Source organism: Pteropus medius, unplaced genomic scaffold, assembly GCF_902729225.1.
Source record: "Pteropus medius unplaced genomic scaffold, Ma_sr-lr_union100, whole genome shotgun sequence".
Taxonomy (NCBI): domain Eukaryota; kingdom Metazoa; phylum Chordata; class Mammalia; order Chiroptera; family Pteropodidae; genus Pteropus; species Pteropus medius.
Genome location: NW_024356333.1, coordinates 860358 through 1002800, shown reverse-complemented (window position 1 = coordinate 1002800; position 142443 = coordinate 860358). Strand labels below are relative to the sequence as shown.

Sequence of the window (142443 nt, the reverse complement as noted above, 5' to 3'; positions counted from 1 at the left end):
CTTTATAACTTGGCTAATGACATCTGCAAATACTAGATTCCAAATAAGGCCACATTCACAGGTACCAGAGGTTAGGCCCTCAGCCTATCTTTCTTAGGACACAATTCAATCCATAACCTGTTCATCTTTGTATCCTCAACGCCTAGCATAGCGCCTGGGAAACAGACATAAACGAGCCGACTGGTTTCCGGTGCCAGCCCTAACCCTGCCGAAACACAGTCACGACCCTCGGCACTCAAGCTTCCCATGTCTTTACAAACTGAAAAGCTGGTGCCCCATTTTCTCTGCACGAGTCCCCGCCATGCTCCCCACAGGAGGCTGGCAGGGCTGCAGGGCTCCCCACGGCGTGGCCCTGGCCTCTGCCGCGTGGAAAAAAGGCTGGACTCCTGGGGTTTCCAAGAGCAAATTGGTCTTTGTTGAACATTCATCGGCAACTCTGTGCCAGGTCAGAGTATATCAAAACACAGAGGTTCTGGCAGAAGCCCCAAAGCCCGGATGGCATCTGATTGGTCTGGGACAAGCCGTGAGTTGGCAGAAAAGGGCTTCCTGTCAACAGGAAGGAAAGGATGGAGATCAAATTATTTTCAAAGGACGCAGGGGAAGAAAGAAATGAGTGAGATTTGGATTAACCATTCCCACGCAGGGCGAGACCAGCTGCGTGTGAGACACCTTCCTCCCACGGCCGGTTAGCAATGAACCACTTCCTCTGGTCCAGCTGTGTGCGTTGTGCAGTGGGGTCTCAAAGAATTCCCAGTGGTTAAGCCTCGGGGACACAGCCTAACTCCCGCCGTGGCTCCTCTGCCCGTCTTACAGCAAGGTCACGGGCAATTAACCAAGCAAATTAAAGACTGTTTCAATGCGACTACTCGCGTCATTGGCCTTGGTTTGTTCCACACGTTAAAAGACGATGACAACCCTTGGACATTTGGTTCCGTGTCATGGGGTTATCAAGGACGGGTTGGTCCACCATCCTCCAAGGAGTGGGGGACATCGGGGCTCCATGAGTGCTCACACTCGCTGTTGTGGGAGGCTGGACGGGGGAAAACGGGAGGAAAGGGGGGCCGGATTCCAACCCGGCCCTTTGGAGTGCCTGCAGCATCTTCCGTACCTGGAGCAGCCCCCACAAAAGGGAAACGGAGCCCAGGAACAAAACGTCACTGGCAGGAGGCCGGAGGATAAGTCAAAAAGGGAAAACGGGAAAAGTAAAAGAGAACACGCAGTCAAGAGACGGCATCGTTTAAGAGCACGGTGATTTCTCTGGACGGTTTAAAGAGGGTACGAATGGATTCAGAAGCTTCGTGAATGAGGTCCTAGCAGGCGAGATGGCCCTGGCAAGGAAAAAACGCTTCCGAGTTCCTTCTTGGTCAACCGAGTGTTTAGCATCATCGAAAGTGCAGCCCTTGGGGGAGACACAGGATACAGTGTCCGTAGGACCTACTGAATGAAGGCAGCTCGAAGTAAATAAGCGGGGAAGAGACCTGTAGAGCAGGGGTCCCCAACCCCTGGGCCGCAGACTAGTACCGGTCCGTGTCCTGTTAGGAACCAGGCCTCACAGCAGGAGGTGAGTGGCGGGCGAGCAAGCCAGTGAAGCTTCACCTGGATTTGCAGCTGCTCCCCAGGGCCAGCATCGCCGCCTCGGCTCCACCTCAGACCATCAGGCATTAGATTCTCAAGGAGCACCGGTCCCTGTGAAGCACTGGGAACACCAACGAGTCTGCGATATGCAGAAAGACACAAAACTGAAGCCACGAGCTACACTGGGCTGTGGCTTCTGTCTCTGTAACCTTGTACTACGGGTGTCATTTTGGTAAAAGAATGACCCAGGATGTCAACGGCCGCATTTATCATTAGGCCACTATGCAGGATTCAGAGCTGTTCCATGGAGCTCTGTGCACGCTCTGCAGGGTAGAGTCTTCAAGGACAGTGACGCCTAGATCTGTTCTCTACCTGCCCATTCCCTCCACAGGCCCAGCGTTGGCTGTGCTTAACTGCATTCGGCCAGCATGTGACGCCCATGCTTCCGGAAGCCCACTCCCTGGTCAGCCATCCGCACACCCCGCGAGCCATGGAGGGGCACCCGGGCCTCATTTATGAGCCCTGGAGCCACAGGACACTTCTGGGGCCTCCATCACTGAATAGTTTCACTTCTAAAGGTCCCTATTTCATACTCTGGGTCCTATAAGAACCTATGCTCAGGGCACCCAAGATGCACCAAGCCACTGACTGGCTACGTCGAGAAACGGTCCAGTGTGGCCTAACAAGCTGGCCAGGGCCACTCTGCTTAAGGGCTGATCTGGGAGTCTGTCTTTATTTAGAGGCCAGAAATGCCCTTAGGTCAATAGTCAGTAGCCAAGAATATCTCTTCTCACTGACAGCTGATAAAGTATTGATTATATAAAGACAGATGGATGGATAGATAGGTAGACAGGCAGGTGGATGGATGGATGGATGGATGGATGGGTGGATGGATAGGTAGAAAGACAGAAAGGCAGAAAGGAATGAGGAAGGAAGGAAAGATGGAAGGAAGGAAGGAAAGAAAATCTTATAGACAGAAGAAATAGATCAGTATTAACACTGGGGACAATGGAAACCAACTGATTTGAACCCCTGTAGGTATAAGAACCACCTGGAGAACTTATGAGAAATGCAGGACCACGGGTTCCATCCCTCAGAGATTTTTGACTCGGTAGGTGTGGGCTGAGACCTAGGATTTTATATTTTAAGCAAACACTGGGTCATAGCTGGTCCAGAAGCCACACTTCAAGAAACACTTCCCTAGACCCTAACCCAATGAATCTTGCTCAAGGTGGTACAAATGGACCAAGGTCAAGGCCAAGGTCAAAATTGACACACACACACACACACACACACACACACACCCCTCTGTGCCACATGGCACCCCCTTCTCCCTCTCCGGGCATTCAGCTCAGGGTGCTTTGGTGATGTCACGGGCAGTGAGCAGTGTGGTCACTCCGTCCCCAGCTTGGGGGCTGGGCGGCTCCCACTCCCGCCCATGTCTGGGCCACGCCCCCTCCTTCATCAAGTGCGGAGCTAGCAGTTCTGGTTGGAGAGGTTCCTGGTGGCAGGCCTGTCACCCGCGTGGACAGCAGAGGGCCCCACGCAGCTCAAGGCTCCCTCTGGGGACAACACGAAGGCATCACTTACGACAGGTCTGCCCAAGCCGAGTTGCGTCTCCACAGCCTCCTGTGACCAGCCAGCTGCTCTTGGCTCTGTTTTTAGTTTGTCTCAAGTGACTGTAAAGGATTTCTGGAGCACCTCTTCCAAGAGGCTCAGGGACATGTGCAGTGATATTTATTGTCAGCTCAGTGTCCCCATAGCCTCCGCGTGCATGGGTCCTTCTCTCTGAAACCTCCCTTCCCCCTTGGCCACTTGCTCTGTCATTGGCTTGTAAACAGTTCCAAAGACCCACGACGTGGTGGCCAATAGTCATCGATTAAAATATATCTGAGATATACGGATTTTAGCATTCACAGGGAAGCTGCTTTTTCTTGGACAGAAAAAAAAAAAAAGGAGAGAAGAACAGGCTTGTTCCCAGCAACGGCGTCTCTGGCACAGTCCTGGCAGAATGCCATGCACAGCCAGGCTTCTAATGAGTTACTTGCCAAAGCTATTCCCACCACCGCGTTATGATGCCCGCTTCGCGTTCGTGATGAAGGCTAAGAGCAGGGAGCCGAGGTGAGGCGCTGACTCCCCAGGAGTCTAAGCACTACACCCACCTTGCTAGTTTTAAAGGCCCAGCAGAACCCCGAAAGGAATCATACTCAATCTCCTCTTCCTTCCCTCTCTTGTCCCTGGAAACATCCTATAAAGGTGATCCCAACCCCCCAAGAAAGAGGCTAGAACCAGGCAAAGGCTAGGTCCTCCGTTAGGCCCATGAGCCATTCTCTTTCCGATTGAATTCAATTTATAAATTGCTTTAGGTCATAATTTTAGGCCTCCATTACCCGCTCTGACCGTACGCTCGAGGGTGTCGCCTGAAATGGAGTCCTGCGTTCTGGTGTGCCTGGCACAGCGGGAGCTTTGGGCAGGAGGCGGGTGAGATGGTAAAAGACGATCGGAACCCGGGTTGGAGGTTCGCAGTGATGTCCCCCAGCCCTCTAGGGTCACGGTTCTGTTTATGCACCAGACGCGGGGGTGCAGACCGAGGCCGGTTATGTCCAAAAGGGATTCAATCCAATTTGATGAAGGGACAAGCTGCTTGGACACTAGAGACCCCAGGGGGCCTCGTCATTGGGAGTGCCACTGGACACCACCCAACGACCCCACCCACAGGACTGCTAGAGCCACTCTGTCCTTTACGAGATGCTCCTTAGAATCCCAAACGTCCTTGGAAGCGGCCCTCTTGGCCTCAGTGAACAGGTGGTGCTGGGGCTGAGGAAGCAGGTGTGACCTCCCTTCCGTCTGCTGCCCCCGCCCGAGTCCACCGTGAATCATCGTCTCCCCCGAGAACCGGCTCCTCACACCAAGGACCTCGAAACCGTGCAGTCGGCCCAGCTCCCGCTCCCTCGCTGTTCGTCAGGCACCACGGCTCGCCCGGTCTCACACTTGGCCTTCATCTGTTCCCTCCTATCGTTACTGGGGTTCGGCCCCTCAAGCCCTCACCTCTGCTTTTTACCACAGCGTTTGCGTGTTCCACTCGCCCCTCTTCCCACGACGCCGCTTTGCACGCTGCCCCCGGGCTAAGTCCCCTGGAGCGTGGTTTTCATCACTTCCAATTGCTTCTTAGGTGAGACTGTCCCTCCTCCACCCCCCACCCCGCCCGGAAACAGACGGCGAGACAGACGAGGACTCGAGTTCACTAACTTATCCCAGGGAGTAGGGGAAGAGGGCAGGGGAGCCAGAGCAGCCGGCGAGGGCACGTGGATGAATGGCCCACCGCCGCAGACAACTGGGCTGGACCCGGAGAGGACCCTCTGAGGCATCCTGGGGAACACGTGTCAGAACCATCCACCTGCATCCCTCCTGGCTGAGGGTCGCCCCTTAGGGCACAAACTTCCAGCACGTCCAGCCCACCCTGCACCACCCAGGAGGGGCCCTTCCGGAGGGAGAAACACCGGGGAAGCTGCGGTGTGGCGCGGAGCTGTCCAGCAAGGCTGCCGTGGACTCTGGATGGGCCCTGGGCACACGGCTAGGCCACCGGCAGTGGCTCCGCAGCTTCTGGGCTCCTGCAGGAGGAAGTCCTCGCTCCCTGGGCCTGCCTGCTGGGTAGGGCTGCCAGGTGAGATGCAGGACGCCCAGGTAAACTGGGGTTTCAGATAACAATGGATAGTTGTTTAGCATAAGGTTATCGCACACGGTGCATGGGACATTCATATACAAAAAAGTTATTCATTGTTTATCTAAAATTCTAACTTAGCTGGGCAGTTGGTATTTTTATTTGCTAAATCTGGCAACCCCACCTCAAGGCCCTCCTCCACCCTGATTCTGAGACCCTTTTCCCCTCAAGAAGGAGCTCCTCTCTGCGCCTGGCCGCAGTCAGTCACCCCCAACTCCATGGGGTACTCGAGCTGGTTCCCTGGCGGGGTCCCCCACTTCTCACACAGTCTCTGTCCTGCCTACCGTCTCTGGGTCTAACGTCGTGAGCAGTCAGCATCCTGTCACCTCTCCTCTGAAAGCAGGTACTGTTTGGCCTGGTTACCTTAAGCCCTTGCGTCACCTGCTAGCATTTGTCTGAGTGCTGCATCTCCCCAGCTAGACTGCAGTTCTCACCTAGCCCCGCCTCATGGTCAACAGGTGAGTACCGGCTGGTCCATGAGGACAGCCCCTGGTCCCAGCAGCGAATGCACGCCCTGTGAGGGACACAGACCCCCTCGTGGACCCCTGGATCTCTCCGTCAACCGGCGCACGTGTGGAATAACCGAGTGACGGGACTTTGGGTCAGGGCTGGATCGTGCCACGGGTGTTGTCTGAAGCAGCCAAGGTTGTCGCCAGCAGCAGGAAGGGTGGCAGCCCAGCTACGTCGTGGCTTTCCCACCTCCACAGCCTGGCCTCTCAGTCGCTTTCCGGGTCTGGACTTAGTCCTGTGCCACCACCAGCATCAGCCCTCGAGTGCCCCCCACGCAAACCCCATGCCACGTGTGGGACCAGTTTCGCCTTCAGCCTGAACACAGTATGGCCTGTACGCTGGACTGTGTGCTGCTTCTTTTTCTCTTAAATTGAGTGCTCTGATGTAGATGGAATAGCCATACATTTAAAAAAACACTTGAAATCTATAAAAGCTTTCCCGTGAGTTATTTTCTCTAAACATCCTTATAAAGTAGGCAAAGAAGAATGATGTCTGACAAATAGGAGAACCTAAGTGGTTTAATGTCTGACTCAGGTGATCTCTGCTTTCCCGTGGTTTGTAGACCAACCTCTATCTTTTCATTTACAAATGTGAAAACGTCTCTCCTCGGCAGTGTAAACAGGAATATTTCAACTTCAACCAAAATGCTTATTCAAAGCGATGCTTATTCCTGCATGTTCCAGTCACTGCACTGGCAGCCACACAACAGCCGGGGGTCTGGCACCTGCTCCTGGAGCTGCCCCCAGCCAGGGAGGGCTGGCCAGCTGCCCCAACTTCAGGCTGCTCCTCAAGTGCCCATCAGAAGTCTGGGATTCGGGCCCCTGGATTCCCCTCTTCCTCACCCAAGCATTAGCATACTGGGACGGGAAAGGAGCAGCTGCACCCAACCAACACAGGTGAAAAGTGCCCGATGGGGTTCCAGAGGAAAGCCAGCGGCCGGCCAACCCGGGGGAACCCACCCCGGCCCCGCCCGACGCTGTCAGGAAGGATTACTTTAATGAGGTGTCCGCGGCAGCTCACTGCGCACCCCCACCCTGTGCCCAAGACCGGTCATTCCGGAGAGAGAACCAAATCACATTCCCCACGGGGCCCTCTAGTGTGTGTGCATGTGTATGTCTGCGCGCGTGTGCGCACAAACATTTACTTGGTTGGTGGAGGCCGGGGGTGTGACCCAGTTGGGGGTTTCCTTCGGGTGAAGGTAAGGGCTGCACCGCACGCTCCACCACCGCTCCCCCTACCACCGCTCCCCCTCGGGGAGGCTAGGGAAGGCTGCATCCGGGCGAGAACAAATGGGCTACCTGGCGGGCTACCTGGGCAAGCAAACAGCAGGTGGGGAGCACGACCCCGCCCGCGTTCTCTCCAGCTGGACAAAGTCAAGCCGCAGCCCGATCGATGCCGCCAAAGTCCGGGCCGGGCTGCCGCGTGCCCAGGGCTGAAGTTCGCCGCAGCCCCGCTGCACACGTTAGGGATCCCCGATCCCCCAAAAGCCTGAAATGTGCTGCGGAGGGGGCCTGGCAAAGCAAACGGCGGCAGAGGAGTCCCCTGCTCCGGGCCCAGGGACACCCTGAGGGAAATTGGGGAGGAAAAGCTCCATTTGAGGGCGCAGCTACACAGCCACCATCCCCCGCCCGCTGTCCCCACCCACTGCCCCTCCCCTCCGTCCCCGGCGGCCGCGCGCGGCTCCACCTTCCCGGAGCGCAGTCCACACCGTCCTTCTTCAAAACAACACTGCGCACCGCCCTCCGCTCCCGCACCGGGCGGGACACGGGGCCACGCCCAGCCCGCCACCGGCCGGGCGGGGCCCGGGAGCGTGCCCCCCCGCCGCTCGCCCCTGGCCCCGGCCCCCGCCGCAGACAGTCGTCGACCCCGGCTGCACGCGCGTGCGGAGAGAGCTGGGGCTCGGGCTTGGCGGCCCGGCTTGGCCCTGCGCCTGTCCCTCTCCCTCTCCCGCGAGCGGCCCGAAGTGACAGCAGGGCCACGCGCCGCGAGGGCGGGCAGCCGGGGACCGCGGTGCGGGGACTCACCGGAATGTGCACTCGCAGCGGTCGCCTCTTCTGGCTGGGATTTTTCTTGCCGTTGCTCCCGCCGGGGCTGCAAACATCCTTCTTCTTCTTGGTGTCCATGGCCGCGCTTCCCATAACTTTAACCAGAAGTTAATTCCGGGTGACTCGTTCCTGGAATACGGTCCCCTCCTCCCTAGTCCGGCCCCTGCTGTCGGCCTGGAGCCGCGTGCTCGTTATTACTGTCCTGCCCCCTGAAGACACCGCGTGGGGACTTCCGCGGGGAGGGTGGAGCAGGTACCGCGGGCCGCCGCCCGGCGCCCAGGAGGGATGGCGGCCGGTGCGAACGCCAAGCTCGTGCCCTCTCCCTCCTACGGGCTCGACAGATGCCAAATCAAAGCCACAGGCTGTCCTGGCTCCGGCCTCTCTCCGGGTCACGCGTGGCAGAGGTCTCCAGCTGGGTGACAAAGTTTTCTTCCTTTTGCAAAGCGAAGCAACATCTTCCACCCCCGTCGGCTCCTCCCACAGGTCCCCAGAGGTGATCTGCAAGGCAGGTGCAATTAAAAGCAGGGATTTGGAAAACGAGCCTCCGGTGCCCGTGCCGAAGCGGAAACTCGGGCGCGCCTGGGCGCGTATATAAATGCCGTCCTCGGCCGCAGAATAAGCGAGCCGGAGCCTGGAACGGGGGCCGTCCTCCCTGGCGAGGGAGGGAGGGAGGGACCAGGGGAAGAGGAGGCGCAAACGCGGCGCTGCTCGCAGCTGGGCTGCACCCCGGCGGCGGGCACAAGTTCTGGCGCGGCTCGCGCGGCCCTGCGGGCAGAGGGGGGCCGCGCGCCGTTCCGCCCCGCCGCGGGCCCGGCGACGCCGAGCGGACAGCGGGGCCGGCGCAGGCCCGGGAGCGCGGGGCGGCGGGAGGCGGCGTGCACCGAACAGGAAGTGCCGGGCGCGCCGCGCTCCCCCCGCGCGCTGTCGCGTGCGCGGCGGCGGGAGGGCCACCCCCACCCCACGCCACCCCGCCCCCACCCCGGGCCCTGCGGCCGCGGCCGCGCGGGGCTGGCGCGGAGCTGCTTCCTGACGCGGGGCGCCCCCCGCCGTCCCCGCTGGCGCCCGAGCCCCTGAAACACGCCCAGGCGCCGCGTGCCCCGCAGCCCCGGCCGCGGCGGAAGCGCCCGCTGGCGGAGCGATGCGCATTGATCCGCACGTGCGGCGCGCGCGGGGTCCGCGGGGAGCGGGCGGCGCCTCGGGGGGCCGCGGCCCCTCGGCCCCTCACGCCGCGCCCCGCCCCAGCCCGGGCCGCTCTTTTCGGGTGGCCAGGAGTGGCGCAGCGGCCCCGCGGTAAGTGTCCGGGTGCCGTTCCGCAACCCGGCGCCCCCGGAGGCGCGGGGGGCTCAGACTGCGGAAAGAAGCGGGTGAGGGAAAGGGCTCGAAACCCGGGCGAGGCCTCCACGTGCCGCCAGCGCCTCGGCGTTCGGGCGGCGTTGCGGGGGGCCCGCGGGGGTTCCCCGGGGCGGCGGTGCTGTCCCCGCCCCTCCCCCGGCAGGGCGAGACCTTGGCCTCGGCAGAGGCCGAGTGAATGCTGGGTCCGCTTCAGAAGACGGTGGCCCCCAAAGCCACCCGAACGCCCTGGATGCTGACGTCAGCCCCGCTGCGCCCCGTAATCGGTAATGCGGGAAGGCCACCCAGAGAAAACGCGACACAGGTCGCTCTGGGAACGCCAGGGGGCCGGCGAGGACGTGGCTCGCAGGGCGTTCTCTGAGCGAGAGGGGTTAGTCAGCCCGCTTCGGGGACACCCGTAGGGGGTGCCTCCCACCCAGCCACAGCGTCCCTTGTTTCAGCCATCTTTCCCGCTTCCCTTTCTAGTCCAGGTGCCATCATCTCGTGTGAAGTCCCCTGCAGTCTGGGTGACCTTCCCACCAGCTGCGTGGGGGAGCCGGAGCCCGCCTTCCTCCACGTAGATGCTGGAAACCCTGCTTAGGAGTGGCAAGGGGCAGGCCTGGAGCCTGGGCCGTGGAGTTTTAAGGGGCCCACGGAGCCCACCCTGCCGCACTCACGATGACTCCCCGACTGTCGTTTAAGTTTCATTTTTTTTAGCTTAAAACCTTAATCCCTGTCACAGTGATAATTTGCCAGGGCTGCAGATTTGATGATAACTGGTTTTGAAGGGGGAGGCTGGAGAGAGGGATGGGGCGAGGTGACAGGGAAGTCAGAAAGAGCCAGGAAGGGTCCCCTGGGGGTGGATTCAGAAAGAGGAAGGCACCGTGTCATTTCACACACTAAACACTTTGCCTGGGGCCTGTCCTGGTTGATGGGCCGGTGCAGTAGTTGTTAGGATATGTACTTTCATCAGCTGGTTTGTGTAAATATGCCCAGTCACTCATTTAAAAAATTATTTTTTTCTCTGAGTTTATCTTGTCGGAGTGCAGATTTTTGTGCCTGGAAATCCTAAATCAAAACGTTTTACCATATCGCCTGCATTTTAAGAGCTCCCCCCATTTTATTTTTTTGGTTCCACATGCTAATATTTCTGAAATAGGGGTGTTTCTTATAGATGGTGCCAGAAGATGCTTACGAGCCATTTTTTTTCTTTCTGAAAGATTAATAAGTTGGTCATATATCTGCCAATCAGCGAAGTCTTAGAATGGAGAGACACAGTGATTGTCTTGCTTTGGGGTGCCCTCTGAACCCCATTTCACCGCTGCCTTGCAGCTCACAGTTATTTTAGCCAGTAGCTAAGTATGGCACGCCTAAACAACAGCGTCCATATAATGACCCCCACCACTGTATCTGAATGCCCTGATCTGTGACTTCCTTCTCAAAAGTAATGCAGTAAAATCTCTACTGGACAAAATATAAATATTTTAAATGAAGAAAGCATTACTGATTTTGCCTTTTGCTTCAGGCTCCAGTATTGCTCAGGTCAGCACTGTTGCTGAGTCTGTCTTTATGAAAAACTTCTGATTTTTTGGTATAAAATAAAGTACACACACACACACACACGTACCCCAAGAATAAAGCAGAGGCTCTCGATCGTCACCAAATATCTATGTGATCCTCTACGTGTCCAGGACCCTGGCAGTAGGATAGGAATATGTAATTCTGGCCAATGAGATGTGAGTAGAATTAGTACATATTACTTCTGGGTCAAGCAGTGAAGAGTTGGTTTGTCCCCTCCATTTTTTCCTCCGCTGCCATGATCTTGCAGGTCACATGTTCCAAATGGCATACGGCATGGTGGCGGATGGCAACTCACCTTGCACTGGACTTGGGTTGGGTTGAGCCACTGAGATTTTGATAATTATTTACCACAGCATAACTTAGCCTATAAAAAAAAAATACATCGAAATAGTATTTATCTTGACGACTGGAGGTTTTGGCACTCCCTAAGATTTGCACCCAGGGCAAATGTCTCATGGGCCTCACCCTGGTGTGGCTCTGCCCTTCTGATTGATAGAAGCGTGAGAAGGAGAGGTTGACCAGGACCGTGGGCTATCCTGGGAACTACCTCGCGTGCCCCAGGAGTACGACTTGAGTCCTGTCCCCGCACTGCCCTTGATCTGCTGTGGGACTGTGAGCAGGTCACTTCGTCTCCCCATCTGTAACAGGAGAGGGATGGTCTTTGGAAGATTTTCTAAGGCCATGTTTAGTCCTAATTGTATTTTGTATGTCTTTGTTAATTTTATTGCGCTAATCATCTCTTTTATGTTGAATTTTTAAAAAATATCATTGCACAATGAATTGAAATGGAAAAAAAAAAGAAAAACACAAGCAAATAAAAGCCCTCTGGGCCTTCACCAGAGATGATTTAGGACAGTGCTTCTCAGGGGAAGATACTTCCATTTGGGGCATCTTTTATCTAGGCTGATAATAGTGAGATGCCAGGCATCATATTAGGTAGTTCATATGATTTTTCCTAATTTCTACGAAAATCCACTAAGAACTATTATATACATTTTACAGAGAGGGGAAACAGACCTAGCTGTTAGCTCGTTCTATCTATTTAACTTCTGTCCATTGATCGTAATTTCCTGTACCTCCTGGAAAGACGTTTTAAAATGTGGCCCCCTCCTGTTTTAAAAATTTTACACAAAGCTAAGAATACTGTTTAGGGAACTCCTTCAGGTGACCTTGGATAAGCTGTTCAACATTCTAGCTGCTTTGATATCTGCCTGTGACATAGAATTGGGAGAGAGCAGTGGTCTATGTAGTCAGGAAACCAGTGACTCAATTCTGGGCAAAAAGCAAGCAGCTCTTGGAAAAATGAAACAGCAAAGTCTGGACTGTGTAAACGCGTGATAACTCACCAAGCGCGCAGGGAGTGTTATCTAATCGAGAAAAACAGGGCTAAGAGTCACATTCCAGTTTTTATTTTCCTCTAAGCTCGGGCACCGATTCGTAACCTCGTGATAGCTTTTGCTCCTGGCGCACGTGGAGCCAGTAATAACCAAAGGGACAGATGGAGGCCGGCGCTCAGGGCCAGCTGGGAGGGCTGCCCTGGGACCGCACAGCTCTCGACAACCCTCTCCTGGGTCCCTTTTGATTTTCTGGGGAACCCTTGTCAGCCACCTTCTGTATCTGTGTTTCAGATTGTTCTTCATCCATAACGCCTGTTAACCATAAGGCCATTCTGATCACGGAATCCAGCAAGGACTTTGGATTAAGGTAAAAGTAACCCTGTGGCAATATTCTCCCAAGGGACAGACTTGCTGTTCACATCTCGTCTCTGGAGGATAGCCTGGTGTCTTCTTGACCAGCACTGTGCCTAAACACACACTCAGCAGTTCTAAAGAATGACAGATTCAGCAAGCAGGATCTGTGTGACTGTGCAGCGCTGTGCAGTGGGGAGCTGTCTGTTTGCTCAATAAAAGAACAGACAACCCCAGCAATATGCTCCCTTCCTTGACTAAGGGCAGTAGTGACAGGAACAGCATTAGTTGGGGACAGTCTTTGGTTCTGCCAACGGCAGCCTGCGTGATTGACTTTCACATGTGACTTTTGTCCTGGTGATCTGACATTACCTCGCCGTGGGGTGGAGGATTCTGGCTCCCTAAGCTACAGACTTTGACTAGAGGTCTGTGCGTGTCGGTTTTCGACTTAGTTCTGATCTTTGACCACACTGAGCACACATATTAACCCTGGGAGGTGTGAAATGCCACCGCTACCTGAATGCGGCTCGGGACGGGTTTCCCCCTGTCTATTCAGGACATGATCAAATAATGCAAGTTCATTGTGATAACTTTGAGCAAATAAAATCACTTTGGTGTTGATGCTGGTACCAGAGTTCAGACAGCATAGCACAGATCTGAGTACGACCTGGATGGGAGGGCGTGTCTGAAGCTCTGGATCACCAGCGCCGTTGTCACCATTCGTACAAGTGACTTGTAGCTGATGTCCAGGCCTGGCCTCTAGAATGCCAGTTATGGCTTCTCAACAAGACTTCAGAAAAAGTATATTTAGGCTCCCTTGGGATTGGCAGCGTTTGGAGAGTGGAGGGCCAGGTGGTGTCCTGGATTTTTGGGTGTGTACAGACTTAGACCTGGTGACCGCCAGCCCCATCGCAGAGGCAGTTTTCATCCTGACTCTCAGAGGAAGCCGTGTCCCACCCAGAAGGGCCTGGCCACACCCAGAGTCAAACCCATGCACACCCTTGCCAGCATCTATCCCTGTACCCCTAAGGTACAGGGGTACCTTAGCACGTCACACCATAATCAATAAAGGCCCATTTGGTGCACAGACAGAGCCCACGAGAGGCTCAGCTCAAGGACTTGGGACACGCAGGGAGGCTCTCAAGGACATGGTGGCTTTTGACAACCTTCCTTATGCCATGTGGGTCAAAAGGTATTTTGTAAAACGTTCCTAAATATAACTCGTGAGAGTTGCATGAGGTCTTGGGAGAGGATGGGGAGGAACATTCCAAGTAAAACTCTGTGCATGGGCTTGCGCAAAGTCACTTTAGGTCATTGCAACACACACTCCCAGGGCACCACTGAGCAAAAGGCCTTGCCTTGTTTTTTCCTATCCCCACTCATTGTAGGTTTTTTCCTTTTAGGTGGAAAAATACAGCATCATGGCAAAGTTCGTGGTTCTTTGACCAGCCCGAGAGAACATCTTCCTGTCCTTATAGCTCATTCCTCCATGACACAAGAGGTTGCCCGCGTCCTGTGGGGATGGGTGCAGCAGTTTTTCTGGGCAACCAAGGCACCTGTGTGTCGTGCAGGGTTGGGGGTGGTCCCTGCTGATAGGGAACTGGCCCGGACTCCGGGCTCACGCTAGTCCCTGACCCATGGTTGGGGCACGGGACAGCAGCCGTTTCGAGGGGAGCTTCAGGAAGGGCCTGCATCTCCATAGACCCCCTGGTGCCAAGTCTCTTCATCTTCGTAGGTTTAAGAAACGGATGTAAGCTGTTCAGCAGGAACAGTGTCGTTCTAACCACTCCCCGTGAGAGACGGATTTCTCAGCCTGTCTGCAGGTGTCCTGCTGACCGGCGGTATGTTTGTGTGGTCGCTTGCCTCTGCTCTTACGTGTGTCAGGCAGTGAGCCCTTGCTTGGGACATAGGCAAAGGGAGTGAGATGCACCAGTAGAGGGGCCGGCCTTAGATGGGACGTGGGACAGGAAGGAGGGGACACGGACAGATGCAGGCCAGGAGTGTGGGGGTCCTTTTCTAGTGACTAGGAAGCAATGCTACCAGCTGATGGGGTAGAGGCGTGGGTTTGAGGGGAGATGAGAGCTGTGAGAGCCTCAAACAGGAGTGGGAGGGTGGCGCCCATGGGGACATTTGCCGGTACAAACAGAAGTGTGCTGTAGGTGACGTGCTGTACCTTTTCAGCTCGTCAATATGTCTTGAAGGTTGTCCATATTAGCTTATGGAAAGCTGCTTAGTTCTTGGGAATGGCTGCATAGTATTCCATTTTAGAAACACTGCGTAATGCATTATGATGTATGATTTATTACATTACATCTACTTAACCTGTCCCCTACGAATGGAAATTTTGGTGGCTTCCAGTGCTGGCACGCTCCTGCTTGTCACCTCACACATTTTACAGTGTTTGGAAGGACGCACACTTAGATATGGAATTGCTGGAGCAAAGCGTACGACCCTGATGGATTTCAGTAGACAGGTGGCTTGTCCTCAGAGGTGATCCATGTGCCCTCATTGGCATTTCCTTCCCGGTTACCCTCTGGTGCGGTATCTGCTGGTGCTTCGGCTCATTGTCCTATTGGGTGGTAGGTCCTTCCTTATCTACTTATCAGAGTTCTTTATATAGTGGAAAAATGTTTGCCGGGGTCACAGACATTTCTTCCCAGTCTGTCTTTTGACTTTGTTTATCTTGCCTTTTTTTTTCCACGCAGGATTTGCCCCTCCCCCTTTTTATATAGTTTGTTTTTATTAATTTTTTACGGCTGCTGGAGTTTTCTGTCATATTCAGAGAAGTGTGGTGGCAGGAACGTGGGCTCTGGGATCAGACCCGTCTCTGCCACTCCCTGGGGGTGTCACTGCAGGCAGGTTACACAACCCTATAAACACGGGGACGAGAGCGTCTGGGGGTGTGGAAGCACCTTCACCTGGGAGATGCTCAGTAAACGCTAGTCCCCTGCTTCATTGTCAGTCCCAAAAGCAGAGCACACAGCAGTGGCATGGTCAGCGCCGTTTGCTTTCCAGAAGTCTTCCGGAATATTGCAAAATAAAAAAAAAGTCCATAATTTCCTGGGCACATGCCCTGTGGCCCTCTGAATTCCATCCAGCCTGCACTCAGAGGAGACACTCAGCCCAGAGGAGAGCGAATTTCCTAGAAGTGCCGTTCCGAGGTTCTGCAGGCCCAAAGACTGGAGCAGTGCATTTCATGGAGTGGCCCTCAGGCACTTGCTTCAGAGCCCCCCGGGAGGCTCCCAGGCTCCTCCCCCAGCCCTGGTTGGGCCTCTGGGGCAGACCACGTGCACATGTGAAGCTTGAGATCCCCTGCACTGACCCTTCCTCCCATCCTTGTCCTGGGAAGAGACAAAACAGCTGCACACTTCGCTCTGTCTTTCCTGCCAAGAGGATCGCAGGCTCCGTGCCTGCCTGTCACCCACCAGAAGGTGCGTGGCTGTGCAGGACAGCCTTGGAGAACAGCCTGTCCCCCAGGCAGGAGAGCGCGACTGCTTCCCACAGAGCTGGCAGCGAGCCGGCTTCCCGGCTGTGTGGGCTGGAAGCCTGTCTGAGCTCCTCCTCCCGGGATGTGCCGGCGGGGGGTGGGGTGGGGGCGTTGCCAACACGCTTCCCCTTATGTCCTTTTTGTGTACATAACATCTACACCAAACCTTTGCTGAAGAGAGATTATGTTGTCTGCGATGCAAATGTGGGTTTAGGGTTATTGATTCTCTAAGAGCCTTTCTGCAGGGACTTTTAGATTATCGAATGACAGGGGACTGAGCTAGAAGGCTGCAAATGAGGTGCTGCTTAAGGACCAGATGGAAAGAGGGGTTTTTATTAGGGCGGAAGAGGAATCACACGGAATTTTGGAACGTGTGGTGACTTTTGGATTGGGGACCCGAGAGGGAGAGGGTGCGGGGTAGAGGATTATTCAGGTGGGGTTCCAAGGAGGGCAGGAGACCCTGGCGGAGAGAACTCTTTCTCCCTAGAACTGTGTCTGAAACCCCATCATAGGGGATTCCGTCGTATTAGGGCCAGGGCCGGGTATGGCCAGCCAGCTCGGGGATTTGATCGTTTAAAATGGGAAACAGACATATGTTAAGCTCCCCAGAGAGAAATTGCTCTTTGGGTCTTAAAACCGAGAGCAGTTGTCTTTCTGCTGAACTTTCGGTTTGTTTGTTCCTGTGGGCCCAGGAGCTGATCCTCGTGGCTCTTTCACGGGTCGCCGGAACACAGCATCATAGTTGTAACCCACACATCGGGTGCTTTGTCTCCCTCTTTGGGGAGCTTAGCCTTCTCCACTAGGAAGAGCAGCCCTCCCCTCTGAGCAGTGTCATGGTCCCCGCCCACCAGCCCAGCCAATCATAACCACCCTCACTCGGGGATGTGGTCCTGGGCGGCCAATCAGAGCCCTTCCCTAGGATTCTGACTGGAGCTGACAGAGCCCTTTCCATAATGAGCCCAAGGCTGGAAGGCTACCTCCTGGAGCTGCCCCCACTTGAGTGACAGGAGCCTGAGAGATTGAGTACAGCCCTCAGAAGTAGAGACGAGGAAGACATGGATGTTTTGGTCCCCATCATGCTAAGACCAGTTCCTCTTCTCCTCCCTGGAAGCCAGTCCCATCTTAAGAGTCAGATTTCTGTCTCTTGTAACGCAAGAGTCCTAACTGATAAACAGCTCGCTTTTAATTAACTTAATCTCACTGTGCTTTTTGTCCTCCTGTAGATTATTCTTTCTAGAACAAGGCGGGGAGGAAAAGAAGGAAGTCGGGAAGGGGGGAGAGAAGCAAAGAAGGAAAGGAAGCTGCAGGAGCAGCTTTGTGACCAGTACGAGTACCTGGAATTCGCCTGTGCCAACCTCACCCCCATTTCCCTCAGCCCCTGCCCACCCCCGCATTCTTCCCTGCGGTCAGGTCACGCAGGCCCTCGTGTCCAGCCATCTCTCAGAGGGCCCGCAGCACCAGGCTGTTTATCCGAAAGCCCATTCCGAGCGGCTGTGGGAATGGAAGCCCCGCCCTGCGTGTGGATGGGCAGCTGCTGACCGCCCCCACCCCCGCCGCCAGGGTCTGAGATGCCAGGGCCGTTTTCAGAGGCTGGACTCAGGCGGAGGCGGGGAGCGGGGAGGGGAGGGCGAGTATTCTTGTTACTCTGCAGATTCAGATGCGTGTCTCTGATGGGTGTCTACACAGCAGGAGTGCCTAAATCTCCTACAGGAAAAGGACTTCCCTTTGGTAATTAAGGAAAGCCTGGTTAAAACTTACTACAGACTGTGATTATCAGCGTCCATTAGTAAAATTTTCAAGTTACCCGAACAAGACAAAAACACTGATTACAGAAGCCAAGAGCCAGCCCCGTGGAGCAGACACTGGCCGTGTACCTGGGCAGGCATGACTCAGTCCTCTTCGTTCTTGGCTCAAGTCTCATGGCGCTGTGACCTAATAACCCTGGGCTGGGACGAGGGGCTGAGACGTGAGGAGAAAACAAGGTTGTTGGGTTGATACGCCCGGTCAGATTTCTGATTCGGGGAGCTGCTGAGGCCTGACGTGAAAGAGCTCTCTTTCTGGCTTACTCTTACTACATCCTCATTTTATTGATTTATTTTTTCAACCCTAGTCTCTCCTTCCGCTTTTAAATTCAGATTCACAAAATGACTGGTCGCAGGGCCCCGTGAGATTGCCAAGTACCCTGCCTCGTGTTCTATTAGCCTTCTGTTCCCACCACGGGCGAGGTGACAACACAGACAGCGCCTTACACTAGGCTGTTAGGGAGATCCACGTTTGTTCTAATGATTTCTTTTTTTAAAAAAAAAAAACAAAAATTAATTTAGGGCCGGCGTGTGAGGTGCAAAAAGCAAAAACGTCATTGTCGATGACGGAATGTTTGTGACAGTACACAGCAGAGTCCTTACAGGAGAGACGCGTAGAGGGTCCAGAGGGAACTCCCGTGGCCGGTCCAAGTGGAGTTCCTTCGTCACAGTCTCTGCCCACGTCTCGCCAGTCTGCGAATTTCGCCCGAACTGACCCTTATTAATGAAAAATTGGATCAGTTTCGGGCTGAGCTGCCAGCACCCCAGGGACTACTCAGTTCCTGTCTCTCCTTCATGATATCAAGACGCGGCAATTTCGAGGCTCCCCTTTGCTGCCACAGCCACGTCAGCTGGGGTCCTCCGGAGGTAGATGCTAAGACAGGATTAGATGTGCAAGAGATGGAACGTCCGTGAGGGATGACGGGGGAATGGGCAGGAGTGGCGGGGACAGCCTCTGGCCACGGCCCAGGTCCGACACCTGTGGAAGGCTGGTGGGAGGGAGGGGCTGGGGAGGAAAAGCCTCGGGCTAGCGCAGTGCCCAGAAGGTCTCGGCCAGACCAGTGGGGAGTTACGAGGCCAAGTCCTCAGCTGGAGGACTGCCACACAAGGCAGGGACCAGCGTGCTCTGGGCCCCACGTGTTCTGCCATTGCCTGGGTTCAGCCCCGGGAAAGTGTGTCCTTAGTGCAGATGCAGCGGGAGACCCGAGAGGAAGGCTCCGGGGCTGTCAGCCAAGGGTGCCTCGGCCGAGGGTCCTCTGGAGGGGGAGCTGGGTGTCACCTCCATGGCCACTGCATACCCCCTGTAGACCCCTCCACACAGATCCATGTTGCTGCCATGTTTAGGGAGCAGCTCCCCACAGCTCCTTGGGCCTCTCATCCTGAGGGGAGGCTTAGAAGAGGGGGGATGGGATTACCTGTAAGCTCCGGTTGCTGCAGCTGGTCTCGGGGCCAGTGGGTGCTCGTTGTTTCTCCTCCAGAGTGTCCATTCTAAATTCGGGTGGTTTGCCTGGTGGTGTGGCCCAAACCTTATCCCGAGGACCCCGAGCCCTTGATAATCACACCCTTCTCAGGTCAAGGTTGCAGGGTCTACAGTCACCTGGGCCATCTGAGAGGGAGGAACCACGTGGATCTCTGGGTGCCACACGTCCCCTTCTTCCTTGACCCCATTGTATGAAAGCACCCTACCTCCTGCTGCTGGTCAGGGTCGACTCCCCACCGAGATGGTGACACCCCTTCTCACCTGTTGGGCCCTGGACATGGGGTCAGAAGTGTCCAGGTGGCAACTGTAGCTTGTAGTTCAATAGGACTCTGGCCATGTCCCTTGGCATGAGTGTGCCTCCTCTGGGGACCCAGACTTCTCTCTTTGCAGAGCTGCAGAGATAGGAAGCAAAGTCCCCTGAGTCATTAGAATGATGTTAAAAGGGGCACTTGGGCTTCTGTTCCTTGGTTCCTAGGTCCACGTGCTCTATCTGTGGGCGACACGGTGCCGTAGAGAGGTCTCTGCTCTAATGCACATGCTGCAGCTGGAGGGTGCCCCCGCGGCCTGGCACAGCATGGCCTCAGAGCTTCAACGACACCTTCACCTTCGGTTCGCCTTCCCGCATCCCTGCGAGGCCGGCTGCCTCTGGGTGGTGGGACGCGTGATAAAACCAGTGGATCCCGTAGTCGTGGTCCCAGCCCCGCACCCTCTGAGCTGCGAGGTGGGTCTTCTGCTGGACGCTGTGTGTGTGGGTTTCTGTGCCTGTGTAAGCCCTCACTCGGTGGTCCCAGCTGAGGCGCTGTGGACAGGAGAGGCAGAGCCATGCCCAGACAGGTGTCTGTCCTTGTGAGGATGCACTGCCGGCCCTTCCAAGATGTGAGGGGCTTCACGTAGCCACCTTACTACCGAGCAGGTGGTTGGTCTGCTCCAGGCAGGGCCCTGTGTTGCGGTCAGTGTTGGTCTCGGTTGCTGACTGGCTGGAGATTCAGAAGTAGCCATTGCTGGGTCATCCTCGGTGACTGGGCATCCATGTTCCTGGCCCCATGCGTAGCCTCCTGCTCTGCCACTCTGGCTGCTCCGTTCATGTGCCCGTCTTGCCAGTCTCCAGCGGCTGGTGAAAAAGGCCGGCTGCCATCAACGAGTGAGTCATTTTGTACACTCGGCTGTTCGGTGCCTCCGCCACAGTGGGTGCTGTCTAGCTGGGCACTGACGTGGTGCCAACATCTTCACATGTGCTGCTTGCTCCCACACGTCCATCCGTGTGCCTCTACCCCAGGCCTCCTGCCTCTGACCTTCCAGACCCCCGACCAGCTGGCTGGACCACTGGCCACTGCCCAGGTGTCTGTGCAGATTCTCTCCTCCCGCACGGTGTGGAGGGACGGCTGCACTGTGACAGCCCTGCGCTTTGGGAGGAGCCGTCACCTCTGTCATCAGGGCCGTGACCGTAGTGCAGCTGCTCAGCACTTCCGGGGGACTCCCTCAGCACCCTCAGTACGGCACCTGTCAGTCAAGCTCGGACTTTGTCTTCCTTACTCTGGCCGTACGGGACTTCCCCCTTCCCCACCTGGCCTTGGGCGTGAGCTGGGGAAGGGTGCTGGTGGGACCCGAGTGGGTGACATGGGGTTTGGAATATCTACTTGTGCAGCTGCCTCACGCCTTCTGATCTGGCTCAGGCTCGGTCCTCGATGGACATTCACATCTTACCATGGACCGGTGCTAGGCCCCGTCTGCTTTATGAGTTGGCGGGTCCTACAGGACCCAGATCATCGTGGGCAGTTCTAGATGCTCTCGGGGACCATGACCAGCCACCACCTTCCAGCCCAGAGGAAGCTGTGTCTTCGGGAGCCCCTAAAGCCTGCCATTTTCCAAAACACGAAGAGAAAAATCACAGTGCATCTAGAAGAGACACCTAGATCAGGAGTGCTGTCCACACCATCGTAGGCAGACTCACCCACCCCCAGGGAGTCAGAGGTGAGGGCTCACAGCCCCCTGCGGTGCGGGGTCTCTGGGGCTGTCCCTGGCGGGGTTCTCACCCTTATTTCAATGGCTTTGTTATATTTGTGCCTTTTATTGTACGGGATCTCAGATGGTTCTCTCCTAAGTAGAAGAGGCACGGACCTTGCGTTTGATTTGTCACTGTGCAGTGAGGTCGGAACCGGCGTTTGCACCGGGGAGGGTGGGCGGGAGAAACGGTTGGTCTTTGCACCTCGCTTTCGCCCTCTCGGTGTCGACGATCTCGTGACTGATACCAAGACAGACGCTCCTGCGGTAGTTCATTATTCAGCCAAAGGCATTTATTGCCACGTCATTTCCATGCGGCCAGCGCAAACCGTGTCCTCGGGAAGACACGAAGAAGGACGCACAGGCCCCACCGCACCAAGCGGGAAATAAGGTGGGCTTTTTCGACAGGACACGGCCAGTCCCTAACTGGTCAGCGGTCGTGGCGATGCTTGTGTCTGCACTGAGACAGCTGTTGTGCCACATGCCTCCAGTTCACCTCTGACCTTGAGCACGTTCTTTGCTGGTAGATACTTGTCACTCTTTCACAGATGAAGTGGTGACTCAGAGACATTAAATAATGGTCAAGGTCACACAGCAACAAGTGGCAGAGCCAGAACTTCAACGGCATCTCCTGGCCCCAGGGCAGGCTCCCTGCGCCCAAGAGCTGCAGGGAGGGGTGGCCAGGCTGAGTCACTTAATGACCACAAGCCTCAGGGACCCCCGTGCTGCCCGGGCAACAAAAGACGCAGACACCTCTGTCCCACTGCCCCGGATGACCATTCAAGCGCCTCCCTCAGGCCTCAGCACCCTCTCCTCAACCCTCACTCCCAGCTGATAACCCTTCACCCTAATTCTCTGACAAAGGGACAATCAGAAGGGAACCTCGCCGCCCCCAGCCCCTTCCAGCGGTGACCCCCATACACTGCTGTCCTGCCCGTGACAGGGCAGCCCTGGGCGCTGCCCCTGGAAGACACCGCCTTCATTCCGTCAGGACCGTCCTCTGCCCTGCTCAGGCGCTCTTGCCCGCCCCGTCCTGCTCCTCGAGGGCCGCCTTCTCTCACGCCCTGGTTCTCGGTCCTGGCTACACGTGGGGACCACCTGGTGAGCTTTAAAAAAAAGAACAGGGGCCCTGTGTCCAAAGATCCTGACTTAACCGGCCTGAGGTTCTGCCCAGACGTCCAGAGACGTAAAGCTTCCCAGTGATTCTAACGGGCAGCTCGGCCAAGAGCGCGCCTTCCCGCTGGACAGCTCCCGCCGGTCCCCAGCCCGCACTGGGCTTCTCTGACCCCCTCACGACCGGACTGCTGCAGAGAGCTGTCTGTCCCGCACTCTCTCCGCTCCCCCTGAGTTTTCTCTCGAGACCCTCCTCCAGTTGGCCTTCGAGCCGACAAGCCACCGAAATGAAATGCGTGGCCGCCTTTGCCGAACCCCGGGTGGGCCCTCGGCCCTCATCCGACTCCCCTCCCGGCAGCACCGATGGATTGAGGATCCCCCCCCCCGCTTCCTTCGCTTGCCGGCTCCTCGCTGGCTCTCCTCCCTGCCAGCTGGGCAGGGGTCTCCCCCGGGTCCTTGAGGCGGTGGCCCTGGGCACACACGCCCTCACCGCGCCCATCCAGTCTTGTGGCTTTAGAAAGCACCTGTTACCTAACGCTTCCCAGGGTTGCCTCTCTGGCTGGACCTCTTTCCATGACCCCTAGATTCACGTATCCAAACCCCCGCATGACATGTCCTTGTGGGGGTCGTAGGCTCAGATCTCAAACCAAACACACCCAACACTGAACTCGGCTTTCACCTCCCCACCCCCCACCCCTGCCACCCCCGCGTGATAAGCTATTCTCCTCAGCTTAAACTTCTGCCCGTGGTATTTTGCCAGCCTGCCTGGTACCCAGGCCGGGAGCGGAGATGTCTTTAGCGGCTTTCTTCGTGCATGCTTCCCACTCCACCAGCGAGTCCAGGGGCCCTGCCATCACAGCCTAGCCAGAACCCCCACTTCTCACCACCTCCTCAGTGCTAGTCCGGGCCAAACTGGATCATTGGTCACCTGGTCACTGGTTTTTATTTCCAACCCCGTTCCCATGGTCTGTTCCCAAATTCACAGAGTGATCGTCTGCCAGAAACCCCCTAGAAGCTTGACGTGTCACTCACATGGGAGCCCGCAGCAAATTATATTATTATTGTCAGGAGAAACCGTAAGACTTGTGAGATCTTAGGACCTGTTTCTTCAGCGCCCTCCTCTCAGAGTAGGGGACAGACCCTGGAGAAGCCAAACCCGAGGCAGGGTCAGGAAGTTGGGGTGTGAGGCGGGAATGTCGGTGGCCGGGATTTGGAACCGCGCCCCGTGGGGCAGGGGCACAGGCTCACAGGTGCTGCGGCCAGTTGTCAGGCCCCTGATGACAGCCACCTTTCGTAGCGGATTTCCCCTTTTTCGTCCCTTGGCCCCGGACAAGAAGATAAAGAGTGATTTACGTTCGGGTTACGACTCCTGTCGTCCTGAGCGGGTTCTCACGTGCGGGCCTGTCTCGAAGGAGGATCCTTGGAAGAGGAACAGAGAGAAGGTGTTCAGACCGATGGTCAGTGGTTGGGGGTGGGTCCCATTTCCAGTCCCGCCGGCGATTATGCATCGCCATGGCAACTGTTCCTGGCTAAGCAGCGTTTAAGCCCATCTAATGCAGACGTGCTGGATGCGCTTTTCAACTTGAACCTGAAACGTTGAAACCGCAGATTTTGGTGTCAGGATCCCAAGTGGAAAGCCACAGCACCCCCTTCAGAAGGGGACAGTTCCCACCCCTGCTCAAAACTCCCTAAACTACAACTCGGATTGTGCCCTTCCCGTCCACTCTCCCTCCTCCCCAATCCATCCGCTCCTCCCGTCCACTCTCCTAATCGACGTCCTCATAACTCTATATGCACTGAGGAGGAGAACATGTGGGCAAAGGAACAAGGGACGAAACGGCACATAATGTTCTGGAAGTGCGGCCAGTTCCGTGTGGACCGGAGCATGTGGCAATGTCAGGGGCGGTGGCCATGTGGGGCAGGTTGGGGAGGAAGGGCCTGAAGGTTCTGCAGACATGGGCGGAGCCGGGCTTCCCACTCCCTGGCGACACTTGGGGCACGTTCCTTAACCATGTGGCCTCCCTTTCCTCGTCCGTGGGTAGGGACTGCGATGCTGCCTTGCACATCTGTGCTGAGGCGTAAGTGCGCTCAGGTGCGCGGCAGTGTCTGGCACGGCAGGGTCCAGCAGGCGCTCCACACACAGCCGGGGTGGGGGGACCGGGACGGAGGGCCCTTCCCTCCCCTTCAGGGATCCGGGTTTTGTCTGGCGGGTGCTGGGAGTCAGGGAGAGAGTGAAGCTGGGGAAGAGCTGGTGCCGTTATTCACCCCGTTTCAGCCACGGCGACACCGAGGCACAGAGAGGTTAAGCAACGTCTCAGGCCACACAGCTGGCCGGTGGCGGAGCTGGGTTTAAACCCCGGCTCGTAGCCGCTTCTAGTGCGTATTCTTCCTGCACCTGAGCGGAGAGGAAGCGGAGGGGCCTGCGAGACGCGGGCGCTGTCGGGCTGTGAAGGGATCGATTGCTGTCCCGAGGGAAAACCCGGGCTTGGCTTTGTTTCCCGCACAGTGGTTAAGCTGCTGAGGACGGAAGCATTCAGGTGACCGCCGTATCCATCATTGTGTCCTCTTCAACAAGGACAGACCCGTCGGCTCTCTCCAGAACCCGTGACGGCACTCCCCATGCCAAGGGCTTTGTGAAGAGGCACGTCAGAGGCTGGCGCGGGCACCAGGCCAACCTCGCGGGCTTGTGGAGCTTGGACGAGGGGGACCAGGCTCACAGCAGACCCTGCCTGCCCTCCCGAGCGAGGGGCAGGTAGACCTGGGAGGGAGGGGCCCTGGCGTTAGACCCGAGATCGCTCACTCACACACCTATGGTAGAGAACAGGCCCAGGAAAGCCCAGGGCCTCGGTCGGGCCCCAGGCTGGAGGGCGGGGCATCTCGTGGGAGGAGAGGTGCTTCGAGGTTGTTCTACGGAAAGCCCCCAAACCGGGCCCGTCTGACTCACTCAGCCATTGGAGAAGAACTGTTCAGTGGGAGTGGACCCAAGGAGGTGATGCAGCTTCTTCCCGGGACACCCCAGAGGGCAGAGAAAGAGGAGGTGCAGCTCTTGCAGTCCGTCCAGTGACCGGTCAGCACCCAGGAGAGCCTGGGGAATGTCATCGCGACTGGCAGGGCGGCACGGGAGGCGGGGGCGGGTCCTAGAGCGGACGCTGGCCGAGGGACATGCCACGCGTCCACCTGGAAGGGTCCTGCGCGGGCTGGACTTCAGATGCTCACTTCAGATGCCGTCGGGTTGTCCCCCTAAACCGTCGATGTGCCCCGAGAGTTTCCAGTCCCCGTGGGCACCGACATCCGCTTTGTCTTCCTGACGCGCAGCGTCCCGTGCCCCACTCAGCGGGACCGAAGTCTGGCCACAGCCTTCACCGGAACAAGATCCAGCATTGTTCCCTGCGTGAAAAGTACCCATAGTAAAACAGCGAGCAGACGCTATCGTTTTAACTCAATAAAAGATACCTAACAAAGTCATTGGAACAAGAGAGTTATTCTCATTAAAATCTGAATGGACCAAGAATTATAAAACACTGAAAAGGAGACAAGAATTTAATGACATAATTAGCTACCTGGAAAACAAAAACATTAAAATTGACTGAAAAGTGCTTAGAACTCGTAAGGTAATTCCATCAAGTGGCTGGAAAAGAAATACTCAGAACTTAACGTGTTTCTTACATAATAACAACAGCCAGCTGGAAAACTAAAGGGAAAGATGGGATTCGCCCACGTCGACATGAAGCTCCTGTGTCGGGGAAGTGACAAAAGCCGAACGTGAGACTCGAAGAAGACTGGGGAGAATGGAGACGCGGTCCCATTGTGGGGAGGGGAGGCCTCGCTTAGAAACGGCTTCGTTACTTCCCAGGGTACTACATGAAGTGAACAGAATCGAAAGCTACCCCCACCCCGCCACCCCGCCACACACACACAGAAATTCTAAAACCTGGAATGTGTGCTTTTACAGTTCCTCCAGAAGAACAAATATAGGAAAAAAAGCCGTCAATGGTTTGGGGGCGGGGAATCTGTCATGAGGGGGGACTTTAGCAGACGCTACATAATACACATGAGACAGCAGGAAACATGCAGGACAGTGGACCCCAAACGATCGGTAGCCGATATGACCTGACATTTAAATCTCGGACGATCATAGAATTCACACGATAATGCAGTTGAGAAGGCTCCACGGGCTGCTGTCACTACGCCGCCTGCACAGGTCGACCCTGCTTCTCCAGTCCCTTCCAGACTGGCTTGTGGGGCCGGGAAGCCGGGAAGGAGCACGAAACCTGTGTTAGAGGCCACAGAGCACTTTGTGCACCCCCGCACCATCTCCTTCGCTTACCTGCAGTTCTGTATTCCAGAGACAGTCTCACAGAGCTGACACCACAGCACGTAGCATTGCAAGTCTGCAAAAAGGCACCGTTTTCGGAGAGAACTTGAACGCATTTCCCAGAAATTCCCTCTCACGTTTCAGATCTGCTCCAGGGAAACCTATGCCATGAAAGCTTGGAGTAGCGAGCGATGAGATCGTGGGGCTCCATATTTAGCACTTTAAAAATACCCAGCAGCGCCAGGTCCTCCAACCATCACTGAATACCAAACCTTGCGAATTGGATCCGTTATAAATCGGAGGGGGCTCCTCACCTCGAAAAGCCCAGGGAGAGGTGATGTGTGACACCGAAGCGTCAGTTACAAACCAATTTCCAGTAGGTGCTCTCTAGAGGAAGTTGGGAGAGGACACCTTTTTTTAATTAAAATAAGTCTGTCTCATTGTTAAGTCTTTAAAAACTATTTGACTCTTTGGACTCTTGTAGCTGTGCGTAGTTAGGGTAAAACACAAACCCCACATGCTTCGTTTTCCTACTTCTGGTACCCACCACCCAGTTTTTGGTTGCCTCGTCACGGTCACCAGCTGTCAGCAGTCCCCGGGGGGCCAGTTTCGAGAGTTCGTAAAGTTGGACAGCTCCAGCCCTTTGAGGTGTCAGTGCGGGACCCTCGCGACTGACATGGGCAGACCTCTCCCGGTTTTAGCCACTGCCCACAGACTGGCTTGCGCATTCCACCCCCGTCCTCCCACGAGGATGCCCGAACCGCGAAGGTCTCCTGTCTTCGGTGGTTTGTCACCCCTCCTTGTGTTTTGCAGTTTATGGAGATGCCTGATTATCTGGTAAATAGGAAGATGTCACGCACGGATTTTTGTCGTTCTATCGAGCCGCTCTGTCTGTTTTCACTTGGGGATTTGGGAAAATCGAAGAGTGTGCTGCTGCCACTGCCTTGCATCTCCCAAGAATTCTCCCGCTTTTATGGCCTGAGGACACTCGATTCCCAGAGAGGTTCGCTAATTTGCTTTAAGTCACACACTAGAGAGTGGGGAAGCCAGCATTTGGACGCGGTTCTCATTTCAGAGTCCTCATTATTATTTTTTCCATTAAATTTTCTTTAAAAATGCACTCGCTATAGCAGTTCCCAGGTTTAAAAGCGACCTAGGTCGCCCGTTCCCTAAACCAACCTGTGTAAAGTCCTGCGGCACTTGAGGATCCACCTGCCCGTCTCGCCTCACCTCCTCTGCTCCCTACGGCACCCCACCGTCCTGGCCGAATCGCCATCTCCATTCCCTCCCTCGACCCTTTCTTCTACTGGTCCTTTACCTCTTCTTCAAAGTCCAGACCCAGCGTTCCTCTAATCGATTACTAGCAGCTTAGTAATTTGGGGTTTGTCTTTCGTGACTGGGATGATGCGTTTACCTGTGCTTTCCTGTACCTCTCAGAGTTCGTTGCCCGGAGCCACCGTAAGGAAGGACCACTAAGTGGCTTAAAGCAACAGAAATTTATTGTCTCATAGTCGCGAAGCCTCGAAATCCAAAGTCAACACGTCGGCAGGGCCCTGGTCCCCCTGACACCTCCAGGGAACATTTCCTCACTTCTGGAGCTCTGCCAGCCATCCTCGGCACCTCTTGGCTGGTAGACACGTCACCCCAGTCCTCCGTCTCCAGGTGGCCTCCCCGTGCTCCTCTGCCTTCACATGGTCATCTCGTAAGGACGCCGGGCACATTGGATCAGGGCCCACCCGAATCCAGGGCGACCTCTTCTAAGCTACACACAACTGCAATGATCCTCTTTCCAAAGACGATCACATTCTGAGGTCCCGGGGGTTAGGACTTTGACATGCCCTTTTTGGGGGGACACAGTTCAACCCACAACACTCTCCTTCCCCCTTTCCCTTCTCCATTTAAGCAGGTAATCTCTCCTTTTACTTTTTTCTTCAGGGAAGAAACAGGAGGGAACGGGATGAGCCAACGTGCCCTTTTGGCCTCCGTATTTTCTAGAGACCTAAAGACAGTTGGGACGGTGACACGAGATCTTGGCCAGAGGCAGAGAGCAGGTAAGAGTTTCCCTCCGGATGTGGAAAATACATTTCCCTGAGTGGTGGCCAGGGAGGCAGCAGGTCCCCAGAGAGGCCGTGTGGGATCTGAGGGAGCAGAGGCCGTTCTCACCTGTGTCCCGGCCCCACACGTGCCGGGAAACCACAGAGAGCACGCGTCTGAAGCGTGGCCTCTGTTGCATCTCCCTCGTCCTCAGCACCAGTGTGTGGAGCCCAGCACGGCCATGGGGAAGGCAGGGGTCTGGAGCGGTCCGAGTAGTGGGGTACAGGCCCTCGTGCCATCATGGCAGCAAGGCACACGCTCGCACCCTCCAGACCTCGGCACCCTCCTCTAAACCACGGAGATGAGCCTCACAATCACCTCCTGTGAAAATGAGTCGAGGTTCCCAGCGCGCCCATCACTGGACGGTTTGATAGACAGTAGCCACCTCTCTCCTCTATACCCTCTCTGGGCCTCAGCTTCCTGATCTGTAAATGGAGATAATAAACGCTTCACAATTTTAGGATACAGAAGAAAACAATGCCTGTGAAAATAATCTGTGGATTATAAAAAATAATAGGCTATAACAATAATAGTATGAAAAACAATGGCTGCCTTTGTCCACAGAGTCGCTCGGCGAATGTTCGTCGTCCGTGCGCACCCCTCGGGTAGCGTGGGGACCCGCGGTGGGGCCGGAGGCGTGCTTCCTCCGCAGGGCGACGGTCCCCCGTCCGGCATTTCCCTCTTACACCTCTTTCTCTCCTGAACCTTCACTCACCAAGTCTTTTAAGACAACAGGAATTCACTGAATGGCCTTTTATTTCTTAGACGGGCCGGGCTGGCGGCTCTGTTAACCCACCCTGAAAAGGTGGGGCCAAAGCAGCCAGCTCTGACAGTGACCGCGGCCGCAAGCGCGGCCACACTGATTCCCGCGTGTGCTGGAGCACCAGAGAGCTGTGCGTGGCTAACGTATTCCTCCGGCGTCCATCCGAATCGAGAGGCCTGTGTCCTGTCCCCCAGGGGTCCCCCACAGACAGCTCCTCAGCGGTCGTCCTACCTGACGTGTCCCTCCTCCACTGGGGTGGCCCAGTCCTTCGGTGACTTCACACAGGTCCTTGGTCCGAGGGCTGCAGCGTACACGCACGGCCAGAAGAGCAGCCACACTCCCTCCGTCCCCCGTTTGCGCCTCCGGTTTGAAGAACCAGCGGTTATGCGACAGCGAGGGCGTGGGCACACACGGGTCCGGAACCTGCTTCGGTGCCGGCCACCTGAAGGCACGTCTACTCACCCAACAGCCAACAAGACCTGCAAAGTCACCTCCCGTGCACGAGGCCTGCACCAGGAGCCGCGGGAACCTAACGAAGCATCGCCTTTGATCGAACGTGAGCTGCCGTTAATTGCAAGGTGCGCTGTTATTTTATTTCCTGCCAAGAAAGAAAGGCCCTGACAGTTCAACTGTGACTTGTGTCGATTCTCAGATGTATCTGGATGCCAGAGTTGTTAAAAATGCCAGAAGCGTGTCTTAAAATTGATGAAATCCTGCATGGGGCCCAGGTCTCCTTTTAAAGAGCTCTATCCTTATTGGGGAGAAAACACATGCACGCACATGTGCACACACACACGCGCACACACACCCCAACACCAACATGGCAGCGCCTGCCCGACCGTCCACGGAGTGTGGGGATTACGGCGCTTTAAGAGCTGAGATGCTGTGGTTGTTACTGGCCAGGTCCTGAGCTCAGATGGGACCGCCATCATCCAGGCGTCGGCGAGGGGGACCCCTGAGAGGGGAGGAGAACCGTAAACAAACACGGGGAGAGTGTAAAGGTAGGAAGGGGTCCAAGGTGGAGAGACAGGAGACGATGAAGCGGGAAAGGCGGCCGCATCCCCAGAGCGTGGTCCCCCTGAGGAGTTTGGACGTTGTTCTGTGTGCAGCGGGGAGCCATGGAAGGCTGTGGAGCGGGAGGGAGCCCAGCGAGCAGTACTTGAGGAATATTAATCTGGTGGTGATAGACTCTGGAAGGCACAGATGGCAGGCAGGTGTCGTTTGGAAGGGACGACGTCAAAAGTCCAGATGCGTCGCAGAGAGAAGAACAGCCATGTGGAATGAACGAAAAGGACAAAGAGAAACTTGCACGACAAACAAACAAACAAACAAACAGCAGGGCTTGTCCAGGAGGAGGGACGTGTCACGACTACGTCCCAGTTCTGGAGTACGGACAGCCGAAGGAGCGTCGCTGGAGTAGGGGGCTCAGAAGCCCTTCGGACACCCCAAGGCCCCATGCAGCACCCCCAGCCTTCTCGGTCAGTACGGAAGAAAAGCCTGCACCCGCCGGCCAATAAGGCGCCCGCGGCACCCCAGGCCGAAGTGGCGCTGTGGCTGCCACGGTCTTCTGGTCCTGTGGTTTCAGGGGGCCTGGCATCCTGGGGACGCCAGGCCGGGACCGAAAGCACGTCCTGTCGTTGTGCTGAGCGTCTGAGACATTTCACAGTCTCGCTCGGTTTGGCAGCTCCCTGTGGAGCAGAGCAGGGGTTTGAGAAAGAAAATGACCTTCCTAAAGTCACGTTTCTGTGTAATCCGAGGCTTCCGACAGACTGTCGGCAGCTACGTGGGTGCGTTTGCTCTAGACCTTGCTCCCTTCGATAAAGTGGAGCCAAATGCTGTGTGAACACTAAGCGCCCTGTGGATTTTAGTGGCTCGGAAGAGACGGTTTATTCGTGGAGGAGGCTTTTCTGAAGAGATTCTGCACTGGTCCCTAATGCGTGGGCAAGGTGTGGGCTGGACGTGCTGTGGGCGGGGCTGGCCCCCAGATGGGGCGGCGATGCCCTTGGCTGCATGCGGTCCAGGGTTTTATCTTGTTGGTTTTGGAAGAAATCACGTCTCCTGGAAGTCAAAGTCCAGGGAAAGCACGGTACAAGTAGTGTTTTTTTTCCACCTTGTTCTTCAAATGGAACTGTATGTTCACAGATTAAGTCCGGTTTGCAGTGTCTGCTCAGAATGGACTTTGTTTCTCAGTGAACAAATAAATGATCGAGACCCGTCCATCTAGCAGAGCCCAGGCCCTGGTCTACGGCGGGTGGAGGCGCCGCAGGAAACGGAGCCAAGTTCTGCCCTCAAGAAACTTCATTCTAGCAGAGGCGGAGAGGCGAAGTCAGCAAACAAGTAAAGGTCACGTCAGATGCAGCCAGGGGCCGTGAGGACAGCATAGCCACGTGGCACAGAGGGTCGTGCAGGGCCTGTCGGCAGACACCTGAGCAAGGAGGAGGGAAAGGAAGCAATGACCGGGGTACGGGGGGAAGCATTGAGGCAGAACAAAGACCGAGTCCCTGGGCCCTGAGGTTGGGACCGGCCATCCGTCGTCAGGAGACAGGGCAAAGGCCTGTATAGGAGTGGGGAGGGCAGAAAGCGGCAGCAGCATCCTTCACAGAGTTCGCCTTCTGCTGTAAGGGTTTTGGGGCAGCCATTGGACAGCTCCCCAGCATCTGTACGCCGGACGCCCCGTGCGTGAGGTGAGAGCAGAAGCTGGGAAACAGAAATGGGTCCAGGAGAGGCATAACGATCCCGTGAGGGACGATGGTCCAGTGGGGGAGGGCAGTGGTCCCGGGCAGGGGTGGCGGTCCAGGTCCCGATGCGTGAAACCGCAGGGTGTTCGTATGAAGGTGACATGCTGCACAGCCTGGTGGGGAGGGAGTTGACAGGCAGGAGAGAAGGGAGTGCCTCCGAGTGGGGGGTGAGTGAAGCACGTGAGGCGGTGGCCTTCCGAGCTCTCGGGGAGGAGTGGCTGCAGATGGGAGCGGGGATGCGCCCGGCGCTGTTCCAGAAGGGAGGGCAGGAGCAGGAGTGCGACTGGCGTTGGGAAGGTGACAAGTCTCGTCTGGATGACGGATTTCATCCATCCGCTCTGGCGAGGTTGTCAGTGGGGAGCTGGGACGTGGGGAAGGGACGCTGCAGGCTGGACTCGGGGGAGTAGGCACCAGCCACGACCTCGGTGGCCAGGCTATGTCCAGTGCCCATTCGAAATCGATGTGGAGGGACTGAGTTCAGCAGCCTCTCCAGCAATGCCGGACGACGGAGGGTGGTTGCATTTGGTCATCATCGGGGTCCCGCCAGAGGGAGGAATAGCAGGGGAGGTTAACGGGTTCCGGAGGCAGCGGTGACAGTGACAGGTAGGCTTGGCGGGGCCGGAAGTCAGCCTGTGGAGGAAGCTGGGACGTAGACAGACGTGCGGCTACGCGTCAGAAGCCTCGTTTGGGGGTACAGAGCAGGAGGGCTGTGAGGACGAAAGGTGCGTGGTGCAGATCTCAGAAGAAGTGCTACAGTGTTTGGTTGTGACAGAAAGTCTAGTGTTCGGCCGTGTGCGTGGGCGGAGCTGAGTTGGCGAAGGGACCGGGGGCCAGGCCGACCCATAGGAATGTGATGGAAATTGTATTCAGGCAAGAAAAGTATACGGCTTCCTTGGACGCTTCCACCCCCAAAAAAAAAGAGGAAAGAAAGCCAGTACTCATCGCCAGGACTGGAGGGGCCAGGAGCCCAGAGAAGGGGGTCTGTAGGGGAGAGAGCTGGGCACTCAGTTCTGCCATCCAGGCGTCTTGTAAATAAATCCTAACGACCCAGAGGCCCAGAAACCAGGCAGAGCAGCTGGCAAGGGGGCAGGGCAGACTTGCCCACAGTGTCACAGAACTGGGGCGATGAAAAACTGGGGCTGTGGCCCTGCCACCGGGGAGGGCCCAGGAAGCACTGTGCCGACTGGACAGAGGGAGGGCGGCTGGACAGTTCGAGATGCGGCTGGAGCTGGAAATGAGGGTGGTGGCGAGGGAGTCAGGTGTGAACAGGAAACGGTGAGCAGGAACGGGGGGCCCGGTAACCCACTGACTGTCCTAAGAAGGCCAGTGAGGGTTCGCTCCCCGCTTAAACTTCCTGAGGCCCTGTCAACTCTTCATTCTAAGCTGGGAGCAAATTTTCACTTGTTTTATTTGACCGTTACGCTTGCAATAGAAAAACATTTTCCTGGATGAGATTTCCTCGGGTGAACCAGAGGTGGGTTTATTAAATTTTGAACAATGAGGCATTTGTAGAAATTAGAGGTGAAAGTGACAAACGTGTTTGTCTTGGCAGAGAGGAGTCTTGAGTCACAGGGCCACTCCCCTGTCTCCCGGTGACTCTGTCCTTTGGTTTCTTTCCATTGCAGTTTTAGATTTTCCTTGATCAAGAACTTGGCTTAACTTTTTTTTTTTTTTTTTTTTGCATTTCTATTTTTCTACCTCTATGTAATTGCCTAACCAATTCTCAGGTAGTAATGGCTCCTGGAAAAGAGGAGAGGTCACTACTTGCAGAGTTGCAAGGATTAGAAACAGCAGAACCCCATAAGAACACTAAAGCTCCCCTCCACCCACATTTTGCAAAGAGAGACCCAAGGCACAGAGAGATTGACTTGTTCTTAAAACCTGGGAACCCCAGGCGGTGAGAGTTAGACCCGGCTGTGGACGGTCGAAGCCCGGCCCTTTCCCGCATGGCCGGCTGCCTCCCCACCGGGCCGGGGTGGCACACGCTGGCACACGAAGGATGAGAGGGATTCGTAATATTCCGCTTTGCTGGCTTGTCATTCACTCACTTCTTTGTCCAGCGAATACTGGTTGAGGACTCGCTGCGTTAGGAGCGGGGACTTCAGGGAGGAAGGAGCTGACAGGTCGCCCCACAAAGTGGCGAGGAGGCGGGGGTTCCTGCGGCACCTCGGGCCAAACCCTGGAAACAACCCAAACGCTAAATAAGAGAATAGCGCCTCCTCACGGCCAGACGATAGAACGTTAATCAGCCATTGAAAATAACGTTTCTGGAGGGGTTCGCCCTCGGGGATGCTCCCTGAAGTGGGCGGGCTGCGAACCTGGATCTGAGGTCTGATGCCGGAGACGTGTTCTCTGAAGCGGATTCTGCCGGAGGCCGTCCGCGTGCTGGCTGCGTCCCGGGTCCACCCTCCGCCTTTCCACCCTGCCCCGGGCCCTGGAGGCTGCCCCGTGCGGGCCTCTGGTTGGCTTCCACCTGTGGAAGGCGACAGGATGGAGAGGGAGGTGAAGTCAGGACGCCCCCAACTCCCTCTCCGCCGGGCACCTCTGCCTGGCTGGGCCCCCGACCGCAGCTGTCGAAGCCTTTAAGTTAATAACGTTTTGTATAATATGCTGATACATGACAGTCTCCATATTTGTGTTAAAGCCAGAAATACAAAGCAGATTAAATATTAAAGCAAACCTGAGGCTGGTTTTTTTTTTCTTTCTATTAAACGTTAGAGGTTCGGTTTCGGCCACAGAGTGCCATCCCTCACAGTGGTCCAGTGACTGCAGAAAAGGCACCGACGAGACAAAGGCCAGAAAGCGCCCTCCAGAAGTTGGGGAGGTCTTACCAAGAAGCAGCGTTGGGCCTAAACCTTCGAGGAGGAGTCGGCTCGGCGGGACAGGAGAGGAAGGGGTGCTGCAGGCAGAGGGTGCAAAGTCAGCACCAAGGGAGCCGGTGGCAGGGGCTGGGGCGGCTGGGGCTGGGCCCAGGTCGAAACACACTGCCCTGGGCCAGGCGAAAACCGTTAGACCTTCATCCTCCTGGCAAAGTGAGTCCGATCCCGCGGGATGGTCTGCAAGGGGCCGGCGGGCGGGGCGCAGGAAGACATTGCTCTCCCGTCGTCTGGCTACTGTTCACGTTTTCTCCGATAAAAGTAGACCTGCGGATTTTCAAACTATTGAACATCGCAAAGAAAACAATCGTCGCCTGTCCTTTCGCATCTGCTGACAACATCGTGACGCATTTATTTCCAGCTTTTTTCTGCACAGAGGTGTCTGTTCATCGTTACGCAGCTGTCAGACTGTACACACAGGATCGTTCCCAGAGGTTTACTCGCCTCTCTTCATCGTGACACATGTGGACATTTCCCAAACTTGGCCATTACACATGCTGGCGGGAACGAACTCTCTTAAAACGTAATTTTCTTTTAATTTTTAAGATTTACTTACAGTCGATTTCTAGAAGTGGTCAAAATATTTAAAAATTTTAAGACTATTTAAACATTTTTCTAATTGGCACAATCGCCAGCGGAGTGTACTTAAATGACTGCCCAATTTTTAACTATCCTGTTGTTTTTTCTTAAACTGATGCAAATCCTTTTTGAAAACCAGATTATAATATTATAATAATATGATATATGATGCCTGATATGACGTGATATATAAATATGTGTAATATATATACATGTGTTTGTATATAAACACGTGTATACACATACACAAATACGTATATGTTTCTCCCAATAATCTCAATGATCTGGGCACCAACATGGACGCCAAAGACTGATCACCCCTCCTACAAGGTAATGATAATGCGACGAATTCTTTGCTCCCTTGCTTAGAGGAAACGAGAAAGAAACTAACACCTATGATACAGATTACTCACCTGATGTACTACGGGTTCTTGAAAACAAATCAATGAATGAAATACTCGTCTGGTGCTCATTTCATTTCTAGAGCAACCAGCACATGACATAAGTCATATTATCTCAATTTTACTAAGGAAGGAGACTGAGGCTTAATGTGGTTAATTAACTTTCCCAAGGCCGTGTCATGAGCAAGCAGTGGGACCAGAATCCACGCCCACTGCCTGTGTTGGTGGAAAGGCTGTGCTCGCTTTCTTTCCTGTGATCTATATGGAGAGAGAGAGAGAGAGAGCCAGAGCCAGCCGGCGAGCGTGCCAGCCTCGCACGGCCTGGTTTTCTCGGTCCTTTCAAAGGATGACAGGGAGGGGTGAAGCCTACTCTTCCCTGAGGCTCACTCCTGGTTTCTGGCGGCTGTGTCTTGCGGGGGTCCCGACCCCAAAAGGTAGCTCATTCTCTAAAGGTGGCCAGGCACCGCCCGCCTCTGTGTCTGGGCACGTGGCGGAAAACCTCATTCTGCTGTTTCTCTGTACCTGACACCACCACGCTCACGAGCTTCTGACACCGGATGTGTGCAGGGTGTTCCCCACACCCCGACGCCGAGCAGCTCTCTGCGACACCAGCGGGGTCTCCTGCCCTTCAACTCAGTTCTGACGCCGTCTACCTGGAGATAGCATCGGAGCCCACAGGTGAAGGGCTCAGTCCCACGAGACTGCCCCCTCCCACTTCAGAAGCCAGTCTCAACTTGAGGTTGTCACCTGTGCTTCTGATCTATGACTATAGATGGAGCACTCCAACAGCCCCCTCCTCGGGTTCAATTCATTTGCTAAAGCGGCTCACGGAAACTCTTGGCTTACGAGATCACCAATTTATTATAAACGGATATAACTCAGGAACAGCCAGATGGAAGAGCTGCGTGGGCACGGCGTGGGGACGGGGCGCAGAGCCTCCACGTTCTCCCCGAGCCCGCCACCCTCCCCGCATCGCCCGTGTTCGGCGGCCCGCAAGCTCCAAGCCCTACACTTAGGGGGTTTTTATGGAGGCGCCATCACGTACGCATGGCCGACCATTAGCTCTGTTCCCAGCTCCTGTCCAGGTTCAGGAGAACAGGGATGGCACTGAATATGCCACACTTCCAGTCCCTGTCACCCCCCTGGGAAGTCCAAGGGATTTAGGAGCCGGGATCAAAGACCAAATACGAGAACAAAAGATGCTCCTAGTGCTCTTATCGCCTAGGAAATCCCAAGGGAGTTAGGAGGTCTGTGCTAGAAAGAGGGCCACCGACTAATTTATATTTTCTACGGTCTCACAGGGTGTCAGCCTGATGTGTGGGGTAAAAGCCAGCTCTCGGGTCGTACTCATCATATGACTGTGAGGTGAAAACGCCTTATTAGTGAATTGGGCGATTGGGAGCCTTTTTCTGAGACTCCTGGGGACCATGACTTCTCCTTTCGAGGAGGCCCTTTGTTCTGCTGCCCGGGGCCCTGGCCCCTGCCTGTGTCAGCGTCCAAGTCACTATGGACGGGCTGCGGAATCCGCCGGCTAGTTTTGAAAATTAAGATATGCTAGGTTTTCACACTTTCTATAGTTCTCTGCCCCACCCCCGCCCCCCATTCTTCCTCAGGTGTGACCAGTGATTCTGGGAACCTGTGCCCTGCTGCGTTTGGGTGGCGGGAAGGAAGCTACAGCCTGTGGGCTCAGCACACAGTCCTTTCTGTCCCTCCCTCACGCCCCCTCGGGCTGCTCAGGCAGTGTCTGTGACCCGCTTACCTGTGACACATCAACTCACGACGCAGTTCCTCGCATTTCTTCCTCGATTCCTGTGGTCACGGCTTCTCTTGGTGCTGAGCGTATGGATGACCCCTCAGGGACCACGTTCGGGGCAGCATGTTGGGGCCCATGTTAGGGGACCCCCTGTGACTGACCGTGAGCCGGACTCAGGTTCCTGAGCTGAGAGGGACCGTGAGCCTCAGTCCAGCTCCACCTCTTTCTGGAAGGGCCCGCTAAGGAGACACTGCCTTGCGGGTCCCACCTCGCAGGCCAGGATGGCCCGCCTACCTGGCTCGGAACCATCAGAGCCTTTCGGGCCCAAACAGTGACTCTCTCCAGTGTTCTTTCTCTGTGGCATTTCTTTCTTTTCCTATTTTTTTTTTTAATTGTGGCAACGCATATATAACATGAAATTTGCCATTTTAACGTGTATAAGTCAGTGGTGTCAAATACATTCGCGTCGTGGGCAGCTGCCACCACCACCATCTCCAGAGCTCTCTCGTCTGCCCAGACTGAGACTCCTCCCCCGTCAAACACTGACTCCCCCGCCCCCAGCCCCTGGCACCCATTAAGCTGCATCCCGTTAAGTTGCATTTTTAAAAGCCGCATTGACAAGTCACGTTCTACTTTCTGTCTCTATGAATTTGATGACTCTAGGTCCCTCACGAGCGGTCTCATACGGGACTTGTCCTTTTGCGATGGGCTTATATCATGCAGCGTGTCCTCATGGTTCATCCACACTACAGCATGCGACAGGATTACCTCCCTTTTGAAGGCTGAATAATATTCCACGTATGTGTAGACCGCATGTTGCTTATCCATCCGTCGATGGACACTTGGCTACGGCATGAATTTAATGAACATTTTTCGGGTGCCAGTGATGTTGCAGGCACAGCATTTGCTTCTGCAGCTAAGGCTACTATTGAGGTAGATGAGGGGGTCCCTACCCGGAGGCAGCGATGACCAAAAGTAATGGCAGTTTCTTCCCCGTTCACAAAAATACCAATAAAAGACTATTCTTGATTTGTGTATCCTCCACAGCTTTTAATAACACCTTTGGCACCTGATTAAAAAAATGAATAAAACCAATAGCAGAAATATTCATGGGAAAGCTTGCAAATCACCGGACACACTTTAAATCTCGGAAGGCGGCTCCTAATGGTAAATTTAAATTATAGCCCTAAGACAGCCGTGCTTTCTCACTAGCTAGATCGTTTCTGGCTAAGGTGATGGGAATAGCTCTCTCTGTTCCTTGGTGTTCTGTGGAGAAGCAGCGGGAGTGTCTGGTTCTCACAGGTTCCGGGGGCCACTGCGTGTGTCCCCACGTTTGCCTGCTGCCATGTGATCTTTCCTCTGCAAACATCTCATTGAGTTGCATTTTTAAAACGCTGTTCAGGTTATCACTGCATCCTGTGATGTGTCTTCCTTACCATGAGTGGTCATCCTCATTTTTCGGACAGAGGGCAGACAGGGGCCCCTGACGGTCCCTGGTTCCCGTGGCCTTCGGCTCAACTTCCTAAGGAACTGTTTGCCTTTCTATGTATTTATGTATCTGGTGCTGAATTGTTCTAGATCTCCCTCTTGTGGGCCGTCTATGAAATAAAACACACCAATTATTTTTAATAGATATGCCGGAGAATCTTAAAGATCATGAGGAATTGATTTTTGGGAATCCTATGAGTTGAATAGGACCTTTCATTTTTTTGATCATGAAATATTACAAACTTATAGAAAGCACATAGGGAATAACGTAAAAATCACTACACGGTCACACACCAGCTTTATCAGATCTTAGCATTTTGTCCCATATTTACTTTAGATCTTTTTTAAAAAAATGGATACAGTTGAGGGCCCCTAGGTACCCTCCCTTTCTGCACATACCCCTTCCCAAGGTAACCATTATTCTGAATTTGTATTTATTACTCCCATACGTATATTTATCCCGCTCTACGTATGTATGTACCAATACAACGCAGACTCTTATTTTGCATTTTTTAAAACTTTATCAAGATGCTACGACACTGGATGCGATCTTTCGCAATCTGCTTTCCTCGCTCAGTACTATACTGTTGAAGTTTATCCTCGTGGCTCCCATCCAGTCCTGTCGATTCTCATTCTGGGATTTGGGGGTTGTTCTGAATTTTCCTCACAACAAACTGCGCCGTAGGTCATTACCAACTTGGCTGGCGTTGCCAAATTGCTCACAGGGCTGTCCTACCTTACATCCCACCAGCACCCAGAGCCCGGCATTTTCCTCTCTCTCATCTGCCTCCCCCGCCCCCGCCCCCGCCGTGGGCAGCCCCGTAGAAGCACCACGTTCCAAGCCTTGGCACCCATTTTCCCATTGAATAATGTCAACAACCTCAAGGGGCCGGCATGAGCGAGTAGGGCTTATAGGGATCAGAGAGGCCCAGGAATCTGCCGGAGCCAGCACTGCTCTGGCACAGCCTGTCTCGCCCCTGAATTCTGCTGCAGAGGTCACCGCAGGACACAGAAGGATGGAGAGGAGACACCCCTTCCACGGGAGCCTATTGGCCAGGTTGCTGGGAGCCGAGAGAGAAAGGGAGAAAGAAAGGGGGAGCCATTTCATTGTTTAAATCGCGAAAGTCATCCTACATGCCCAAGGGAATATTTAACGTTAACGTATAGATTAAGGAACAGGTGGTAAGAAGCGGGTAAGAAACACGGAAAGGAAAAACACCTTGAGACCTAAGAAAAAGAGAATTTCCCGTGAGAAAAGCAGCGCCGGAAAACCTTATTTTTCAAAGCACCTACTAGTTTTCCTTTTAATTCCTGGGACTCATGCTCACTCTGCGACCGCAGGAGCTCGCCCCGCTTCACCCTTTCCTGGGTGTAAATGCTCTGAGCAGGGCGTGGGGGAAGGAAAGAGACGGAGAAGGAGACCGGGTTCTGCACTGTGTGCATTTGACCTCGACCTTCGCGCCACGTGGCTCTGCACCTTTTCTAATCAGACGTCCCCCTTTAATGCTTCAGGAGGAGAGGGAGCTGAGTAATCCAGAAATCAGCGGAGCCTGACCTCGAGCATCCGACATCTACTTGAATTAAAGGAGGAAGATGCTGGGGGTGCTTGTTTGCTTTTGTTTTCACGGAGACAAAAACATGCAGGCGATTGATTGGAGTCGTGCCCGTTCGCTATGCTTAAAAAGGCGACGCCATCTGGGAGGGAGCAGTCAAAGCAAACCAGAAGTGAAAGTCGGCAAGGCAAGCAGGACAGGAAGCCGCCAGGAAGCAAAAAGTGTGGGTACGGAAGTGAAACCGAACCGCTTTGTGTACAGGACATCGAGGACGCAGCTGGGGGCGGGGGAGAGCCCCTTAGCAGGACGCAAAGGGTAAAAATCGCCCGAGGTCCACTTCCCCCGATTTTGTGAATGGTGAAATACACGTGACAAAATGGAACATCTCGACCGCTTTTAAGTGTATCAAATACATTGACACTATCATGCACCCAACACCACCCTCCGTCTCCAGGACTGTCATCTTGGAAAACTAGGCAATAACGCCCCGTTCCCCTCTTCCCTCCCCCAACCCCTGGTGACCGCCATGCACTTTCTCTGTGATTTTGACTACTATGAATATCTCGTGTAAGTGGAATCATACGGTATTTGTCTTTTCGTGACTAGGTTATTTTACTTGGAATAATGTCTTCCAGGTCCATCTGTGTCGTGGTGTATGTCACGATGCCCTTCCTTTTTAAGGCTGAATGGTATTTTATTGTATGTAGAGACGTTTTGCGTATCCACTCGCCCATCGATGGACTTTCGGGTTACTTCCACATTTTAGCTATTGTGACTCTGCTGCCTGAAAAGATGATTATTTGGCATGTAAACCAAGCTACCAAAAGTCTCTAAATAGGCTATTTCTCATTACATCATTAATAGTTCAAATAACTAACATTGGGCCCTAGAGTTTATGTAATTCTCATCTTTAGGGCATCTTTGTCCGACAAATACTCTTGGCATCCTAGAAGCAAAGTTTTCTGCTTTTTAGTTAGCTGAAGACAGAACTGACTGTTCATCCAAGATGTCTCCGATGAGCATCAGCCAAAAGCAATTCTGTTGTTACTTTTCCAGGGGAACTGACCTCATTTGGCCAGACCCATTCGTGGGATTTGAACCAATGTCTTGAGCAGCGTTTTCTTTCCCTGCTGGAGACGTGACCCACCCTAGGTTTAAGGACTGTAGATTCTCTCTGCGTCCCTGGTGTAGCCTGGCACCTAAAAATGAAAAACAACAACATCTCCCCCCACCCCCAGAAAGTCACCTTTTACCCTCGCTTACAGACTCTCCTGTGTCTTATACCAGGAGTGATGAGCTCGAAGCAGTCAGCAGATTGTTCATCAGATAAGACGGTCCTACTTGGGTATTTGCCAAGGGGAGGCCACTGCCTGGCATTTTTTTTTTTACCAGCCCCACACCCCCAGCCCCGGGCCCACAATAGTCCCCTACACTTTAAGACAGCGAAGGGGAACCGCTCATTAAAATCCTGCTTGTGAGTTTCCTAGGCTAACGGCCCCCTGCCATGGGAGAGCTCACTGCGTGGCGACTGGAAGGGAATGCTTGTGCCTGAGATGATCGCATCCAAAACCATGGCCTCCGTGGAAGGATGGGGTGGCTGGGAACCAGAGTGGGCGGGGCCTGGATTCTTCTGAAGGGTTTACAAGGTAAGGAGGAGCATAGGTTGGCAAGTTCAACCAGTAACACATGGAAGGACTCAGAGGTCGGAGCGGTCTGTTGGGAAGGTCTGTAACCCTTTCTCTTTGGAGCAAAGAATGGAATTTTTGGGTAAATGAGCCCAGTCGAGCTGGTGGGAGGGAGCCAGGCAGGACTGAGACGAAGGCGCCTTCGTTAGCTTTCAATTCTTTTTTTCTTCTTCCCTCCTTTAGTTTCCCACCCCACCCCCTCCCGCCAAAAAAAAATTTGGCGCTACTCACCAATTCCTTTGTTTTGTCTTAAATGTGATAATTACTCCAGAATTTATTCAGTGACTGTCTCCTAGCTCCTCTCGCATGTTAAACAGCATCATGAAACAGAGAGATGGCAGAGACCGGGGTCCCAGAGCTGACAACCCCCAAAAATGCTCGGGACGGTTTGCAGTAATTGGCAACTATACACTCAAATGTTTTTGCCTGTTTTCTTTTAATTTGCACACCCTATTTCTGCTTCTCTGCCCCTTGTTTTAAGCATTGCCTTATTTCCCCTTGGGAGACACAGGACCAGAAAGAAAAGTCTTCTTGGCTCTCAGTCTGAGGTCCTGCCTACCTTAACACGAGATTATTCGGTTACCTTTTGTGCCACCCCCATCTGTGTTTTTCGCCTCCTCAACCTGAGACTAAGGCGCAGGCTGCTTTGTTGTTTCTCCCTGTAATTGTTTAATTAGAATTGACTAGGATGAGCCTTGCCTACTAATTTGAAAGAAAACATGTACTTTTCAGCCTCCTAATTTCCGTCTGGCCGCAAGGAAAGTTCCAGGAAGTTGCCGTGGAGTCGGTGTCCGTGGTTGCACGTCACCCTGACTGTCCCCGTCAGCCCTGCTCCGTGAGCTCGGTCTTCCTCCTCCTCACCTCCCGCTTCCGCTCCTGCCAGCCCCCCGGCTTTGTGCTCTGACTTCGTGCCTTTTGTCTGGATCGATGCCGGCAGCTGTGCCCCCGCCTGTTGGTCCAGTGTTTTTCCTTGTCACCCAGCTGTCACGGCTCAATACTTTTTCTCTTCCATGTCCCCTAATTTCTCGCATGATGAGTCTATTTCCCTGGTGGCCCTAAGCGACTCCTGGGCAGCACCCGTGTCTTCTACACCCTCTTGTCCAAAACTCGTGCCCGCTGACTTTTTTCTCCTTCATTTTTTGAGGACACAACAGACCTACAATGAAGTGCACCAACCTTCAGTGAACGGCCCGATGAATGTTTGTAAATAATGCAGGTTCCACGAAGCCTTCTCCCAGATCAAAAAGATACAGACCATTCTGGAAGGCTCGCTCTTGGCCACTCTCAGAAATAGGCACACCCCCCCCACCCCGAGAAAATCACCACTCTGATTATTTTCACTCTAGATTAATTTTGCATCTTCTAGAACTGTAAGCTCCTGTGTCTGGCTTCTGTCGTTCAATGTTAGGCCCGAGAGCTTCTTCCACATTGTCCGTGTGGCTCTAGTTTGGTCATTGTGTCGCTGTTTGGCATTCACTTATATGAATGACCACAAGTTCTCTGTTCTACTATCGATGACATTTCGGCGGTTTCCAGGTGAGGGCTATTATGAATAAAAGCTTTCCTTTTAATATTAATATTATTATGAAAGGACGAAAGAAAACCTTCCCTTCTAGCCTTTCTGAAGGAGACTCGGTGTTAGGGTTGGAGTCATTACCGCTGTCACATCTTCTGGGGAGAGATGTGGAAGGCCCCACCCGCCCCCTGCCTCCCACAGGCTCCTAAGCAGACGTCTGCTGCTCGCAAAACACTGAGTCAGCCTCCTCAGGCGGGGAGGGTCGAATCTGCTCTGACATGTTCAGAAAGAGGAAATTTCATAAGCTTTTGGCCAAACTCATCTGCTAATGTCTAAGTGTTGAGCAATATAGAATAAAAATTAAAAGGCCGCCAAATAACCTTTTAGTTCATCTGTGAGCCACTCGCGGTATACGTAAAGCTTGTTCTTAAGTTTATTTCGAAAGAGCTAAAAATGAGGCCTCGCCTAGAGAAGGCTAGGATTTGGACTTGCCCAATACGAGGCTTTTCTTATTTCTTCAGCCGGAGGAAAGACTTTCTCCAAAGACCCTCTGACCTTTGGACATCCTCATTCCACCTGCTGACAGAAGCTTCCAGGCAGGGGCTGATGGGGGGGCTGCCGGGGGCTGGGACATCCTGTGTGATGTCACAGGGCTTTGTGAGGCAGCCCGATGCTGTAATTTGAGCACGGCCATGCAATGCAGGCAGGACCACCCAACACAGTCAAGAATTTGCCCAAGACCCGGGGGCCACCAAGTCAGCCATTCAGAAAAGTCCCCTCTTTTAGACTATTCGGCGTACACTCCTGCCTAATTCTGCCTCTGACTCGGCCTGGAAAATACATTAACTGCACAGCGGCCAGTGCAATTGTGTCAGTGGTAGGTGGGCGAGCTCCGTGTGCTGGGAGTGGGAACAGAAATGGGGGCTGGGGGGTGGGGGGCTTCCATCTCCAATCCGTGGAAGCAGCACACTGTGTCACTGAACCTTGAATGAGATGCTGGCTCTGGGGATTAGCATTGAAAAGATCTGATTTTTTAAAAAAGGGTTCTGGCTCCCAGGCTGGGTTATGTCACCCTGGAGGCGGACTGGGCGTGGTGATGACTTTAGTTCTTGAAAATCAGCGCCAATTTTCATTTTATACCCCTTTGTGCTTCTTAAGATTTACACCAAGCAACAGTATTATTTACTCAATTAAAAAGAGAGAGAGAGAGAGAGAGAGAGAGAGAGAGAGAAAGAAAGAAACAAGCCCTTCATGGTATCAGAAAGTCATAGGTCTTGCATGGAGATCTTACTACGATTGTCCTAGGAAACCTAGGGGTTACAGACACGGATTATTTACAGAAAAATTAGTTGTGATATCATCTAAAGCGCGGTCATATTTTCCTGACTCTGAAGACTCGCAATTTTAAACAAACTCAAAGATCGTATCCAGACTTAGTTTAGGGTTTTGGTTTCTCGGTGGGTGTGTGTACTTGCACGTAAGCATGTATGTTAGCAGTTATTAGCAGCATTTTTTTCTTCTTGGCAAGATTCTTTTAATTAATACCTCGGAGGGGGGGAGTTAATGCATTTGGTTTGCTATACCTACAAACCATCATTGAAATATGTTTTATAAATTCTGTATTTTTCTAGCATGTGAATTCAACATATTTTAGAGAAGAAAATAACTGAACATGGCTTCCTTCTGAGGGGACTGAGTTGAAAAGGTGACCGCAGACTTCGATCTGCTGTTGGGTAGGGTTTTGTGGAGCCGTGAATGGGGCGGGGGTGGATGGCGTGCATATTCCGGAGAACGGGGATCTGCCTTAAGAAAAATGTAATACAAGAAAACATATATTAGTAAAATAAAAGAATTGGGGGCCGAGGTTTATAAGTGTTGACATCTAAAGAGTATTTCTCCCCAATTTTTCTTCATGTAGTAGAACCCCTATAGAGAATAGGGGCTTATTTTTCTTTTTAGTAATAATACTGTTATATTTTGTGTATTAAGTTTGGTTGCTTCCCCTCACCTCCATTCTCATTTAATTAGTTTCTAATTGCTTTTGCTTTTTGGAGAAAGTTGAAAAAGAAGTCTCTCAAAACTTAGCCATGTAACAGGAGGACGTGGTGGTACTTAAAGCGAAAACAGCTTCATTCTGTTTTCAACTGTGTGAATCTTCTCTCACACCTTCGACCCCTTTTCTTCACATAATCGGATGTTTCGTTTTTAAAGTGTCATTCATTCCGTCCGTGAGCCTCTATCATGCCACCCGGATGCTCGTCAGCGTGTCCCATGCTACGTCCTCGCAGGATGCTCAGGGTCCACCCCTCCCCGGAGCTCTGCTGCCCTCGTGTCCAGCCACGGGCATGACCCTCAGCCTTGTCTGTCCTTCGGTTGTAGGAGACAGGAATCCCTTCTGGTGATGCTCAGGACGCCCTGTGACTGACATTTTGCCTTAAGTTAGTGACTGAGCACCCTCACCTTCTCAAATGCATCCATAGCGTCCAGCGACAGCCATCTGAGTCCTCGGTATTTCTACGTACTACTTTTTGCCCCCGCCCTTCAGGTGTGCCACCCAGAACAGTCCCCTCCACCAGTGTCCCACCCCAGGTCACCGCTAGTGAAGTGATAACAGGAGCGCCTACGGCCTGCCAGGCCTGCCAGAAGGCCACCTTCCCAGCAGCAACGAGTCCTCGGGCCCAGCCAGCCGGGCAGGGACCCAGCCCCCAAGCCCCATCTTAGCCTCCTTCCCAGTGCCACCCCCCTCGGCTCACAGGGGGCCACCTCCTCACCGTGTCCTCACATGGCCCGTCCTCTGCACTCGCTCCCCTGGGGTCTCGTCAGGTGGTCTCATTAGGTGGTCTCACTTGTTTGGATTGGCTTAGGGCCCCCATATGCCCCTGTTTAAACTCTTGCCTCTGTAAGACGCTGCCTCCAAATGCAGTCACGTGGAAAGTTCGTACTTCAGCAGGTGATACTTGGGGGACTCAGTTCAGTCCATAACGGCATTCCATGACGATTCAAAAGTGGGACACTAAGCCGCTGATTGGAATCTCTGGGTGTCTGACGTGAGCCACAGGTGCGCTGTCTTCAGGGTGACACGCAGGAGGCAGCTGTTCGGTTGGTCACTCCCACATGTCGATGTGTGGAGGCCTTTGCGCTGGAATGATTCTCCCATCTCCTCCCTCGCGTGTATGGCAGCCTAGCTGCCAGGATCCTCGCACACGGGAGGGCTGTGTGATCCACATGTCCCATATCTGAGTTTCCCTCTGCAGAGGCCAAGCTCCTACACTTCCGTTTCTCCAGAGGAGGAGGTGCCGGGCTCCCCCTGACTTTTCTGTGCAGGGGAGGTGAGGAGAGCTGACCGCTCAGCACGTTCACATGCGGCCTTTCCCAAAGCCGGCCTGTGCGTCCCCTGGCGTGCCTGGGCCTCCAAGCCCTCAGCTGCCCCGGGGGCTGCTCAGCCTGTTGCACGGCACACTTGGACTTGTGACTTCTTCTGTCCTTCCAGATCGTTATCACACATCCAGTAGCTTCCTGTCTTCCCACCCCGTGCTGACATTGGCACTGGTGTTCCTTCGATCACGCTCTCCCCGGGCTGGGGCGGGGGGTGGGGGGAGCTGTTGGCTTTGTTTTTATTCCCTGTGGAGCCAGAGGGGAGAGGAGACGGGCACAGGTATTTTCTTTCCATCTATCATCTTGAAAGGATGCCTCTCAAGGCTTTCTTCTTCTTTTCCGATGAATTATGAAATATTTCCAACGTAAGGGAAATACAGAGAAAGATATCACGAACGCTGCGTATACGTCATCGAGCTTGATCAAGCCTCATCATTTTGCCACGTTTATTTCATAGTTGTTTTTTTTTAATAAGCATTAATAACTTAATAGGAACTCTTTATTCTCCTCCTCAATGTCCTCCCCGCTGAAAATAATCACTACCCTAAATTTGCGCACGCCTGCTGCATGCGGTATCCCCATGAACAATGGCACCGGCGTTTCATGAATTCTAAACACATATAGGTAGCATGGTACTTAACCTATTTTTTTGTGTGTGTGTGTCCAACATTGTTCTTTTAGATTTTACAGCATTAACACAAGTAGCTCTAGCCGGTTCGTTTCCAGTTTAATGAATAGCCCCACTTATCAGCTCTCCTGCTGAGGGAAACTTAAATTGTGTCTAGTTTCCATTACAAACATCGCTTCAGTAGACATTCTCGTACTTGTCTCACGAGAATCTCTTCAGGGTGTACTTCTAAGGATGGAACTGCTTCAGCGTACCCTGTGTGTAAATTCAGCTTAACTAGATATTGCCAAAATGGTTGGTTGCAACATGACATAGTCCCATCACTGAGGAGCCACAGTTTTTATTGCCCGCTTTCTTTCCATCGTGCGATGTCGTATGTTTTTATATATATTTAAGTCTGACTGTGTCAAATCTGATTTTTTAATAGAGAACTAGACTGTCACTCCAAGATGGATTGAGCATGTATAAGGAACGAATATACCTTCTTTCACATTATTTCCTTTAGCTACATGCTCGGGTGCAAGGGCCAGTGACTTTAAATGATATTATGTGTTTTATAAGCATGTTGTGCATTTTGATGTTACATAATCTTATGCATATCTGCTTTAAAAGTTTTTGATAATTGAAAAAAATACACTTTATGAAAGTATATGATAAGCACTGCTATCAAAATGATTGTTTTTAAAACTGAAAATTGAACTTAAGCCAAGTAGATGATCCACTGAAATATCTAAATGTATAGCTTCTCTTAAATCCTTCTGATTTAGGAAATTGGATGGACTCTCAAAAATGCTAGGTTTACAATGAGACATGTCATCATTCAGTGTTTACTCTGTGGATCTTTGACCTTTGGGATCTGGACAGCTCTGTCATTTATTTATTTATGCCACAATTATGTGAGCGACTGGCCAAAGGAAACCCAAGAGGCTACATCAGTTTGGTCCCTTGATAAAAAATTGCAACAGATAATTCTCCACGGCTCAGGAACAAGACCAAAACCACGTGTAAGAGTTAAAAGGCCTAACAGAGATGAAACCAAAGAACGGGGGACATTTTTAAAATTAGGTAAGTATTTTTATTTTCTCTGTTAGCCATTTTAAGGGGAAAACGACATAAATTTCATGTTCAGAAGAGTCAGAGAATGTTTTTTTTTTTAAAGAGCAATTCGATTTTTAAATTATGAAATATATACTACATGCAGAAAATAATAAAATAGGTACGTTGTATATATCACCTAAATTTAACAATTTTGAAATACAGTTTGCAGTATTTGTTTTATATCCCTTTGTTTTTCACAGAAATAAATTTTGATGGGTACAGTGAAAAACTTTGCCCCTTTATCAAAATGGTGATAGTAAACCAAAACTTATGTGACTCTAATCACCATTTCTTGCAGCTAAGAAGTTTAACTATACGGACCCAAACCTTGTTCATGGATTTTTTGAATATGGATTTAATGCTGTTGTCAGTACAAGCCTGGGCAGAGAGAGACTCGTGCCAGATACCAGGGATAAAATGTATGTGTCTCCTGATTTTTTGTATCGAGATATAATTAACGTATAACGTGTTAGTTTCAGGTGTACTACATAATGATCCGATGTTAGTATATGCTGTAATACAATCGCCACAATAAACCCAGTTAACGTGGGTCGCCGTACATAGTTACAAAAAATATATATATATATTTTTTTTGTGATAGAACTTTTAAGATCTACTCTCCTAGCAACTTTCAAAAATGCAGTACAGTGTTATGAACTACAGTCGCCATGCTGCACATCATCATATCCACATGATTTATTTATTTATAACTGGAAGTTTATACCTTTTGCCGCCCCTCCCCCCCAACTTCACCCATTCCACCCACCCCCTGCCTCTGGCAACCACCAATCTGTTCTCTCTGTAAGCTTGGTGTTTTTTTTTTAGGGGGCTGGAGATGAATTATTGGGTTTTTATTTTGATTTCACTTGTAGGGGAGATCATTCATGTTTGTCTTTTTCTGTCTGATTTATTTCATGTAGCATGTCTTCAAGGTCCACACACGTTGTCATAAAAGGCAAGATCTGTTTTTTGTGGTTCTGTTTTTTAATGGAACTTTTTGCGTCATATAGATATCTATATCTATCTATCTATCTATCTATCTATCTATCTATCTGTCTATCTATCTGTCTCACAGTTTTTTATCCATTCACCACTGATGGACACTTAGGCTGTTTCCATGCCTTGGCTATTATAAATAATGCTGCAGTGAACATAGGGGTACAGATATCTTTCTGAGTTAGTGTTTTCTTTTTAAAAAGTCGGAATCAATACCTAGAAGTGGCATTGTTGGACCATATGGTAGGTGTATTTTTATTTTGGTTGAGTAACAGTCATTCTGTTTTCCTTACTGGCTGTACCAATTTACATTCCTACTGACAGTGCACCTCACCAACACTTGTTAATTCTTGTCTTTTTAATAACAGCCATTCTAACAGGTGTGAGGCGATATCTCATCATGGTTTTGATTTGCATGTCCCTGATGATTAGTGATGGTGAGCATCTTTTCACATACCTGTTGGCCATGTATATGTCTTCTTTGGAAAAATGTCTGTTTAGGTCTTACGCCCATTTTTTAATCAGATTGTTTGGTTGGTTTGTTTACTATTGAGTTGTATGAGTTCTTTATATATCTTAGATATGAACCCTTTACCAGATATATGATTTGCGAATATTTTCTCCCATTGAGTACATTGCCTTTTCATTTTGTTTATGGTTCCTTTTTCTCAGTGGAAGCTTTTTAGTTTGATATAGTCCCACTTATTTAATTTTGCTTTTGTAGCCTTTGTTTCTGGTGTCAGATCCAAAAAGTTACTGCCAAGGTTGAGGTCAAGGAGCTTACCGCCTATATTCTTCTAGGAGTTTTACGGTTTCAGGTCTTAGATGGAAATCTTTAATCCATTTTGAGTTCATTTTTGTGTATGGTGTAAGATAGTGGCCAGTTTTATTCTCTTTCAAGTGGCTGTCTGGTTTTCCCAACACCATTTATAGAAGAGACTGTCCTTTTCCCACTGTCCATTCTTGGCTCCTTTACCGTAAACTAATTAACCATACATGATGGGTTTATTTCTGGGCTGTCTATTCTGTTCCATTGAGCCGTGTGTCCGTTCTTATGCCAGGGCCATACCGTTTTGATCACTATAGCTTTGTAATATAGTTTGAAACCAGGGAGCTGAGATTCCAAAACACCTAAGGCTTTGAGATGAATCATTCTTTTCCCGCTCTTATTCGTGCCTGCAGGTGTCGTAGGAAACATTACCCGGTCAGTCTACCTACGGCCAGTATTGTCATTTGTTTCCACAATGAAGAGTTTAATGCCTTGTTTCGGACAGTGTCCAGTGTCATAAACCTCACTCCGCACCATGTCCTTGAAGAAATTATTCTGGTAGATGACATGAGCGAATTCGGTAAGACAAAACAACGGTCTTTCTAATCTGCTTTGAAGGCAGTGCTCTCTCTGATGGCGTGAGTTATTTTATACAAAGGACAGCTTTCAGTGGGCATTGAGGCGGGCACTGTGCTCAGGGCCATCGCTGTACGGGTGGGGGTGTAAGAACCGGTCCTCATCCTTGTGTTGGGCTCGTGGGGTGACTAATGCTCCCATGAGGTGAACGCAGGGGCGCCAGCCTGGTTTGCAGAGATAACCAGAGACGTTCAGGAAGACGTGTCGTCCAAAAAGACAGACGGGTAAGTTGGAGTCATCCACGTGGAGAGGAAGGAGAGAGGGTTTCAGGCAGAGGAAACAGCTTTGTAAAGGCCCGGAGATGGGAGAAAACATGGCGAGTTTGGAGTAGTTCTGTATTTTGGTCATTTACGTGTGAATGTGGCATTGTGGAGGAGGGCTGGACGTAAAACCAGAGATATAAAAAGGCAACTGCTTGTAAAAGGGCATCGTTTAAATTTTATCTGGAGAAAATGGGGAGCTATTACAGGCTTAATGCCAGGAAGAGACACGATCCAGTTCCATCACATGAAAGAATTCTGATTGGACCAACTACAGTTAAGCGCTTCTTCCTGCATGCTCCCTGGCTTAAAGATTCACGATATTAGTACAAAATCCGATTAACTACACTTAGCATTTGAAATTAGTTGTATTGTTTTACAACTTAATTACAAACCGGAGGCAAGCCAAGAGGGACCCGGATTAGTGAAAAGAGTTTTGGAGTTTGCAGGTCCCTGTAGCATCCACACTCTGTGGCAGCAACAATGAGTCAGTGTCACATAGGTTTCCTACCTGGACGTTTACTTAGCCCACTGTGAATCGGACCCACGGTGGGGTGGGAATGAAAAAGAGGAGAAACAGTAGGAACAACAAGAAAAGGAAGAAACTCTAGATGCCTCGACTCAAAGGTAGAATGTAACTCAAGCTAATGGCAGCCATGTTTAGGAATTTCACATGTTGGCCAGGCACTGTCCTGCATGACACTATTTCTGTGGGAGCCACCCACATCAGAGGGGCACGGTGCTATTTATTTCTGGTCTCGTGCGTGGGCGGGCACGTAGATAGATGGTCGGATCCCTTCTCTGATCAGTAGTAGGGAGCAACATGTGGCCATGTGCTGGGCAAGAAGCCCCCAGTAGAGCCGTGAGCAGGAGGGAACAGGATGGGTTCTTCTGCTGGACCGTGGAGTCGTACCTTCTCACCCAGCAGGACAGGGGTCGTGCCGTGGGGATGCCATCCCAGACGGCCCCAGGACCCCTCCCCCAGCCTTCCAGAACCACACCGTGACTTCGGAGATGTACCTGGTGACCCGCTTATACATTCTTTAGCCATCAGGGGACTCACTGCTGTTAACCAAGATATGGCTGTGCTTCTGCATCCCCTCCCTGACCCACGGTCACGTGGCTTGTGGCGATTTTACCCACCCCACCGAGGAGCTCAGGCTTCGACTCCCACAGGGCCTCAACCCAGAAAATGTGGGAAATGGGGTGTTCCGAGTTCCGATGGAGGCAAAGATGGACGCATTCCTGCTTTTAATTTGCAGTGATTTGGGGCTATAGGAGACGTTTCTGAAGTGCAACTTGCCTTTCCCAGCTGACACCACTAGGCACTTCCGATGACTCCCTCAGCCTGGGGGGGTAGCAGACGGGCCTGGGGACCACCCCCACTGAGTTACGTGAGAGCCATGTCCAGAGCTGGCCTGCTGCCATCCAGCTTATTCAGAGTCCTGGTCCCTGTTGACAACAAGGCAACAACATGACCACCTTCTGAAAAACCCAGGCCCTCCACTTGATGTCAGAAATTACCGCTGCCGGAATGCCTTCATTTCCTCGATCTGGCTCCCAGACTTCCTCTGCGTCCTGGTTGTTGGAGAGGTGTTTGCTCACCTGGGAGCTGAGCCGCCGCCCCCCCAACCCTGTCTGCCTCTGAGCAGTGCCCGGCATTCTTCTTAAAGACAAGGAAGGAGATCCCTCCTTCGCCCAGATGACAAGGAACCTGCTTCCACTGATGCCCCACCTCCTGGTCCAGAGTCCTAGGACTTAGGAAAACTCTGGGGCATCTGCATCCATCTCACCTGAGCCCAGCCTCCTTTATCGTCATCCTATTAATCTCCAAATATTAAGTGGCTGTCGGGTACGAGGCTCTGTGCCAAGAGATGTGTTTCCTGCTCTCACTACAGCAGGGCAAGGAATACGGTGGACAGTGCTTCTTGCCAACCAGGAAACAGACTAGGGGGTTGACGGCTTGCCTGAGCTGTTGTAAGTACCGTTTTGAGTAATAAAGTCAGACTGCTCCAAAGTGAAATAACTCATGCCTTTTCTAATAAAGTTTTAATAATGACTTATTAAAATCGAGGTATTTCACTGAAAACATCGAAGAATATTTATAGTTGATTTTGATGCTGAATCCCTTTTCTTTCTCTTCCTTCCGTGAGGTAAAACTTCCTTTTAAAGTTAGAACGTCTGTGGATTAGCATGGTTCGTAGGAAGCAATTGCAATGATGACAAACTGTTTTCATTTCTATAGTTACAGTTTATTAATTGTCAAGTGTTGGATTTTTTTCCCCGCCCAGATGATTTGAAAGAAAAACTAGACCATCACCTGGAAATGTTTCGGGGAAAGATCAAATTAATAAGGAACCAAAAGAGAGAGGGGCTGATTCGGGCGCGGCTGATCGGAGCGTCTCGTGCTTCAGGTACGAACATTTCTTTTGGGATGGGACCCAGTGTCTGTGTCACAGAGATCTGTCTGCCAGTGCAGAAGTAATCCTCATGGGGACGCTCCATGTCTCCACTGGAAGAAACAGAGTGGACATGGATTTCAGTCATATGAGTCTTTAGTCTTCTTTTGACTCAAAGTAGTTCATTTGTTATGTCCAATAGAAGATATTCCTTTGCAGGGACCCTGATGTCAGCCCCTGCTACAGGATGAGGCCCCCAGATACAGACTCTGAGTGGCGCTGGAGACCCAGGGAACCCACGGGGGTGCTCTCGGGAGCCACGCTTGCTGGGAGTGAGGGAAGCAGGGTTTCGTGGGGCGAGCTGGGCTGGGGTGCAGCTGCTCATCCCACGGGAGACTCTGAAGCCAGCATGGGCGCCAGTTCAGGGCCACCGAGGCCAAGATGAAACAAGAAGGGAAAGAGATTACGGAGAGAAATGTCCACGAAGGATAAAGGGGAGAGGGAGGAGTGCGGGCCAGAAGCTGCTGGCCTGGCCCCTGGAAAAAGAGAGAGGAAAGGAAGGAGGTTTGGGTTGAAAGAGCTTCAGAGAGGCTCAGCTGGGCTGGCGGGGACCGCGAGCTCAGATGGTCTGTTCGGGCAATCCTGCATTGGGCCCCAGTGGCCCGGCTCGGGTTCTCCCCAGGGTGCTTGGTCATTGGCTGGGAGCCCCGGGGGAGAAGGCCTTGCTGTGAATACCACAGTAGATCCCGAAGGAAGCTTCGGAAGCTGTCAGACCCTCTCCTCACTGCAAGGCTCTCTGAGCGGCACACTCTGGGCTGCCACCAGGAGCAGTGCAGAGAGGGGACATTGCCCTGGACAAGGCAGCCCCCATCCTCCATCAGGGGCTCCCGGGGAGGGGCTCAGCTGTGGGCCTGAGCAGCCAACACTGCGTGGGGAGGAGCCCCGGGGGGCGTCCGAGCTTCCCTGCCGTCCAGCTTCCCAGAAGCCTGACGCTCAGAGGTTGCCGGCAGAACCCTGAACTAGAACCAGGGGAGAGGGGAAGTGTCCAAGGGCTTCGTCAGGCCGCGTTGCGATCCGACGAGCTGTCTCTTCCTCAGCACGGCCTCCCTATGGGCAGGAGACCGAATGACAGCAGAATCTGATTCTCTTTCGCTGTGTCGGCCTAACCGATGGAGATGTGCTCTCACCTAACTACACAGACGATACATACTCATCGTCCCAAACGCAACACGAGCCACTAACACAGCGCGGAGTGTGCGCTTTGAGACCTTGGGTTTTATACATGAATACACGTGTGTGTATACGTACAGCTTTAAGGGTTTTTCGATATATAGAATCACACTATATTGTCCCGAGACTTACTCTTTTAATTTCAATGTTTTGGAACTTTTCCCATGACAGTACTTAAGACTCACGTCAGTTTTTTGATCATAGTGTGGTAATTCGGTATGGATTCCGTGAATGGGTGGCCATCATTTGTTTAGCCATTTTTCAAATGATTTTTATTTTTTACTATTCCTCAAAAAAAAAATGCTTCACTGGCAATTCTCGTACGTTTATCTATCTCTACGCAAACGTATGCTGGCGCCTGTGGGATAAATGGCTCCAAGTGGCCTTGTAAAAGAAATTCTTCTTTCACATTGTGATGGATATTGCCAAATCGTCCTAAAGAAACGATTGCCCCAAAGAACAGTCCCAATGCTCGCACTGGACCTCACCAAACACAGTTTCTTTATTTTGGCCATGCAATCCCCACCACGTTCTCTGAGCAGAATAGAACCACATTAAAGCTTGAACTCAAGAGCAATAATAATTATGCATCTTTGCATCCCGAGCACCAAACTAAACACCAAAGAAAGCATCCTTGCAGTAAACATTTGCTAAATTGAGGTGATCTAGCAAAGCTAAGCTAAACTATGTTTAATCGAAGGCTAGCTCTGTTCCACCTGCTTCTTTAGAATCTTCCCGAAACCCACTCTTTACCACGTTCACCAGCAACTCCTGAACAATCCGTAGGGCACGATGTCCCACGTTTCTGGTTCAAAATAAAGGATGTGTTTCTTGTCTCCCCCAATGGAACTGAAAGCACCTGGAGAACCAGATCCATAGTAAATGCTCGACAAATTGGTTGTTTCGAACGTTGATTTGGGTCGTTAGATATTTCGTCCATGCGGACCAACACCAGCCTGTTCTTGCTTCCCCAGGGGACGTTCTGGTGTTCCTGGATAGCCACTGCGAGGTGAACCGTGTGTGGCTGGAGCCCTTGCTGTATGCCATCTCCAAGGACCGCAAAATGGTGGTGTGCCCTGTGATAGATGTCATTGACTCCACGACCCTGGAATACAGGCCCTCGCCTCTAGTGAGAGGAGCTTTCGACTGGTATCTGCAGTTTAAATGGGACAATGTTTTCTCTTATGAGCTGGATGGACCAGAAGGACTGACTAGACCCATCCGGTGAGATTTCCTCTGGATGCGGGCAAGCGGCGTGTGTGGAGTACTACTTGGGGAAAAGAAAAACTTTCAGAGATTATTCCTTCAGTTTCTTGGGCTTAATGGTATTCGGTTATTTATCTTGTTTCTAAAAGGCTGTAATAATAGAATTTGGTAGGTTTTGCGTTTTCTCCGTTGAAAATGAGCATCTCGCCCCAGCTCGCAGCAGCTCCCTGGGAAGTGTCCCCCTGATCGCGGATGTCCACCCTCGGAACGTGGACTCGGTGCTCAGGAGCCAGCTGTGCGCCGGTCAGCGCTGTGGGCGATGTCTTTGCCGAATTCAGTTATAAAATACTCATCCCAGGGCTTCTACCTGTCCTTTTACAGGTTGAGATAAACCTGATTTTCCGAGATTATTAGCCTTGAAATCTGTATGTCTAAATGTGAGAACAATTTGAATACTGAGTTTTCACTGCATTCATGAGGCTATTTCGTCCAGGTCACTTTTCACGTTTACTGATAACGTTGGACACCACGCTCATTTCTCTCCTTTTCCTCTTAATCTGTTTCACAAACCACACGAGTAAAGTTTCTAACGCCGTGGCCGAGGAAGTCCTTTATCGCCGCCTCTGTTAACTCTCGTCTCTTAAACACGCTTTAATCGGGCTTCGTTCCCTCCCCCAGCCAGACCTCGTTAATGGCCTTCGCAGTGTTAAATCCAGCGTTCGGTTCTCAGTCCTCGTCCCTCTGGCCTGCCAGCAGCGCCCGTGCGGTGGACCTCTCCCTTCTCTTCGACAGGCCTTCCTCCCCGGCCCCAGGACCCCACAGTCCCCTGGCCTCGCTGCTCCTCCTCCTCCTCCTCTGCTCGATCCTCCTCTTCTCTCCAGCCTCTTACTCAGAAGTGCCCAAGTCTCAGTCCTCTGTCCTGTCTTCAAAATACATCGAGAGTTTGGCCACATCGCACAGCCTTCGTTGCTATACTGCTATCCAGGATTCCATCATCCTTCTCTGGGACCACGGCAGTGACCTCCGCCTGACATCCTGACTTACGCCTCTGCCTCTGACTCACTAATTTATCCCTAACACGTGATAGATGCCTAATAGACACTCTTTTGAACAAATGAATGAATGAACGAATGAACGTGTAGTTATTTTAATTTTAAAACTATTTAATTTGGTATTGTTGGGCCCTCTATTGGTAGACAAAAAAAAAAAATAGATGTTTAGTAATATGATTGTTTTTTCAGAAATAAATATTACAATTCACTTAATGCCCTTAGAAGGGGAGGGGTCTCTAAACTCCTCCCCAATTCAGTCGTCATCCCCATGGGAAACTCACATTCTAAAGGTAATTTTCTCTCCGAACAAGACAACATTTAATATATATTGCCTGCATAACTTGTTGCGAGATAAGTAAAGGTTATTGTCTTCTTTGGGGTCGTTATGGTTTTAATTTAATAATTTTTACATACTTAAATGTATGTTAAGATAATTTCAGTATTAGTTAATATGGTTGTTTTCTAGTTTTTAACTACGTTATCAGCAATGTTCAATATAATCTTGGCAGAAATTCATAATGACTGAGTCTTGAAATCAACTGACTATTTTTGTGTCTTTTTTAGGTCTCCTGCAATGGCTGGAGGAATTTTTGCTATAAGAAGGCATTATTTTAATGAGATTGGACAGTACGACAAGGGCATGGACCTCTGGGGAGGGGAAAATTTGGAACTTTCGCTAAGGGTAATTCAGATTTTGATTTTTAAATAGTTACCTTTGTACATAGAGAGCGAAATCTAACTTTAAGTCACGTAATCTGCTGTGGCAATTATGCCATTTTTCTACACGAGTGTCCAGTACCATTCTGATGTCTCGTGAGATATACAATTCATGAGACTCTTTGCAAAAATCGAAAACATTTAATAAAACATCAGGTTTTCTTACCATATGTTATTTCTAATGTATGGTATCAAATTAATATAATACCTTTAATCTCCTTGCGGAATTCTTTTCTGTTATACGGATGGTCTTAGTTTTACTGCAGCGGGAATAACAGGATTAGGAGGAGGGGACCTGGATGCCACTAAGCATACGGGCCATCTTAGTTCTCAGTCTCTCCATCTGTTAAATGACAGGGCTCAGGAGAGGATGTCTGAGTTGTCTCCTAACTCTTAAAGTCTGAGATGCTCATTCCAAAACGGATGAAACTTGACATCATTATGGCACGTGGAAGAAGCCAGCCACACATTTATATGAGTCCATTCATACGAAACATCCAGACTAAGCAAATCCATGGAAACAGGAAGTAGATTCAGGGTTGCCCGGGGCTAGAGGAAGGAGGGAGACTGCTAAAGGGTTCCAGGTTTCTTTTTTCCGAGGTGGGGGCGCTAAATATGTCCTCCACGGTAGTGATGCTTTCCCAGTCTTGTGAAAATGCTGAACATCATTAAACTGTATGCTTTCAAAGGGTGAATTTCTTGTAGCATATGAATTACAGCTCAAAAAAAATTTTTTTTAAAAATCCTATGATGTCAGAACACTGGGCCTCGGGCCTTAGAGTCCCAGCTCTACTATTTACTTGCTCTGTGGTTTTCGGCAAGTCATTCATTTTTCTAGTTCTCAGTTTCCTCGCCCGTTAAGTAGAAGTAAATATAAATGCCATTCTCGGAATCTTATGAAGATTTCATGAAATAATTGGGGTAGAGGATAAAGCACCAAGTAAATCTTCCTGGGGAGAGTCCAAAGAAAACATAAAGTACTATTCAAAGGTTTGTCCCATGGTTATCACGTGTAAACATTTGTTTTTGACTAAATTCTAATCGGTTTTTATAACGATCACTTTGGACTGTGCATAAAAATCTAGGCCGGGAGCTCACCGCTATTACCCTTGCCATTTTTTCCCTCATTTTTCTCTGTCTCGTTTGTCTCTTTTCCCAACAGAGACATGTTAGTGCAGAGAAAGCAGCTTAATCCATGAATTTATAGGAGCCGATTAATAAGCGACAGCCGTTGTTATTCAAGTTTAAATTTTGCCATCTGTTCCTTGTGCTCTGCGAAGTCATCTGCAGAGACTGTACTTTGATTTTCTTATGTTATCTTGGCACGTATTAATTTGCTTTTTGTATTTTCTTTCTCCGATTTTTTTCTGGTTTGGATTTTATCTCCCTCTTCCTTCCTTCCTTTTGGCTGGTTTAAAATTACAGACGTCTTTCGTAAAGCTTCAGATACTTTATTATGACTATAGGAATACCGAGAGCAGTATGTTCTTCTCCTATTTGGCAGCCTTCTGTAAATCCGTTATTTTCATTGCTGCTGCTTTTTTTTTTTCATTCATGTCTTCTCTTTAGACCCAGGAATTATTTTATAAGACCCATGCCTTTAGCACTCTTCTTTGTTTCATTGATTATTCCTCATTTTATTGCATGGCTCTGAGAATATAGTATACGGAATGGCCCCCTGTCGGGACCTGATAAGTTAATAAACACATTCTTGTGTCTCAGAATAAAATCAATTTTGTGAATGATACAAGCCTAGTTGAAAAGTGAGTGTATTCCTTTCCCTATTTCCCTGGTATTCTCTCCAGAGAGTAACAATAGTTAACTTATTCCAATGTATTAATTATGCTCGCTTCAATATTTTCAACCACTCCATTCCTAATGGCCCCTTCTGGTCTTTTTGGTGTGCTTGAATCTCCCTTTTTCATAAACAAACATCTAATTAATAAATAGCTAAAGCACTCTCTGGACCCTGGCAGCGGTCTCTGACCAAGAGAAGTGACCTGTCTTTCTCGAGAAAAGATCATCTGCCTGTCTATACGTCTCCGTTTCTCACGTCCTCTTCGTTCTAGTAAATCAGCGTCCCGGGGGCCCTGAGCGTCTTGCGATGTTATTCTGGGAACTGTGACCGGTTTAATATTGCTGTGTCTAATGGATGGCTCTTGGTCTTCCGTATACTTGAGGTTACTGCAGCATTAGACACTGCAGACCAGTCTTTTTCAGAAGTTTCTTGGATTTAGGACACTTCTGCTTCCCCTTCCATTGCTTGCTGGTGCTGAATTTCCTTCCCAGGACTTCTTCTGTGCATCTCTTAAAAATGGAGATTCCCAAGATTGTTGTCCTCATCGACCTCTCTTCTCATCCTATGTGCTCCTCAGAGTTCAGGGCCATCGTCAGCCATTTTGCACCTGTGAAGCCATGCTCGTGGTTAATACAGTCCATTATTTCCTTATCTGATGGGAAAAAACCTCTACTCTGAGTCAGCTGAATACCTCGCACCTGCAGTCCGACCACCCCACCCTTCCCGAGGATTTCTGGACCCTCCCGTGATCCAGCAACTACAGGGACAGCACCTGGCAGGCTAGGGCCACTAGGACCTGTGGTGGCACCTCCGCTCTGATCGGCCAGCGTCCGTATTAGGATTTTTCATCACATACCCGCATCAACTCCCATGGCTGTAACTCACACCTGCATGGTGACAGCACCCAAATCTAAAGTTTTAGTTTAGGACTCTCTCAGGAGTTCTACTTGGGTTAAATACAGCCATCGTTTAAAGAGCACCTTCTGTGTCAGGCTGTGCCACATGCCGGGCGTTCAGAAGATGACATGATCCTCATTCCTTCATTCGTTCATTAGTCAGCAATGCTTATCGAGAACCTGTCAGGTGCAAAGCCCTGTGCTGGGTGCTAAAACCCAGCAGCGCACAATGTAAAGTGGTTTGTCGCGTCACAAAGCTCGAAGCTTCCATTACTCGTTTAATTTTACTTCTGATAAACGTAACGATGGAGAAATAAGGAGTACTGTGAGATCACACAAAAGGGGAACCTAGCCCGTCTTCAGGGAGGTGTGTCTTAGATGGCTCCCCTACTGAAGGGGCATTTAAAATGTAAAGGCTAAAATTGCGTTTCCTTTATTTACCAAGTTCTGGCTATGTGTGATATGCACTGCTCTGCAATCTTACAGGTAGTAACTCATTTAATCTTCATAATATACCTGTGAGGTCGGTACCACCATTATTTCCTATTTATAATGGGGAAACTGAGGCACAGAGCGGTCGAGTCACAGAAGTCATAGGTAGTATGCTCCGAATCTGCTTCATACTATATACTCAAGTTCAGGTCTTGAGACCGGCTGAGTTCTGCGGTGTTTCTAAGTCACTTTTCTCGGTAGCCTCCGATGCTCTGAATTTGTTTTAGCTGCTCTGATCTCAGAGTTACTATTGCTCGTGACAGGTGGTGACTCACAGGTGCCCAGGGCACTGCGGCCTCACGCCCAGCCTCGGAGTGGTTCTCATAACCAGGCTTCAGATTCCCACTTCGGTTTCCCTGGCAGAGTGGAGGCCAGCCTCGAACTGTCCCTAACAGCTTGTGTCATGGCCGGCCCCATGACTCCTGGGGCCTGTGCTCCATCCTGGTGTCCTCAGGCGGGGGCGAGGGGCAGTGCTCTGGGAACCCAGGCCCTGCCACACACTTGGAGCATCACCGGCCACAAGAAGCCGGTTTCTCTGCCTCCCCCAGACTGAACCTCTTAGATGTTCTGCCATGTTAGATTCGGCCCAGGGTGGCTGAACCTCCTTGGACACTGTGATTGAAAAACAACCCACCTGCTGCCAGCAGAGGGCGACCGAGGCGGACCTCGAAGTCCGCGAACCAGAGGACGAGGCGGCCCTTGCAGCGCGCCCTGGGTTACCTCCTCGGCCCACCTGCTCAGCATCTCCGCCCCTACGGGGTTTCCCCAAGGCCCCCTTTCTCTTCCTCCTCCTGCTCAGTACCCTTATCCATTTCACACTCCAGTGACCGACTTTATGCTGATGACACCAATTCCAGCTCCTCCCCAGTGCCTTCTGCGTCTGAAGCTTGTGCGACCTGCTGCCCACAGGTTACCATCATTCGCATGTCCCCTAGGCATGCTAACCCCAACAGTGCAAAAAGAGAACTGTTTTCCAGTCCCTCTAGCCCATTCCTCCTCCCCCGTTCCCTTTACGGTGGACGACCCCGCCACTACGTGCCCACCACTCACCCCGCTCCCCGAGGACCTGCTGGGTCTCTCAGGCCTCACCTCCCTCCGCGGATCCCACCAGTTCTACCTCTAAATCACCCTTCGTCTCTGTCCACTTTCGTCTGTCCCCACCGCCATGGTCCACAGCTACGGCTTCGATGTCGTTTCTTCAGGAAGGCGTTCGTGACCTCATCCTTCCTCCCCCTACACACGCGCACACACACACACACGCCTGTGCATGCTTCACTGTTCCACACATCTACCTAGACTAATACCGACTAACAAAGTGTTAGGACAAAGAGTAATTTTTACTTTCTTCTGTGTGCTTTCCCACATTTGCCAGTTTTTCAAGTCATATTTTACTTTTATATAATAAAAAGTTATTTAAAGTAAATGCTATAGAGCGTTTTAGTACAAAAAGATGAATAATTGAATTCGGTCATGATCAGCCTTTCTCTTCTTACTCGCTTACGTCCGGGAATACTCAGGTACTTCTGAAAATGGTATTCTCAGAGTACCGTTTGAGAATCTTTTAAGACACTTTATCTTCCCACTTTTCACACATCATCAGCATCAGAACTGGCCGTGTATGAGAGAGGCAGAATCACTTAGAATCGGAGCGCTGGCCATGAGTTTGAACCCTGTGCTCTGCCGCCTACCAGCTCTCTATGTCATGGGGCAAACTTCTTAACCAAACTACGTATTACTTTTTTCATCCATAAAATGGGGATAATCACGGCACATACATCATAGGGTTGTCGTGAGGATTGCATGAAATAAGAAACTTTGTAAATGTTAACTATCATTATGTTGAAAGAATTCAGCAGTTGCCCATCCCTGGCAAACACATGTTAATATGTTTTCTGTGTTTTTTATGCCTAGATCTGGATGTGCGGGGGCCAAATCTTTATACTGCCCTGCTCTCGAGTAGGACACATCACTAAGCAGCTCTTCTCACATTCATCCGGAGTTATCAGAGCCATGACATATAACAGTCTCAGACTGGCGCACGTTTGGCTGGATGAGTACAAGGTAAAGAAAGGATACGTCTCTGGTCTGGAAAGACGAGAGTACGGCGTGGGGCTTTCTCTAAAGGAGTCTTCTACCGCATTTTCAGAGATGGATTTTTTTCCCCTCAGTTTTTCTTAAATTAGCAGCACCCCTTCCATTACTGGCCCCGCATCTCCAGACCGTATTCTCAATTAGTTCATTCTAAGCTGTTACACTTGTACCAAAATTCAAATGTCTCAGAAGTAAATCAGCCAACACAAGAGTCCTTTTCCCCCTAGATCTATTCTTCCCCCACCCCAAGGATTGCCCCTCTGGAGCAAACCCCTCTCCTGCTGTCATCCCCTTGGGCAAATCCTTAGATTCTCATCTTCCTCCATGAGGTTCCCAAGTGACGTGGCTGCTCCGGTCTGGGGACCACGCAGGAATCTCCGCTACCTCTTTTCTACCAGTGGTCAACGATTTCTGTACCAAAGCCATGCCCCTTCGTTTGTGCATATCTCCCCAAGGCTTAAGCCCCTTGCCAGGACCTGGAAGGCTACACATACAGAGGACGTGTAGTTGTGCCTTCATTTTAATTCGCAAGAATCCATGCACGACAGACACGGACGGTAACCTCAAAAAGGCCTCCTTTCAGACACACGGGTAGAAGTATGGAAGAGTCTCCGTGATATTATAGGTCCTGGTCTTGATCTAATGTTTCTTTAATTTATTATTTTAAATGATAAAAGTAATAATACTCAATTGCTTTAGTCATCAGGGCAATGTGAATTAAAACCTTAGTGAGATGTTTCTACACAGCTGCCTAGATTAAAAAAAAAAAATGTTAAAAATCTAATAGGACCGAGTGTCGGTAAGCAACAGAGATTCTCAGACACTGATGGTGGGAGTGGTAATCATTACAAACTCATTTTGGAAAACAGTTGGGCAACGTTAAGTAAAAGATATGGCTATCCCAGCAATTCCTTTCTGTGTACGTGCTACAGAAATGCGTGGGTCTGTGCACCAGAGCACGTGAACAACAATGTTCATAAACAGCATCGTTAGCCCAGAATGAATACAGCCCAAATACTCATCAAGAGTAGAATGGATGAATGTGATATAGTTAATCGATACGGCAATGAAAATTAACCAACTGTAGATACAACAGTATGGGTAAATCTTAGACATAATGGTGGACAAAAGCAGCCAAACGCAATAGAATATGGTGGTATTCCATTTCTATACAGTTAAAATGGGTAAAATTAAGCCATGTAATCTGGGCAGGTATAATTAGATAGCAAAGTCAGAAAGAAAAGCAAAGCGATGAATCCATAATCAGGACAGCATTTAAAACTGAGAGGAGGGATTCTTCTGATCAGGAAGGGCAAGGCAGGGGGCTTCTGGGATGCTGGCAATGCTTTATTTCCCACCCTAGCGAGCATTACACGGGTTGATTTTTCAATAATTCATTAAGTTGCACATTTATATTTTATGTACTTTTTGTACGTTTATTATATTTCCTGATTTTTTAAAAAAGGTAAAACCCACTCATTTAATGAAGTAAAAAGTAAGCTTTCTGACCCCATAGTTCCACCTCTCGAAGTCATCACTAAATTACTGTTTAAGGCTTCTTGTTAACACACATATACTCACAGTACATATCTTTTTCTTTTACATAACTAGATTTGCACAATATTTTGTTCTGCAATTTTTTCCCCATTTGTTAGTATATTTTAAAAACATATTGTCAAGGTCTTTCAAAATCAGAACATATAAATATATCCTTTAAAATATTTCCTTTGAATGGATCTACTAAAATTGATCCCATTAATAGTCCCCCATTGATAAATATTCTGACCATCTCGGCTTTCGGGTTTTCCTTAAAACTGCTGAAATGAACATCCTTTACACATATCTTTTTGTGCATTTGTGCAGCTATATCTCTGGAATAAATCTCAAGACATGAATGTCCTGGGCCACAAGTTCATGCATTTTAAATCCTGATGGATAATGTCCATGCTGCCCTTCACCGTCTAGATTGTCACCTATACTGTCATCGAATGTATAGGAAAGTGCCTGTTTCCCCACAACTTTTCCAACCCTGGTTTTAATTAAATTTGGTATTTCTTCTAATCCGATAGGTTAAAAATTATGTATCGTTGTTTAAAATCGTATTTATTTAATTACAAGAGATCTTGAGCTTATTTTTATTTTTTGATTACTTTTCTGTAAACTCATCACAGATTTAAACAGTCGGCTCGAACACTGAATTTCACAGAGGATATAGTGACAAAAAGTTCCATCTAACTTACAAAGCATGTAATATTTGACATAAAATCAATGCATCGTATGCCACGGCACACTGGGAAATTTAATGAGTGACACTGGACAAGAGAGGGCTTGACAGACAGGGAGATGTGGCCTCAGGTTTTCCCAGCATTCACTCCAAAATCACAACACCTCAGGCCCATCCCGTGCACCGAACCACGCTGGAGAACCAAGACTGGCCCGACACTGCGGCTAAGACCCACAGCTGACAAGGACCCCTGGGGAAAATCCAGAGTGGCATGCCCGTCATATGCTAATTTCGATACATAAACGCCTTCTCTAGTTAACGCTATCACTCTGCTATGCGCTGGCCCCTGGCCCCACACCGTCCCCCATCTCTGAAGACATAGAAGTGTCAATCGAGACTGGGAGTGAGGGTTTTTGTCCTCGAGTATCATTAAGAAGACCAGGAGAAAGGGGATATGTTAAAACAGGTGGCTGTGATTCATGGGCTCTCGAGAAGCAGGACCCAACCCTCCCAATCCTTCTACGCCACCTCTGCTGCGGTCCATCACAGCATAGACTGTGGGGCGAGTGAGTCCCAGGTCGTATGTGTGTCCCTATACAGAGGAAATCAAAAGGTATTTTTTTTTTTAAAACTCAGGTGATAAAAATACATACTGCTATGTTAGTTGCCATGATTTGATTGCCTAAGATCTGTTCGGTTTAATGCAACTCTCTTTCTTCCATTCAGGAGCAGGTGTTTTTACGAAGACCTGGTCTGAGGTTCATTCCCTACGGAAACATTAGCGAACGTGTCGAGTTAAGGAAACGATTGGGTTGCAAGTCCTTTCAGTGGTATTTGGACACTATCTTCCCAGAATTGGAGCCATCTAAGAGCAGCTGATAAAAGGAAAACGAATCATTCCCATTAATAAAGGGTTAAAAAGTCCCCTAGCCCTTCGACCCACAGGCGAGGCTGGGTCTGCGACAGCGTGAAGTTATGCGAAGTGTGATAAGAAACGCAGCAACCAGAGTTGTCTACGACAGGGGCGCCTTTTCCTCCCTTTAACGATAGCTCTTAATACTCTGTCACTCATCTGCCACAAGCTTCTGGGGTGGCAAGGCCCTGAACATTAAAAATGTTGCTGTCACACAGTTAAGACTCTATCATACAATGTTCTCCAGTTGTTCGCCAGACTCACTTGGTCCCGGTGGACCACAGGGACAGCCCCACTCTTGGAGGCTTGGCCCGCTCCTTCCTACTCCAGACAGGCCACCTGGCTCAGTGGTCTTCTCAGAAGGACGTGCCCAGAGAGCCTTGGTTTGCACATCACAGCTTCGGCTCAACTGCGTCGAACCCCTTTCTCGCTGCCCGTGAAGATTCTGGCACTGGCACCGTGCTTGGTCGGGTTCCTGGGTTTCTGATGGCCAGTCCACTTGCCTGGGTGTCCCGGCCTCGCTCTCCAGGCCAGACTCCCCATTCGTTCCTCTGTGTCCTTCTGTCCCTTGGAGACACTCCGTCTTCCCTGCTTTTGATTTTGCCTTTTTCACATCTGTCCCTTCCTGTGGCTCTGGCCTGCAGCTCTCTTGACACTTCCTGGATTGCATGCCTCATTGATAACCTGTGTTCTAACAGACTTGAGAACCCATTAGCTGGGATCACGGGAAGCAGCAGCTGGATTCCATATCCATCCTGTGTGAACACACCCCCAGGGGCCTAAAGAAGGTACTTCTTTTGGGTGAGAGCGACGGCTGTTGCAGTCACCGTGATGCAGGTGGTTATATTTGATTCACAAAGACAAAGAGAATGAGAAAAAGAGTGAGGAACACGTCGAACAGAGTAAAAAGGAGTCGGGGAGACTGAGGATAAGATCACTCACGTAGCCTGCGCTGGAAAAAACAAGCTAGTTTTGACAAGGAACAACTTGAGTCATCTATTATGCTCATTCAGTCAGCAATTGAGTGGTTTATCCTCACTGGGCCAGGTGTCCTCCTAGGTGCTGGGGTGCTGCAGACAATGGAGCAGGCAAACACCCCACACCCCTCCCTTCATGGAACTGGTGTTTTTTGAGATAATATATACAACGTAAAGAAAAAGGACCCGTTTATGATCTCTCTATACCTATGTATTTAGCAAAATACTCTCTAATATCTATTGCTAGAAAGACCTGTGCTCACGTACTACAGATGGACAGGGTAACTTGATCGAGCCTTTAAAAGGTCAACCTGGCGGCGCAAAGTAAGCACCACGTTGTGATTATATTCTTGGCCCATATTTCTACCTTAACTGTTTCTAGAAAGTAGTCAAAATTGACTACAATAAACCCATGAATCTGTTAAAATTAGAGTAACATACAAAATAGAATTCTGTAGTGGAAAGAAAAAAGAATTATAGTAGTACATAGAGTATCTTCTGGAAGTGACATCTTTTCTCTAGTTTTGAAACTTGAGAGTAAGTTTTTTGGTAAGCAGAAAGGAAGATATTGTAAATACCAGCTTTGCTGAAAGAAAAAGACAGAAATGTTCTTTATCTTAGAGCCCTGGGCCTAATATTAACTGTTTTGTAATAATTTATTTAGTTCAGATACTAGCTCCCATGGATAAATCTTAGAAATGACGTAGCACATTGTTTAAACAACCTCTTGAATATTGTTTCAACTGATTCTGGAACAGAAACAAGTCAGAATCAACATCCAACTACTTGGAGTGATTGAAAGGAAATCCATACTTGCCTGCAGTTGGCAATTACTGGTTTTTGTATGGAAATTAAAAAATCTGGTTTGTATTCTGGAGCTAGTTGAGAAATATCTGCTAACTTGCTCAAGGTTTTTCACAAAACACGATGTTTGGTATGATCGAATGCTCAGAAAAGCCTTAAATTAAGCCTATAACTAAAGCATACTTGTAGGAATTTATCCTAACACACACCTGTATGAAATAATAATTAAGAATTTAATCTTATTGAGCTCTCATGTTTCATACCCCATGGTAGGTCCTCTGCATGGATCATCTCATTTCATTCACGCAGCTTTATGAGACAGGTCCTATTATTATCCCCATTTCATTAGATGAGAAAACTAAGGGTAGAATTTGGGGTTAGGATTTCACGATTAAGCAAATAAAAATACAGTAAGCTCAGTTAAATTCGAATTTTGGATAAATAATACTTTATTCTTTATCTGAAATTACTCTTTATCTGAAATTCAGATTTCAAGTCTGTATTTCATCAGGCAACTGTGTCTAAAGTCAAACTAGCGTAGCCCATACGCTAGTTTAATCAGCCCTGCCTCAAAGGCCCTGGGTTTCACCACAATGCTGCACTGCAAAGGACATTTTAGTGCCATTTGGACTACATCAGTCACCCGGCGGGCTCGGGAAAATGCAGCTTTCCCTTACCAAATAGGTCTGGCTGGCCTGGGCCTTAAGATTCGGCACGCCTAGGAAGCCCAGGTGAGGCTGATGTGGCTCCACGTGGGCCTTGTTCCCCAGGCGCGCTTTATCTTGCACTCAGTCCCCAATATTCGAGGTTTTGCACAGCTGCCCCGAAGGCTGTACTGCAGCCACGCCTTTAGCTTTTAACCCACGTTTCTTTCATCATAAGTGAGTCGAACACATTTTCATATTTTGCAGGGCATTTGTCTAACATAAGCATTTTTATAAGAGGGAAAAGCCCGAAGGCCGCCCGGAGACAAACCCCAGACACCAAGGCCGCGCGCGCGAGGCCTCGAGAACTTTCTGGACGAAGCCCGGGCCGCGGCGCACCACCTGCGGGCGGTGACGTCACCCGCGGCGCGGAGGGGCGGGGCCTGGGTCACGTGGCCGCGGCGTGCGCTCACGCTGAGCGGAGGCTGCGGCGCGGGCACTGGGCGAGCCCGCGGCCGCCACCGCTCACCGTGCTGCGCGTCCCCCTGGGCACCTGCCCGCTGCGGCGACCGCGGCGCGGACCTGGGCTGTGGCGGGCGCGAAGATGCCGCAGCCCGCGTCCCGGAAGGCCGGGCTCCTGCGCTGCCGGCGTCGGGGTGAGTAGCGCGCGGCCCGGCGGCGGCGTCTGACCCCGCGCGGCCACCGTGCCCCAGGCGAGCGTCGCCGGCCCCGCGGGAGGGCTCCGCGGGCGGGGGGCGGCGCCGGGCCGGGCGGCCCGCGTCCCTGGGAAACGCGAACGCGGGTCTTCGGGCGCCGGTGGTGACCGAGGGGACGCCTTGGGTGACTTCCGGCGGGGCCCGCGCCATCCCTGAGGGCGGGGGGCTGCGGGGAGCCCCGGGCTCGGCGTCAGGGGACACGGGGGCCGCGGGCTTCCGAAGGCCCCAGCGGCGCCCCAGAAACGAGCGGGGAAGATTTCAAACATGGAAAACCTAGGGGAGCTTGAATAAGGCACCCCGTACCCCACCCTCAGCTTCCACAGCCTTCAGGCAGTGTTCACGTGTCCCCGAAAGTCTCAAAAAAAAAAAAAAAACCTTCGCATTTTTTTTCAGCAGCTGGTGTGTGCCAGTCAGGATTTTAGCCAGGTCCACACGTGGCGTTTGGGTGATGAGCCTCTCAAGTTTCTCTTTTCGTTTCTTTTGGACCATACTTGGGTTATTTGTCTTGCACAGTTTTCCTCATTCTGAAGATTGATGTCGTTTGGATACTTATAAAATATCAAGTCCCCACCCTCCAATTCTGAGAGACTTCACCCTTTGAGGAATGTTACACTCACGATGCACTAGCTTTGTTTATTTTTATCATCAAAGCGGATTTGGCCCAGCATTCCTTTCTATCTCTAGATTATGATTTGGTTTTCCAAATATAAAACGAAATGATAACTTTGAGTATGTTTTTCATGCTGCTGTGCACCCACAAAATTTTTTCAGTTTCCCCCTTTTATCTAGAAATGCTGGGTGCTGAGATCTCTGCCTTCAGAAAAAAACAGCCCGCCTTCAACATGTATTAATTGAGCTTCACAAGTTAAAGTTCATGAAAGAAGAGTGGACACTTTGCACATCTGGACAGTTTCTTTGCTGTTCCTTGCACCTTGGGTTCTTTTTTACTTCAAAAAATGTAAAATATACGTAACAGCTTATCATTTTAACGATATGACGTGTACAATTCAAACACGTTAAGTACATTTGCAATATTGTCACCATTACGACTCTTTCTGAAAGATTTTCATCATCCCAGACGGTAACCATTAAGCCATAACTCCCCGTTACCCTCCCCCTCCTGTGGATTTGCCTGTGATAGATGCCTCACAGAAGTGGACTGATACCATATTTGCCCTTTTGTATCTGGCTTATTCATGGTCAAGATCCACCCCTGTTATAGCATATAGGAGACTTCGTTCCTTTATATGGCTGAATCAGACTCTTGTATAGCTATATCACAATTTGTGTATCCATTTATCCGTCTATGGACACTGGGTTGTTTCTGCCTTTTGGCCACCGTGGATAATGCTGCTCTGAATACGTTTCCATGTATCTGTGAGTTCTTCGGGTTATGTACCTAGGAGTGGAATTCTTGAGTCGTATGGTAAATTTATGTTTAAGTTTTTGAGGAACTAATAAACTTCCCATTTTAACACTGCTTTTTTAAAAAGACCTTAATTAACTTGGCTTTGCTCAATTTGACGACTCCACCTTAACTTCCAGCAGCTGGACTTCTCTGTAAATCTCGACAGCTGGCGTTGCTGGTCCAGCACACCCTCTGGAGGTTCTCGCACTTTATGATTCTTCTCAGGTCCTTCCAAGGCTCTTCCTTCTCCATGTGATCCTTAAATATGCATGTCCGCAGGGGTTCAGTGCTTGCGCCCTAATCCATTTTTTACACTCATCGCTCAAACCCTCCTCACCTGTTATTTCCATGTAACCGAAACTATCATTCTGATGTTTATTTTTAACTTCTGAGACTTAGATTTGAATTTCAAGCTATGGGCACCTCCATATCAATGTTGTTTTGAATGTAACATGTCCAAAACAAAATTCATCATCTATTTATCCTCCCAGACTTGTGCTCTCCGTGCTCCCTGCCACTAAGACTTGAAAGCTGGGCGTTGTTTTTATCACCCCCGCTCCCTGTCAAGTTCGGTCAAGTTGACACGTGCAGACTGTTCTGCCTCTGATCTCCTTTCCACGGACTAGCTCAAGCCGTGACTGTCTTAATGGAATTTTTCTTACTGGGCTTCATGGTTCTAGATTTTGTTCTCTCAAATATTCCAAACGGTTTTTGCACACTGCTCCTAGAATTTTCTTTATAACAAATATGTGCTTAAAGATGCTCTCTTTTGCATGCAGAACAAGTTAATTTTCATCCTCAGGGTTGGAGCCGCAGCCTTTCCTGGTAGAATTAATCACCTTCCATTAGCTTTATCCAGCCAGTGTGTATTCATTTTAGCTAACCATTCTAGTTTTCTGTTTGGAGAACTGAAATACATGTTGCAGTTTCCCAAGACTCGAGCTTTCTGCTTGAAATATTTCAGTATTTAGCCACTGACTTTTTTTCTTTAAAGTCAAACTTAAAATTTCTTATAGAAATTGAGATGTAAGTTTTTCATACAAAATTAATTTCTCCATACTTGTTTCTATATAGTTTGTTTATATCTTTATTGTAGCACTTTTTAGAGTTTGCTTTAGGATATGCCCAAGTTTTTCATTTGATTTATTATTTCTTTAGGATTTTTGTTCTTAAAGTGAGATTACTGACCAAGGGTTTAAAGGGTTTTAAGGCTCCTGTGCCATTGTCAAAGGCTTTTTTAAAAGGCCCTGCAGTTTGTAATTTTATCACCGATCGATGTATCGTTTGGCTACCCATACTGTTAGACCCGGGTTATACTGCAGTCCCACTTTATTTTGTTGCTCACATTGTTTTAGCTTTGGCTATTGTGAGCTCTTTCAGTTGGTTTCATCTGTTCCTTTGACATATCCCATCATTGTGGGTTTTTGTTATTTTTGAGTGTGTGTGTGTGTGTGTGTGTGTGTGTGTGTGGCATTTTCTTACTTTCTGACATTACAAGGTGCTCTAGGCTCATCTTGTCTATTTTCTGCCTCAGTCCTAGAATCAGTCATTTCTCCAAGGAGCCTTGGTCCCTTTTATCCTTCTATGCTATTAGAAACCAAGATTTAGACACTAGGGATGCCTGTGTGACTGGGGTGTCATTATTCTGGGTCCTCTCAGCTGACAAGAAAATATATGCGTACATACTGTTGTATATGCCTATGTGTAAATATATGTGTAATCATCTGTATCTAAAGCTAACATGTTAGGCTAAGCATTTTTATATCAAGATGTCTTGAACTCTAATCCGTCACCACATGGATCATTCTAGCTTTCTGCCCTTGCTTATCTGTAACCTACTCCAGCGATTAGAAACTTGGCTTCCACCATCCATTTACTTAATTGTTTAGTTCTGTTATGCAGTCATGAACCGCATGACAACTTTTTGGTCAACAATGGCCTGCCTATGTGACAGTGGTCCCATATGATTATAATGGAGCTGAAAACGTCCAATCACCTAGTGACTTCGTAATGTCCTAGCGCGATGCGTTACTGATGTGTTTGTGGTGATACTGGTGTAAATAAACTTGCCAGTCCCATAAAAGTATAGCACATAGAATTACGTACAGTGTACTTGATAATAAGTGACCGTGTTACTGGGTTATGTATTTACTATTTATCCTTTTTTTTAGAGCGTACTTTTTGTACTTACTAAAAGTTTGTTGTAAAAGTACACTGCTCCCTCAGCAGAAGCCTCATATGTCTCATGTTTGCTGTGTCTGTTTTTTACATTAGATTTATTGTGGGACCATTGGTCAGTAGCATCATATAAGTTTCAGGTGGACACTTTTATAATACACTGTTGTATATGGCTTGTGTGCTCACCACCCAGAGCCTCCTTTTGTCACCATGTATTTGATCCCCTTTACCCTCTTTATTACCCACTCCTTCCCAGCTCTGGTAACCACCATGCTGTTGTCTGTGTCTGCGTCTGCATCATATGTTAGCTCCATTCTTAATTTTTTGAGGACCGTCCATATTGTTTTCCATAGCGGCTGTACCAGTTTACATTCCCACCCACAGTTTCTGAGCGTTGCTTATTCTCTACAGCCTCTCCAACACTCGTTATTTCTTGTCTTATTGATAATAGCCATTCTAACAGGTGCGAGATGGTATCTCATTATGGTTTTGATTTGCATATAGTCAAGTTGAGCATCTTTTCATATATCTGTTGATTGTATGTCATTATGAAAATTGTCTGTTGAAGTCCTCTGCCTGTTTTTTAATTGGGTTTTTCATTTTGTTTATTGTTGAGTTTATATATTTTGGATATTATCCCCTTAATTGGAAGTATCATGTACAAATTCTGCCCCTATTTGGTTAGTTGCCTTTTTGTTTTAATTTCTTTTGCTCTGCAGAAGCTTTTTTGTTTGATGTAGTCCCATTCATTAAGTTTTGCTTTCACATCCCTTGCCTTTGGGTCAAGTTCACAAAAACATCTCTGAGACCAAGGTCTATAAGTTTGACCTATGTTTTCTTCTATGTATTGTTTCTGATCTTTAACCCATTTCGAGTTAATTTTTGTGTACGGCGTGAGATAGCGGCATAGCTTTATTCTTTTGCGTGTGGCTTTCCAATTTTCCCAGACCGTTGATTGAAGAGGCTTTCCTTTCTCCATCGTATGTTTTTCGGCTCCTTTGTCGAAAATTAGCTGCCCATATGTGTGTGAGTTTATTTCTCGGCTCTCAGTTCTATTCCATTTGTCTGTGTGTCTCATTTTTTGCCAATACCACCCTGTTTTGATGATTGTAGCTTTGTAGAACACTTTGAAGTCAGGGAGTGTGAGACCTCCAGTTTTGTACTTTTTTTTTTTTTTTCTCACGACTGCTTTGGCTTTTCGGGGTCTTTTGCAGTTGCATGCAAATTTGACGATTTTTGTTGTTCTGTTTCTTCAAAAAATGCCATTGGAACTTCGATGGGGATTGAGTTAAATCTGTGTATTGCTTTAGGACGTATGGCCATTTTAACTATGAAATTGCCTAATGATGCATTTCTCAGAACACATCCCCGTTAGTTAAATGACGCATGACTGTACATGTAGTGTTTTCAGAATGGTTAACCCATATCTCTTTGGGTAACTAGAGTACTGTGCACGTGTATGGTTCCATTTGCCTTTAGTCTCATAGACTTCGATCATTTCCAACATTAAATCAGCACCTTTCCTCCCTATTCCCTTCAGTGACTTTTTTCATACATTCATTATATAGATTATTTTTCCTCCCACATGTTGCATTCCATTCTAGGATCCCTTGAGCTCCTAAATAATTTTTTTTTTAAATTTGCGTGCATTAAGGTTCACTCTTTGTTAGGTAAAGTTTTATGGGTTTTGACAAATGCACAGTGTTGTGTATCTTCCTCTTTAATATCATACTGAATAGTTTTACTACCCTAAAAAGAAATCTGTGCTTCACCTAGTCAGCCCTCAGCCTCCTCACCCTCCCCACCCTTGGAGCCCCCTGGCTACCACTGATCTGTTTATCAGCTCTGTGGTTTCGCCTTTTTCAGGATGTGGAATGTCTTATAATTGGAATCCTGCGGTCTGTAGCCTTGTCAAGCTGACTTCTTGTAAAATGCACTTAAGATTCTTCCATATCTTTTGTTGCTTGATCCTTCCCTCCTTCCTTTCTCCTCCTCCTCCCCTCTCCCTCCCTCTCTTCTTGTCTTTCCCTATCCCTCCCTCTCTACTTCTTCCTTCTTTCCTTTTTGCAGACTAATATTCAGTTGTCTGGTTGTATCGCAGTTTGTTTATCCATTCACCTTTTGGGGACATTTTGGTTGCTTCCAAGTTTTGGCAGTTGTGAGTTAAAGTTGCTGTAAACATCTGTGTGCGGGTTTTTGTGTATTAGTTTTGGTAGTTTCAAGGAACTGGTCCATTTTATCTTATATTTGTAGGCATAGAGTTGTTTGTAGTATTTATTATCCTTTTAATGTCCACATGAACAGTAATGATGTTCTGTCCTTCATTTCCGATATTGGTGATTTGTGACTTCTCTCCTTTTTGGGAGGTGGAGAGGAGGTATTGGTGGATAGCCTACCTAGAGATTTATTAATTTTATTGGTCTTTTAAAAGAACTAGCTTTGGTTTCATTGGTTTTTCTTATTTTCATGTTTTCAGTATTACTGGTTTCTGTCTAATTTTTATTATTTTCTTCTGGTAGCCTTAGGCTTAAATTGCAATTCTTTCTCTGGTTTTCTAAGGTGGGAGCTTAGGTTATTGATTTTAGATCTTTTCTAATATATGCATTTAATGCTGTAAATTTCCTTATAAGTTGTTTTTCCTGCATCCTACAAGTTATATTTTCATTTCGTTCAAAGTATTTTTAAATTTCTTTTGAAACTTTAATTCCCAGATATCTGAGGGTTTTTTTAGCTTTCTGTTACTGATTTCTAGTTTAATTTCATTGTGCCTGAAAACATACTTTATGTGATTTCTAATCTTTGAAGTCTGTTAAAGTGTGTTTTATGGCCCAGAATGTGGTGTGCATTGGTGAATGTGGGCTAGAAAAGAATGTGCATTCAGCTGTTGTTGGATGGAGTTTTCTATAAATATCAATTAGATTGAATTAATAATATTGTTCGGGTCATCTATTTCCTTACTGATTTTATATGTGCTTGATTGATCAATTAATGACAGTGTTTTTAAAATTTGCAACTATAATAGTGGATTTGTCTTTCTCTTCGTTTTTCCGTTTTTTGCTTCATATGTTTTGATACCCACTTGGGAGGTACTTACACAGTCAAGATTATTATGTCTTCTTGGAGAATTGGCCTTTTATCATTCAGTGACGCTCCTTATCTCTGATTATCAAAGTCTGCTTTATTTTATTTTTTTAATTAATATACTTATTCCGGCTTTCTTTTGGTTGGTGTTAGCATGGTGTATCTTTCAGTACTTTTACTTTGAATGTGTCTAACTAAGTCTTTAAAGTTGCTTATAGACAACATAAAGTTGGATCTTGTTTTGTCCATCGTGACAATCTCTGCTGATTTGTGTATTTAGACCACTGACATGTGCAGTGACTATTCATATATTTGGGTTGCTATGTTCCATGTCTGTAACTCTTTTGTATTCTTTGCTTTTTCCTTCGTTTCTTTTTAATTGGCCATTTTATATGATTCAGTTTTATCTTCTCTCTTAGCATTTATTAGTTTCCTATTGCTGCTGTAACAAAATTACCAAACCTAGTGTTGTAAAGCAGCACAGTTTATTATCCTAGGTTTTAGAAGTCAGAGGTTTGAAACGGGTCTCTGTGGGCTAAGCTCGGGGTGTTGGCAGGCCTGCGTCACTTTCTGGAGGCTGTGGGGGCCATCCAGGCCTCCTCCCTCCGTCTTCAGGGCCAGTGGTAGCGGGCGGGGCTCCTCTCACATTGCATCGTTCTCATCTCCTCTTGCCTCCCTCGTCCCCATTTAAGGACCCTGCAATTACATTGGGCCCATCTAGGTAATCCAGGGTCATCTCTGTATTTTAAGGGTAGGTGATTAGCAACCCTAATTCTATCTGCCACCTTAATTCTGGGGATTAGGATGTGGATACTCCTGGGGGACCATTATTCCACCTACCACATAGCACATAAAAGAATTTTTTTTGATGGTTGCCCCAGAGTTTACAATATAAACTTTAAACTAATCTGACGCTGCCTTAAGGGAACAGTATATTGCTTGACGTGTTGTGTGGGTCCTCATTAGTAAAGTAGTTCTGATTTCTCCCTCCCGTTCCTGTGACTCTGCTGTCATTTAGCCACTTATCAATATGCCGTGATCACCCAGTACGTTACTTTTATTACTTAGTTATATAATCAGTTAAGAGTAAGAGAAAGAAAAGGTTTTATTTTCATTTATTCCTTCTTTGATGTTCTCCCTTTCTTTGTGTAGACCCAAGTTTCTGACCTGTATCATTTCCTTTCTGCTTGAAGACTTTTAACATTTCATGCAGAGCAGGCCTGCTGCTGCTGAATCCCTTAGTTTTGTGTCTAAGAAGGTCATTATTTTTCCTTCTCTTTTGTTGGCTAATATCAGTGAATACACAATTCTAAGGTAGTAAGGTAGTGGGTTTTTTTCTTTTATACTTTAAATATTTCACTGTACTCTTTCCCTCTGTGAAGGAGGTGTTTTTCCCTCCCTGTGGCTTCTTTCAAGATTTTGTTTGTCTTTTGACTTTCTGAATATGGGATAGCTGGGTAAGGGTTCTGTGGGTTATTTAATCTGCTTGGTAGTCTCAGTTTCTTGGGGTCTTTCATTAATTTTGGAAAGTTTGTGGCCATTACTACTTCAAATATTTCTTCTGTTTCCTTTTCTCTCTTTTCTTCTGATAGTCCAGTAATGTGTACATTATACTTTTTGAAATTGTCCCATGGTTCTTGAATATTCTGTTTTTTCCATGCTTTTTCCTTTCTGCGTTTCAGTTCGGGACGTGTCTGTTGCCCGGAGCCCATGGAAGGCATCTTCATCGCTGTTACACTGTCTTCAGTGTAGTTTCCATCTCTCTGTTTACCTTAGCCTACTATTCTTGACTGTTGCCTTTTTCCATTTGCGCTCTTAACATATTAGCTATAGATGTTTTAAATTCTGATCCCCAAATCTGTGTCATCTGAGTCAGGTTATAATGATTGCTTTGTCTCTTTGGAGTATATTTCCCCTCGTTTTTTGCTGTGGTTTGTATTTTTTTTTTGGAAAGACTGACACGTTGTATCATGTAGTTGGAACTAACAGGGTTTGCCTATGTTTAGTGAAGTCTCATGCCAGAGACTTCACGTTCTAGGGTCCTTGTTTTTATGTGCCTACTTGACTTTGGGGTTTTCTCAGTATGGACTCTTCCCCAGAGTCTGTGTCTTGTAGCTCTTCAGCTGTAGCCCACCTTAGTGATGTTCAGAGTCCCGCTGGTGCGGCGTGGAGTGTCAGGGACGGCGAGGGTCCTGCAGCCCTCCCAGTAAACCTCAGCCCGGGTCCCGTGTGAGCGCTCTCCCCCGCAGCCTCTCTCCCTGCCCGAGCTGCACATCCGGTCCTCTTCCTGTAGCCTTGATGCTTTCCCTTAGATTGGCAGGAAGGCTAGAAGGGGCTGGGGTGGGATGGGTGCCTTTCCCAGCCACTGCTACGCTGAGCTCTGCACAGAGTTCACAAGATTGCTCTTCCCCTCCCCCGCCAGACGCACCGGGGAGCTCTCTGGGATCCTTGCCTTCACCCTGAGGACCTGCTGTGAGGGGTAAAGGTGTGGTAAAGCCCACAGAAGTCGCCTCTGCCCCCAGGGAGTTTCTTACTCTCTAGCCAGTCCACACCCAGCCGCCAGCACTAGGCTGTGGCTCCCGCAGCTTCTGCCGCAGGTAAGCAGACCTCAGCTGTGTGTCTCCAGGTTTTGGGTGGCAGTTCTCTGATGGGTCCAAGTGTTGTTAATTTTCATTCTGTCTAGCTCTGGTCGTAAGGATGGGAGTGGGCTTCTAATCAGAAGTCACCCCCGTTTTTTAACTTAATTTTTTTAAAATTTATTTTTCAATTACGGTTGACATACATTGCCATGTTAGTTTCAGGTATACAACATAGTCATTCTGTGCTGGCTGGAAAATTACTGCTTGGCTGTCGCCCATGGGAACATCACATTCTAACAATAAGCTTTCCACTTCTGTACCCCGCTTGCACAACCGACCTGTGGGTTGACAGGTAGTGAATAGGAGAAAAATAGACCTTTGTGTTTAAGACAGAATTAGGAATGGGATTTAGGGCTTAAAAACCCTGTACCTCTACATTTCGGGGCTGCTTAATTTGGGGTCTGCGTACCCCTGGCAGACCCAGCTGGCTGAATAAAGAGTGTGTTTCTTGTAACTCACTGATTTCTGATGGTCCGTGTGTCTTTCGGGGGCTGGCGGCTACAACAATTCAACAGTTATGTACCTTACGAAGTGTGGATGAAAAAAAGGGCTTCCATGGCAAGTAACCTCACAGGGCGACTGGGTCATAAATTCCTGACTGGGCGGGTCATGGTAGGTAGTCCCGCCTCAGGCATGTGAAGATCAGTCTTTAGTAAAGGGCTTATCTTTGCCTTAAGCAAGTGCTGTCCATTGTTTCTGTGTATCTAGGATAACTACCTTTGAAATGGCTCTTTCTGGATCCCTCTTTCTAAAACATAACCACCCTCAAGAGAGCAAATAATCTTAACTATCCTGTAATCCAATCCCGGCATGCCTTGCTTTCTCTCACCTTCCTGTAATCTTCCATTCTCCTCAATTTCAGATGTGACAAAACTTACTCTTGGGAGCATTTGAGATCTCGTTCCCCAGCATGTGTCATCAGTTTGGCTCAAATAAACAATTCTAAAAATTCTCTACAGGTCTGGATGTCTCTTAGGTCCATAGAAGAGATCATCCCGAAAAGTCTAGTACCCGTCTCACACCATACATAGTTATTAGCATATTATCGACTATGTTCCCTGCGCTGTGCTTTACGTCCTGGAGACTTATACTTGGCAACTTGGACTCCTTAATCTCCTTAACTTTCTACACCCATCTCCCCAACCACCGTCCCATCTGGCCACCAGTTTGTTCGTTGTATCTCTGAGTTCGTCTCTGTTTTGTTTGTTTTGTTCTTTAGATTCCACATATCAGTGAAATTATATGATATTTGTCTTGTACAGGATGGTAAGGCTCAAGAGGACATCCACATGACAGTGTCTGCTGTATTGATTTCATGTAGCTCGATTCAACAGGATGAGCCAGGCTAGAAATTGGCCATTTGTCAGATCAGTCAGGTTTGTCAGCTTTCTAAATCTCTTGAGGTGTTAGATTGGATTATTAAATGAGTTTTCCGAAAAAGGCCCAATATTCTGTTACGTTATTATTTGCTGATGGTCTCTTTTTTGGCAATACCTATCTTGTTCACTTTGAAATACAAAAGCAACAGTTTAGAACGTAACTCTGGCCTTGTGCTTCTAGTAATGCCAGACTGTGTAACCTAGTGTGAACCAGTCGATGCTTCTGGAATGCATGAGCGTATACAAGACACTGAAGAATTATGGGGCTAAAATTTCAATTACAGAAATCTGTAGAGGCGAGCATCTTGCTTCGGGCTGCTCTTCCTCTTTGAGTTTGCGGTTCGAGTAGAGCAGCTGAGAGGCTGTGCAGTGTGCCTGACAGTCTCACGAGGTGGAGGAGCAGCGGCTGGAGTCTCGGAATCGCCAGTGGCAAGACTCCTGGTGAACCAGCCATGGCTAATGCCGCTGCATGAGAAGGCTGCAGACTGGAGCTCAGGCGTATGGAGAGCCAGCCTTCCCTGCACCGAAGGCCCCACGTCACTCAGGGGAGCTAAGCAGATCTCAGGTGCGCAGATCAGACTAAGACAGTGTGACTGCTGGTGACCACAGTCACCTCAGGGAAGCAAATGAAAATCCCCTCTAGAGTATAACGTCCTCTTAAGCCTCAAGTTATTTCTGCAGTGATCTTTCAAATACCACGTCTAGCTAGTCCACAGTCAAATCCATGTAACTCACCAGCATGCCAGGAGACAGCCTGAACAAGAACCAGCACAGACAACAGGTGGTGGAAGGGGGCGTTTTACATAGTAGAAAAAGCAGACTAAAGTCACGTTTACTGAGCTCATGCACAGAAAAGCTGGATTTAAACGTTTCAGCAGGGAACTAAATGCTACATAGAGACTGCTGTGAAAAAGAACCAGCTAAATACTGGGTCTAACAAGTAGAACCGAAAGAAACGAAGGGTTTTGTTCATTCATAGTGAATTAGAAAGTAACTGAAAGACCAGGAGAAACCTCCCTGAATGAAGTAGGAGAGAAAAAAGATGGAAAACACTGAAGAGATACAGGAAATACAGAGGATATAGTGAGAAAGCTGCATTATTCGGTTGGAATCCTAGGAGACGGAGACTAGAGTAGTAGGAGCATGTGAAGAGGTAATGGCTGAGAATGTTGAACTCTGATCCAGAAAATAATCCTGAGCAAGAAAGGTTTAAAAAAAAAATTTTTTTTTAAGTTTTCCATTTCTGAATAGTAGTCTGTGGCTCATTTTCCTTAAAGTGAGTTTGCTTCCTGCCTGCCTGCTTCCCATCCTCCCTCCCCGCCCCCTTTTTAGCAGTGGTTTTCAGTATTCTGAGGATAAGTGTTTTTCTGACATGAAGGATTACACGAGCTTTTACCCTATTTATGTAATTTACTTTATTTATGGAGTTGCGAAGATTTTGACTGGGGAAAAAGGATACAGCTCCTATTTGGATTGAAATCCATCGAGGTAGGAAATATTAAAGACAAGACAAGCTTTCCAGACCTAAAGGAATGATTCTGTAATGTAGGGTTTCAGGCACTTGGGGGGCAGAGCCCCTCACTACCTCTCTGTCATGGTCACCATGGTCACGGTCCCCTGGACGGCTAGTCAGACCGGGATGGCACTGTGCCTAGGGCGCAAGAGAGAACGCTTTTAGAGTCCAGAGGGGGCTGGTGGCAGTTTTGAGTGGTCGTGCCAGGTAACGCCCTGAGGGGAGGGGCACTCAGATCTTTAATCTTGTAGGAAACGTAAATTTATGTTTCAAAAAATTGCTGGATGACGTACAGTTTTTAAAGAATGGCAAACAGGAGCTCATTGGTCTCTTCCTTGCCAGGCGATGGGATGGATTAAGGAGACAGGTCTGACATCAGGTGACTGGGGTTCAGACCTCAGTTTCTCCCCTTCTAGCTGTGTGTCCATAAAGCAAGTTACTTTATTTCTCTAAAACCAAGAGGAAGAAATATAAGCCTTGTTCTTTCCTTCTCTATTTTACACCCTGGACTGTATTTTGTTCTCTTTTTTTGTCAGTTTTAATTTGCATCCTTGACTAACCTACGGCAGCTCCTTTGTCAGCACCTTATGTCCCCAAGAAACTCATGACACACAAGCAGAATAACGTACTCAGTAGCCGCGGTTTGAGGACAGTCAGTTCTGCTAGTGTTTCTTGGGGCCTCAGGACCAAGCTGGCTGTGGAAGGCCACGTTGACCGTGGATGTACATGTGCTCGTTTATACTGGCTATGCCTGAAGCCATTTTAATTGCTCAGTTATTTTGATATTTCAGAACATTTATTTCTAGCAACCTTTTTTGTTTCTTATTCATTCATTTCATCTTCATCTGATGTGCCATGGATTTAATTCCCTTTTTATGGGCAGGAGCTGAGAGAGATTTTTATGACTGGGGTGTCGTAAGTGGCTACCTACTCCTCGTCAGGAGCCGCAGCCTGAAGGGCGGTGGATCCGAGCTTTTGCAGTTATGGAATTTGACTTTCTCTGGGTGGGGGACGTGCGCTGCCACTTCCCCCCACGCTTCCGTTTCCTCTTGCGTTCACTGATCGGCTTGGCTTCTGACTACCTTTGATTTCTTTTACCCCTCTGTTCACATGATATGGGCCGTTTTGTTGGGAGTGAGTGAGAAAAAGACAGCTGCAGTCAGGGCATTTCCTGAGCTTGCCTGGCAATCTCAGAGGACATACGGGGTCAGAAATGAATGACTGACATGTGACAGATCATAATAAAGCAGGTTAAGTATGCATAGTAGCGTATATAATTAGAAGGATCTGGAACGCAGTGATTCCGTGAAGCGTTTATTACGCAGGCCCTTCGGAGCCTGCGGTCACGCTCTCCTTCCCGTGTCCCGCGTCTCAGCGGGGCGCTTCTGCTTTCTCCGTGGGTGTCTGACCGGAGAGGCTGCTAGAGCCCGATGGTCGGCGCCTGCCAGCCCTGCCGTGCTCACTGACCGAGCAGGTGGCCCACGTTCGCTTATTCGAAGTGCTTTGTCACACTGTCTGTCCTTTAACTTTCCTTTTTAGTGTTTAACTAAATTTGCTCCTTTCTCCCATTGGCATCACTGTGTGGTTTTCCTCCGCTTTTGAGATGCAAAATATCGACGCTACATGCGTTTGTGTTGTTCTTAGATTTTCTTATAGAGACGAGATTCGTAAATATCAGAGGGATTTCAAAGGATTATTCCCTGGGAGCATATGATGTCTGGAATCTGCTCTCGACCTCCTAATTCAATAATCTCTTAATTGTAATTATGAAATATGTTGGTGGCAGTGTTTTCTTGTGTTACAGGGTAGATAAGGAATGGGAAAAAGTAATGTGTATTTTTGTGTTGTCATCACCTGGCAATTTCACAGAGGTATTTAGGGAGGGGGCCCGGTTGTAAGTCAGTATTTGTACTCACATGACTAGCTGAGCTGAAATATGAACGTGTCTCTTTTATGAAAAAGCTAACAAATGTTTGCTATTTGACAATTTGAAATAGAGTATACTGACGAGAAAATAGCCGGAAACTACTGAAAGGTAAATACTAACATTTAAAGATAGACATTTTAAAGTTCAATAAGTATTATGAAAATTATTTTGTACTAAAAGGAAATGAAAGCTGTCCTGTTCAGTTAAATAGAATCGTCTCATTAGTCTTGTAGTAAAAAACGATGGACAGTAAAAGACGCATGTGAATTTCAAACTAGATAATGGTTCATAGAAGAAAGTTTTTCAGATCATGCTTTTAGAATTTTCAGTGTTCAAATTTATTCCTGTTTATGACAAATTAATGGAATTAAAATATTCCTTCCTTTTAGGGTGCTAAAATCCCCTTTGCTTCTGAGATTAACAGAAAAGGAAGGCCATTGTATTTTATTCAGAGCCTTAACATATTTAATCCTCCAGATTCGTTCTTATAGTTTTAAGTTAGGAAGTCTTTTCCTAAGAAACTTTGTACTTTGATTATTAAAGAAATACATATTCTTTGTAGAAAATGTTTTAAATAAAAGTAACCAGGAAATTAACCATAATGCCACTAACCTGAGTCTATTAAATTTATTTTTCAGTAATTGCCAATAGCATTATAACATTTTAAAGCTAGTACAGAGATTAAAAATAAGTAGAATTTATAGTAAAATATTAATAGTGGTGAGATTTCAAGTGGTTTTTAATTTTTAGCTTTTTCCTCATGTGTATCTTCTGATTTTTTTTAGCATGAGAGAGTTTGAAATACTAATCCCAACACTTTGCATGATATCTAGCACATAAAGCTCCTACTGTGTTCTAAGTATTAACCTTTTCTTTAGGATTACTTAATGATTTTTCAGAAGAAAATGTTGGATTGTTTAGTACATTGAATAGGCTATGATTGGAAGATTAATGGAATGATTTAAAGTATAATGTGACACTGTATAACAAGCATTGTCTTAGTGAACTTTACATAATTTAAATTAGGAGCATAATTTAGCTGATGTGTACTGCGGTTTTTTTTTAAATGACTATGAAAAGCATCTCAAAATGGGTCTTCTTAGGTCAAACTATTGCACAATAGTGAATACCCCTCTCAATAGAGAAATACCCCTCTAATCTGATAATGATGCTGGGATTTTAATTGAGTGAGATCTCATGAGGTTTTAGATTTTTGTGACCTAAATAGTTTGCCACAAAGCTTTTTCGAGATAACAGTAGATGGTGACAGTAACAGTAGGTTTGGTTTTGAGGTATGCGTGTACCTTAGGCGGATCGGTTATCGGGATAGCTCCGTTCATGTATCTGGAAAGGGTTCTTCTGTCATTAACTGTACCTCTCCACAGCCTGCGTGCTGGCACCCCATGTTCCAGCCTCCACAGTCAGTCTTTCCAGGTAACTTTCTCTGGAAACATAACTAACAGTTACTCAGCCACGCCAGGGTCTCTGCTCCACCGGCCCATCCATGTCGCTTTCACCCTGCCCCGTTCTTCTGCATCTTGGCACTTGCCTGGCTTAGGTCTCTGGCCTGTCGTTGTAATCAGCACATTGCGTATACTGCTCTCCGTGCTGCTTCTGTACCTCCCTGGCAAAGCCTGACTCTCAGCTTACAGGGCACCTGTCCCTGGGCAAGCTGCCAGACCATGACTAAAGAAAAACAAAACCGCACTGCCTTATTTCACTGAAAATTCAAGTACACAGCTGGGTAGTCTTTTATTCATTTACCTTTTGAAAAATATATTACCGTGCTATCTGCTGAAGTTTGGGGTTAATTAACTGTTGAAGTTTATGATTGAAAGAATTTGTACACTAGTCGTTTTGTATTAACTGACCTTAAATGTCTGTTTTGACCCCCCCTTGCATATTGAAGCCATTAGTACTTGCTTGTAGAAGGAATGGCTAACAGTATGAAAACCAGACGTTTTGTAGATACTGGATTCATTATTGGTTAGCGTAGATTAGATCAAATTTTTAGTTTCTGATTTTTGTTTGGGTGTTTTAAATTCTTAGGTAGTTAAGAACTTGTCATTTTATTAAATAACAGACTTTGGATTGCTTTCCACTTTTCTTCACATTTAGGTGTCAACTTCTTGACCTGTCTAAAAACCAAATGTCTTTGTTGCTTTTGAAGACTATTGTGGTTAATTATATAAAAGAAACAATCTGATTTTATGCTTTTTTTATAGGCTCCTTAATGTAATGATTCACTACATAAAATATGTTCTCTGAAGAATTTCACATATGGCTTGAGGGAAATAATGTTTACCTGAGAGTTAACAGTCTAGTACATTTCATGGGTCAGGAAGCGACTCTTGATGTCGAGCTGGTGAGGTGAGGATGAGCCAGGGGCGTTCTGTGAAGAACCTGACGGAGTCGGCCAGGTCCTGTGGGTGAGGGTGAGAGGAGAAAGCTTTGTTTTGCCCCTTAGGTGCTGTCGGCCAGGAGGGAACCCAAGATCATGCAGTGGGCAAAATGGAAAGTAATCCACTGTGTTTATTGAGACCTTTATTTTGAAATTGGTCAGTGAAAGCTTGTTTTTTGTACCTCTTCTCATAGTAAATTTGGCTAGTTCTGATCTCCATGTACAGCATTAAGGTATTACTTGGCTCAAATAGGATAGTAGTACATTTGTTTAGAAATTCGAGGCATTTCACAAGCATATTGATAACTATATTACAGTAGGTTTTTTTTCATTAATTTCAACAAATATTTGTTAAATGTTTGCTATGAACCAGGTTTTGTTTTAAGCTTATGGGCTACTGCAGGAAATAGAACAGACAAAAGCTCTTGCTCTGATGAAGCTTATATTCTAGCATGGGGGAGACAGATGATGAATAATAAATGTAACAAGGAATTATGCAGTACGTAAGAAAGGTGGTAAGTTGCACTGAGTAGGGAAAAATCAGAAGTGCCAGTATTTGGTAGTTGAGTGGCAGTTTTAAATAGGGTAGTCTAGATAGAGCCTTATTGAGAAGGCGATACTTGAGCAGAGATTCAGCAGAGGTGAAGCTAGCTGGGATGAAAGTATTCTAGGCAGGGGAGAGACCGATGCACAATTTCTAAGCGGGAGTACGATGGACTCATCTGGTGACTCAGAAGGAGACCGGTGTCTAGGATACAATGAAGACAGGAGAAGTAGTGGGAGATCTGGTTAGGGAGGTGATGCCTGACTACGTTAGACACTTGTAGTTCACTGTAAGGAACGGATGGTCCTGTATGTCGTTTATATTCTATATTACATTCAGAACTAACGTAAAGGAGGGGAAAGTTAACATTCGTTGAATTTCTGCTATGTTTTTTCATTCTGTAGGTATTTTTCAGCATCTTCTATGTGCCATTCATTGTGCTAAGTGAAAGGAAGACAGTAAAACAAAAATTAGCCAGTTTGTGGAGATTGTCTTAACTCTAGTGCAAATCATTGTGTGTGTGTGCTAATCATTGTACCTGATACTTTAAGTATATTCTCATGTAATTCTAAGTATTTCGTTTAATTCTAAGTATCCACTTAAGATAGACAGTGTTGTTAACTTGGATTACAGTTGACGATAACGAGGCTAAGAAAACTTTGTCATTTTTCCGACGTTGCACAGTCAGTATGTGATAGAGTGGGATTCGAACTTGATTTTGTCTTTTTATTATACTGTTGGTTCCCAAATGTGGCTGTGCATCAGAGTTAACTAGGAGGTTTATTAAAGCTGTAGATTCCTCTGCAAATTCTGGTTTAGCGTATTTGGCACAAAGCCCCAGGAATCTGTATTTTTAGTAAACACTCTAGGGATTCCAGTGTTTTAGAACGCTAGCCTCCAATACGATATTTATGGTAGTGTGACAAGTAGCGATGTGGCATCCTTATCTTGTTCTTATTTTTAAGAAAAAAGATTTTACCCTTTTACCATTGAGTATCATTTTTGCTGTAAGATTTTTGGAGATCTTCTTTTTCAGAGTAATGATTTCCCTATTCCTAGTTTGCTAAGAATTGAGTGTTGAATTTTAATAAATTATTTCCACTAAGTTTTCCCTTCAGTTTTTTAAGGTCACGGTTAATATAATAGGTTTTCAAATACCGAACCAGCTTGTATTCCTGAAGTAAATACAACTTGTTCATGATGTATTCATTTTTTAGAATGTTGGTTTCAGTTTTCATGTTTTTTTAAAAAGTTTTTTATAATCTCTTTGAGCTTGTGTTTAATATTCCATTCTTACACTGTTCTTGGTTTGATATCAGGGTGATAACAGTCTCAGAAAGTGGGAGAGAATGTTTCCTCCTTTTCTGTTCTTTGGAGACTGTCATGTTTTCCTTAAATGAACTCGTAAAATCATCTAGAAGTTTTTTTTTGCAATGGTTTGATATTCAAAAGGATTATAAAGCCATCCAGGATTCCTGATTTTCTAGCCAGTGCATTTATATTTTTCTAGGAATTTATCCATTTCAGTGAAGTTTACGAACAATACTTTTCTTTTTAAGCTGCATTTATATGTGCCTTCTTTTTTATTTTCAGCATTGTTTATTTCTGCTTTCTTTTTCTTGGTTAGTTTTGCCAGTGGTTTGTTAATTTTATTCATCTTTTCAAGAACCAACTTTATGCTTTTATCTTATTTTGTCTTCATTTTCTATTTCTGGCAAGTCGTTACTGTTTCCTTCTTTTGTTAGATTATTCAGTTATATTTTTCTAAATTCATAGTTTGTGGTTTGTATTTCCTGAATTAGCATCCCAAGCTATAACTTTGGTGTAGCAGGTTTTGAAAAGTAGCATTTTCATTATTCTAAATAATTTTTAATTTGCATTTAGATATTTCTCATTTTTTCTAGTTATCTTTTTGTCATTGACTGGTGTTAACTCAGTCGTCCTGTGACCAGAGCATGTGGCCTACATGATGCAAACTCTTTGACCCCCCCGGGCACGCTTGTGTGTGAGGCGAGGGCCTTTGCTTTTGCTCCGCCCTCTCGCGGACGCCTGTGCCCCAGATATGTGCAGCACTCACTCTTGTTCAGGCCTGGACTGAAGAGTCTCCTCAGGCCACCTACCTAAAACTTCGCGTGTCCTCTTCTACTTCACGTTGCTCTCCCATGCTTTCGTTCACACTTAGCACTTCAAGATGCCATCTAACCTGCTCCAAACCAGACAGGGAAAGAAGCGAAGCCATTTGAGGGTGTGCGCCTGTGCCGGGGTAGAAAGGGAAGAAATGTAAGCTGTAGGAGAAGGGAGGGGTCGAGGGTCTGGTGTGGCCCGCTGTGAGGCTGTGTGGGTGACAGTGGCCAGTGGGAGTCAGGGTCGAGGTCAGCGCAGGGCTGGGCAGGGCAGGGTTACTTCAGCGGGATATGGCGAGGGTGAGGATGAACACCAGTCAAGGCGAAGCTAGGGTTTCGAAAGGTTCTGGACATCGCCCAACATGCCGGCAGGGTTAGATCAGTGAAAGTGACTTGAATGTCAGAGTGTCCACCTGCTGTTCCGAGCTGCGTGGTGCACTAGCCCTCGGTGAGTGTCCTCTGGCCTCTTCCTGTGATGAGAGAAGGGATCGGGGTTTTCTCTCGGTCCCTTTTGCGCGGTTCCCTTCTGTGTTCAGGGTAAGGAGGCCAAGGTGGAGGGCAGGCCTGAGAAGTGTGATAGAAACAGCCTGGATAGAAATCTCATCATGCAGTTGAAGAAAGGATTGGCTGCTTAGATGTAGGGTTCCTGCCGGAACCAGAGCAGCCTGTGTAGTTTGTCTTGGACTTTTGGATTTCATGGCCTCTTCAGGAAATAGTGCTTTCGTTTTTGATGTTTGTTTACGTGGGGTTTTTTTTTTTTTTGCTATATAATATTTTTGCCTACAAATGTTTTATTTATTTATTTTTGTAAGCAAATATTTTAGGAAATTATAATGTCTGTTTTAGTTGAAACTAGTGTTTCACCTCAATGTCTCTATTCTTTACAACATTTTTGTTGCAAAGTGGCAAATTTGCAACTTCGTTTTCTCATTTGCCTTGATGGCTCTAATTCTCTTGCTTAGAGAACATTTTCTTCTGAATAAAGTGGTTGCTTTTAGGCGCACGTCATTAATTGAACAGTGGGAACAGCTGACGTGACAGTGTGTCCATCGGTCCCTGACTTTCCTCACGCTGCAGTCACTTCCCCTGCTCCTTTGGTGTTACTGTAGTAGTTTTTTGTTTGTTGGGTGTTGTTGTTTTCTTTGTTCTTAAAGCTTTTGAATTGATATGTAGTAAAATAACTAATAGTGCTTGGTTGGTAGATAGTCAAGAAATTGAGCTGTTCTATCTGCCATCTTCTAGGCTTATGGCATAATGTTGTGCTAAACAGCTTAATTTTTGAAGCAAGGTTTACTGAAGCTGATTTGTTTTGTCCTGATTTGGGGGGACAATATCATTATTTCATACTGGAGAAATAAGTAATGTATAAGTAGCACTGCTTCTTTGTGTACATTATGTAGAGTTTCTCTTTCCTTATGTTCGGTGAGACTATTTTGTATGTATATTGGGCTCTTTACCCAGAATCCGTCAGGAAGTTGCGTGAGGCTTCCATGAAGACCAGATGTTACCGGAAAGCTTAGGGAGAAGTTGCTGATTGATGCCATGTTATTTACAGGACATCAGAAGGAGAGGAAAAATAAAATTACTTGAACTCTTAAGTTATAAATTTGAAATGTAATTGTTTAGAGTAGGCATTTGGGCAGGTTTAATCTTTGATTAGAAAGTAGAACTATTAGGTTGCTTATTTTAATAACATTTTAAGATCCTTGGGTTGAGTCTTTTTAATTTTTAAAAGAACCTTATAATTTTACAGTTGGGACTTTAGATGTGCCAGCACGACACATAGTACTTGTATTTTCCTCATTAAACGCTAGAACCTGGAAACACCAAACCGAAGGCAGTCCAGGACAAAGGTGAAGAAGTATCCATTAACATGGGCGAATGAATAAGCCAGCTGTTTTGCTGTCATCGGTTTTCTGAGCACTGACACACTGGTTTTAATTGTTGAATCCTTTTGTTTTTAATTCAGTGCTCTCCATAAATCTTCTTCCGTCTGACTTTGTTAATGGTTTGCACAGGGGTCCTAAGTAAATATGCAGAAGTGCAACTTGGTCGTTTGGGAAACAGTACGAGATTGGTGGATGATTTACAGGTGTTCTCAGATGTCTAACATATCTGTTCTTCTCTTGCAGGAAATTGAAAATGGGCCTTCAGCTATGCTAGGTCTATAATGGGAAGCATCACAGTTCGATATTTCTGTTATGGATGCCTCTTTACATCTGCTACCTGGACGGTTTTGCTTTTTGTTTATTTCAACTTTAGTGAAGTGACTCAGCCACTTAAGAATGTGCCCATCAAGGGGTCTGGGCCTCACGGACCATTCCCCAAAAAATTCTATCCCCGTTTCACTCGAGGTCCAAATCGAGTGTTAGAATTACAGTTCAAAGCAAACAACATTGATGGCGTGATAGATAACCGTATTGAAGACCCAGAAAGAGGCAACGCGAAGCTCTCTTCTGAGTTGGGTAAGTGTATTTGATTTTTGCTAGGACCATGTCAGAATATTTAATCTTCAGAAGTTTAATTGTTCTTTATATCGTGTGTTGCTCATGGGATTAGAAATGTCATTTTTTCCCCCACTTTTTTCATTCACGAACTAGCTGAGGTCCTTGTAGTTTCTGCAGACTCGGGGGAGTTATATTCTAATATGTCCAGTTTTGACTTCAGTATTTTATGAGGACTTGGGAGAAACTAATAAGGTCCAGAATAGAAAAACAGTGAAAAATTAAATACCTGGAAAGACAGTGGAACCTAAGTGGGAAGATTTTAACTGCTGTCGCTGTTTAATAAGGGAAAGAAATGGCTGAAAGATGACTCTATTTAACATCTTTTGAAAGGCACAGAGTTAATGAAAACAACATAAACCACTGGGTTTAGAAATAAATTGAGAGTACGTATAGCTAGAGCTAGCATTTCTACTTGTAAGAACTGTTAAGGTGCTAGAATATATTAAACATAGGAATTTATAAAATCTGAGTATAAAATAGAAACTTTTTCTTCAAAAATTATATTCTGTTCAATTTGGTAGCAAGACTCTACTGTATATGTCTTTGAATATTATAATTCTAGAGTATGGGTTTTAGCAAACTTTAAGGGATAAATGAGCCATTTTGGTGTCAACGTAAGAAACGTCCAAACTTGCAGAGAACTTTTATGAGTTTATCTGAGCCAAACTGACGATTGCCGGGAAGCAGAATCTCAGTGGGCTGAGCAAATGCTTGGGAGACGGGCGGTTTTGCAGCTCAGTTTGCACATCGGGATCAGAGGAGGGAGGAGAGGTAAGGAGCGGCACACGGGATCCATTGGTGGTAGATTCAGGAGGCGGAGAAGGCAAAGGGGGGACCCCTGGGGTTGGACGAAAAGGAAAAGGGAGAGGCGCACACTTCCCCACGGCGGGTACGGGACGGTCCGTACGTCGCGTCCGCGGCACAGAGAGATGGCGTGCGGCAAACGGGATGACGGTGACGGCTCCGCGGTCTCCTCTGGCGCCGTGGTGTGCCTGAGGGGCCTGGAAAAGGTCCGTCTGACATCCCGGGGTCTGTGATCCTAGATGCAGAAAGACAGTAGGCTCAGTTAAGGGAAGGACGGACCTTCGTCAAGGAAGCTATAGTTCTAGGCGATAGCCGTGACTACCTGCCGCGGCCGCTTCTAGTTAGGAATTTGCATGTTTAGACCACTGCGTGTGGCTCCTTTCAGTCTCTAACTTTGTGAGGTCTTCCGGACTGGCTCCCCTGAGCTTGTCAGGTTTTGTATGTGGCCCCCTTTTCATCCACTGTGGTTTTCTTTAAAACTTAAAAAAAAAAACCAAAAATCTTTGATCTTGTTACGGAAACGTCAAATAATAAGTAATGGGGAGTAAAAGCATATAGTAAGACATTTTGAGAGATTGAAGGATCCACAGACTGTAAAGGAAATGTTAAACATTTTTTTTCATTTGAGCACAGTTTCAGAGAAATAAGTTTCTAAGAGTTAATTTTCTAATACACAAAATTAAAAATATTTAATATGAGGAAATAAAAGCGAATACTTGAATTTTCATAAAATAACACCTAATCTCTTTCAGATAGCCATTTAGACATTTTCTAGTCTTTAAAATTCATAGTTATTTTGGTAAAACTTTTATAAGGAAGTCACATCGGGTTCACCGTTTTGGACGGACATCTCATTTGCCATCCCGAGGTGCTTCCTCCCACCTTCCTGGCACTGTTCTCAAACTGCCTCAAATTCCAGCGGAAGAAACTGCAAACTGCTCCCCTCAGAAGCATTTTTCTCAGTCTGTTGGAATCTTGCTTCCACATGTATCCTTTTCTGACTCAAAGTTTTATAAAAATTCTCTACAGGTTTGGATGTTTCTTATGTCGACAAATTTCATATTAATTTTCGAATCAGCTTTTCTGTGGGGATTTTGATAACGTTTGCATTCAGTCTGGACTGCTCTGGGAAGCATTGACATCGTTAACTGTATTTAGTATTCCAGTCCATAAACCTGGGCTGTCTTTCCATTTATTTAGATCTCTTTTTAGTTTTTTTCAGCAGTGTTTTGTAGTTTTTAGTGTACAGATCTTGCACTTCCTCCGTTAAATTTATTCCTAAGTATTTTCTCTTGGATGTACCCGTAAATGGAATTGTTCTCTTAATTTTATTTTCCGACTGTTCATTACTACTGTACAGAAACAGAACTGTGATCTGGTACCTTGCAGATTTGCTGAATTCATTTATTAGCTGTATTAGTTTTTTTTGTGTGTATTCTTTCGTATCTTCTATAATTTAGCTGTTCAGGCAATTTGGGTTTGTCACTTCAGATAGCTACAATCTCTCACTACTTTCAATGGCAAATGAAATGTCCATTCAAAATGGTAAACCCAATATTACTTCCTTATAAAAGTTTTACCTAATAACTATGAATTTAAAAAACTAGAAAATTTCCCATTAATGTTCTTAAAATGCCTAAATGGCTATCTGAAAAAGATTAGGTGTTATTTTATGAAAATTGAAGTATTAGCTTTTGTTTCCTCATATAAGTTTAAATATTTTTGACTTCATGTATTAGAAAATCATTAACTCCTAGAAACTTTTCTTTGAAACTATGATCAAATGAAAAAAATGTTTTAACATTTCCTTTATAGTCTGAGGATCTTTCGATCTCTTAAAACCTCTTATTACATGCTTTTACTCCACATTACTTATTATTTGATGCTATATGAGGAGGACTTTCTTAACTATGATGCTGATTAAGTCTGGAAGCAATGGCTTTTTATAGAAAGATTTATCAGGTCTTTTTTAGGGGAGGGGTTCATATAAACTCTTGCCTGTAATTGGGACCTATTGAGGTCTATATGGGTTCTATAATTATTGCTTTTATGAAAAAGATCATCAAGTCTCTCTTGTTGGTCAGAGGTAAGTTTTTCTTTTGAAAATATTCTTAAAGAGCATGGCTAGTAAGAAGGTGTCATTTATGGTTAAGGTATACTTGCTTTTTTGAGCTGGGCTGATAAAAACTTGGCTTTAACCCCCTTTTTTTTTGAAAATGGAGACACCTAGATTTGTGAAACGTGGCTATTATAAGAGGTTAAAATCAAGATTTTTATTACGATCCTAACAGTAATTGTAGTAACTGTCCTTTGCAGATTAATGCACTGACTGTAACTTTACTCTTTTGCAGGCATGATATTTAATGAACATGATCAGGAGTTGAGAGACTTGGGGTATCAGAAGCATGCCTTCAATATGCTTATTAGCGACCGCCTGGGCTACCACAGAGATGTGCCAGACACAAGGAATGCAGCGTATGTTCCTTAGTGGTTTCTGCTAATCGTTTTAGTAACACAGTGCTTTCAGTACCAGTATAGTAAGTCATGAGGGTGCTTAGGCTCGATTATTCAGGATACTAGAAAACTGGACAGATTTCCACTCTTACTGCGCTTGAAGCCACGTAGTCTGGAGCCTGCCACGTCTTTTAAAAATTCTGTGGGAAAAAGGGGAGAGGGGCTAAGTGCATGAAATTAAATAGCCTTCTGAGCATAAGTTAGTTTTAAATGTGTATTGGATTCATGGCAAAAAGGATAAAACCAGTGAAGAATTTTACTCATCTCACTTTTCTGTTTTCATTATTTTTGATTCTTCAAAGGCTTTTCATTTGTATGGTTGATCAATCATTCATTCCACAGACAGACTTTTTTGAGCACCTTCTGTTCGCTAGATGCTGTATTAGGCCCTGGAAGTAAACAGTAAGACCCAGCCGGGTCCACAGGGCTAGGGCCCAGCAGGAGAGCTGAATGAGGAAACGAGGGATCGGAGAGCCGCAGGACGAGGGCTGTGATGGGAACTGGTGAAATGGGGGCCCCCAGCCGGAGCTGTCCGGAAGCCTCCCTGGGCGAGGAACGACAGCAATGCCAGGGAATAGCCTGAATCCACAGGGTCTGTCGGAGTGACGGAAACCACTGACTCTCAGTCGTGGAGAATGGCGGGCGCTGGGCGGCGGGCAGGGCCCGGGCTCGGAAGGCTTCGCATGCCGTGCAAAGGGACGGGGGCTCCGGACTGTTCTCTCTTAGTTGGTGGGTTTTTGTTGTTGTCGTACAAAGCCACCTAACTCTTCGTCGCTTACAGGGAAGCTCTTCCATTATATTGATCTATGTATCATAGTTTACTTGAATTGTTTTCTATTTGAAGGGCAAAAAAACCCTCAAGTACAGAGTTTTATGTTTATTTCCTTTGGAGACGTCAGTGAGGAGAAGCTGAACATCAGCTTACAAGTTTTTTAAATGTTGATCTAAAAATAAGTGGCAGGTATTGGAGGAAGAAATTATTAATAAATGTAAAACTCTTGAGTAAGAAGCCACATTATTTCCTTAAATGCTTTTAAAAAATTGTTATAATGTAAGAGGCTGAACAAGGTTGCAATTAACGTTTAGTGAAGAATAAAACGTGAGTCTTTTCTTGTATTCGTCTTTACAGGTGCAAAGACAAGACATACCCAGTGGATCTGCCAGTCGCCAGTGTCGTTATTTGTTTCTACAACGAAGCCTTGTCTGCTTTGCTGCGGACCGTGCACAGCGTCCTAGACCGCACGCCGGCCCAGCTTCTCCACGAAGTCATCCTCGTGGATGACGACAGTGACTTCGGTGCGGCATGCGGTGACTGCTGGTGTGGGCACTCGGCGGCGGTCTCTGTAGTGTCGCATCTGCAGAGCTGACCATACGTAGTGGTGGGGGGACCTCATGCATGCAGTTGCCAGGGAGCCAACCACGGATAAATGCCTTTCCCTGGCTTGTAGGGTGCTTTTGAAGGATCTGCATGCCCTTTGTAATCTTCACAAACTGTGCTACCCAAATGTGGCCTTTGAAATTTTTCCCTTGCTTACCTTTTTTAAAAAAAAGTCTTACTTTGAATCCTCTGTAGATTCACAGTAAGTTCCACAGAGGTCCTGTGTACCCCTTCACCTAGTTTTCCCCATTGATGACGTCTCACAGAATTACAGTGTCAAAACCAGGCATCTGACTTGGTGCGGAGTGTGTGTACAGTTCTGTGTCATTTAATGCCATGAATAGACTGCCGTAACCAGCACTGATCGAGTTACAGACCACTCCATTACCCCAAAGAGCTCCCTCATCCTGTTCCTTTACAGTCCCATCCACTTCCCTTTCCCCACCATCCTTAATCCCTGGCAAACCCGGTATCTGTCATTTCAAGAATGCTGTGTGCATGGAATTGTTCGTATGACCTTTCAAGGCTGGCTTTTTGCACTTGGCCCAATGCCTCGGCTTATGTTCTAATGTCTGTTGACGTTGAGAACTGCCTGCAGGCAAAAGCGGGTTAGTTCTGACAGCCCGTAGATGAGCTCTGAGGGCCACTGTGAGTCAGTACAGACTTTACACACCTCACTTTAATTCAGCACAGACTTCTAAGAATGGCTCCATGTACATATGGCAAGGTGCAGGGCTTTTCACTTATGCTACTCATCCAGCTCTCCTCGACCTTGTGAGATAGGTCGTATCCTCATTTTACAGAGGAGAAAATAGTATGTGATTTCTCCAGATCCCATAGTTGTTCAGTGATGGAGTTGAAATTAGACCCTGGTCTGCACAGCTCCAAGCTTTCTGCTCTTGACATTGCAGTAAGCTGCAGAGATACACTGATAAACTGTATGCCAGTCGCATATTTTTCATGACTCAGGTATTTATTAGGCACCTTTGATGGCGACAACAGAGTTGGCAGACCAGCACCCTTAAATACACTAGTGGTAGTAACATCCTTAAACCTTGGTAAATATTATAATCTCACAGCAGAAAATTTAGAAAGGTTAATAGCAAACAAAACTTAATTTCAACACTGGATGATTAAAAAAAAAAACTAAGAATCTGAGTCTGGGCCAAGATTGGCTAAATATTAGATTCTAGAATTTGTGGTATTGGGTTTTGTTTGTTTTTTTTTGAGTCAAAATTATAAGTAAGAAACAAAAACAGGTTATCTAAAAGGGAAATTCTTGATAATTTATAATGGTTTATATGTTAACTATGGAATAATTCTTACATGATCTTCAAAGTTATTAAACTTAGAGGTAAATGAGCTAAAATTTATAAAAAATACGTGTGCTCTTGGAAGGTGCTAAACTAATAAAAAGACATTTACTGCTGCTGTTATGTAATTTCTGGTAAGAGCAATAGAAGTTGTTTCTTAACTATTCTGAAATGGAGTATGACTTGACATTTCTTGTTTTCTTTGTTTTAAATCTGATTTCTATGCAGTCAGCTGAACATTTACTCACAATGTTCATTTCAAACTTTTTTATGCAAAGCAACGTGCTGGTTGCTTTGAGATACAAATAAGTTTATAACTAAGGTAACTATTCTTCTTGGCTAGTATTCCAGCTCTTACCCTTCATTTCTTCCCCTTTTTTTCCTTATAGGATAATCTATGATCTTTTAAAATAAAGCACAAGTAGATTCTTTAATATTTACTTGACAATTTATTGTTGCAAGTACCAGACACAACTTTAGCTATAAAATGTCTTTGCATGTGTTTCATGTGGTTTAAATAATTATGAGACTCTTTATTTTCAGATGATTTGAAAGGAGAACTGGATGCATTTGTCCAGAAATACCTCCCTGGAAAAATTAAAGTCATAAGAAACAGGAAGCGTGAGGGACTGATTCGGGGAAGAATGATCGGAGCAGCCCACGCGACAGGTACGCCTTCCCTTAGGGCTTCTTGTCCCCGGAGCCTCCCATGGGAAGAGGTGTCTTAGATGGGCCTTGCAGTGGCAACGAGGCTCCGCTTCGTCTGAAGAGGCCGCTTCGGAGCCCCAGCCCTGTTGCCCAGGTCACGGCCTCCGAGGCTCTGCTGGCACAGCGGCCCTTTATGTGGCTGCCATGCAGGTAGGTCTCTATCTTGTTCACTTACGTAAGCAGAAGAGTCTAGACCAAGTGCAATTCAACTTTTGTAATTTATTAAATACAAAATTTGAAATATATGTATCCAAACCGATTTGAATTATGCTAATAATTCTTAAAGTATGAATGCATACCACTGGTGACATGCATCATTTCTAGTTGGATAAATGGACACTTAAAAATTGACTTAGATAACTACAAGGTCACGTTCTTTAAATTTCCTCGTAATCCTTCTGATTCCATCAAGGAGAAAGTCTCCATTGGTACTGTATCTTTAAAACCTTTATCTTACACTGATCTCCCCCTAAGAAAGAAGAACAGGTACCAAATTCAGAATATTCTGGAAATGTATCTGGTTAGCCTTCAGTTTTATTGATTCCATTGTATTTTTATGGTTACCTCCATGTAAGATTGGAGATCCTGATTTTCATTTATAAATTTTAGTAGAAAAATTTTCCTCTTAAATATATAATACTGCACGTAGTACATGGATCTGCCCCCCAGAAATCATGACGGTCATTTATTCAGGTACAGCTGCCAGTTCAGCCAGACGATGTATTTGCGTGGCATGAAATATAACCGCCACCCTCCCAGCCCAAACGATTAAGCCATCACTTTATCCCCAGTCAGAAACACGGACGTGTTTTAGCCAGGAATTCTGCCTGAAGTGTATTTGTTAGGAACATACAAACAAATAATATACACAACTCTCGAAAAAAATGTGTGGACAATTCAGATTCTCCTCGGTAATTCTTTGGACAGCCAGGTACGGAGTGTGGTGCAGTGACAGTGGCCTGCTGTGTGTAGATGTTTTTATTACAGTTATGGTAATCGAACCATTTCCAAATTTTGGATACGTTTCCCCGCCTTGGGGCTGGAGCGCGTAACTGCGTTTTCATTGGTGACTCAGAAACATGGCTGCTCGTTGATCACTGCTGCAGCCTGGCAGCCGTGAGAGGCGCGCACCCTCCGGTTCACTGGTCACTGCCGTGCGTTCGCCTTTCTTTCCTTTCCCACCTTTCCTTTTTCATTCTGTCAAGCTCCTTAGCTGTAGTAGCTGCCATCAGCCAATGGGATGCACTTTTATTCTAGTAAGGAAAATAAAACTCATTAAGATTTTATCTTGCATTTTTATCTCCTCTTGATAAATGTGAGTGGAAATGAGGGTTTCTTTGATAGTTCTAATGGTTATTCTTTATTCTAAAGATCTGTCTGCGAAAGGTATCATTGTAGATTGTACATGAATTACTCAAAGCACCATGCATCCTGTTTCAGTTAATGATAGCAGACATACCTCAGGCAAGAAAGTTTTGCATGACAACAGTCCTGTCATTCATCGTCTATAAATGACCTCATGAGGATGTGAAGAGCACACACCTCACCAGGTGTCAGTTTAACACAAGGCAAAGTGTTCTGCCTGTACACTGCGCAGTGTGAAGGGAATGCAGTCGTGGTTCTTTGAGGAGACGATTCTAAAAATGTTACTTTTTTCAATTACAGCCACTGTAACTAAATGAAGTAAGATTACACGTGGTCATATTGAGCCTGACTTCCCCCAAACTGGCTTATTTCTAACAGATCCTAAAATATATTTATTTGAACAAGGACCAGCAGATCATCATGAGAAAAACAAACAAACAAACCTAAGTTATTGTTACTGAAAAAAAAAACACAACAAACAACTCAGTAGTTAGGTAATGTGATGGTACAGTGTTTCACATGGCACGATCTTGCTATTCTCCACAAATACCCCAGAATGCTCTCTTTATCGTGCTGCTTTCGATAATTCAGCACAGCGCAGTCAGTCTTTGGGTAGAATCTAAAGATGAAAAATCATAGGTCTTGAATTCAGTCTGCATACGACTGCAGACTAGATGGAGAGTTACCTCTCATTTTTTGTTAAACCTACAGTGAACTGAAGCAGTTAAGAGAAAGGGAAGAAGGGTCTAAAAATGAAGTCTCAGCTAAAGCCAGCAAATGGGACAATGGGTGTGCAGGAGCGTGGTGGCAGCAGACATGAATTTTTAAAGCGCTGTTGTTTGCCGTCTCAGGAGAGGTGCTGGTGTTTCTGGACAGCCACTGTGAGGTGAACGTGATGTGGCTGCAGCCCCTGCTGGCCGCCATCCAAGAGGACCGGCGGACGGTGGTGTGCCCCGTGATCGACATCATCAGCGCCGACACGCTGGCCTACAGCTCGTCCCCTGTGGTGCGGGGAGGGTTCAACTGGGGGCTGCACTTCAAATGGGATCTTGTCCCCCTTCCTGAGCCCGGAGGACCAGAAGGAGCCACCGCACCGATAAAGTAAGACACCCCCCCCGCCCCAGCCCATGTGGTCGAAAAACTCTCACTAGAGCTTCTTCAAAGAGTACTTTAAAGATAATTCCTCCTCCTTCGCCAAAAGCAAAAGTGTTGGCTTAATTTGTCCATTAAAATTCTTGAGTGCTGACTGCATTTTATGCACTCTGCGAAGTCCCAAGGGGAGATTTATGAATAAGAAATTGTCCGTGCCCTCAAGGATTTCTAGCTTAGTGAGAAAGGCAGACAGAACCAACGATACCCGGGGACAGTTGTCACACATGGTCCCGTGGAGTACCTACCCTGTGTTTTGTGCTGGTTATGCGCGCGTTTTTATCTTCAGTTCTTTGCTAGTGCGAATGGTGCTATGGAGAGTATTTGATGCATGAGCTTTTTCTACAGTCAGGATTTTTAGGGTAGATTCCTGCTAGCACCATCACTAAGTCACAGTACACGAAGTATTCCCTTCTCGTCCGTGGTCTCGTGAACCTCTTCCACGCTGTTCCCTTTGTTTTCTTCTACACCTCTCATGTTGCTTTCAGAGCGGTTTGTATGTATTTCTGCTTTTTAAAGTGCTTGAACCTACTCTTAAATGTTTTTCTTGTAAAAAAAATAGCATATGCAAAAAGTACACATATGCACACAGTAAATGGTTATAACGTGCACACCTGTGCAGCTACCGCTCAGGTCAGAAAACAGCACCCCGCTGATCCCCAAACATCCTTCCTGGTGACAGTGCCTGAACTCGTCCCCAGGGCTGTCCCTGCCCTGACTGAGCGCTTCCTCGCCCCCGGTGGCAGCCTCCCCGCTGCGGGTTCGTCTCCTGGCGGTGTGGTTATGCCCGCAGCCGGGCTTCCTGCGGACGCAGCCATGGGACTGTTTTGTCTCGCTTTTGCTCAGCATTGCGTTACAAATTCATCGGTGCTGGAGTACGTAGCTCTTGTGGATTCACTTTCACTGCTGTACGATAGTCTAAATTATTTACCCAGTTTACTGTTGATGGGGCAGTTGGGTTATTTTCAGCTTTTGGGATTTTTTATGTCACAAACGGTGCCGTTGCCAACATTTTTATTCATGGCCGCTGGAGTGAAAGCGCCTGGTCGTAGGGCACGCCTCTCCTCGCCTTTGGCAGGTAATATGCTCCTAACCCCTCAGCTGGCATTATGGTGCCTGCCAGCTTCCTTTCCCGTGAGCCCGACACAGGAGGGTGATGGAGACCCTGCTGGCCCGTTCCGGGTGCCTGATGCCATCTGCTGACAGGCGGGTCATCGTGTCCTGGCTTGTGTGAGAAGCTGCTGCGGTTGCGTGTGACGCCCATGAACGGAGCACACGCAGCTCTCACTTGTCTTCCTGGCTTGCGTGCTTGCAGCTTTTCCTCACAGTGCCTGCGGGGGGTCGGTGCGGGTCACTACCGCTGTCCCCTCCTTGGCTCTGCAGACAGGAGCCAGGTGCTAGAGCCCCTCTCAGGAGAGCAGGGCTGCGTCGGGTCTGCCTGCCTGCATTCCTGGCCCATGACCTCCTGACCTGTGGTTGGAGGCAGATGGTAGCGGTGACTCCATTTTGTCCTATCCTCTTTTGGACTGTCCATGTTTTCTTCACAAGGAGAAACGTGTGGTCTAATAAGGTATCTTTAAAGTTTTTCTTCGTCAGTGCAAGAAGAAAGTACTCCAGACTGTTACATGTGTTCTCATTCTTAGCTTTTGTGCAGTTGCCAGTTTTTGCTTAGTTCATCATCTTCACGGGTATTTGTTTCTCATCATTTAATTTTTAGTATTTTTAATCAAAAACATGTATTCACTAACGAATCAAATAGAACTTCGGATAAAAGAGGCCGACTCTACCCCTTTTCTTTCCATTCTCAGTCCTTTCCCCGGAGGCACATTCTCATAACCGTTCTTATTTTGGGTCTTTCGTTTCTCACTTCATTACTTCTAGATGATACGCAGCTGCAGACCCTCTCCATGGGAAGGCGAAGGTCCAGCTGACCGACATCACTCCCTGGTACTGTGTGTCACCCAGTGTCGTTTGGTTATTCGTAGTTGTTGCATTGGTCCCTTCTGATGCTTCTAAATTGTTTGTTACCTTTCGACAGCACTGACGGTCGTCCCCTGGCAGGGAGGGCGTTAGCCCCCGTTCTCCTTCTCCCCACCCCTCCCCTTTCTGTAAGCTTTCACTTTATTGATAACAGGTTGCTAACTTTTTGATTTAACGTTTAGATTTTTTAAACAGCTGTTTCACTTTACTGATAGCAGGTTGCTAACTTTTTGACTTAACATTTAGATTTTTTTACACTTTAACGTTTAGATTTTTTAAACAGCTGTTTCACTTTACTGATAGCAGGTTGCTAACTTTTTGACTTAACATTTAGATTTTTTTACACTTTCAGCCTTTTTCCTTTTCTAATACATATATTTAAGAAGATAAATTTTCTTCTAATGGCTTTAGCTATATCCGACAAATGATAAAAAATATTTTAATTGCGATACCTTCTCTGACCCATAGGTTATGTAGCAGTGCATTTATTTCCAGATATAGAGATTTTTATAGATGTTATTTATTGCTAGCTCAATTATACTGTTTTCAGAAAACATTCTATATGATTTTAATTCTGTAGAAATCGATGAGATTTGCTTTATGGTCTAGCATGTGGTTAATTTTGGTAACTATTTGTCGTATGCCTGTAATTTCTCCAGGCGGTAAATATGGGATTCTGTATCAGTTTCATCAAGTTCATTGTTACTGAAATATTCCATATTTTTGTTTTTAATTCACATGTTCTTTCAGTTATTGAAAATGGTATAGTTTCCCACTTCAATTGTATATTTGTTTCTCCTTTTAGTTTATATTTTTCATGTGTTTTAAGGCTCTGTTAACAGATGCATGAAAGTTGAGAATTATTCAAACTATCTGTCATTATGATCTATCTTTTATTCTATACTTTTAGAATAGTGAAACATTTGCATTATAGTTTGATGTTTATTGGTATAGCTGTTCCATTTTTATTTTTGATCCATATTTGCACTGTATAACTTTTCTTCCCTTTTGCTGTCAGTCTGTGGTCTTACATTTAGATGTGTCCCTTGTAAGTAGCAGTATATATATATTTTTAACCAGTGTGAAAAAATTTAGGGCATGTAGTTGATTACCTTCGATAATGTTGTGTTTATGATTACAGTGGTACTCTTTGCTTTCTCTGTTATTTTTTTCTCTTGCCTGCATTTGGTCTGAGTTCCTATTATTCTGATCCTAATAGCAGCCCCAGTATTAAAACTTACACATTTGTACATAGTGTTCTTCTAGTGGTTGCCCTGGAGACTGCAGCAATCACCCCTGACTTTTCAAAGTGTAATATAAATTGGTACTTTCTCCAAACAATACAAGAATCTTGGAAAGTCCGTATTTTAATTGTCGTCTTTCAAGTTATATTGTTGAAATATGTGTGTGTGTATATTTTTAATCTTGCAAGACATGTAACCATTATTCATTTAGGTTTACCCATATATTTCTTCTATTACGTTACTCTCTATTCTTTCTGCATCTGCGAATTTCCATTTGAGATTATTTTTATTCCTACTAAAGAACACATTTAAGTATTTCTTTTGATTGGACCGTCTGGTGATTACTCCTGTCTTTTTCTTAAAATGTCTTTGTTTCCTCATTATTTTAAAGAATAATTTTACGCAATATCCAGTCCTAGATTGGCAGGCATATTCTTTCAGGCTTTTGAAGGTATTTAAGAACCTTCTGGCTTCTACTGTTTCTGGTGAGAAGTTAGAAACAGTATTATTTTTGTTTCCTTTGAAGGTAGTCTTCATTGGCTGCTTAAATTTCCTTTCTGTCTCTATCAGAAGTGTTTCTTGGATATGCATAGGTTTGGTTTCATTTTTGATCTTTCATGTGATTTATCTTCCTGATTCCCTGGTTATTGTTTGCTTGTTTATTTAGTCCCAGACACTATGTATGTTTATTGAGTCCCAGACACTGTATATGAAGAATTAAAGAGATACATTCATAGCTGGGATGATGTTTTCTTCTTGCAGAGAGAATTTTGCTTCTCTTCTGGCAGGCAGCTTGGGACGCTAGAATCCATGATCACCCAATCCTATTTCGGGGTGCAAGACGCCCGGAAGTGGGGCTCGGCTCCACGAGGGCCAGTCTGCTTCGGGTTCTCTCCCTGTAACACAGGGCTCAGTCTTCTTGGCAGTACTGACATTCTGGGCCTGATAAATTCTTCATTTAGCAGCACACCTGCTCGCAACCCGTCAGGTGTCAGTAGCACCCTGCTACCCAGCTATAACAGCTGAAAATGTCTCCAGAAGTTAATGACATTCTTGCTTGGGGACAAAATCGCCCTGTTTGAGAGCCACTGGTCCAACACGTGTTCGAGTATAATTGAAAGTGGCAGGTTTGTCTGGTCTCACCTTGGCAGGCCCAGTGGCTCTGTGAGACTGTCAAAGGAATTAAATAATTCATTTCAGGTGGACTTCTGTCAAAATAGTTATAATAAAAAAAATACTTAGAAAAGTAGCCTTCGTTTGCTAGGTCCCTAGCATATCTAGAAAATTCAGTTATGTAGCCTAGCTCACTCCCTGATGTTTCATGATGCTTCATACGTTTCATAATGGTTAATCTAGCTTTTATTAGTAGTATTCCAATGGCGCACTGAGTTTATAGTAGGTGACTGACTACAGAATTGACACCGTAATTATTTTCCTTTTCTAGGTCCCCTACAATGGCTGGAGGACTGTTCGCCATGAACAGGGACTACTTCAGTGAGCTTGGGCAGTATGACCGTGGCATGGATATCTGGGGAGGAGAAAACTTAGAAATATCATTTCGGGTAATTTTATTTTGTTGCATGCTTAATTATTTGTGTGTAGTAGAATGTAATTTTCATCCATGATCCCATATTTTCTGTAAATTCTTTTTGATTCTTTTTGTTAAGAAACTGTCTTTAATGAATGCTACTCTATTGCACCCTGTGATGGATAATGATCATTTAAAATGTCCAAAGCATCTAAGAAGGCTCATATATATTGTACGAGAGTTCAGGAGGGATGACTGTGAAGCACGGTTGAGTATGAACGCAGAAGACTTAACATGCATTTACCTAGAGCCCTGTTCCTGCCGCACCGAGTCGGGGCGATCGGATTCCCCTCATTGCCAAGGCCACCCTGGCTCACACCTGTTACCAACAGTCCCCATTTCACTTGCAGAAGTAGCTCAGTTTAGATAACAGATTACATCACTCCGTGTTTAGCTTACTGAATCCTTTACATAGACAGGTACCTCCAACTTGAGGAAGAAATTCACCTTTCATAATTTCTTCTCCAGCTGCTCAGCTTGGAAAGATGACAGTGTAGGTGGGGTCTGTGGCTCAGGGAGCCATTGGGGGTAAGACCTTCTTCTGAAAAGGTAGGCAGGGGAGCGGCTGGGGATGGACTCAGACTTCTTCCCGTTTCCCACCTCCAGTCTCCTGGCCTGGATGGCAGAATCCCCAGTCAGAGGCTAACACAATACCTTGTGCACGTGTCATTTTGTATTTTGGTAAATGTATTGACCACTATGTTTTTAAAAGATAGATATTCCTATATAATCTTCAGAATTTGAAAGGAATAATAGATATCATTAGTTTGGTCTTATTTTGTAGATGAGGTAACCGAGTCCTACAAAAATTAAAATAATTGGCTAAAGCAATTCAGAAAAGTTAAGGGAAAAATTTAGATCAGAACTAAGATCTTTTGAATCTTAACCGAGACTTATTCTGTATATTTTTTTTTCTCAAAAAAGAAATTTATATACATTTTCTAAGAAAGTACCTGTAAAGCTGAAATTAGAGGACCAGTCAGTAGGCGGTCCCTGTCCCTAAGTCCTAAAGATCCAGTGTCTTCTGGTAGAACGTCAAGGGCAAGTGTGAGTTTAGGTCCATGCTCGTATGAGAGTGCACATGTGATAGAGTTAGTTTCTTTTTAATCAGAAAAACAGATTTTTAAAAATACACCCTTTGACTTCCTTCTATTTGAATAGCTTTATAAAACATCTTGCAAAGTCTCCTTATTTAATAAAGGTTAATTTCATGAACATTCTTACACTGATTTCATAGCACTGTGAGGCAGCCATTAACATGTATTTCGCTTCTGCCCAGATTTGGATGTGTGGAGGTAAACTCTTCATCATCCCTTGCTCTAGAGTTGGACACATCTTCCGAAAAAGACGACCATATGGCTCTCCCGAAGGCCAGGACACCATGACACACAACTCCCTGAGGCTGGCACATGTTTGGCTGGATGAGTACAAGGTGAGCTGGAATCTCTCACCGAGAAGGGACAGGAAGGCCGCCACTCCTTTGGGAATGGTTTCGGCTGCTTTTCACTCACGTTTCTGTTTGGGTGACTGTCCCCTGGGTTTCTTTTCTCCTCTTCACTCAATGTTTCAGTCATTGTTTGTTCTGACTCTTAATTTTCCAAGTGACCACTCAGAGGTGATGTAGTCAGCATCAGAAGTAGTTCTGTCTCTCTTCGGTGTTACTCCCTCTGGTCCCTCTCCTGTGGCTCCCACAGAACCTGGTCTGGCTCCGTTCTGCTCACTGGGCTTCCCTGTGACCCGGTCCCGGCTTCCCTAGTCGAGTCGACACACGTGGCCTTCCCTGCCATCTCCTCTGTGAGACGTAGCTTGCAATATTTTCTTTGGAACAGCTTTATTGAAGCGTAATTCACAAATCATTTTTAGAACATTTTATCACCCTAAAAAGAAACTCCATATCTTTCAGCCACCATCCCTGCCTCTCCCCCACTTCTAGACAGCCAGATTGTCTTTTCACTTTATAGATTTGCCTATTCTGGACATTTTGTACAGATGGCATCTCATAATAGTGTGCTCTTTTGTGACTGTCATCTTTCATTTAGAAGGATGTTTTCAGCTTCATCTATATTATACCAGGTTATTTATCAGTACTTTGTTTTTACTGCCAAGTAATATATCACATTTTGTTTATCCATTCATGATGTGATGGACATTTTAGTTTAGATTTTTTGACTTATGAAAAATGCTGTTGTGAACATTTGCATACAGTCTTTTAAACAAGCCTTTATTGAGCACCTACTATATACCAGGCTGTGTTAGGTTTGAGGGGTACAAAGATGACTCAGGGGAGCGCACAGTAATGTTTAACGCGGAGGTAGATGCTAGTGGAAGGGAACATAGCACATGCTGTGCGAACAGGAGCATGAAACACTGACCGTGCCGGGGAGTCACAGCAGGGACTCCGTGGACCTCTTCCCTCCTGTGAGGCTCCTTCGAGGTCCAGCATGTTTGCATCATCACTGTGTAACACGGAAGCTCTCAAAATACGGCCCACACTCGAGGAGGTCTGCTGGGCAGTGCTCTCTTCACGGCCAGGTTAACAGCACTCGCCGTCTCACCATGCTGACGTCACGCCGACGGCACAGACAGCAGCGCGAAGCAGGGCGCGTTAACGAAGCCAGTTCCATCCAAGACGCCTTTGGCGAAGTCGCGAAAATGAATCGTATCAGACCGCAGCGTGTCTCATGGTGTCCTGTGTCCGTATTCATGTCGGGCGTACAGACGGTGCCTTTGCTGTGTACCGAAGACAGCAGTGGACTCCAGGAGAAATACCTGTGCAGTGTGAGTTACAGCCGATCTAGCCCCTTTTTTCCAGGAAACACTTTTTATGTAAGAGAATGACTCTCAAACCCATGGGGATTCACATTTGCGAATCTGGCAGACATTTCTTTCAAAAACGAACCAACCGAGCCTGTCACTCCAAGGAGAACAACTTATAGTGTTTGCTGTAAATGATCACATTCAGGCTTTCAGGTTGAAAATTAGAATTTTGGAACACTTGTATCCTTCACCACGAGCTTGTTAGCTCCCGGTACTTAAAATCCTTTCTGATGAGACTGGTAGTGATATTTATGAATATAATTTTGGAGTATTATGTATTTGGAAGAACTTCACAGCCTGGCAGGACCAGTACTTTCCAAAGGACTGATGCATGAAGTTATAAAAGTCTCCGTGGTAAGATGCCCATTCAGAGAGCAGGGCGACTGGCAGATCCTGATGCAGCAGTGCGCAGAGTCGTGGTACGCCTTTCTGCTTTACCTGGCGGCTGACCTTTAAGAGTTACTGGGTTTTAATGTAGTATCAAAAGAATAACCATCATTATCTACAAGTTATAAAAATGTTCATGAACTTGTTTTAGAAATATATTTAACCTAAGAACCTATAGTAACCGGTTGAATATAGATAAGAGAATTCAGCTAACTTTTTAGCCAGACGTTGAAAAGATTTGCAAAAACTAAGTGGCGTCACTGTTCTCATTAAAGTTTTTTTTGTTTGAAGCACGTTATTAATGTAAGTGGGTGATGGGTTTGTTATTGTGATTTTTAGTGAGTTAACTAAAGGTTTTAAATATCTGAAATATAACTAAATGGTAACTAGCAGTAGACATAACTCCTAGAAATATTGCTTGCTTGGTGTCTTCAGTCATTTTTAACACCTGCATCGGACAGGTTGAGAAGTGCTAATCTCCTAGGTAGCCTGTTTCATTGATTCCAAGATACACGTTTTTACGTGTCTAGCCATTTCTAAAATTGGGGTGCATCTTACAATTTAAGATGTCTTATCATTGTCAATTACGGACCTGATTGTGTAACAACTTTCCTTTTTTTTTTTGCAACATTAGGAAGACACTGGCGTAAAAAATGTTTTCGGTCATAATCCATTTTTTCAGTTCTTTGGACCTCAGTATAATTGATAATATTTATTTTTAAAAATCTATTCTCTTATTTTCCAATTTTCTTTTAAATTCAGGAGCAGTATTTTTCCTTGAGACCGGACCTGAGGACCAGAAGCTATGGGAACATCAGTGAGCGTGTTGAATTGAGGAAGAAGTTGGGTTGTAAATCATTTAAATGGTATTTGGATAATATTTACCCAGAGATGCAGGTATCTGGACCCAATGCCAAACCCCAGCAACCCATTTTTATCAACAGAGGGCCAAAACGTCCCAAAGTCCTTCAGCGTGGAAGGGTAAGGAAGTCATCTTTTCAGAGTTGTATGATACAGTGTCATTGCAGACCTAACAATATTTAGTATGAGAATTTTCTCCACTCAGGTGTAAGTCCTTAGAAATTTTAGTATCTTCACTGTTAATAAGATTCTTTACCTGCCAGTGTAAAGGGAGCTTGACTTCTATGAGTTATATACAGGCTCGCTCCTTAGAGGATACATATAAATATACAAATAAAGGCAGAGTGTAAGTATAAAATTCAATGAGGAAAACAAAGGAGAAACTGGGGCAGCTGGACGCTGTTCAGCTTCAGCTCGGGCACTGACCACGGACCGGAGGTGCGGGTGGCTAGGGTCTCGGTGGTGGTGTGAGGCGAAAGTTCACATCTGCTGAAAGTTCACATTCTGGGCCGTCATCTGAGCTTAGAAAGCCCGCCGATCCACCACGTGTCTTCAGACGTTCCCTTCTGTTTCCTGTAGCATTTCTTCAGTTTTATAATCACCCTTAAATTTTGGAGGCCTTGCCAGAAAAACATACCTTTTTCCTGAATTTCTTAGAACTTGCTTTCTGAAAGTTGAATGTAGGTGTTATCAATTGTTGCCAGCTTTCTCTCGTGTGCAAGAAGGCACTTTTCTGGATTCTTTCACCATGCCATTCTTTGACCCACTAAGTGGCTGGAATTCAGCCTTCTTGTTCTGTCTTGTAAGATCAAAAAAAAAAAAAAAATCAAGACGTTATTAGGTGTTTTCTCATCAAAACGGGTACCAGTGTATGTCCACATGGTTGAAATCCTTTCTCATCATTATGCTTGCCCTAATGGATCTAATCTCACTAAATACCTCAGCCCCTTTACCCAGACTAAGTCATCTGCTTTCATGCATCTCACTGTTGGCATTCCTGTGGCGTTTCTAATCTGCATTTATCTCCAGTTTAGCGTGCGTATTACATTGAATTATTTGCTGTTTGCTTTACACCTTTTGTTCTTATTTCTTTAATATCATTTTAAGGTTTAGTGCAGAGATGATAGTTTTTTTCCTTCTGTGTAGATTAATAAGCACGTAAGCAGAATTCCTACTAACACTGCCTGCAGATAGTGCTGAAGTACCCTGTAACCCTGAATCACGATGCTCGTATGTGCCTAAGCTAGAACCTAGGAGTAAAAACTGCTGTTTTATGACCTTTGGAATCCATGCCTCTGGAATAATATTCTCATATCTCACCCAGAGCCTTTTCTAGCATTCTTCAGGGCGTTTTCTGACTTCGGTCTGTCTGCTTGCTGGCTTTCATGAGCAGTGTCTTCCTTTTCAGCTCTATCACCTCCAGACCGGCAAGTGTCTGGTGGCCCAGGGCCGCCCAAGTCAGAAAGGAGGCCTCGTGGTGCTTAAGGCGTGTGACTACAGCGACCCAAATCAGGTGAGTGAGGCTTCTGTGCTCGCAGCCCATCCGCAGGTGTCCTTTAGTGAAGGGACTCTGCCACCGGTCCTTCCTGAGGAGGGAGAGGGGCAGGCATCAGTGTTTTAACCTAACCTTAAATCATATGGATTAAAAGTTGGGAATGATTCTAGAGATCACCTAATACAACTTTTCGTCTCTGCATACTTTTCTACCTCTGATCAGTTTGTCATAGTAGCATGTTCTTTGTTCAGAGCATTTTGTCCTTTTCAGTTATATAGAAAGTTTGTTAGAAATGGCGAAGAAGTGCACTTTGCCCCCTCCCCCTTGGCAACCATCAGCATGTTCTCCACTTGTGGGTCTGTTTCTGGCTCTTGTTCATTTTTTTTAGGTTCCACATATAAGTGAGCTCATTGGTATTTGTCTTTCTCTGATTTATTTCATTTCACTTAGCGTAATACCCTCTAGGTCCATCCATGTTGTCACAGATAGTGAGATTTCATTTTTTATTGCTGAATTGTCCATTGTATGTGTACCACATCTTTATGCAGTTGTCCAGTCATGGACAGTGAGGTTGCTTCCATACCTTGGCTTACTGTAAATGATGCCGCAGTGAACACAGGGGTGCCTCTTTCTTTTAGAATAAGTGTTTTTATCTTCTTTGGATAAATGCCCAGAAGTGGGATTGTTGGGTCCCACATATGATATTTCTGTTTTCCATAATAGCTACACCAATTTACAGTCCCACCAACAGTGCATGAGAGTTCCCTGTACATCCTGCCAACACTTGTTTGATTTTTTTTGATGACAGGTGTGAGGTGGTATCTCATTGTGGTTTTAATTTGCATTTCTCTGATTAATGATGTTGAGCATCTTTTCGTATGTCTGTTGTCCATCTCTATGTCCTCTAGGAGGAATATCTGCTCAGGTCCTGTGCCTATTTTAATTGGATTTTTTTGGGGGGGGGATATTAACCCTTTATTGAGGGTATCCTTTGCAGATACCTTCTCCCATTCGTAGGTTGTCTCCTCCATTTATTGGTTTCCTTTGCTATACAAAAATGTTTTTAGTTTGATGTCCTTTTCTTTTGCTTCCCTTGCTTGAACAGATATTTCCAAAAAGATGTTGCTGTGTTTTCTCCTAGAAGTTTTATGATTTCAGTACTAACATTAACTTTTTAATCCATTTTATTTTTGTATGTGGTATGAGAACGTGGTCTAATTTCCCCAACACCACTTATTGAAGAGACTGTTACCCTGCTGTACATCTCGCCTCCTCTGTCATAGATTGACAGTGTAAGCAAGGATTTATTTCTGGGCTCGCTATTCCATTGCTCTGTGTGTCAGTTTTTATGCCAGTACCATACTGTTTTGATTTTCGTAGCTTTGTAGTTTGATATTAGGGATCATGATACTTCTCCACTTTGTTCTTTCATTTCTCAAGATTTCTTTGGTTATTCGGGGTCTTTAATCCTAAATGTTTTATGGAACTACAAGTTCTAATTCTGAGAAGAATGCCATAGGGATCGCATCAACTCTGTATATTTTTTTAGGTAGTAAGGATATCTTAACAATATTAATCCTTCCATTTATTTGTATTTCCACTTTCTTCAGTGTCTTACATTTTTCAGAGTACAGTTCTTTTACCTCCTTGGTTAAATTTATTCTTAGGTATTTTATTCTTTTTGATATAAGGGTTTATTGTCTTAATTTTGATCATTACTGGTGTGAAGAAACAACAGATTTCTGTATGTCAATTCTGTATCCTACAACTTGTGATTTATTATAATACTGTGAGTTTATCTTGTCTGATTGCTGTAGCTAGGACTTGAGGTTATGATCTTTTATTTTCTTCCTTAGATATGGATTTATAATGAAGAGCATGAATTGATTTTAAGTAATCTCCTGTGCCTGGATATGTCAGAAACCCGCTCCTCAGACCCACCCCGCCTCATGAAGTGCCACGGATCAGGAGGGTCCCAGCAGTGGACCTTTGGGGTGAGCAGCTTGCTTAGCGATGATGGGGAGGAGACAGAAGGGGCTAAGTGAGGGAGCATGACAGATGGACTCACTGTACCTTGTAGAAGGTAGTTCCGAGTTTGTGGCATCCCGCAAGCAACCTTAAACGTTCCACGTCTCTTCTGGATTACTGTAGCTTCTTTACCATGGTCTGTGTTTTAAGTTGACACACATAACTGGTGGAATTTTTTTCTTCCAGAAAAATAATCGGCTGTACCAGGTGTCGGTTGGACAGTGCCTGCGAGTAGTTGATCCACTGAGTCACAAAGGCTATGTTGCTATGGCAATCTGTGATGGCTCTTCCTCACAGCAGTGGCATTTGGAAGGTTAAGACGGAGGCCGTGGCTGGATGGTGATTCATCGTGCTTGTCCTATGGAGATGCCTGGGAAGATGAGGTGAGACAGCAGATGTGCTAGAGACTGGAGCACCATGTGGCCCTCAGGAGGTGAAGAAGTGTCTCGCCAAGATAGGTCATTTCCGAGCTGCTGTTCAGGAAGGAGGTCTTGCTTATGGGAGGAAACCAGAATATAGTTTTACTTTAAAGAGGTTTGTACAGAAGGGAAACATTCAGGACATTGCTAGGTCTATTCAAATTACGCTTTTTAATCCCCTTTAATGCTGGAATGGCACTGATCTGATCGGGAACTGGGCTTGATTTCCTTTCTTAGAAGACTTCGTAAGAGACAGTTAATTTTACACAAACTGAATCCACATGACTTAACTTCAAGAGGCATTTATAAGATCGTATTTAAGAAGCAGTTAACTTATAAATTATTTTGATGAATTATGGTACTAGCTACACTTAAAATAAAGGATCCTTTTAATTATTTACCTATCTCATATTGGGGCCTCAAGTCTGAGCTGTCCTATGTATGCGACACATGGTAAGAAATACACTTGGAGTCAGCTGATGAACCAGTATGCAAGGTAGGTAAGTTTCTCAGTTTCTTAGCTTGAATTATGTGGATTTCTTGACTTTAGAGTTGCCTGTGAAACATCCAAGTAGAGTTAAGTAGGCTGTTGGATACAGAGGTCAAGATCTCATATCTATGTCAAGTTGAGATATAAATTTAGGAATCATCTGTATATACTAAATGCTCAGCTATAAAGTATTACATCTCAGAGACAGAGTTCTATGGGGTACTTTGTTATTTTTATCTTGAACCACAGCAGCTTAAGCACCCAATTAGGACCATGCTAGAGTCTGTCTATATCTTAAACTTTCTGTGAGTCATTCAACTTTAAAGACCAGGTGGTACATAACAGAAAACAAAACAGCAAGATGGTAGATTTAAACCCAATGAAATCAATGCTCTCATTAAATATAAATTAAATGCCCCCCTTTATAAGGCAGCCACTGTTAGCTTGGATAAAAATGCAAGACCCAACTATATGCCTATGAGAAACTCACTTTAAATATGAAGACACAAAAAAGATGGGCAAAATACGCATGATGAACACTACTTGGAAGACATCTGGAGTAACTATATTATTATTTGTCAATTCTTTAAGAGGAAACAATCTCAAACATTTATATAGCTAAGAACAGAACTTCAAAATACATACCACCAAAACGGGTCAATCATAACTGCCAGGGGAGACATTATCCACAACCGTAATGAGACTTCACCGTACCTCAATAACTGATGAAACAGGTAGACAGGCGATCGCAGTCAGGAGAGTTAAGTTGACATAATTAACATTTATGGAACCCTCCCTCATCCAGTAAGAACAGAATCATCCATGTACACACGAAACAATTATCAGGTTAGATTATGTTCCCGAATGTTAAACAATTTATACAAGTTCAACTAATGAAAATTATATATTAGAAACCAATAATAAAGATAACTGGAAATTTTTTGAATATTTGAAAATCTACAAGTGACATACTTCCCAGTAGCCCATGGGTCAAAGAAATCAAAAGGCTATTTTGAACTGACTAAAAACACAACATTGCAAAGTTTGTAGGCCGCAGCTCAGTGCTTGAGAAATTTATAGCACTGTTTAAAATTAGCGATTTATACTTCCACCTTAATGGAACAGAAAACAACTGGATTAAGAGTATCAAACTGCTAAAACTACCTCTAGTCCAAAAAGAGACACAAATTGCTAACATCAGTAAAGATTGGCAGTCTTATCAGACATTCCGCAGATGTTAAAAAGAACAAAAAGCAATAGGAACTCAGTCGTCACTGCTGGGAACCTAAACGGTACAGCCATTTTGGAAGATGATTTGATGGTTTCTTAGAAAACTAAATCTTACCACATGATACAACAATCAAGCCTCTTGGTATGTGCCCAAAGGAACTGAAAACTTACACCCACACAAAAATCTTATTTACAGCAGTTTCATCCCTAACTGCCCAAACTTGGAAGTACCTAAGATGTCCTTCAGTAGCTGAATGGATAAACTGTGGTCCATCCAGGCAATAGAGTCAGCGTCCAAAAGAAAAGGAAACTTGAGGAGCCAATCTGAAAAGACTATGTACTGTATGATTTCAGCTACATGACGTTCTGGAAAACACAAACCATGGCAGCAGTAAGAGATCAGGAGAGTGAGATGAGTAGGCAGAGTACAGAGGATCATTAGGGCAGCGGAACTGTTGCGTATGACATTATAATGGTGGACACATGTCATTGTACATCAGAACCCACAGACTGTACAACACCAAAGTAGACGGGACGGTGACGTATCACAAGTGCGTCAGTGGTGACACGCTACCACTGATGCCGGATGTTGATGGTGGGGGAACGGGGGGCGTGTTCTATACTTTGGTCAATTTTACTGTGAAGCTAAAACTGCTTTAAAAAATTGTTTTTACAAAAAGGATATGGATTATGACCAACTTTATGCCAATAGATTAAATGGACAGATTCTTTGAAACAAATTACCCAACTTTCCTATAGAAACAGATAAATTTAATTTGTAGTTTAAAAATCTTCCCCCAAAGAAAACTCCAGGCACAGATGGTTTCATCAATGAATTCTATCAAACAGTGGAGGAAAAAACTATACCAGTACACAAACTTCTGTGAAATTTTGATGATATGAGCAATTTTAAAAGCAATACACCAGAAAACTACCGGCCAGTGTCCTTCATGAATACAGAAGCAACACTCCCTTAAACACATCAGCAGATCAAACCCAGCAATATGTAGAAAGGGTGATGGCTGATGAAAAGTGGGTTTGATCCTAAGAATAGAAAGCTGCTTCAGTGTTACAGCACCAATTAGTATAGTTTACAGTACAGGAGGAAAGGCCTGTTAACCTTGCAGGAAACAACTATGACAAAATTCAACACATGCTAAAAACTCAGCAAACTAAAAATGGAAAATTCCTCTACACGATAAATGACATCTCTGAAAATGACAGTCTCGTCGAAAGAAAAAAAGACGAGTAGGAACAAGGCAAGGATGCCTGTGCTCACCTTACCGCTGCATTCCACATGTGTGGCGAAGGTCTTATACATTTGGAAAGGAAGAACTAGAACCAAGACTGTGATCGAGCGTGTAGAAAATCAGTGAGTTTTCAAAAATACTATGACATAAATAGTAAAAGGAAGTTTATTAGGGGCACAAAATAAAAGGTCGATATAAAACTGAATTGTACTTCTATACGGTAGCAACGAACAATTCAAAATTGAAAGTAATGGCATTGTAATTGCAATTTGCAGTAGTATCAAATATATGAATAGAAAGTACGAAACATTGCTGAGAAAAAATAAAAGACAACCTAAATAAATGCAGAGCTATACTATGTCTATGGATTAGGAAAGTCAGTATTGTTAGGATGTTAATTCTCCACAATTTGACCTACAGATTTACATTCTATCCTCCATCAAAATCCCAGCAGGCTTTTTATACTTCACCATCTAATATTCAAACTTACATGGACATGCATACAACTGAGCGGCAAAAATAATTTTGGGAAGGATGAAGTTGGAAGGCTTGCACAAGTTTAAGACTGGCCATGACGCCGGCTATTGGATAACGAATAGACTGGCGGAACGGAAACAGACCCGCACATATTTGGCAACTGATTTTCAGCAAAGGAGCCAACACGAGTCAAGGGAAAACTCCTCGTGAGAGACGGCGCCCGGACAGCTTCACGTCCCCACGGACGGGCATGAAGCCTTACGCCGTACACAGGGACGACTCCAGAATGGGTCGTACAGCCAAGGGGGAAAACGCAGGAGGACGGGAAATGATTGATTAGGTGAGCCATAGACTCGTATCCAGAACGTAGAAACAGTGCTTAAAATTCAGCATAAAGACAACCCGGTTTTTAAAATGGACCCAATACTCGACGCAAAGACGTATAAACGGCTCAGCAAGTAAAAAGGTGTTCAATGTCGCAGTCATCAGGGCAATGCAAACTAAAACCACAATCAGATGCTACTTCACACCCATGAAAATGGCATAAGTAAAAAGGGACTTACCTGGGTTCTGAGGAAGTGGCAGAGGAGGTCGTCGTGGCACAGCTGTGTGCTCCGCCGTCAGTGCCCGCAGCATTCACAAAGCAGCCAGGCGACAGGGTAACCCCACAGGCTCTATAATAAAGTGGGTTGGGGAGACTTAGTAACCGTAAGACCTGTGTGTTATCAACACTTGCGTGACAGCAAAAGGGAGCAGAAGCAAACTACCCAGCTTCCCTCCAGAAACAGCCCGTGTATTAAACCAATTACAGTTGTAGTTTAAAAACCTTCCCACAAAGAAAAGTCCAGGCACAGATGGTTTCACGTGAGTTCCAGCACACAGCCTCTGTGCGCACCAGTGCCCAGTAAGAGAACCCGACGCAGGCAGCAGGTTTTTAACAGGGAAGTGGGGGTGCATCTGAGAGCAGCAGTGAGCCCCGTGGGTGAGTGTGAGGGCGGGAGCATCCCAGTCCTGGGGACACTTGAAACTTCTCTCCAGGCCTGCTTTGTAGGCCAGGGTCCCGGCGGGAGCACAGACTGCTGCTGGAATGGGATGAAAACTGAGCAGGCCAGGGAAAAAAGAGAAAGGTAAAACTTGGGGAGGTGGAGGAGGGACGCGAAGCCAGGCGTGTCGCGGCAAGCCACCGTGCTGCCGGGACCACACAAGTTAGGAGGCGGCGCCCTGTGGGGAGCTGCTGTTCAAACCATCCCTCCTCACGCTTCAGCAAAACTGAACTCATGGATGAGCAACAGAAGAGGGTCAAGGTCAAGTCCCATACAAGGTTACTATGAGAACGAAAAAAGCTGTCTTAGAAAAACCCAGTTCTGTCTACCTGTTTGTGGGTCGTCTTCACTGCTCAGAACGCCTCGCTGTCACACTTCCGGTCCCCAGACATGCAGAGTTCTCCCCACGCCAGGCGGTTCTCAGACACCAGCTGGGCGTCCTGCGCTTCTCAGCTGGGACCCGGTCTACCTGGAGACAGCACCGGGTCCCGGAGTCCGAGGGTTCAGTTCCACAAGACGCCTGCCCCATGCCTAGTCAGGTGCCAGCAAGTCCAGGGTGCCACCCACGCTTCTGACACGGGACCCCACCCTTCAGGTTCAGTTAACATGCTAGAGTGGCTTTCAGGACTCTGGGAATCAGGTCACTTAGCGTCTGCCTGCTCATGACAAAAGCGTGTGAGAGAAGACAGAAAGGAACATGCAGAGGGAGGCGATGAGGCAGCCACGGTGTTGGAAGGGGCGAGGAGCTGCCACGTGCCCACTCACCCGGGAGCCCTCCCAGCCTGGGCCTCCCTCGGTTATGGAGGCTTCATCACATGCACGATGGAGTAAATCAGCCCCTTCCTTGCCCGGATGGGGGGTGGGCGGTGAAAGTTCCCGCCCTCTCACCCATGGTCGGCTCCACTGCTCCCCCCGTTTCCCCAGCCCCTGTACCGTATTAACATGACACACCTTTCTCAGTCCTGTGATTGAGCAAATTCCAAGGGTTTTAGGAGCTGTGCCAGAAATGGCGACAAAGACCACATACGCGTTTCTTACTGTAAATCAGGGTCACAGTTTACCCTCTGGTTTTGGGACGTGGACCTCTAATAGCAAAACAACTATACAAGTCAGACGGTGGCACATCGCTGGGGTGTCACTCAGTCATTCGTAACACCAGCCATCACTGTATTACATTAAAATGCCCCTCCGGGTCCACAGGCTTCTGTTCCATCTGGGCAGCTTCCCAAATCAGGAGTGGTTTGAGCTGGATGACTCCGCCCTTTCAGGCCTCGGGTGTAATCAAGCTAGTGACAACAGCTCACGTTCTTGAGGTGCTACTATGATACTAGGTTTCTCTCATTACATGACACAACCCACTTATTCATTCCTTTAAGCTCAGTTACTAGTTTTCTCTTTCCATTTGTACCCCGATTTTTCCACCTTTGGAAGGTACATTTGGTTTGGTCACCGTGCTGGTCTGTGTTGCGGGCAGCAATGCTAGCCTGGTAACCTCTGCCCGCTCCGCCCGCTCCTGCTCAGACAGGGCCAGGCTACACAGGTGCAGACAGAGTGGGCCGTCTGTCCTTAGCACCAGCCTCCACGGCCCTCCGCAGCTCATTCACTGTTAGCCCCAGCTCTGCCAGATGGGGGAACAGCACATCCTGCCCCGTCGGGCCTTTAGGAATTCGGACATGGAGGTTAAAAACAGTCATAGTTCCTTAGAAATCATCCCTGTTTACAGCCCTTGTATTTGCAGCCGCGGTCTGTAAATATGACGAGGATGGGGGCGGGGCGAATAAAGCTGAGGCGATGAGGGGACGCGCTCGCAGAACCGATCAAGCTACGCGACACGAACAGGAAATGACCACCTGAAGCAGGATTTGAAAACTCAAATATGACAGAACTCAAGAATTAGAAGTTTAAAAAATAATTTCAGAAGTTGAACGTGGGGCCAAGAAGTATGACAAAGCCTTTAAACGAAATTGAGTTCGACAAGAAAAACTTCTAAATCCGAAGTGAGAATTCTGCCTCTGGCCAGGAGGGAGTAACGGCATCTATACTTGTCGTTCTGCGTCAAACAAGTAGAAAAGTAGAAAAAGTACACGAAACAACTCTGCAGACGTGGGACTGCAGCACAGTGAACAAGAGACACGGTGAGCCCACGTGCATTTCAGCCTGCTGTGCAGGGAGGGGAACCCCAAAAAGGCTGCTGGGCTTGCTGAATTGAGACAGAGAATGGAGTTCAGAGAGGCCGGAGTGGCTGGAATGGGCAGCACAGCCTGCGGGCGAGGGCGGAGCTGGCAGAGAGAGGGTCCGGAAGCGTGCATGGGGTCTCTGAGTCTGGCCGTGTGTCAGCCAGTCGCAGGTAAAGCGTGACTCCATGACACCCAGCTGAGAACAAGAAAACATGTACTAGAGCCACTCCCAAAGGTCCCATGAGGCTGGAACTGGCCAAGTCCCTCACTGAAGGCCCAAGGCACCCAGTGTGCTCCCCAGGGGGCCTTACGTCAGTGGCGGGGTGAATCAGACACATCCTGACAATGCTTAAAGAAGAGGCTTCAAAGGGAGGAAACTCATTCTCAGGTAACTCAGGTGCCACCAGAATAAAGTAACACTCAAGGGCAACAACAGAATCGGCTTGAGAGCAGGGACCCTGGGCTCCGATAACCACCGCTAGACATTGAAAAGGCAGGAAAATGTAACCTGTGAACCAGCAGGAAAAGATCAATTAAACAGGCCTAGAAATGAAGAGATGACAGAATCAGCAGGCAGTGGTATTAAAAATAGCTATTATATACACATGTTCAGTGCACTGAAAATCTTTAAGGAAAACCTGAACATAATGAAGACTGAAACTGTCAAAGCTGTCAAGGGCATGAAGAACGAGGCAAACCTGAGATACTGTCACGGACCAGAGGAGACTCGGGAGGCGGAGATGACCCGATCGGCGTGCTGCCTCGGGCTGGCACCAGGAGCAGAACGACCTCCCCGCTGAGCCAGCCGGCGGAGTCCGAAACAGCCGGCAGGGCACAGTGACGCTCCGAAGTTCACCTTAGTCCTGGCAGCTGTGTGCTCGGGAAGATCGGGAAGATGCTAATGCTAGTGGAGACGAGGAAGTGGGTGTGGGGACTCTGTGTCATCTCTGCAGCTTTTCTGTAAACCTGAAATTATCCCCAAATAAAAAGTTTACTTAAAAGACCAGTCAGTTGCTACAGTGCAGTTGACCTAACGTACATTCCTGAAGATGTTCATCACAGCGTTATTCATGAGAAAAATTTGTGAACTACCTAAGTAGGGTGTTTATCTTTTCTTTTTATTTTTCCTCCCTCCGTTTGTTTTAAAGGCTAACATGGATTTTTTAATCATAAAATGTTATCGTAAAACATCATCAAATATTTTTACACGATTATAGTAACTTATACTGTCAAGAGTGATGTAATAATTTATTTCAGAACCTGACTGTCTTACCTTCCTGTGTCAGGGTTGGTCCCGGTGGGAAACAGAAGGCTCGGTTCTCGGCGGCTCTGAGGGGACACTCACCGCTCTGAGGCCACGGGGGCCTGGAGGGGCTGCAGTCCCCAGCGGAGACGCCCTGGTTCCTCTGTCCTGCCCTCCTGCTTCCTGGGGGCGGTGGGAGGCAGCCCAGAGTCCCTGCCTCCAAGAGTAGTTTGAGTTGGTTAACTGTACCTGTCACTCACACAGCGGGACTGGAGGGCTGGGAGGGTCCCTGGGGCCATCAGGGATGACCCGAAGGAAAGAGTTCTAGGCAAGATGCAGATGGAGCACCGAGGGCCTCAGCGTGCACGTCCAGGTCCGGGACAGCACTGGGACCTGACTGCGAGTTGGCGCCCTGGAGAATGGCGGGGCGCCCGTGGGAAGTAGGAGCGCTAGAGCGTGACCGTCCTCCAGGTGGACAGCGGTGGCACCGACAGTCGGGGCGTGCTGGTGGGGTGGCTTCGGGGAAGATGATCGAGGGCTAAGTGTAGCTTTTATGGTCACGTGAACAGGCTGGCACCGTGATACCGAGCAGGGTGCTGGCCCTAAGGGGTTGGCGTTAACAGATGCTGGGAAAGTTGTCACCACACTGGATACATCGGATGAGGCCAGCTTGAAGAGCGCAGAGGGCCACAGGGCTGAGGACAGAGGTGTGGCGAGTGAGTACTCCCACTGAACAGGCAGGAGGAGGTAAGTTGAAGCTGTGGGGACACCGGCAGTGGGGACACCGGCTGGGCGGGTGAGCGCAGCGGTGGGGGAGGCAGAGGGAAACCGCATGTAACGGGCCTCAGGTGAGAAGCGCCCAGTTCGCGGCTGTTCCCCATGGAGCAGCGTGAAGGCGCCGTCAGAGGAGGGAGCACGTTCCGCACTGCAGAGGCTGCAGCAGAGCTGGATGCAAAGGACGGTCGCCCCAGGAAACAGGCTCCAAGGCCAAGGCCTCGAATCTGCAGGTGGAGCGCGCACGGAGGGGACCCCTCACAGCGCCTGCCCGGAAAAGGCCACGAGAGCCAAGGACAAGACGCAGCAGCACGGTGAGGCTGCGGCCACCTGTGAAAGGCCTGAGGAAGCTGCCCGAAGAACCAGAAGCGCGGCTGTCAGGGACAGGAGGAGCCGCTGGCCTCCATCGAGCAGAACTGGGCCCCGGTGAGACGGGGCTGTGAAGCCTCCCGGGCGGCAGACGAGCGTGTCCACGGCCGTCGTGCATCCTGCCCGGCGGGAACCACCTCTCTCGGTTGCCCAGTCATCACCAGTTTCCTCCGTCACGAGGCAAAGAACCGTCCCGCTTTGCTAGAAGGTGATGGGGGTGGCTCTTCCGAGTTCTGGAAAAACCTGGGGGAAACTGTTGACACCCCCAGCTGAAGCCTTGTGAACACGTTTTAAGAAACCGTAGTTTCTCGCTTCACGATGATCTGCTTCAAAGTGTTAGTGCGTCACAAACAGTGAAATCAGGGCAGGACTCATCATCTGGAAGCCACTGCCAGTGCACGTGGTGACGGGAACACCACGAGCAGCGAGCGTGGCTCTGTGCAGCAGCCCGAATGCCGGTGACTATTTCTGACGTGATGGGACGCCTGTCACTTTAGTGCAGAGGACCGCGTCATCTGTCACTTTGCTCTTTTCTCTCTGTGGTGTTTGATGTCGCCAGCCCATTCTCTGGAAGTTGTATTGCTTTGGGGACTTTGAAAAGCTGAGCAAAGGTCGCTTTAGGGTGTTGGTACCCGACACATGTATCTCACGCCACAGGAACCGGGGTGACTGCGCAGGCGCGGTTTCCTGGAAGAGGTGATCAAGGGGTCGCTTTTCAGGTCTACATTACATAACTCTTTAAATTTAAAAAATGGGTCGAGTCCTTTTAGGAAAAAGATTAGGCCAGAGAAATCAGAAGCCACCCAGGAAAGGGCAGAGGTGCATGACATGGGCCCGAGTTTCACAGAGGGGCAGTGGCTGACATTGTCATCCGAGACAAACTCCACCAACCAGGGAAACATCGGCTATGTTTGGTGCCACATGACCAGAGTAAGGGTGTTTCTGCTTGGTGACTAAGAGAGGGGCGCGCAGCAGCCAGGTGACAGCAGGCTGACGAAGGACAGGAGAGGGTGGGAACAAGGGCTCAGACAAGCGGCAGTGAAGGAGACGGGGCTGTATTTTATAAGAGCTGAGTGAGTCTCTGCAAAACAGCGCGACTGCCTCTGATGCTCCATGTCACCAGGCCCTGCCTCGTCCAGACACCCGGCTCCTACCTGGGTCAGCGCGGCCCGGACAGTCGACCCTCCTCTGCACAGTAGCCCGAGTCATCTTTTCTCGGGTCAGGGTCACAGCGTGTCCTCCTGTGGCTTCCTGCTGCGCTTAGATCTGAATCTGTGACGTGGCCCGTGCTGCTCTCTGACGTCGCCTCCAGCTGCTGTGTTCCGACCGTCCTTGCCTCCATGCCTGCTGTGTCTGCCTCCTTCCTCAGGGCTCAGCCCACAGGTCACCTCCTCTGGGAGGCCACTCCCTCCTCCCGGCTCACCACATTAGATTTCCGTCTCTGAAATGGCCAGATTTCATCTCCCCTCACTAGAATAGAAGCTCGATGCCAGGAACCACGGCTGGCCCATCCATCGTGTCCCAGAGCCTTTCAGGCATTTAACACGTGGAGAGCGTGGTCAAAGATGAGCAAGCGCTGCAGCTCGCCAGCTAGAAAAGTCTGACACGGAGGGACAGGCTGCTCGCTGCTCCTCGGACTCTCAGCCCCGGCATCCACTGCACAGGGCCATGCACAGAGAGCCCTCTGCCACTGACTTGGGGTGTAACAGATACTTCGCCCTGTGCGGTGCTTCCTCTTGCCATGCCCCCGCTCTCCCCGAGAGCGTGCGGACCTGACGGCTAGAGGGCCACTTCATGCCATTCCTCCATGTGGGACAGGTTGGCATCTGCTCCAGCAGGAAGCAGATCCCAGGCTCTGTGATGACTAACACAGGTTTCCTTTCTTCTGTGTTTGACGGTTAGAGACCAAGTCCGAGATCAAGGAAGAAAAGGCTGCACCGACAACAGCTTTGAAACCTGGCACAGACCGTGAACACTCTCCAGCCTCGCAAAACTGACAATTTCACGAACGAGGAATGTTTCAGGACAATATTCAAAAATATTTTGTCAGATAATAGGTGTTTTGAGAATTTCTGTTAAACCACACAGTACAAAAGCTTGTTATTTTAGGGTGTTCATGAAGCACAAGCTAAAAATCTATTGTGAAATCTTGAGGGTGCATTTTTGCCCAGTCACAATGGCAGAGCAGGTAGACGCTGTGCCACCTCCTCTCATGGCCACATCAAAATTACAACTACGGAACAGCCATCATTGGGAGTTGCCTGTAGTCTAGCTGCACAGAAATCCTACAACTGGGGACACACAGAAGAGGCCACCTCGAGACTGGTAGGAGGGGCAGAGATGCGGACTGGGCCAGTCCCACATCCACAGTGTGGCAGTTAAGAATCGGGAGGGACATCTCGGTTGTGGGGGTCCCCCCACAGGAAGGAGGGCTCCCCAGCCCAGGGCTCCAGTGCTAAAAAAAGAGTCCCCATAACATGTGGGTGTGAAAACCAGCAGAGATGGTGGCTGAGTGAGACGAGGGGCTGCTAGGGACTGAGGCGCTTCCCTTAAGAGGACCACGCACGCACGCACACTCACAAACCCACTCGCCCTGAGCTCCAGTGAAGGGACAACAGCTCGAAAAGTACCAGGGACACACAGGAGAAAACAGATTAACCTAAGGGTGAGGGGTAGAGGGGTAGCACGGGGGACAACTCTGTTCAGGGATGGAAGTGCCACCAATGCCACTGTTCCTTTGTTAGTGCTTCCTCCTGCCCAGCCAGTGCTGTGTCTGTCTCCATTAACCTGGCTCACACCGTTGGCCGGCCCTGGTCAGCTCTCCCACCAGCCTGAACCTCTTCCAGCAGCTCTTCTACACAAGCGGTCAGCTTGGCACAGCCTGTGGACTTTCCTGAAACCTCTCTAAGGTCCACACACCCCAAATAGGCAGCAGCTGGCCTCAGCTTTCCCTGTACCTCTTGCTAAATGGTCCCAGTCCCGGCACTAGTGGCAATTGACCTTGGTTCGTAGCTAGCCTCTCCCACATGCCTCCAAGCTCAGCAAGGTGGCAGCCAACCACAGATCACTATGGGATTTATTCTTGGCATGCAAGGTTGGTTCAATACCCACAAGTCAATTAACGTGATACATCACAAACAATGAAGTATAAAAATCATATCAGTAGATATAGAATAGTATTTGAAAAATCCAGCTTCTATTTACGATAAAAGCTCTCAGCAAAGTAGAGATAGAGGGAACATACCTTAGCATGCTGAAGGCTATGTATGTCAAACCCACAGCTAACATCACGCTCAACGATGAAAAGATGAAGGCATTTTCTTTGTGATCAGGATCAAGTCAAGGATGTCCACTTTCACCACTTTTACTTTTATTCAGTGTAGTACTGGAAGTCCTAGTCACAGCAACCAAAGAAGAAAAAGTAAAAGGCATCTAAACTGGAAAGGAAGAAATGGAACTGTCGTTATTTGCAGATGACAGAGAGAGAGAACCCCAAACATTCCACCAAAAAACCTATTAGAATAAAACTATGAGAACTCATACAGCTCAATACTAGATATATTTTATATATATATATATATATATATGTATATACATATATACACACACACACACACACACACATATATATGTGTGTATATATATATATGTATATATGTTATGTATATCTTTAAAAAAACGGGCAAAACACCTGAAGAGACATTTATCCAAAGAGGACATACAGAAGGCCAACAGACGTGAAAAGATGCTCAACATCACTAATCAATCATCAGAGAATTGCAAATTACCACCACAATGAGATATCGCCTCACACTGGTCAGAATGGCCATCAAGAAGTCAACTGACACAAGTGCTCACGAGGACATGGAGAACGGGACCCCTTGTGCACTGCTCTTGGATTGCAAATTGGTGCAGCCACTATGGAAAACAGCGTGGAGGTTCCTCAAAAAATTAAATAGAAACATAAACCAGCGATTCCACTCTGGGTATTTATCTAAAGACACCCAAAACACTAATTTGAAAAGATACACGCATCCCTATACTCTTTGCAGCATTATTTACAATAGCCAAGATAATGGAAGCAACTTAAGTGCCCATCAATAGACGACTGGATAAAGAAGCTGCGGTACATATATATATATATACACACAATGGAATATTACTCGGCCATAAAAAATGAAACCTTACCATTTGCGACATTGGATGGACCTAAATAGAAGGTATGATAATGTCAGGTAAAATAAGACAAACACCATGTGACTTCACTTATATGTAGAATCTAAACGAAGAAATTCATATATACAGAGAACAAACTAATGGTCGCCCAATGGGAGGGGGGTTGGGGGGATGGGTGAAAAAGGGCAAAGGGATTAAGATGTACAAATTGCCAGTTATAAAAACACTTATGGGGATGGCAAGTACAGCACAGGCAGTAAAGTCAGTAATATTGTAACTGTGTGTGGTGTCAGATTAGTACCAGATTGAGGTGATCACTTTGTAAGTTATACGTCTAGTAACTACGTTGTACCCCTGGAACTAGTATAATATTGTATGTCGACTGAAAATTGAAAAATAAAATATTTTAAAAAATAAATGTATTTTACATTACGCATAGAATTTTACTGAAAGTAGAAACACATAAAGGGCCTCAAGTTTCTTCACAAATTGTAATCTCTCTACTAAGTAAAAAAAAAAAAAATCGAGGGGGATTCTGACCAATTTTAATTCTTAGCAACCTCCTTAAATTTGTTAAATACATTCAAGATAATGACGTCTCTACCACAGAGAATAAATCTAGAAGAGCGGTTTAACAGAAAAAAATAAACTTGTTAAACAAGGGAAGAGGCCACCACAGATATGTTTAACTAGGCCTTGGTAAACTTAAAAACCAAAGACCCCTTCTTTATTCAGCTGCAAGGATGACAGTGTCTCTATTTGGAACAAGTTACGTACATCTAAATCTTTTATTTGAGAAAAAATGAACAGAGTTGATGACACCGAAATGCCAATAACTCTAGAAAGAAGGAACAGACCGTCGAAGGATTTGGGGCAGTCATTGGTTTCAGAGCTGCAGTCAGAACACAAGAGAGGCTAACAGAGACTCAGGCGCCGTTCATAGATGTAAAATATTTTATTTGTAAATGGAGATCTTCTAAATCTGTGTCCACAAATTCCAAAACCCATAACACTCTGTTTACTTCAAAAAGTTCAATTTTTGCCAACATTAGATACTATTATACAGAACAGAAAACAAAACAAAAACCCGGAGCGACAAATACTGGTAGGATGTCAGAATATTGTACAAGAGAAGAAAAATATTCAAGAAACAAATTTCATACAGCTATTTATCAAGAGAAAAATATATACAATTGATTTATTCTGTAAGATAAAAATACATCATGCCATATACATTACAAGTTCAGAACTGCATCACTGAATTGACCAACAGTTTACAGTCCACTTGAATTGTGCACACAAAAACTTCATTTTATACTTAGCCTGTGAAGTGTCAGTACCAGAATTGTAAGTACAAAATAAAAAGCTAACCTGGTTCAAAATGCTGATTAAGTTTCTACAAGCAAACACAAAACAGTGTGTTTTTTTTATTAAAGAAATGTAAACAAACAGTTCATACAAACACATTTTTAAAATTACATCTTCCAAAACCCTATTGCCGGAGTCCTGCAGCTTGCAAGCATAATCACGTCTCCCCCCCTCCCCCCCCCCCCCCCTTTTTTTTAAATTTCTGTGTTAATAGAAGGCGAGAGAGTCAGATCTGAGCCGCTGCTACGCGATCCTGTACGTTACATGATTCCTCATGGCCGGAAACAAAGTTCTAATCAAAACTACTGCTGCTGAAGAAAATTCAGCCTCCATTTGGGTGTGTTTCTAAGCAGTTATTCACAGTTATCACAAATTGTAAGCACAAAAAAACCTGACTGGAGAAGTAGGGATGCAACAATATAATATGAAAAAATTAGTTTAAATTACCAAAACAGCTATAAAAGTTGTAGCCATAGCATATGCTCTGTTCTACCAGAGTAAGGTGTATAAAACAAGTACTAATAGACTGCAGTTTCCAAAAACCCCGAATGCTCTAGGGTGAAATTTTGGTTATTCTAATGGCATATTTAATAACACAAAATTATATTGTCACATCCCTATGAAGGTTTTATAAGCACCGAGCTGCTGCAGAGCCTGGTAGCATTTGGTCAATAACTATTTTTATACTGTATTTTTTTTCTCAAAATATTTACATATTTGTACAAAGTAACAGAGTTTGTTAGTTCTGCAGGTAACAGCAGCAGCTTGGCTTTCTTCTAACTTTTATTTAAAAATAGCTTCATTCACTTATTCAATAATAAATACAAAAAGTTTCTCTTATTTTACAGAAATCAAAAACTACAATAAACTGACTCATGGAATCAAGTATTTAAATGTATTTTAGTGCAAGTTATTATCCCTTAGCTCTATCCCTAAGGAAGTCATTTCAGTACATTCCTTGTTCAGTGGTGTCTACTTTATTTAAAAAATTTTTAAATTAGAGGGCCTGCCCCTTTTCAGATAAGGCTGTGGCCAGCACTTTGGACATCTCCCTTTCGCTGGTGATTTCAGTCTTACATTCATAGGAAGGGCCTGCCCCGGGGCAGGGCAGCCATCGGCTCTTTGCCCCAGTAAAAGTTTCTCCTCAGTGAGACTAATAAAACAACAAAACAACCCCACCCACAAAAAGAAGAAGAAAAAAGAAAGAAGAAAGGAAAAGGAAAAAAAACAAAAGTGCTGGACCGTCCTGTGACTCTGGTCAACCTCAACCGCTTCAGGAGAGCTGCTCGCGTCGGCCGCCTCCTGGCGCCGCTTACGCCTCAACGGCCGAGGAACCAGAACTCCCAGAAAAAAAGTCATAAAAAGAAAACAAAAATATCTTTCTGTCTGCAAAATCCAAATGGTGTGGTGAATCGCTTCTTCCTAGGGACAAGCCGCCCGCTGAGACAGCAAGGAATGCTTTCAGTTCATCCACTTCCGGCAGTTCACGGCGCCACAGTGACACGGGATCTTGTGCTGGTCGTCCTCGAAGTCGAACTTATAGTCGTAGCAGAGCTGCCCACGGCAAAGACACAGAGTGAGAAGGGCCGGAGGCGGCCCCGGCCTGCATCTGCCCAGGGCCCCCAGGCGGCCAGCGGAGCGGGCGTCCGCCCGGCCCCGGAGGCACAGAGGGCTCCGAGAGGCTGCAGGAAAAGCTCGCACTGTCCCTGTGGGCCGAGGGGGCAGGTGGGCTGAGCAGAGGTGACTCGCCCTTGCTAGCTAACGACCTCCTTCATCTTTACCGAAAAGAACATTTCGAAGTGCATTTAGGGGGTTACCAAATGGTCGCTAACATCTCACGTGGACCCTGCTGTCAGGTAGTGGGGAGTCGCCTGATTTCCAGAGCACCAGCCCCTGGGCCCCGACAGGCCTCCCGCAGGGCCCTCTGAACAAAAGCCCCCCGGCCGTCCCCGGGAAGACGCCCTTCTGCACCGGGACAGAACACACCACGGTGTTCGGCGCGCAGCTTCTCTTAATGACGACACTGCCACTTTGTGTCGGAGATGTGCTGAGTTCTCCAAGGGGCTCTAGGAGCCACCAACTTGAGAAGGCTCAACGAGGGAGGGGCGGGGCCTGGGGCAGCTGCAGCTGCGAGGCCTCGGCCGCCGGCCCGCTGGGCTTCTCGCGTGCGCTCTCTCACGCAGCAAGGTACTTCGAGATGCGTGAAATGGGACTTGGGTCAATTCTCGATTTTAAAAAAGGAATTCCAAAATGATTAAAAAACACAAGCGTGATCCCACAGCTCTACTCAGGAAGGGCTGGAGGCTCCAACCCCCAAACAAGAGACGGTCCCCCAGAAACCCACACGCCCAGCGGGAGCGGCCCCAGGAACGCCAACTCCGGACCGAGGCCCAGATACAGGCACTGCCGCGGCACGTGCTGATGGGTCGGTCAGAGGCAGTATGGAACCGTGTGCGAGGCAACTGAGACTAATGAGCTCTTGCCAGGTGACGTGCCAAGCCAAAGTCGTGTGAGACCAAAGAAATGCCAAGTTCAGCATTTCGAAGGAAACAGAATAATGACAGACAGACTGAAAGTCCGCTGCCGTGCAAACCCTGATCCCGTGAGCGCGTACGGATCACAAGCGTGACGACGAGCGGCCTAGAGCCACACGGCGCCCGAACTGCCTGCAGCCTGCCTGCCTTCCTGTGACGTCACAGGGCCGCAGCGCTTCCCGAGCCCTCAGAGGCAGCAATCCCGTGACGATCTTCCATCGTGAGTTCAATGACAGGCTTCATGGTTACAGAGAGGGATCCCGCCCAACTACAACCAGGGGGAGGGGGAAGGAGGAGCCAGAGACAGAGGACATGATGCCACGCGAGTGACGCGGGACGCAGCGCGTGGGACGGAGGGGTGGCGGTCAACGCGCTCAGAGCTCCGTGTGGAGGAAGAGCTGCGCCATGACGCGGGGTGGGGGCAAAGGCTGGCCTCCCCGGGGGCGGCTTCCGGCGTGGGCACCGGACACCGCGCTCTCACCTCCTCTCCTTTCTGGATCCGGCGATTGGAGCTGATGATGATTTTGTGTCCCCTCTCGAAGGTCACCACTTCGGCCACACAGTTAGGCGCACATGAATGGTTGATATATCTGCAAGCCACCATTTCAGAGAGCCGTTTATTGTAAAACAACTAGAAGAAGCTCGGAACGAAAGTTTTTAAACTTTCAGTCTGTGGGGAAAGGTCTAATTACATCTCTTTATTCCCCTCAGAGAGACTAATACACGCTTTACGTAAAACTCCTTTGAAACGTATCTCAGGCCTGTTAGCCCTGAGAGGCCTCGGCGAGTGCAGTGACCCGTGGAGCGACAGGGCACCCGGCCAGACCCCTGCTCACCTCGCGGGCCCTCCCGTGAGTGTGGCGTCGATCACGTGGTCGCTGTCCATGCGGAACATGTACACGCCGCGGTTCTGAAAGAGACGAGCGGAGTTCCTCCCACGGTCAAGGGCACGTCGGGAAGCCTGAGCTGGGAGGGAGCTGACACGCGCCCTGACCACTCCCGCTGTGGGCCCCCCAGCGACCTGTCGGCTGACATGTGCACGGTAGGAATGGGGAGCAAAGAGAGGGGGCTGCCTGTGAAGCGGGCTCACTGCCCGACAGTCACAGCCACGCAGATGCCACTGCCGGCTGGAAAGACTGACGGGGACAAGCAAGAACTTCCAGAAAACCGCACCTAGATAACCGGCAGCTTCGGCCCTGCCCTGCAGGGTGTCTGGGTGACACGATGACAGAGAGAGGATGGCTGTGGAACGTACCTGAGACTCATAAAGCTTCTCTTTTCTGTTTGCGACTTCATTTCGAATGATGGTCCCAATATATTCGATGACCATGGTGTGCTTCTCGATGTCTCTAGCAGCATACAGCCCCAGTCCCTGGGCGGGGAGGAAGTGCGTATGGCATATGTACGTGTCACAAAAAGACTGTCTCCCTGGACAGCAAACCTGCGCTCTTACACAGAAAGGGCATAGCGAAAGCCATGCTGAAGTCTTCACCTCAACTCGGGTGACCTTTCTGGTCGAATGATATGCTGTCATCTGAAACTTAAAGCCACTTAAAAGCTATGCCATCACTGCCCTGTTTCTTTTTCACACGAAATTCTTACAGCCTGTTTACAAAGTGACACTGCTGACCGGCTGGCCACATTTTCTATCAGACTGTGTCCCCTTCCACGTCATGCAATGCTGAGAGATCCCACCTACTGAGCAGGCTAGTGGCTTCCGGTATTTATCTTGTCTCACCACTATTTCTACAGGGACTTGACGTGACGATAAACTTAATGAAAAAAAAATAGGGCTAACTGTAAGGAATTACTAACACATAAACAGGTTTCACGCTTGGCTGTGAGTTCCTGGGAGCCAGGGCAAAGAAGATTAAGCTACTTTGCTCTAATTATCAGGAAAGTTGCAAAGAAAGAAAGTTCCTGGGAAAGGCAACTTTTTCTCTAACATGAAATAGGCTGCTGAAGCATCATAGAGGAATCTGAACGGGGACAAGGCCGCCGCCTCTCCTTTGGCAGCGTATGCGGTCTGTGCCAGTGGCCCAGTCAGCCACGCACCGTGTGCATCGTTTACAGTTTCTACCCTTACAAATTCTGGAAAAAACGTACTGAGAAAAAAACAATGGATAATTTCCACAAATATCCGTATTTTCTCCTCCCAACCTGAGGGTCTGCATCTCAACGAAAACTGACCCGAAAGCAGTGGAAAAGGAAGACCCTGAGCTCCCTGCGACCCCCCCATGACCCCCGCCCCCCACGCATTCCTATCAGGCGGCCTCGGAGGAAGGGCCTGTGTCAGAGGTAGTTGGTGGGTTAAATAATCTTCTGAAAGAAAAATATGCGATTTATCTGTTCAATTCCAGACGTGACTCGGAGGTGAACAAGCAACATAAGGAATGCGTGAAGGTCGATACGGCTTGCCGCAGCAGGCGAGGTCAGTGGGGGCACACGGGTCCGTGCGCACAGGAAGATTCAGGGTGCAGGAGTGTGGTGGGGTCAGAAGCCAGGTTAGTAGGATGGGTTACTTACTAAATGGCTGTTCACCGGAAGAAACTAAAATTGTCTTAAATGTAAAAAATACAATTTCTGGGGAAAAAAAAAAAAAAACTTGAAAGATACTATGTACACGATCTACCCTCTAAACCAAGACTAAGAAGTACCAAGACTAGAAAGTATAAAAAACTATTCTGACTATATAAAAACTAAAACTTTTTAAGAAAAAGGACACCATCCTGGTAGCCAGATGTTGTTTTGCAGGGGAAATTATCTAAGTGTGACTCTTACGAATTGAAGAATGGACACGACATGAACATGCCATTTGCTGAAGAGCAAATCCCAGTGGCAGACGTGGAAAGATGCTCATTCCTCAGCAGCCCGAAGTGCAATTCAAATGACAACATCAGTCAACACTCAGCAGGCTGGCAGACAACAGGTAAGAGTGGTGCCACCACGGACGAGGAACCACGACGCCCTCTGCAGGAATGAACCTGCAAGCGCAGCCTTTTCAGAAAACCAGCCACGCCAACTAACGTGAAAAGCACCTCTGCTTTACGCCCAACTTAACTTTGGGGAAACAGCCCGCAGGGGCGACACCGTCAACACGCGGGGGTATTTGCACGAGGTATGGGTAGCAATACTGTTTGGTTAAAAACGGTAAACAAAATATGTGCTCAGCAGTCGTGGAATGGTTTCATGACAGTTCGTCAACATCACGGACCGTCGCAGCCACGAGAGAATTCAACAGACGCAGCTCGGCTGATCGACAGACTATTAGTGAGGAAGGTGCAGAAAGATGTAAAGGCCACAGTTCCGCTTTGATGCACCTGCGCACACGCACATGGACACGCACACGCTGATAAGACAGCGGCACCTCGCCGCCTGGGAGGTGGGTAGAAGGAAAAAGATGGCCGAATAACAAAAGCTTTGCACAAAGAGGACAGGCCGAACTCGGGTCGTCAAGAAACCATCAACATGACGGAGAAGAAAACTGACCCTAAAAGACAGGCATGGCGGTGACTGAGCTACCGGAAACAGAACGTAAAGCGGCTGATTCAGCAGAGCGGGGCGCCACTGCTGGGAGCACAGGGGACACCGATCTGGCTGAGAGGCGACATTCTGGAGAAAACAGCAGAAAGGGAAAAAGACCTTGTATCCAAAACGTGACGACAAGATGCCCGGTAAAAAAATGAAGAGCAGAAAGGGCTCTTCGCTAGCTTTTTTAATACAAAACAAAGAGCAGGAGGTGAAGTGGAAGTCTCTGAACAAGGACGAGGATGGGCGGAGAAAGGACTGGCAGCGGGAAGTGGGAGCTGCCGCCCAGGGACTGGAGCAGCAAGGCTGCGACCCCAACCTGCAGGCCTTACCAAGGCCCCAGGAGTGCTGATGCTGCGAGCCTGGGCTCCACACCGAGACCGCAGATCTCAGGGGTCCAGTATTTGTCCGTGAGTGCAAAACAGAAAGACACGTGGGCACCGAGAGAAGAGTGACTACAGCACTTCTCACGTGGAAGGCCACCCCGCTCCACACCGCAAGGGCTCACCAAGTGAGGAGAGCGATAAATTAAAAAGGCACATTTCCATAAAATGCCCTGACAACAACAATAAATGATCGTAAAATCTTTCAGAGAAGAGGAAGGTTCCAAGGAAGGAAGAGGAATCTGAACGAGCACAGACAAACAAAGGTGGTCAGATTTATATTCTGAAGGGATCACGAAGGCCTTTGAGCGGGCAGAGTGGGACTGCCTGGGATGAGGCAGGCGGGTCCCTGTGGGCGTGAGGGAACTTTTCAGCGGAGGAAAGGGCTATCGGGGCCAGCTTAAAAGACAACTAGCAGATGGTGGCCTCGCTCAGGAATCCGAGGAGCTTGGAGGGTGACCGGGCTGAGGGCCTGAAGATGTTTGGCAAAGTGGGAGCTTCGGGATTCCACCCTGGGACTTCGGAGGGGAGATGCTGGACCAGCACCTGGTTTTAGGTCTGCAGCTCCGGGAGAGCAGACCGCAGATGTCACGTACACGCTCAGCCTGCAGGTGGCTTTATCTGTGAGACATCCTCCCGCCTACCCTCCAGGTATCAGGTAACGATTTCATGAAAAAGCTTCCAAAAGATAACTTCCCGCATGGGAGCACCTTCTGAAAATATTTTCACTGCATTTTTCATTTCACGTGAAGTAGCTCTAGTGAACTCTCCACCAACCCAGTGTGCCCAATGCAGTGCCGCCTGGTGCCCTGCGTGTGCCCCCTGAAGGCGCCAAGACTGCGGCTGCAACGCTCGTGTCACAGATTAAGCAAGATGGGATGTGGTGTCGAAAACGGGATGCTGCTCCTGCAGCCACGTGAAACCCTCGTCCACACGCCGCACGTCAGTGTCTCCTGACCGCCGGGTCCCATCCTGTCCCCCCGGTCCCTGAGAACAAAGTCGCCGCCCACCTGGATCCGGGACCGGGCCAGGTACACGTTGGATTTCCACTCGGTCTTCATCTTCCGGTACTGCGACGACTTCGAGTGGACGAACTGCTTGCTGTACGGGGCGTTCAGCTCCCCGGTGACGGTGCTCTGAAATGACTTCGAGGTGCTGGTGCTGTTCAAGGTGTGCGGCCTGCAGACGGCGGCGTGCCAGCAGGGAAGACGAAAGGGAACTGAAGAGACCTCTGACTGGGCGCAGGGCCGCAGGTGCGCGCGCTCACTGCCACGACCGCGCCGGGGACCGCCCAGCGGAGCCACGCGGCGGCCCTCGGAAGCGGCCGGGCAGACACAGCCAGACACGGCAGGGTTTGGAAGCAGCAGACAGACCAAGCACGGACCCGCCACAACGCCTAGGAGCCCTGGGCCGTACTATGTGAAGTCAAAACAAAATACCTTAACACAAACCTCTTGACATGGGCACTCATTTTAGGTTCAGAACGGGCACAGCCAGTGGGGTTGACGGCGAGAGGCAGTTCCATGAGAGGGTTCCGGCCGTACCGGAAGGTGTAGTTCTCGCATGCCTCGACCCCCGGGAGCTGGAACGAAGCAAAACAGACACGAGTCAACACCTGTGACCGACGCCACAGGCAGTCGAGCTGGCCGAGGGACGGCCATCTTGAGCTTTGTGGAAATAACCTGTGAACGTTTTCGAAACGTGGGTAAGAGCGTGGTCTTTCAGTTCACGTTAACATGTCAGCCTGCGCTCAGGTCTACGTGAGTATGAACGTGGAAATGGGGTCTCAGAGCAAAACCCGGTAAAATGCTGGCCATGCCCCATGAAGGAAAAGTTCAGCCCACGGGACCACCGCCACGCACGCCCGTGGGTTTCGGGGTGATGCCTCCGGCCTTCCCAAGCGCGGGGAGGGTGCTGTTCGCAGCTTCGTTCTCTTGCCTGGGCTAACGCCGACCTCTCTCTGTCTGGAATTTTAAAATTCTGTTAAAAGTCACCTGTGTGGTTTACTCTCCTGATCGTCTCACTTTTCAGTCTGACCATGGTATGATGAGGGCCTCTCAGTGTCCTAGGAGTACAGGTGGTCCCTTAAGATTTACTTGTAAAATAATTTTCCAAAAGCACTGTGTGTAGACTCTTGGCAAACATGCTTGTCATCTCCAAAGATGACAAAGTGATGTCGGAGAAGGCCTAAGTTCTGCGACCCAGCTGCCCCCTGGTGACGAACCCCAGGATGAGGGCAAGACTGACCACGAACATGCCAGTGTCTGCGGTGGGGCACACGAGCAAATACCCTGAAGTGCAAGAGAGCCGCCCCATCCAGCCCGCCCTTCACCCTGGAAGAGAACCTGAGAGGCGGGGACACCTCACGCGTGAACACTAACAGTCACTGCGCGCCGCCGGTGGCCCGCGAACGCCTCGTTTTCTGTGACAGACAGGAGGTGGTCCGCAGGCAACATCTCCACCTCTAGGCACCATGAACACTACAGCAGGTGCTCAGGCGGCTCACTGGGGAGCCTGCACTGGGAGGGGGCGGTGGCACCGCGTCCCGCTTGAGACACTCACTGATTCCGCTATCCGCGCCACCGCAGACACCGTTAGGCCAAATAGATCTTCGCCTTTTAAATACGCTGGGAAGAGCTGGAGCATTTCGGATTTTTTTCTCACACATGCCACGGGCTCCAAAATTTTATCCCAAACACCTACGTATGGACACAAAAAAGTTTTTATGACAGACAGACTTGCTCTCAGCTAAATAGAGGCAAGCAGGATGCAGCATAAAAACAAGCAGAAAGATGACTAACCCGTCACAAAGACCCCCTAGTCCCCAAGACAGGCCTCTGGGCATCGATGCGACTGGCCTAGCACTACCTGCCTCTCAGCTGGAAGCAGCTTATTTTAAAGACTTTATGAAATTTTGGGGAAAAGAATATGTTACGTTAAGGAAATTAAGCAGTAAAAGAGAAAAAGAAAGTAAAATATTGAAATTTATGCAAATAGTTAATTCATCTTCATACTACACACATTAGATTTTCAAATGTCCAATTAATAATACATCTAGAAATAATCCTTTTCTGATTTAAATTAAACCATAAAATTTATATTTCCTTTGGAATCACCTTTAAAGCATTTCACGTATTTTTTGAAAACAGCGAACCTTTAAAAAAGTTCAACACTTCCTACGTCAGTAAAAACGACAGTGACGATCTAGACTAGTGTCTAATTTCTAGCTCTAAATCTTTAAAAATCTGATGCTCCTGAGATCAGACAATCTACACAATATGCTTTAAAAATGGATCCTGCCTTCCAGATGACATTAAGGGGGTCCCCGACAGGCAACTTTTATTGACGAATTATCCTATTTTATCAACTCTATGTTTGAATATATTCTGATTTAGATTAAGTCTAGCATGTGTTCAGACAACTGTATAGCAGAGAGAGAGCAAGGTACAATCATACAAAGAAATTAAGATCTGCATTTGTCAATTGTTAAGCCCCGCAGAGCATACGAACGGCGGCTCTTACCTTTAGGTGAGGTATCACTCAGGACTAGATCTTCATGGCCCTGCTCCACAATCCTGATGACAAACATGGGGCGCCCATCCTTCTCCTCGATGGAGCACAGATAGCGACAGCGCCTGTTGGCGTAGCGCGTGCTCCAGTAGAGCCGGCTGGCTTCGTAGCCGACGGGAAAGAGCGCCTTAGGGGAATGGAACGCCTGCATCTGCTGCGGGAGCAGCTGGCCGATCGTGTGGAAGATGAGGCTCCCGACACGAAAGGTGTGGTCCCGTTCCCCCCGCTGCACGATGCTAGCGATCTGCCGCACCTCGTCACGCTGCACGTAGACCCTCCTGAAGACCGCGAAGTAACTCAACTCCTGCTCGTGAATCCCCTTGGGTTTGTGCATGGGGCAAAGCATAGTTTTATCCTTAAAAAACATGCATTGTGCTTTAATGGCGCAGGTAAAGTGGTAAATGTTGGCGCAGCGAAACCTGTGACAGCCACTGGTGGCGCCCATTTTGTGACAGAAGACACATTTCATCTGTAGGCCCCTCCGCAGTGCTAGTTCCACGTTTATTAAGGCACCGGCCTGGGTCTCATAGACCTCCGTGGACCACAGGGCACAGTTCAGGTGGACCCACAGATCTAGGTCGAGGTTGAGCAGCCTTGCTGGGCCATCTGTCAGGCCATCGCCTTCTTCGTGACAAAAACAACACTTCCGATAGTCTTTGGGCACAGGGTCCGGTTTAAGAGAAGTGCCCAGTTTCTTCAGAAACTCATCTATTTCATCCTCGCACGGTGGCTTGAATGTCCCCTTGGGGATCACGACATGAATACTCCATTTCTTCCATTTCATCCCTCTCCACTTTTTATTTACCGGCCTGCAGTCCTCAAACCCACCATGGACAGTTCTCAGCCGAGGCTTTAACTTGACTGTGACCTTCAGCTCGTCTGGCTTTGCCTCTACTTTGGCTGCTTCGAAAGCGGGAGGGAAAGTGACAGGGGGCGATGCGGGGGGCGACGCACTGGCGGGGAGCTGCGGGAGGCAGTGCACGTCCAGTGCTGAGACGTTGTTGCTGTACCGATGGAGTGTTCTGGAAGGCGCCTCTCTCACCGGCGGCGGCGACGGAGGAGCAGGCTCCTGGGCGGTAAACAAACACAGAAAAGAGGAGGAATTTGCACGCTCTGAAGGCAAGTCTCGTTCAGACAAGAAGCCAAGCGATGAGGTTGAACGGTGTGTGACCGCGAGGGACGGGGAGGCTCCGTGAATAAGTGGGGGGGACTCAGCAGAGGTCTGGGCTGAACGACTGAGGCGTCCAGTACTGAGAGAGCGGGGGCTGATGAGAGAACCGCCGCGGTGGCCCCTTCCCAGGCTCGGCCAGCAGCCACGCCTGCAGACCGCTCTGCCTCCGCCGACCTGGGCGTGCCTGCTTCTAACCATAACCAAGCCGCCGAGGTCGACACTGCGGAGGAGCTAGCTGATTTAACTTGTGCAATGGAACAGTGATTGTGTTCAACGAAGAACTTCGAAATAGCTTCCTCTCTGAGCTTATCCGATTCTCCGCAATTCCTTTCTGTTAAACTCAGGCTTAATTAATTGGCATAAGGGAGAAGGCAGGGAAAGACGTCCCCCGTCAGCCAATGAGCTTTTGCCTTTTCGATGGCCGAAAGAGCTGAGCTGAGAGAAGCTCCAGCGGACCCACAGGCCCCTCTCCTCACACCCCGACCTGACGAGGTATCTGAGAAAAAACACCTCACACAGAACCCAGAAGCAGGCAGGGACTGCACACTGACAAACTGGTGAAAACACCATTTCTTCTCTGGTCTGGACTGACACATTCTAAGTTAAAGTCTAAACTTATTTGGCATATAACTTGGATTTCATTATAGTAGGGTCTACTGCCTGTTAAAAATATGAGTCTCCAGAACGCTATTCTAAGACAGACACATGAGAGCAATAACCTAGAGGGAGGAATGACAGGCAGTATTACTGCACGAGGGAAAAGCTTCAACACAAATGATTAAAAATAGATTGTCCGCCATACGGATGGCCAACAGACTCATGAAAAGATGCTCAGTGTCACTAATCATCAGAGAAATGCAAATCAAAACCACAATGAGACATCACCTCACACCTGTCAGAATGGCCATCATCAATAAATCAACAAAAACAAGTGTTGGCGAGGATGTGGAGAACGGGAACCCCCTGTGCACTGCGGGTGGGAATGAAAACTGGTGCAGACGCTACAGAAAACAGAATGGGGGGGGGGTCCTTAAAAAAATTAAAAATAGAACGTGTGACCTAGCAATTCCACCCTGGGTATTAATCCAAAGGAAAACAAAACACTAATTCGATAAGGTGCACAACCCCCCATGTTCACTGCAGAGTGATTTACAGTAGTCAAGACTTAGGAGCACCCTAGGCGTCCATCAATAGAGGGATGGATAAAGAAGAGAGCGGTGCACATCTATGATGGACTGATTCAGCCATAAGAATGAACCTTGCCATTTGCAACATGGACCTAGAGAGTATTATGCTCAGCGAAATAAATCAGAGGAAGAGGAACACCAGACGATTTCACTGATAGGAGGAATCTAAAAACCAAAATAAATGAGAGAGAAACAAAATCGCTGATCAGAGAACAAACTGACAGTCACCAGTCGGTAGGAGGTTGGGGGAATGGGCGAAAAAAGTAGAGAGATTTAAGAAGTGCAAATTGCCAGTTATAAACATAACCGTGGGGGCGTAAATGCAGCAGAGGGAACATGGCTGTGCAATAACCGTGTACGGTGTCAGACGGGTACTAGACCTCTCAGGGTGATCACTTCATAAGGTATATAAATGTCACTACACTGCACGCTTGAAAGTAATACAATATTGTATGTCAACTAACTGAAAAATAAATTATAAAAAAAAGATAAAATCGTTCTAGAAAAACAAATGTCCGCATCAACCACATGCTTAGATACACTTAAATGACACCAAATCGAGTCAAGTAGACCAGCACTTCCACCAGAGTATGAGCAAAATAATTCCTCCTCTGAACGTATGAATACACCTAAATCAGTGGGATAAGGTCAGTAAAAGCCATATTTTATAGTTATAATTACTTGTTAAGTGAATAAATAAAATTAAAGATTTTACAGTTTGTGTTTTATTCAACTCTGAACTTTTAAGATGTAATTCAAGTCCATCCACTAGTCACGTAAGTTGAACTTATTTAATCTGAAATGGCGACATGGACGGCGGATTTTTAAAACCACTTTCCCAGGCTGAGCTTCTGCTCGGCCTGCAGAGGCAGAGCGCTCCAGGGGCCCTGGCCTCCACCGATGCCCCTGGCACATGGAAGCCACGCCCTGCTGCTGACTGAGACTGTCCGAATTTACCTTGCTTTCTGGGTGTTTTGCTTGTGCAGTCGAAGAATAAAGGATAAAGCAGTTATTACTACAAAAGACAATGTCCTTCTCCACTCTACTGGTGCTTTCTCGGGACTCCTGAAAGGCAACGAGAAACGAATGGGATCTCAGTGAGTCAGAATGTAATGAAGACGTCTCTATGTCAGAAACGAAAGTAGCTTCCTATCTTAAAAAGGTAACTGCGGGTCAATATTTAGCATATAATAATTTAGCCACAAAAAAAAATAAATTTGTAAAAGTAAGCTATCTGGTTTTAAGCTCAAGCACGCAAACACACGCTGATGCTACCAGCAGGGACATGGGGCCCATGGGGCCAGATGTGGGAGCAGAGCAGGGCCCGGACACACCCCGGGCGGGCGGGGGGCTACCCAGTACCTGGTTCATGCAGGCCAGGTCTCGGAAGGACTTCCGCACGCCGCTTCCAAGGACAACCACTTTGCAGTGACAGCACCACTGTGTCCTGAGCCCTGTGCTTCCCGCGCCGCCGTGACCTGAGTCCTTGTATCCAGGAAGGCCTGAAACACGGGAGACAGTGTAAAACTGTGCCTGTCAACTTACAACGTGGCGCGGTCAACTGGCCTTGTGTGATTATCGATTAATAAAACGTGGGTCTAAGCAGTGGTTACGGGCACGTGTGCGCGCGCGGCGCCGGGTACGGACTCGGGAACCCCTGTTCTCAGAGGTTCTGGGAGACGCCAGCAGCAGGGGATGTGGGGGGGCCA

General features: G+C 47.7%; 4 protein-coding genes across 13 annotated transcripts in view; 2 read left to right on the top strand and 2 right to left on the bottom strand.

Moving 5' to 3' along the window:
- PRKAG2 (protein kinase AMP-activated non-catalytic subunit gamma 2) overlaps nucleotides 1-8563 on the bottom strand; it is a 188918-nt gene extending 180355 nt beyond the window's left edge. For 2 of the 3 annotated variants that reach the window (XM_039861245.1, XM_039861246.1), the window contains exon 1: nucleotides 7831-8536. In XM_039861245.1, coding sequence (XP_039717179.1) covers nucleotides 7831-7944 — 114 coding nt within the window. In that variant the 5' untranslated portion in view covers nucleotides 7945-8536. Of the gene's footprint in view, nucleotides 1-7830 lie in introns of all 3 variants that reach the window. The other variant, XR_005652449.1, reaches the window with a different exon arrangement.
- A 21743-nt stretch (nucleotides 8564-30306) lies between these two features.
- Nucleotides 30307-67090, top strand: GALNTL5 (polypeptide N-acetylgalactosaminyltransferase like 5). Its single transcript, XM_039861253.1, has 9 exons — nucleotides 30307-31965; nucleotides 48864-49161; nucleotides 49493-49613; nucleotides 51373-51539; nucleotides 54147-54269; nucleotides 56459-56708; nucleotides 58307-58424; nucleotides 63557-63706; nucleotides 66687-67090. Exons 1-9 carry the CDS (start codon nucleotides 31957-31959, stop codon nucleotides 66837-66839), a joined length of 1389 nt encoding a protein of 462 aa, XP_039717187.1. The 5' UTR covers nucleotides 30307-31956; the 3' UTR covers nucleotides 66840-67090.
- Nucleotides 67091-69781: 2691 nt separating this feature from the next.
- On the top strand, nucleotides 69782-114162 carry GALNT11 (polypeptide N-acetylgalactosaminyltransferase 11). 8 transcript variants are annotated; one of them, XM_039861237.1, is made up of 12 exons: nucleotides 69789-69954; nucleotides 91340-91672; nucleotides 94870-94993; nucleotides 96162-96328; nucleotides 98267-98392; nucleotides 100648-100897; nucleotides 105614-105731; nucleotides 107037-107189; nucleotides 109724-109942; nucleotides 111231-111335; nucleotides 113174-113311; nucleotides 113532-114162. In XM_039861237.1, the coding sequence occupies exons 2-12, from the start codon at nucleotides 91378-91380 to the stop codon at nucleotides 113661-113663; spliced, it is 1827 nt and encodes a 608-aa protein (XP_039717171.1). In that variant the 5' UTR covers nucleotides 69789-69954; nucleotides 91340-91377; the 3' UTR covers nucleotides 113664-114162. The 8 variants fall into 8 exon arrangements, with proteins under 8 accessions (XP_039717178.1, XP_039717171.1, XP_039717175.1 ...); XM_039861241.1 differs by lacking the exon at nucleotides 69789-69954 and adding an exon at nucleotides 79260-79278; XM_039861242.1 differs by lacking the exon at nucleotides 69789-69954 and adding an exon at nucleotides 86491-86509.
- Nucleotides 114163-127929: 13767 nt separating this feature from the next.
- The window catches only part of KMT2C (lysine methyltransferase 2C), a 208530-nt gene continuing 194016 nt past the window's right edge, over nucleotides 127930-142443 (bottom strand). The window contains exons 52-61 of the mRNA XM_039861293.1: nucleotides 142097-142267; nucleotides 141692-141799; nucleotides 138329-139445; nucleotides 137369-137505; nucleotides 136246-136388; nucleotides 135817-135985; nucleotides 132151-132267; nucleotides 131732-131805; nucleotides 131377-131485; nucleotides 127930-129915 (exon numbers count right to left, since the gene is read on the bottom strand). Of these exons, the coding sequence (XP_039717227.1) occupies nucleotides 129823-129915; nucleotides 131377-131485; nucleotides 131732-131805; nucleotides 132151-132267; nucleotides 135817-135985; nucleotides 136246-136388; nucleotides 137369-137505; nucleotides 138329-139445; nucleotides 141692-141799; nucleotides 142097-142267 (2238 nt within the window). The 3' untranslated portion in view covers nucleotides 127930-129822. The remainder of the gene's footprint in view (nucleotides 129916-131376; nucleotides 131486-131731; nucleotides 131806-132150; nucleotides 132268-135816; nucleotides 135986-136245; nucleotides 136389-137368; nucleotides 137506-138328; nucleotides 139446-141691; nucleotides 141800-142096; nucleotides 142268-142443) is intronic.

What these genes read in the sequence shown, in the direction of transcription:
- GALNTL5 (XM_039861253.1), top strand. An exon ending in CGGAGCGTCTCGTGCTTCAG is followed by an intron (nt 54,270 to 56,458) that starts GTACGAACATTT and finishes TTGCTTCCCCAG; the next exon opens with GGGACGTTCTGGTGTTCCTG. An exon ending in TTTGGCTGGATGAGTACAAG is followed by an intron (nt 63,707 to 66,686) that starts GTAAAGAAAGGA and finishes TCTTCCATTCAG; the next exon opens with GAGCAGGTGTTTTTACGAAG.
- GALNT11 (XM_039861237.1), top strand. Translation starts at nt 91,378, where the DNA reads ATGGGAAGCATCACAGTTCGATATTTCTGTTATGGATGCCTCTTTACA. An exon ending in GGATGACGACAGTGACTTCG is followed by an intron (nt 96,329 to 98,266) that starts GTGCGGCATGCG and finishes CTTTATTTTCAG; the next exon opens with ATGATTTGAAAGGAGAACTG. An exon ending in ACTTAGAAATATCATTTCGG is followed by an intron (nt 105,732 to 107,036) that starts GTAATTTTATTT and finishes GCTTCTGCCCAG; the next exon opens with ATTTGGATGTGTGGAGGTAA.